General features: G+C 44.6%; 5 protein-coding genes across 9 annotated transcripts; 3 read left to right on the forward strand and 2 right to left on the reverse strand.

The window, feature by feature from the left end:
* The first annotated feature begins 1182 nt into the window (after positions 1–1182).
* Positions 1183–15362, forward strand: LOC144611933 (pleckstrin homology domain-containing family A member 3-like). 2 transcript variants are annotated; one of them, XM_078431273.1, is made up of 8 exons: positions 1183–1275; positions 4436–4552; positions 4784–4939; positions 5890–6026; positions 7014–7172; positions 7812–7855; positions 8998–9152; positions 13120–15362. In XM_078431273.1, the coding sequence occupies exons 1-8, from the start codon at positions 1236–1238 to the stop codon at positions 13179–13181; spliced, it is 870 nt and encodes a 289-aa protein (XP_078287399.1). In that variant the 5' UTR covers positions 1183–1235; the 3' UTR covers positions 13182–15362. The 2 variants fall into 2 exon arrangements, with proteins under 2 accessions (XP_078287399.1, XP_078287400.1); XM_078431274.1 differs by having other exon boundaries at positions 4793–4939.
* A 6074-nt stretch (positions 15363–21436) lies between these two features.
* On the forward strand, positions 21437–40578 carry tarbp2 (TAR (HIV) RNA binding protein 2). Of its 3 annotated transcripts, none has more exons than XM_078431631.1 (8): positions 21437–21582; positions 23768–23937; positions 26716–26818; positions 31670–31742; positions 33020–33141; positions 33881–34004; positions 36447–36639; positions 37865–40578. In XM_078431631.1, the coding sequence occupies exons 1-8, from the start codon at positions 21530–21532 to the stop codon at positions 38020–38022; spliced, it is 996 nt and encodes a 331-aa protein (XP_078287757.1). In that variant the 5' UTR covers positions 21437–21529; the 3' UTR covers positions 38023–40578. The 3 variants fall into 3 exon arrangements, with proteins under 3 accessions (XP_078287757.1, XP_078287758.1, XP_078287759.1); XM_078431632.1 differs by having other exon boundaries at positions 33023–33141; XM_078431633.1 differs by lacking the exon at positions 21437–21582 and adding an exon at positions 24904–24949 and having other exon boundaries at positions 23822–23937.
* A 21486-nt stretch (positions 40579–62064) lies between these two features.
* drc2 (dynein regulatory complex subunit 2) lies at positions 62065–88822 on the forward strand. The gene is made up of 9 exons (XM_078431454.1): positions 62065–62145; positions 65177–65319; positions 71243–71410; positions 74578–74747; positions 78253–78391; positions 79481–79678; positions 81210–81428; positions 82389–82541; positions 84355–88822. The coding sequence occupies exons 2-9, from the start codon at positions 65188–65190 to the stop codon at positions 84658–84660; spliced, it is 1485 nt and encodes a 494-aa protein (XP_078287580.1). The 5' UTR covers positions 62065–62145; positions 65177–65187; the 3' UTR covers positions 84661–88822.
* On the reverse strand, positions 87332–94491 carry fkbp11 (FKBP prolyl isomerase 11). Of its 2 annotated transcripts, XM_078431455.1 has the most exons (6): positions 94177–94491; positions 93990–94052; positions 90768–90855; positions 90446–90479; positions 88360–88430; positions 87332–87570 (listed from the first exon to the last, which is right to left on the reverse strand). In XM_078431455.1, exons 1-6 carry the CDS (start codon positions 94270–94272, stop codon positions 87353–87355), a joined length of 570 nt encoding a protein of 189 aa, XP_078287581.1. In that variant the 5' UTR covers positions 94273–94491; the 3' UTR covers positions 87332–87352. The 2 variants fall into 2 exon arrangements, with proteins under 2 accessions (XP_078287581.1, XP_078287582.1); XM_078431456.1 differs by lacking the exons at positions 90768–90855; positions 93990–94052; positions 94177–94491 and adding an exon at positions 90564–90754.
* Positions 94492–115478: 20987 nt separating this feature from the next.
* On the reverse strand, positions 115479–132901 carry LOC144612016 (ADP-ribosylation factor 3-like). Its single transcript, XM_078431457.1, has 5 exons — positions 132796–132901; positions 121687–121848; positions 120013–120123; positions 117778–117902; positions 115479–116532 (listed from the first exon to the last, which is right to left on the reverse strand). The coding sequence occupies exons 2-5, from the start codon at positions 121829–121831 to the stop codon at positions 116374–116376; spliced, it is 540 nt and encodes a 179-aa protein (XP_078287583.1). The 5' UTR covers positions 121832–121848; positions 132796–132901; the 3' UTR covers positions 115479–116373.
* Between the last annotated feature and the right edge of the window lie 11278 nt (positions 132902–144179).

Genomic DNA, 144179 nt, shown 5'->3' on the forward strand with positions numbered 1-144179 from the left:
GGGTTGACTCTTCTTCCCAATTCTTATGTTTCCCCCAATCCCTTTCGCTGCCACACAATGTCTCCTTTCCCCAGTCCAAACCATGTCTCCCCTACAGACCCACCCCACCCTTTCTCTCCACAAGACCTCCTCTCCTCTCCACACCACCAACCTGTCTGCTGCTGGTCCCGCTTATCCCTGCTTGTGCGGCCCGGATTGGAGTCGGGGTGTCTGGCACTGATGATGGAAATGATTGCAAGTTCTCCTTCCCTCTCAGGCACAAAGCGCTGGAGTAACTCAGCAGATCGGGCAGCATCTCCGGAGGACATCGTTTCCAGACATCCATGTTCTCCAGAGATGCTGCCTGACCTGCTGAGTTACTCCAGCACTTTGTGTCCTTTGGTGTATTAACAAGCAGCTGCAGTTCTTTGTTTCTACTCTTTCCCTCTGTTTGACTATACCATGCAGAATTGGTAGGGAAACAACTTTTATAATAAAAACGTCCACGAACTTCTGTGTGTTCATAACTGGAAAACTCCATCAGAGATAGACACAAACTGAAGAAGGGTCTCGACCCGAAATATCTCCCATTCCTTCTCTCCAGAGATGCTGCCTGTCCTGTTGAGTTACTCCAGCATTTTGTGTCTATCTTCGGTGTAAACCAGCATCTGCAGTTTCTCCCTGCACATGTGAACATTGAGGATGGATACAAAATGCTGGACTAACTCAGTGGGTCTGACTGAGTGTAAAGAAGGGTTCCAACTCGAAACGTCGCCTATCCATGCTCTCCAGAGATGCTGTCTGACCCGCTGAGTTACTCCAGCACTCTGTGAAACGTCGCCTATCCATGCTCTCCACAGATGCTGCCTGACCTGCTGAGTTACTCCAGCACTTTGTGTCTAAGTTCTGATAGACCAGCATCTGCAGTTCCTTCCTACAAACTCCATCAGTGTTGCGATTTGCCCAACTGTCCCCGCCCCATCCCGCTCCGCGTCGTCTCCATTGGCTCATCCCTTGTACTCCACCGCGTTCATTGGCCACCTGTGTGGCGACATTTGACCACTGGGGGAGCAGAAGCCCCAGTTCGGCCGCTGTGATTGGCCGGCTGCGGCGGCGGGGCCTCGGTGACGGCACAATGCACTTGTTGCAGTGACGCGCGCGCCGCTGGGTTGGTTGGCGGCCGCTGCCAATCACAGGCGTGCCTGTTGTTTCCTGCAGCGACTCGAGCAACTTGAGGAGATCCCGCAGCGGCTCCAATGGAGGGGGTGTTGCACAAATGGACCAACTATCTGAGTGGTAAGTTGCACGGTGCTCCTTCTGCTCATTCCCCTTGGCGATGATGCTGGAAGTCAGCTCACCTGCTACCGACACGGAGCTGTTGGCAGAGTTTTTGTGCCCACGTACTCGCTCAGTAAATGGGTTGGGGCTCGCTGCAATTGACAACTGTTTCTAGCTGGAAAGCTCTTTGTGGGCCACGGTTTAGGGGTCGCTGTGTAGCGATGGAGAGTGGGAACTTGAGAGTTCTCCTGTTCCAACCTCCTTCGGCACAAGGGTGCCGAATCTGATTGTGCCCTACCAGAAAATAATCAAAAAAGTGTTAAGTTCCATTCGTCATACATTCTGGGAATACAGCATCACCTCTGACGGTACTGTAGTTCGACCCTGAGACCTGCTGGTTTGTTTGCCGTGGAACGGCTAAGAGGTGACATATTCCCAAAGTGTGTGACGAATGGAGCTCGGCACTTTTCTGATTATCTTCTGGTATGTAATCACGGTTGTGTTGGAAACAAGCTAACAGTTGTGTTAGTGAGCAGAAGTAAGAATCCCTCACGTACGCCTTCAAAACCATCAGATCCTTGTAAAATATGTTGTAGGACATACACAGAAATGTCTTCTTGTAGAGAATCCTAAATTGTTGGCATATATAACGTTAATACACGTTACGAAAATACTGAGTGAGGAGTGGTTCGAACATTGGGCTTACCATCGCAAGGTAAATAACATTGATGTGAAGAGGAACCTCGATAAACACGAGCGAGTAAATACTCGTTTTTGTATTGGCCGCTGCGTTGAAGTGCGAGGAAGTTTGCTTGAAACATAAACACTAGTGGGGGCTTGCTGGGTTATGTTCTGTCTGTGCTCTTAGATCTTGTAACGTGAATGCAAGAGAAAAATCCAATCTGTGGAGATGATTTTACTATCATTGCAACAACTACACAGCACCGTTAACATGAAGTGGTATCAAACAAAATGACACAATGCGTCACGTTAGGAGATAACAGGCCAGATAACTAAAAGTTTTGAAAGATATGTTAAACAGTGACTTAGAGGAGCAAATGGGGTGAAAAAAATTTAGGGAGGATTCAAGAGCTCTAGGCCCAAGCAGTTGAAAACACAGACCTTGTAGGATTGAAGATTGTAAACTGCAAGAAAACAAGAATGATCATTTTAACACAAACTTTGCTTTCCAGGGAGCCAGTACAGTGCAGTGAGCACTTGGGTGATGGGATTTGGTGTGCTTTTGGATATGGAAAGTACAGTTCTGCATGATCTCTTGATTTAAATGGTGTAGAACAATGAGTGTCCTATAGTGGCAAAATGCCACTGTAGTGCTATAGTGGCGATTTTAAAAAAAAAGTTAAATGAATACACTGTCTTGAAGGGAGTGTTTTCACTTTGAAGCATATATGCCAAGAAATTATGAGGTGGTCGTGTTGCCTCAGAAATAAATAAAAACAGATGATGTTGGAACCGCTCAGCAGGTTGGGCAGCATCTGTGGAAATGGGAAACGGTTAATGTTTCAAGTCTGAGACCCTTTGTCAGATGACTATTTCAGATTTCCAGTATCTGCAGTTTAAAAAAAAAAAAAATACATTTGCTTTGGAATTTGATGGAGTAGTGTTGGTGATCTGATTTTTGGAGTAGATTGCCATCCTTGCTGGCACTGGATATGGTGCAACTCAAAATCCAATGAAGGAAAACTATGTTCCCAGTTCCCAGGCACACCAGTTTTAGAGCTGTAGAACTTGAGCCTGGGCTGCATATCCCAAATCAGTGGTTGAATGTATGTCATGCAATGAAAATGTCAGGGATCTGATACTCAACCTGATCTTTAGTTAATTGCTTGTTCTGCCTGTTCTCCTTCCATACCACAAAGTCCATTCTGGAGTCCATAAAGGAGGAACTACAATACTCCCACATAGTATGTACCAAGATCCATTGAATACTGTGATGCAATGCCTGGCTACACTGGTTTCTGGGTGGTACTTTTTTGTGTGTTGATATAACTCGAGCCAAAATATTTCTCTGCTCCACTGCAAGGGAAAAATGCTGGACTCAGCAGGTCAGGCAGCATTTGGTCAAGTCTGGTGATAGTGTTCAACTTCCCTACAGATTTCAGCTGAGCTGTGTCTTTCCAACGTTTTCTGTTCCTTTTCATGATTTTCAACATCTACAAGTTGTTTTGATCTTCATTTGCTTGCCTCCTTCTGTGGATGTCTTTTGTTTTAAAGCAAATCTCTACTTTAGAATTTTAAAATATTTTTTTAAATATATATTTTCAGGACGATTTGAAGGATGGGGAGTCCTTTATCACTTTTTGAGTATTAAGTTGTGGTCAACCACTCCTGTGTTTTAATGTGTACAGTAAATACAAAACTTAGTCAATACATCTGAGTGCAAGTAGCCATTTGACCCCTCACTTGGCTTATGGGAAGGTCAAAAGTATAACTTTTTTTTGTGATGGGGTTGTTGCTCTTTTAATTAAAAATCAAAATTTAGGAGAATCCAAACTTGTCTCTGGATTAGCGTTAAGTGTTAGCCTAGGGACTTAAACACCACCATCTGGAGTACTATGTACAGTATTGGTCTCCTGGTTGAGGGATGTAAACCATATTTGAACTGCTTCCAGACTAATACCCAGATTGGGTGGGTTATCTTGTGAGGAAATGTTGAACAGGCAAGGTTTGTATCTGCAAAAAAAATCAGAAGGGTTAGAGGGGACTTGATTGAAGTGTATAAGATCCTGAACAGTGTTGACAAGGTGGAGCAGATATTTTCTCGTGGGAGATTCTGGATAAAGATTCTGGTGGCACAGTGGGGCTGCTGGTAGAACAGCTGCCTCAGTGCCAGCAACCTAGGTTTGATTCTGACCTTGGATGCTGTCTGTGTGGAGTTTGCACATTCTCCCTGAAATTAACCCCAGTATGTAGGGAGTGGATGCGAAAGTGGAATAATGTGGGACTGGTGTGGACAGGTGATCGATGGTCAGCGTGGACTCGGGCTGAAGGGCTTGTTTCCATGCTGTATCTCGAAACTAAACAAAGGTTGATCTCATTGAATGGATAAAGAAACTGAAGGCGCTTCAATTTCTACCCCCCCCCCCCTCCAATCTTTTCCTCATTACTTATCCCATGCTATAATGTTCTAGTGACTCTTGTAATCTGTTATTGGTAGGTTGGCAACCAAGGTACTTTGTGTTGGATGGCAGCGTGTTCTCCTACTACGATTCGCAGGAAGATGTTGACAAAGGCAGTAAAGGAAGCATCAAAATGGCCGTGTGTGAAATAAAAGGTAGAAAAACAATAGATTTTGGCATCCATGATAGTAATTTCTGCTAAGGTGGGTCTATTAGTTCCCATGAGATGTTGCACAGTGTTAATTTATACTCGCTGCTATTTTGAGTACAAGATTCATCTTCTATTCTGGCCATTGGGTTTTGCTGCATGATTTGTGCGACTAAGGTCCTAAAACAGCACTCTGCTCCCCCATCCCCGCAGTGAAGTAATGCATTTCTCTTGTTAGTGCATTTAGCAGACAACACAAGGATGGACCTGATTATCCCAGGAGAGCAATACTTCTACCTCAAGGCTATGAATGCGGCAGAGAGACAGAAATGGTTGGTGGCACTTGGAAGTGCCAAAGCCTGCCTGGCAAACAACAAGACCAAGAAGGAACGAGGTACTAATTTAATAAATTTTTCATGAGTAGTTGCCATTTTTAAGGCTTTTTCGTTGAGTTGACCATCAAGAATTAATTTATGCCTCCGACACACTTGCCATATTCTCCCACTACGTGCTTATAGGCCACATGCAGCTGATTAACCGATTTGCACGACTTTGGGATGTGGGCTGAAATCCATGGTAACAGGCAGAATGCACCGATTTTTCAGACAGCCCTGGATGTCAAGGTAGAACCTGGGTCTGGGGAGCTGAGGTAGCGGCTCTACCAGCTGGGCTGCCCTGTGGAAGTTGTGAAGATCCCACATTAATGCAAGTCTCCACTGATGGGGAATGACTTGCACAGCACATTGGAGACCAATTGATTCATTCTGCCCATGCTGTTTCAATTCTGTTCCATGCTGCCTGAGTCTGAAGAAAGATCCTGACCCGAAACGTCACCCATCCTTTTTCTTCAGAGATGTGCCTGACCCGCTGAGTTACTCCAGCACTTTGTCTATTTTTGACTGTTTCAGAGCCATGAGTCTTGCAAATGAAATTAATTTAAAGATCTCAATTGTTTATAAACAATCGTGGTATATGGACATCATGGTGGCACAGCTGGTAGAGCTGCTGCTTCATAGCACCAGAGGTCCAGGTTCGATCCTCTCTGGAGCTGTCTGTGTGGTCTGTACATTTTCCCTGTGACTGCTTGGGTTTCTTCCCAGATCCCAAAGATGTGTGGGTTTCTAGGTTAATTGGCCTCTAAAATTGCCCCTAGTGTGTCAGGAGTGGATGAGATTGTGGGATAACATAGAACTAGTGTGAACGGGTGATCGATGATCGCATTCGATTGAGTGGGCCGAAGGGCCCGTTTCTTTAAACTATACTAAATTTGTTGTATTTGAGGGTAATTCATTTTTTTAAATTGGTGAAAAGAGTGTAACATTTAAGTTTTTTAAATCACTGTAGAAATCAGTGAAAATGAGGATTCTTTGAAATTCAAGATGTCTGAGCTTCGTCTGTACTGTGACCTACTGATGCAGCAGGTCCATAAGATCCAGGAATCTGCACAACCGGTCGACATTGGATCCACTCCAGATGTTGAGGTATTGTACTGGAATTCTTTCTGCAAGCCTTCCATGATCATGTAGCTGCAGAGATATTGATTTGGAAATATTGTGCAACAGGTGGAGTTAAACTATAATGAGATTCTTATAAGCTGTCACAAAATCCTGTCCTGCTGCTACCCACTGATGGCTCAGTAAACACAGAAGATTTGCAACAATGTACTGTGGTTTGGGATTATAGGTGGGGCTTGCTACAGTTGTCCTCGTTGCTGTGATGAAGGTGGGAATGGATTGCTGGGGGAAGAGGTGATGGTGCAGAGACATCCCTCCCTACATTCAGTGAATTTTGACTGATCTTGGGGATTAATTGAATTTTGCAAACCTGCATTCGTAAATTTTCAAGTCATTTTAGTTATTGAATTAACTAAAATAATCTAAGCAGAGACCTTGGCTTTATCCCCCGAGGACCGATTGTTCAGGATAGTTTATTTGTGCACGTGATGTATGACTATAGCTTTATAAAAACACAGGACCCTCGAAGTCGGCTTACTCCCTGAACACAGGGAACAGATATTGTTCACAATCCAAGGAGGGCTCAATTGAGGGAGGTAAATGAGGTTTCTACTTTGTAGTGAAGTAACATGCAGAGTAATATCCATGGAAAAGCAAAACTAAAGAATCTGGTTTATTTGAGGTGCTGCTTAAACTGGCATGTGGACACAACGATACATACACAATCAAATATGTCAGAGTGGCTTCTTACTTATTTACATTTATTGCAGCAATTGAACATCTCCAGCAACACACATTACCTTAAACTCTCTAGTCCTATCAATCTCTTCTGCAACATAGTGACAAGTAGTGTATATTGTGTTTAAACTGTGCCCTAATTCATGTTTCATACATTTCTACCATGCTCTTGTAGTCTACCTCGAATAATAAAGGTGTTCAAGACATCAGAAGAGATAAGTACTTTGCTGCGTGCAACACTGTCAGTTTTTGCACTCATTTATTGTTTTCTTTCAGAAAATGAACGAGGCTTCTTCTTTGCTTAAAGCCACGTGCAATACCTTTATAACTACCCTAGAGGACTGTATGAAAATAGCAAGTGTGAGGATATCCCCAGAGCTGCTTTCACCCCCTGAATCCCCTGCTGCTCATGTCACCTCTACACCTCTTCGCAGGGTAAGTGGACATAAAATATTTTCACTTTTATTATAAAGGTATTTCTATCGCTTGCTTGCAGCAGGTTTCTGGGTTGAGGGAAGGGTGCATTTTGCTGTGTTATTGTCATGTAATGGGCTTTATTTTTTTACGCTTTCCTCCCTGGACAAAACCCTTGCTCTGGGCATCTCACTTTAGATACAGCTTGGGTGTAAGTCCACTGCTGTTACTTTGTGGCATGTAGACCTGATGCAATAGTGCAATATGTCATGGGACTGATGTTTGATTGGTTCCTCACTGAGCTCTGGTAATTTACTTGGGAGAGGGATAAAGGAAGAAATCGGAACAATATCTAATTGTGGCATCTGAACCATAGGTTATACCTTAGTTAAATTAGACTATCGGGTTTGTTCCAGGTGAGGGCGTAACAGATGTTGAATTGGGGAAGAGTAGATTTCTCTCGTGCATAGTTATCCCCGTTTTACCGCTCGATTTTAACACACAAATCAGCTGCACTACCACAAGACCTATAAGTGGGTGGATTCAGCTCCAGAATTTTGTACTGGGGTCTTGTAAATTTTCAATTTAGTGGAAAGAGTCTTGCTTTCAGGATTAGAGACGTTAACTTCTGTTTATTTTTCCTTTGTTTTAAATAAACAGGTGAAGCGTTCTATAAGCCACGGTAGCGTTGTTGCACCCGACAGGTAGGTGTCCTGTCTGCTTGTGATCTATTTCAAATGTGTTGCTACTCCTGTGATAAATGGTTCGTGCATCAAAAATGCCATGAGAATCAAAAGAGCAGGCTTGTTTTCTTTTTTTTTTCCTCCGCGACTAAAATGTTCTGAACCAATATTCCTTCCTAAACCATCGCTATATTCACTGGTGATTTATCAACTTGTTGTTCAGTGTGTATTTGCTAAGCGCAAATTAGCTGCTGCATTTGCCTGCGCAACAATGATGATTATTTGAAGAAAATATTTGGAAGATGTTTCTGAGAAATGGCACAATATAAGTGAATACTAAATGTTGGCATTGTTGTGATGATGCTGACACTAATTTCCACTTGCCTGGATTAGAATTGCTACAGCAACAATATAAGCTTGATTTTTATCCAGGACCAAGCAGGCCACTTGATTGGTACCTCATCCACCACCCTAAACATTCATTCACTGGCACACCATGGTCATCTACAAAATGCACTGCATTTACTCACTGAGGCTTCTTCAACAACACCTCCAAACCTACAACTTCCATGACCTAGAAATATAGAGATGAAGGAACATTAGAAGCTGCAGGTACCGATCATTGTCTTTGATTTGGCAATATATTGCTGTCCCATCACTGCTGGATCTAACTAACTCCTGAAACTCCCTCCACAATAGCACTATGTATGGTTACTTCACCAGAAGGATTGCAAGAGTTCAAGGTATTTGAGGCTTTTAGAAAGGCACATGGATATGCAGGCAGATGAGATTAGTTTATCTTGGCATTATGTTTGGCAGAGAAATTATGGGCCAAAGAGCCTGTCCCAGTACTGTTCTTTGCTCAGGCTAGCAGCTGCGGCAATCTTAAGAGCAGTTAGGGATAGCAATAAAATCTAACCTTGCCAACGGTACCCATGTTCTACTTCACCAAAGTAACACTGAATTAAAGCACAATGGGTAATTTCCAAATCTTGTGGTATCCTGGTTGGCTGTGGAGTCTCAAACTATGGCGAAGTAGTCTTTATAAGCAAACAGAACAGCTAGAAATTATGAATGTGCAGTGCCACTATTTAACCTTGTATTGCAGACTTGGACGAGTAGTTTTGTGTCTGCCTTGTTGATTCTTAACTATTTGGCTACAGGAGTGCAGAAGTGAACAACCTGGCTCAGCCTCAGAAAGGTTCCATTACAGTAATGAGAAATCTGGAAGAAATGGCTGCATATCGAGCCAGCAAGTGGACGAGACCCCCTGTGGAAATCAAGACCCCAAAGAGTAGTAACACGGCACAGCCAGCAAGTAAGAACTTTTGCACTAAATGTATCTTCAGCCAACAGGGCACTGCTTGCCGCAAACAAAAGTCTCAGATTATTTTGTCTTTGGTTCAGTGATAGAAACGCAAGAAAGGTTGTCCACAAGGGGCATTTTACAAACTTTATACTCCATAACATTTGCTAAATTTTAAATGTGACTGGTTACAGCGCAATTCTACGCTGCTCCACAATTGGAGTCAACATTTTTTTTAAATCTGCCTGAGAGGAGTGTGCAATATGAAAGAACATTTGAAGCAACAGTAAGAATGGGTTATGTAGCTCCTTGTGCCTGCTCTGCCATTCAATATCATGCTTAATCTATACAAGAACTAGTTTCCTGCTTCATCCTCATCTCACTGCTTCTTGGGTGCCCAAAAATGTTTCCATCTCAGTCTTGAATAGTGTATACTGAATGATACGTGGCCCTTGAAGGGTGGTGAATTTTGGGATTTTCTTCTCTCAAAGTGGAGCTATTACTCCTCTTTCTCAGCCAAAATGGCTGACCCTTTATTGTGCCACACTGCCCCATTCTGGCATCTTCAGTCTGAGGAAACGGACACTTTTGATCTTGTACGTTGAGTGACATCACCTCTCAAGGTCTGGTGAGGCCTATTCACCTCCAATCTCTCCTTTTGTAAGACAACCCCTGGAATTGATCTAGACAATCTACACTACTTCAAGGTAAGTATATACTCCTCCAGCTATAGAGACCAAAACTCTGCATGGTGCTGCAAGTGAGATGAAGCCCCATAATGAAACTTCCTTCCAGCTGTACACTGACAAACCTGAGATAGACAATAGACAACAGGTGCAGGAGGGGGCCATTCGGCCCTTCGAGCCAGCACTGCCATTCAATGTGATCATGGCTGATCATTCTCAATCAGTACCCCGTTCCTGCCTTCTCCCCATACCCCCTGACTCCGCTATCCTTAAGAGCTCTATCTAGCTCTCTCTTGAATGCATTCAGAGAATTGGCCTCCACTACCTTCTGAGGCAGAGAATTCCACAGATTCACAACTCTCTGACTGAAAAAGTTTTTCCTCATCTCAGTTCTAAATGGCCTACCCCTTATTCTTAAACTGTGGCCCCTTGTTCTGGACTCCCCCAACATTGGGAACTTGTTTCCTGCCTCTAACGTGTCCAACCCCTTAATAATCTTATACATTTCGATAAGATCTCCTCTCATCCTTCTAAATTCCAGTGTATACAAGCCTAGTCGCTCCAGTCTTTCAACATATGACAGATGGTGCAAGTTGCAATGTTTTGTCCTTTTCCTATAAAGGATGCTTTTTTGTCCTGCAAATCCCCTGGTTTGCTCATGGCAGGTGCAAATTTTGAGCGGCATGCTTTCTGATGAGCAACATCACATGTAAATGAATTTGTGAGCAGCCTGTCCAAATACTCTCCGGAATGTTGAGTTGAAGAATGGGTAAGCATTTTCTATTTAGCAGTTTATTTCACAAAATGCTGGAGTAACTCAGCAGGTTAGGCAGCATCTCAGGAGAGAAGGAATGGGTGACGTTTCGGGTCGAGACTTTGCATTTCCCCAAGTCTACATTTTCTATAGGTTCTAAATATCTTAACGATGTTGCTGAAAGAAAAGTTTCTCTTTCTGACTCTCTCTCAGTACCTCAACCAGAACACTGGCCCAATTGCACAAACAAATGTGGTGGTGGCAGCACTGTGGCATTTGGTAATAATACTACAAAAGTGACTGGATTTGTTTTGTTGTAAAGTCCCATCTGGTTCAGTGATGACCTTTTCAGGGGAGGAATTTGTGAACCACACCCGGTCTGGCCAATGTCTCAAGTCCTTATCTATGTTGTCATCTCAATGCCCTATGAAGCAACCATGCACCCTAATCAGTTGTGACATTTCCAAGAGAATAAAACTAGATAGACCACCTAGCTACGACTTCGGAACTTAATTTGGACGTGGCAAACATTGTTCCCAGCCAAGCTGACCTTGCAAAATCTCTGCACTAATACCTTGGGACTGGTGCCCACTGGGAGACCCATTCCACAGACTAGTTGAGCAACAGCCTGACCTGGTCATGCTCACAGAACCGTGCCTTGCAGACAATGCGCTAGATTCCTCCATCACAATCCCAGGATATCTCGTGTCCCACAGCAGGACATCATCGGAGATAGTGACACAGTGATGTACTGGAGGGAAGGAGTAATCGTTGGACTCAACATTTGAGTCCAGACACCCTGAGGTTTCATGGTATCAGGTCAAAACTGAGCAAGGAAAAATTCCTTCTGGTTATCACCTACCATTGTCCCTCAGCTGGTGAATCAATGCTCATCTGTTGAACTATAATTGAAAGATCACTGAAAGTAGCAAGGGAATAAAATGTATTCTGGGTGAGGAGTTGAGAGTATTTGTTATACGCACTGGGAACAGAAGAATACTTGCTGCAGCTTTACAGACCCATTAACACAATAACACCACAAATAAATGTACAATAGTCAATAATACAATAAAAAATAATGGACTTCACTGTCCCAACAGCAAGAGTATTTTGGTTGTACCAGTACTGATCAAGCTGGCCAAATACTGAAGGATATAACTGTTGGTCTGGGTCAGTGGAGGGTAGTGGGTAAGTCAGTGTGAAGGCTGCATGTGCTTGTCTTCACACAGAGAACACACCCACCTTCTTGTGCAGCACTACAAACAAATCAAATTGGATTGACTCTGGACTGATCTGGTACTCAAAACTGCACATCCATGAGGTATTAAGGACTGGGCAGCAGCTGAAATGTGCACCATGTTCTGCAGCCTCGTGGCTTGGTATATCTCCATCTTCAATAATGGCAGGGCACGGCATGTAGATGCCACAACTTAGCAAACTCGCCAATAACCTGCTCACTGATGCCATGTTTTAGTTTTGCCAGCACCACTTGGGTCCAGAATTCTTCATGGCACTGGTCTAAGTGTGAACAGAGCTAAATTTCAGAGGCATCATCAGTGCCTCTCTTGATGTCAAGGAAATAATTGTGGCGCATCAAGGAGCAATGGTAAAACTCAATTGTTGGAGTCATGCCTCGCACAAAAGATGTTTGTGGTTAATTGAAATCAATTATACCAACCCAAAGACATTACGGGTGTTCCTAAGGGGAGTCTCTTGGGGCCCAACATCTTCAGTTGCTTCATCAATAGCCTTTGTTTCATTCTAAGGCCAGAAGCAGAATTGTTCCCTGCTGATTACACTATGTTCAATTCTAATTCAAGCCCGGCAAATGAAGCAGTCCATGCCTGTATGCAGTTAGATGTGGATAATATTCAGCCATGCATTAAGTGGCAAGTAACATTCATACTATGAGTGTCAATCAATGAGTCTCTAACCATCTACATTTGACATTCAATAGCATTACCATTGCCGTGTCCTCCACCATCAACACCTGGGGAAGTGGGGTTCACTATGGATCAGAAACTATTGGGTCAACCACAGTAATTAGCATGGCTCCAAGCAGGTTAGAGACTGGGTTTCTGGCGGTTAGTGACTCTCCTCTTGCCATCCCTTTCCTCAGCAACAAAACACAAGTCAGGAGTGTGATGAAGTACTCTTCACCTGTCTGGGTGACACAACTTCCAAAAATTCAAAGTTCAACAATTATTTTTAATTGGCACCCTATCAACTACTGAAACATTCATTCCTTACACTACAGATGTACAGTAGCTGCAATGCATACCATCTGCAAAATGTGTTGCAGTCACTCGGCTGGGCTCCTCTCTCAAACTCGTGACTTCTACCAACAGGAAAGACGAGGGCAGTAGGTACATGGGAACACCACCTGTATATCTCCTAGATATACATTAGTGATCTGACTTTTGTTTTGGAGTGCATTGGGGAGAGAAACTATAGCTTGAATAATTTAAAACGCATTTGGGTGCTATCCATACCTATATCAGCAGATTTTTTTCAAGTAATCTGGTTTCTAACTTCACAGATTCGCCGCATCCGTCCCAAAATGCCGAGGATGAATCTACAAGTAGAGCCAATGGTGAATAATGTTGCAGGAAACACTAACTCCTCCACCACTTTGTACCTGTTGAGCAACACAGAAGGAACCAGTTGTGATGTGGGTTTAACCTAAACAAGGAAATGGAGAAAAAGTAATAACTTGCTAATATTGAAGTTGAAGTTTCCAGAGACATTTGTTCGAAGTGATAAAGAGCAAAAGTTCTGACTTTCATATCTACTAGCTAGTTGCCAAAGTACCCTGCCAAATATGGGTTAATATTTGAACCCTTTTGATGCCCAGGCATTGTGCAGATGTATATGTATGAAACCTAAATACTGGTTTAGTAGACATTTATTGGGACAGAAGAAGTTGCCTATTCAAGGGTGGACACAAAATGAAGAAACAAGGAACTGCAGATGCTGGTTTTCAAAAAAGACAAAAGGTTTGGGAGAAACTCAGCTGGTCAGGCAGCATCTTTGGAGAACATGGATAGGTGATGTTTTAGGTCTGGATCCTTCAGGCTCATGTCTGGAGTCTGAAGAAGGGTCCTACGCATGTTCTTCAGAGATGCTGCCTGACCTGCTGAGTTACTCCAGCACTTTGTCTTTTTTTTAGGCAAAAAAAAAGTGTGTTTAGTGTGTTCATCACTGTCCATGCATTTACTGTGATTTGGCATATTTTACTTTAATTCCATGCTTTTTTAAATTCTGGTGCTTTTTGCCTAATGAGGTAGTGGGGAAGCTACTGCATTTTATCCCCCACACCCCATTGTCTTCTAGTAAATGTTTAATAGTGGTACCCATGATTTAAAAATCAAACAATGGTAACTAAAATGGCCAAATGAAAGTGGGGAGTGTAGGAAAAATTAAAAAACTCCAGGTTTAGATGGTTTTAGGATTGAGTATACAGGCAACACCCATATAATGTTTGTTTGGATTATGGAAATTCACCCTTACAGAATTTGCAAAACATTGCCCAAAAATGAGAAAGGGTTGATTCTCATGAAATTTAAGGGGGGGGGGGGGGGTGAGAAGAGAGAGAATATAGTAACTAAATTAATACCTTTTTCCAACTCATTTCTTGACACATAGAGAAAGGCTTCACATTTTGGAAAATTGCAATTATGGCCTACTTTCCAAAAATGCATATCCCCCCCCCCCCTCATGCCTGTGCAACAATGTGGAGGGGGGGTCACATATACAACCCCCTCCCCAGCAATTATATTTCAAGTTGTCTCGTTTGCCACTGAAGGTACAATTGCTCAGACAAAAAACACTTCTGATTGTTTACAATTGGCACTGCCATTAAATCTGAATTGCTGAGTTCAGAACAAGTATCACACCATGTCACCAAATAATAGCACAGTCTGTGATTACATGGTTCTATAGAGACTATCTCCATCAAACAGCCCTAACTAGCTTGAGCTGGTTGTTGACGTATGTACCTTGGCTCCAAAATCAGAGCCTCTGACTGTATCAGATGTACTGCCTTTCTGAAAGGGCTAATTTAATCTGGTGGTTTTTAAGAAATATGAATTTTGATAACGATAACAGCAAAGGGTAATAAAAGGTAGTTTCAAATTGACACTAATTTATTTGAGTTTACTTTTTGTCCAGTTAAGGAGACAAGTGCACATTGTCAGATTTATTCCTCCAGAAGTGATTCCAGTCATTGTTTTAGAATACTTCTTTATTCCACTTGAAACTGGATACTGAATGCTACCCTGCAAATATTAATATAAAAACTGTTCCTTCACACTAACATTGCTTTTTGGCTGGAAATAGAGTACTGGTAAGTTTGTGTTGATAAATTGTACACTATTTATTTTTATGAAAACATTTTTTTAAATTCTAAAATGGAATCCATATTGCCCAATGCAGATGTTAAAAAACAGATTAAGGGCCAGCACACTTGGTTTTTTTAAAGCTTTTTTCAGGTTTCTATTTAATGTTACATTGGTATTTGGGTTGCCCACGTCTAATGGGGCTACTTTTGCTAGGGTAACTAATGTCTCATTCATCATTCTCCCTGAATTATTGGTACTTTAACCTTTACTTGCAAGTCAATTTAACTGCCTACATTCTCCATGAGGTAAAAAGGGATGGATATCAATTTATTTATCTTTTGTTGCTATAGTTGATCTGACTTTGTTATCATAGGAATATTAATTGAATATGGACATGTACACAGTTATGGTGACAATGATAATTAAAACGTATGAAAATGGTTCAGTCTGAAGTATTTTGCGTGTTCTTGTGTTGCATTTAGAAAATGCTATGTACTTTTCCCACATTTTTAATATGTATGCATTTGTCCCTTGTCAAGTCTGAATGCTTTGTATTACTCCTGTTCACACTGAGCATGTGAAGATTGAGAAAGTAGAGTGAAGCAAAATATGGAGGTGAGACTCTGGAAAATTAACAATTGGAATTGCAAAGCCTGAATTAAAAACAGTGCCCTCCATAATGTTTGGGACAAAGACCCATCATTTATTTATTTGCCTCTGTACTCCACAATTTGAGATTTGTAATAGAAAAAAATCACGTGGTTAAAGTGCACATTGTCAGATTTTATTAAAGGGTATTTTTATACATTTTGGTTTCACCATGTAAAAATTACAGTTATGTCAGGGCACCATAATGTTTAGGACACATGGCTTCACAGGTGTTTGTAATTCCTCAGGTTCTTTAATTGCCTCCTTCATGCAGGTCCTTCTACAGTTGTACCGGGCCCTGGTGAGACCGCACCTGGAGTACTGTGTGCAGTTTTGGTCTCCAAATTTGAGGAAGGATATTCTTGCTATGGAGGGCGTGCAGCGTAGGTTCACTAGGTTAATTCCCGGAATGGCGGGACTGTCGTATGTTGAAAGGCTGGAGCGATTGGGCTTGTATACACTGGAATTTAGAAGGATGAGGGGGGATCTTATTGAAACATATAAGATAATTAGGGGATTGGACACATTAGAGGCAGATAACATGTTCCCAATGTTGGGGGAGTCCAGAACAAGGGGCCACAGTTTAAGAATAAGGGGTAGGCCATTTAGAACGGAGATGAGGAAGAACTTTTTCAGTCAGAGGGTGGTGAAGGTGTGGAATTCTCTGCCTCAGAAGGCAGTGGAGGCCAGTTCGTTGGATGCTTTCAAGAGAGAGCTGGATAGAGCTCTTAAGGATAGCGGAGTGAGGGGGTATGGGGAGAAGGCAGGAACGGGGTACTGATTGAGAGTGATCAGCCATGATCGCATTGAATGGCGGTGCTGGCTCGAAGGGCTGAATGGCCTACTCCTGCACCTATTGTCTATTGTCTATTGTCTATAAGAGTGCTCTCAGCACCTAGTCTTTCCTCCAGTCTTTCCATCACCTTTGGAAACTTTTATTGCTGTTTATCAACATGAGGACCAAAGTTGTGCCAATGAAAGTCAAAGAAGCCATTATGAGATTGAGAAACATGAATAAAATTGTTAGAGACATCAGCCAAACCTTAGGCTTATCAAAATCAACTGTTTGGAACATCATTAAGAAGAAAGAGAGCACTGGTGAGCTTACTAATTGCAAAGGGACTGGCAGGCCAAGGAAGACCTCCACAGCTGATGACAGAAGAATTCTCTCTATAATAAAGACAAATCCCCAAACATCTGGACGGCAGATCAGAAACACTCTTTGTCTGTCAATGACCACTGTTCACAGAAGACTTCATGAACAAAAATAGAGGCTACACTGCAAGGTACAAACCACTGGTTAGCTGCAAAAATAAGATGGCCATGTTACAGTTTGCCAAGAAGTACTTAAAAGTGCTTACACAGTTCTGGTAAAAGGTCTTGTGGACAGATGAGACGATATTAACTTGTATCAGAGTGATGGCAAGAGCAAAGTATGGAAGGGAGAAGGAACTGCCCAAGATCCAAAGCGTACCACCTCATCTGTGAAACACGGTGGTGGGGTTGTTATGGCCTGGGCATGTATGGCTGCTGAAGGTACTGGCTCACTTATCTTCATTGATGATACAACTGCTGATGGTAGTAGCATAATGAATTCTGAAGTGTATAGACACATCCTATCTGCTCAAGTTCAAACAAATGCCTCAAAACTCATTGGCCAGCAGCTCATTCTACAGCAAGACAATGATTCCAAACATACTGCTAAAGCAACAAAAGATTTTTTCAAAGCTAAAAAATGGTCAATTCTTGAGTGGCCAAGTCAATCACCCAATCTGAACCCAATTGAGCATGCCTTTTATACGCTGGAGAAAACTGAAGTGGACTAGCCCCCAAAATACGCATAAGCTAAAGATGGCTGCAATACAGGCCTGGCAGAGCATCACCAGAGAAGACACCCAGCAACTGGTGATGTCCATGAATCGCAGACTTCAAGTAGTCATTGCATGCAAAAGATATGCAACTAAATACTAAACATGACTACTTTCATTTACATTACATTGCTGTGTCCCAAACATTATGGTGCCCTGCAATGGGGGGACTATATATAAAACACTGCTGTAATTTCTGCATGGTAAAATCAAAATGTATAAAAATGGCCTTAATTAAAATCTGACAATGTGCACTTTAACCGCGTGTGATTTTTTTTTTTCTATTACAAATCTCAAATTGTGGGGTACAGAGGCAAATAAATAAACAATGTGTCTTTGTCCCAAACATTATGGAGGGCACTGTATCTCAGCCATTTTGAAGATGTTTCTGTGGCATAATATTGAAATAAGATTCTGAAAGGAAAAAAGTGCACAATTTTTTAGAAAGCCTTGGCCTTCTGTTCCAGTGGAATAGCTCCAGTGTCATGACTGCCAAATATCTGTTTATCTTGATTGCTCTGTTGGGGCTGGTCAAGCACAAATAAAGCTGGTTGTCATCAGGATGTTTTTATCTTTTGAATGCAAAATATCAATTTATACCAATCTTCAGAGTTGCAGTGTCCCCGTTGATCCTGTAGCAAATGGAATTGGCATTGAAATAAACAGATGGGATGGGGAAGAGCATAAAAGTTCATCTAAGACTGCCACTACTATTTAAACTGTTATTCTTTTCCAAATCAGTTAAAATGGTATGGATTGAATGGATTCCCCATTGATAGAATGGTTACTACCCATGTGTAATGTATCCTTGAAGTATTAAGCTTTATCCTATGCTTGATCTTTAGAACAATTAAAATAGGATCAGTAGACCTTGTAGTTGCTCTAAAATGGACAAGTTTCATAAGATCATGGCTGATTACTAACGGAACTTGATTTTTGCACACCATCTTCTCTGAACTTTACCAGTTCAGGTGATGCTAATAGAGCATCACCACATCCTTCTTTCTAAATTGTCTTCAAGTAATAGAAGGATACAAACCACTCCATATTTCCTTTCAAACGTTTCAAAAAATAAATCAAATGCTGGCTAAGGATTGGAACATCTATTTTCTTGATTCCAATTGTGTCAAACAAATGTACTTTCAGTTCCAGATCTATTTGGAGGTGCTGAAAGTCTTCTGTGTCTGAAGCACACACTGAAAGCTTTGCATTCTTGGGAGTCTGTTAAATTAAAATTGCACAAAAATAAGAGGGAGGTAATGCTCCCAAATATGTCTTTATCATGTCGCAGGCTCGCAATGCAAATTTCAAATTAGTTGAGTGAGATTTGACTTTGAAACTTTGTTATTCAACTTCCCTTGGGGGGGGGGAAAAAAATCTTTCTTTTTTGTGAAGTATGATTGTGTATAAAATTGAGAACAAGAGGTTAATAACCTGGGGACATTAATAGCTCTCTTCTGGCTAGGTGTATGGTTTCACTGTATTGACATTGCTCCTGAGGCCTTCTGTGAGAAAGGATATGGTGACATAGTATAAACTACTGTTTGTTTTGTAAAGAAAAATACAACAGAAAGCAGGCCAAAATAGATTTGGGGGAGGGGAACGAGAAGAGGAGGAGGAGAAGGGCAAAAAAGCTGAAAGTCATCAGTTTTTATTATAATTTTAAATTGCTGGGCAGTACAGATTTGAAGCATGTGTCGTCACAAGCACCTGTGCTCTGCGATTCCCACAAAAAAGGTCTTTTAAGATGTCTGTCAAGCTGCCTGGTTTAAGAGACTTTAGCTGGAATGTACCTTTTTATGACCAGACCAGATTCTTTCTGTTCACTTTTGTTAGAAACTGCATAGTAGTTAAATGAAGGTAACTATTGTTAAATAAAAATGTAGTTGCACTTTTTGTTAGATTGAACACCATACTCATGAAGTAATTGGGAACACAATAGAAGAAAATGGTTTTTCCATTCTCTGATGGTGTTATATTACATGTAGAATGTAAAACAGTACAGGCCCTTCACCCTGTGCTGAACATGATGCCAAATTAAACTAATCCACTGCATGTGATCCATCTCCCTCCATTCCGTGCATATCCACATCTATCTAAAAAAAACACTTAAATTCCACTCTTGTATCTGTTTCCATTACCACCACTGCCCGTCTGTTCCAAACATCCACCACTGTGTAGAAAACAGCAGGCCTTGGTGGAATGGGTGCAAGTGTTCAGCGAAATGGTCGACCGAGTCTAGGTTTGGTCTGAAGAAGGGTCTCGACCCGAAACGTCACCCATTCCCTCTCTCCAGAGATGCTGCCTGTTCCGCTGAGTTACTCCAGCTTTTTGTGTCTACGTTTGGTTTTGTGATGTACGGGCCACATCGTGAACTCGAGATGCATTAGATAAGGCTCAGTCCACCAAGGCCGACTGGATCCCCAGTTGCCAACCATTTCAACCCCCCTTCCCATTCTGCCCTGGTCAAAGTGAGTCCACACGCAAACTGCAGTTACAGAACTTTGTATTCCACTTGGGTAGCTTGCATCCCAACGGTACGAACATTGATAGACACAAAATGCTGGAGTAACTCAGCGGGTCAGGCAGCAGCTCTGGAGAGAAGGAATGGGTAGCGTTTGGGGTCAAGACCCTTCTTCAGACTGAAAGTCACGGGAAAGGGAAGCGAGAGATATAGACGACGATGTAGAGATATAAAACAAATGAGTGAAAGCTATGCAAAAAAAGTAACAATGATAAAGGAAACAGGCCATTGTTAGCCTCTGGATAGAAGGAATGGGTATGAACAATGTATGAACATTGAAAATAGGTGCAGGAGTAGGCCATTCGGCCCTTCGAGCCTGCACCGCCATTCAATATGATCATGGCTGATCATCCAACTCAGTATCCTGTTCCTGCCTTCTCTCCATACCCCCTGATCCCTTTAGCCACAAGGGCCACATCTAACTCCCTCTTAAATATAGCCAATGAACTGGCCTCAACTACCTTCTGTGGCAGAGAATTCCACAGATTCACCACTCTCTGTGTGAAAAAAAACTTTCTCATCTCGGTCCTAAAAGACTTTCCCCTTATCCATAAACTGTGACCCCTTGTTCTGGACTTCCCCAACATCGGGAACAATCTTCCTGCATCTAGCCTGTCCAACCCCTTACTGAATTTTGTAAGTTTCTATAAGATCCCCCCTCAATCTTCTAAATTCCAGCGAGTACAAGCCGAGTCTATCCAGTCTTTCTTCATATGAAAGTCCTGCCATCCCAGGAATCAATCTGGTGAACCTTCTCTGTACTCCCTCTATGGCAAGAATGTCTTTCCTCGGATTAGGAGACCAAAACTGTACGCAATACTCCAGGTGTGGTCTCACCAATGCCCTGTACAACATTGAATTGCCCTCCAGTCTTTAATATTTCCACCTGGGAAAAGGGTTGTCTACCCTATCTATGCCCCTCGTAATTTCATAAACCTAGCAGGGCTACTGGCGTGTTTACTGTCATTTTACTGTATGTGTCCAAACGCCTTTTTGACAAGGTGCTTATGTGGTGTTTCTCACCGAGAACAAAAGAAAATTCATCAGGCACGAGGAGCATGGTTTTGATTTTGATTTTGCTTTCAAGTCCAAGCGGAAAGTTAAGTAAATCCCATGGGGAATCCAAGTAAAACTCAGGGAAAATGAAGAAAAAAGCCTGGAGACATAATAAAGGGAAGGTGTGAAGGGTCGACTGAGGTGAGAGAAAGGTAAGGGGGGGGAGATGGGAACTCGTGGGAGGAGCAAGGAGTCAAGGTGGGCGGGACAGCTACAGGTTTTAAAATGCGTTTTTTTTGGAAGAAGTAGGCTTGGTTGAGCGTACTTTGATCAGGAGACGTGTTTTTTTTTCTCACTCGTCACACGGCGGTCGTCGAGGGCTCTCCGTCCTCGCGCCCTTTTCGGCGCCGGCGCCGTCGTCGCCGCCTGACCCCTCCCCCCAACCGGAAGCGCTGGTGGCGGGCCGGCGGCGCGCCTGCGCAGTGGCATCCGCGCCAGCGCTGATGCGGGACCGTGGAGGAGCCGGAGCCGCTGCCGTTGCCTGAGCCACGATCACCGCCAGCGTTGTCTGGGATGACGGAGGATCGGGCCGCTGCTGCAGCGAAGAAGAATTCCAGCTGTCCCAGGTACGGAGGGGCAGCTCGCCCAGTCGGGCCCTTTGCGGGAAGCTCTTTGTTCGTTGCCGCCGCGTACAACCTGGTCACGTTAAAGGAGACCTACTCTCTTCATCGCCCCGGGACGTCCCTGTCGTGTCATAGAAACAGAAAATAGGTGCAGGAGTAGGCCATTCGGCCCTTCGAGCCTGTACGCACCGCCATTCAATATGATCATGGCTGATCATCCAACTCAGTATCCCGTACCTGCCTTCTCTCCATACCCCCTGATCCCTTTAGCCACAAGGGCCCCATCTAACTCCCTCTTAAATACAGCCAATGAACTGGCCTCAACTACCTTCTGTGGCAGAGAATTCCACAGATTCACCACTCTCTGTGTGAAAAAAAACGTTCTCATCTCGGTCCTAAAAGACTTCCCCCTTATCCTTAAACTGTGACCCCTTGTTCTGGACTTCCCCAACATCGGGAACAATCTTCCTGCATCTAGCCTGTCCAACCCCTTAAGAATTTTATATGTTTCTATAAGATATAGAAGGAAGCATGGTCGCAAATTCTGCGTACAGCAAGCTTCTCCAAACATCAGCGTGACAATAAGCTCGTAATATGCTCTTACGATTTTAGTTGAAGTATAACTGTTGGCCTCCAAGGCAACAACGAGAACTATTTTCTTCTAAATTGCCTCATGAGGTCTTTTATATTCACCCGAAGGAGCAGACGAAACCCTTGGTCTAACAGCTCCTCGACATTGTCTCTTCCACCGACCACCCTAAGGACACTTGCAAAAACTTTTTGTGGACATTTTAATCTGGTCAATTCTTCAGAAGTAAATTGAAACACTCCAGATGCTTAAAATTCATACGACGTACCCCCTTTCTCCTCTGCCAGGTTAAATTTACAAGAGATCTTTACCCCACCCCTATCTAAAGTTTGTTCTAATTCCCTTTCACCCTATTATTAAACTATTTTACCCACTTCCCCTCAATCCCATCATGGTCTCTCCAAGATCATTTTATCCACAAAATGCACATCTCTATTTTCATTTTCCTGGAGGTGGTCATTATTAGCAAGGCTAGTATTTTATTGTCCATCCTCAATTGCCCATCAGTAGGTAATGGCTATATTTTGAAGGTCTTCTGGTGAAAGTGCTCCTATGTTGTTGGGGAGGGAGTTGCAGGTGTGCGACTTGAAGAAAATCCTGCTGTTGGTGGAGTTCCCCTGGACCTATTGCCCATTGGCAGCAGTCATGAGTGAGGAGGTGCCTGTCGCAGTAGCCAAGGCAAGTAACTGCAGCACATTTTGTAAGTGGTGCATATTGCAGCTACTGGGTCATCATGCATCAGGCAGCACTGGTGTCAATTTTCCCAAGTTGGTGTAGGTTCGTGTAGTGACAGAGTGCAGGTAAACCTTTTGGGTGATAATCAACCAAGTGTCTTGGTACTGGATGCTGTTGAGCTGCATGGGTGTTGTGGAAGATACACATCTAGTCAAGTGTGGAGTATCTCATCATACCCCTATCTTGTGCTGCATAGATGGTGAAAAGATTTTGGGTGGCAGAAAGCGATTCATTCGCAAGTAGTGGAAAGCACCACTAATCTAGTGATCAGCCACCTTCCCTCCCTGCCTCAATGCGAGCTGATGTTAACATTTTTACCTTAACATGTCCTGCTTCCCCCCCGCAAAATCAGTTGCCATCGCCCCTGCCATTTTTTAAAATTTTTAAACCACAGCAGTCTTTGAAGAAAAAAAAAGACACAAAGTGCTGGAGTAACTCAGCAGGTCAGACAGCATCTCAGGAGAAAATGGATAGGTGACATTTCGGGTCAGAAGAAGGGCCCTGACCCGAAATATCACCTCTCCATGTTCTCCAGAGATGCTATAAGAAAATAACTGCAGATGCTGGTACAAATCGAAGGTATTTATTCACAAAATGCTGGAGTAACTCAGCACGTCAGGCAGCATCTCAGGAGAGAAGGAATGGGTGACGTTTTGGGTCGAGACCCTTCTTCATCCAGAGATGCTGCCTGACCTGCTGAGTTACGCCAGCACCTTGTGTCTTTTTATTTGTAAACCAACATCTGCAGTTCCTTATGTCTACAGTAGTCTTTGATCTCTTTGATCCTTGAAAACCACTGCCCCATCTCTAACTTCTCTGTCCAAGTCCTACAAGTCTTACCTGTTTTATCTTTTTATTATGCAGTATTGAACAAATGCTGGCCTCAAATCCTGGGAAGACACCTATTAGTTTACTACAGGAGTATGGAACAAGGATTGGAAAGACACCGGTGTATGACCTGCTGAAAGCTGAGGGGCAGGCCCACCAACCCAATTTCACTTTCCGAGTGACAGTCGGAGATATTAACTGCACAGGTTTGTGTCTCAAGTTATTCAAGGAGGGTGAGGGAGTTTGTGATGGTTCAAAATAGCGAATCGACTTGTACGCTTTGAAAGTAGCAATGCATTTTTTTCAAGGTTCAACATTTGTTTTTGTTCGAATTGGTTGCGAAGAGGCACCAGTGTTAAAGGAAAAAGTGGTTTCAGTTTGTATAATGATCTGGTATTTGGCACTGGCTGTGCTGGTATGATTTCATTGATTATAAGAAAATAACTGCAGATGCTGCTGGTACAAATTGATTTATTCACAAAATGCTGGAGTAACTCAGCAGGTCAGGCATCACCTGAAGAAGGGTCTCGACCCGAAACGTCACCCATTCCTTCTCTCCCGAGATGCTGCCTGACCTGCTGAGTTACTCCAGCATTTTGTGAATAAATGATTTCATTGATTATTACAGTGCCAGACATCTCCATGTTTTGGGGGTATTTTAAGTTTTTTAAAATCAGGGAAATGGACATTAGATGTGATAGAAAGTATTTCAGCAGAACAATGCGTTCTGAAATTTTACCGTATTATTCACTGTCTTTCCGCTAGTCTCAAGCCCTGCCACCATGCAAATTTTTATTTTAATGATTTTATTCATTGCTCATATTCCATGTAACCAGAGTGGGGAACAGGGTCAAATTCTGTTAAGGCGTTGCATCCCTACGTATGCTTGGGTATTCCTCGTTTATTTGTTGGTGGCAATTTTGGAAACTGATTTCCTTTCCCATGTTCCTTTATATTTCCATGCTGTCTCTGCAGTATGACACCTTATATATGTGAAGAAATGATGTTACTTGCTTTAATAAAAAACACGAAGGACAACAACTCTCACCAATATCCCCACATTGTTTTCTTCACCATTCCTCTTTCTCAGCAACTTAAAGCACTTCTATCTCTTCCTGTTTCTGGTAACAGTTTGTAGGCCTGAAAAGTTAACTTTGTTTCTCTTTCCACAGATGTTTGCTGCCTGTTTCCACCATTTTGTTTTTATTTATCTTCAAGGTTAGCATTGTTTTTCAGCTCGATGTATAGTGCTAGTGCTGTTCCTAGTGTGGAGCCATTAAGATTATTATGTTGCATTTAATCTGGCTGAGTAAGCAACATGATTTAAGTCTCATGGACATGCAAGAAGAGCAGTGATGTTTGTATGTTTATCTGTTTTGCGATGGCAAGGACAAAATGTTCTGATGGGATTATTGCTGACATCAATATTGATGACTGGAAAAAATGCCCGTGTTGGTCAGTGTAATGGCTGCCAATCCAAAGCAGACTCTTGTGAAGCGCTGTTCAAGTCGTTCACTTTCCAGAAAGGAATTCTGTACTAAGAGGTCTCCAGCAGGATGCGTTCTGACAATCTGGAACCAATATCTTTATATCAAAGTTGGAGAACAGAAAGAGGCCATCCGATCCATCTGCTCCATTCCAGAGTTTGTTCTCCACATGGTTCTGATTTACCATAACCATTTATTCTTCCTGTAGAAACGAGGAACTGCAGATGCTGGTTTACCAAGGGAAGACACAAAATTCTGATCAGGCATCATCCCTGGAGAATGTGCATAAGTGATGTTTCAGATCACATATCCATGTCCATATACACCTACCCGAAATGTCACCTATCCATGTTCTCCAGGGATGCTGCCTGAGCCACTGATTTACTCCAGCATTTAGTGTCTTCAATTTATTCTTCCTCCTACATTTACTTATGTAACCGACCCTGAAAGAATGCATATATAAGAAAATGTGCACATGTAACTGCCGAAAACTATTTAATGCGGGTCCACTTTCTCATCGATCTTTGGGTAAAACTGCTTCTTAATTAGTTGGATCAACTTTAATAAAAACTTTTAACTCAAGGGGAATTCTACCTTTTCTTAACTGCAGACTGATGTCCCTTTTGTAAATGAGATGACAGCACATGGAATCAGTAGTTTATTGTAGGTGGAGCTGGTGTGCCAGATGTGACCTGTTTTCCCATGCACAAACCATTTAAGAGCTACAACCAAAAGTGAATCATTTTGTGTGTGTGTGTGTGTGTGTTAATATTCCACGGACGGCATTGAGCATTTGATTTAGGTATAAGTTTATTATTGTCACGTGTACCAAAGAGCTTTGTTTGCATGCTATCCCATCAGATCTGATAATGCGATACCTAAATACAACCCAGTCAAACTCAAGTACAACAGGTAGAACGAAGGGAACGATACAGAGTGCAGAATATAGTTCTCAGCATTGTAGCGCATCAGTTCCAGAGACAACGTCCAATATGGTAGAGGTGAATTGGACAGTACCCTAGCTTAAGGAAGGTCTGTTCAAAAGCCTGATAACAGAGAGGATGAGGGGGGGGCGGTCTGTGTGGGTTGTTGGTTGAAGAACATTTTGATCAGGTCGTCAGGTTTTCTTCCAGTTGCATGAGATTTTTACTAAATAAAAGTGGAGTTTTGTTCTTTAATGCAGTGATCCCTATCTGCTGAACTGGGATATTGGCCTATATTATATACTTGTGTACTGGTGGAGCTTAATGGTACAATTCTCACCCAATTGAGTGTGCTGGCAACAAAGGCACACTTGACTCATCTGGCAAACATTCCTCTTTTAAAAGGGGATTCAAACCATTCTGCTTTGAGACAAGTTATTCAAATTTACCTAACAATCTAATTAGTTCACCCCCCTGGGGTTTCAAGGCTGACGTGGCTGATGAAACTGGTTGTACTGTGACTTTTTAAAAAATCGTACTTTGTGTTTTAATTGATGTTTTTCCCCCCCTTCAGGTCAGGGGCCAAGCAAAAAGGCAGCAAAGCACAAGGCAGCAGAAGCTGCCCTGAAATTACTAAAGGGAGGAAACATGTTGGAGCCTATGTTGGATGGAGTCAAGTACGTGAATAGCTAACTGCACCTGGAAAGAGCTTTCTATTCCATCGTGTGACGGTGACGTTCAAACCTTTAACTGCCCTTCTCCCACGTCCATACTTCCTAAAGGCAGTGACATATGCAGGGAAACCATTCCAAAGTTTCCTGGTGATTGCCCAGTCATTTCTTGAGGCGATCCTTGGCAACAAACATTGATCTGCTGTAACCATGTTGGATATCGCAGCTGTACACAGTGATGTTAATTATCGTGCACCCCTATTGTTCACATCTGCACTTTCTCCAGAAGACACTGGCTGGTGATCATGAGCAGAAATCTTGTAACAGTTATAATCCCTCCTCACAACCCCCCCCCCCCCTCCCCATCCTATTGTAATTCCCCTCTTTGCCACTCCAGTTAAAATCTGTGCCAATTTGAAGAATATCTGCATTCAGAGGTGCTGCTCTGATGAAACGGTGAACCGAGATCCTCTGTGTTCCAATGGTTGAGGTGGATGTGAAAAATTGGTTGGCACGTGTACTTTTTTACCCCCAAAAAAGCGCATCCATGTTCTACGGCCTAAATGTCTCCCTGGATTAGTGCTCCCAAAGTTTGATTGACTGGTCACTCCTCTCATTGCCAGTTGCGGGACACTGCTATGCGCAAAATGGCTGCTGCATTTGCCTACATAAGTCACTGCATTTCAAAGCAAATTGTTGTACGTGAACATTATGGAACATTTTTGAAAGTTATGATAATGGCGCTATGTGAATGCAAACTCCTTTTCTTCCGAGTGCAGGCGCGAGATTGGATCCGGGACTTTGTGACGCCTTCTCTCCATATGAAAAATATCAAATGTCATTTCACGTATTGTGTCAAATCAATTTTATTCACAGTTGGGCTTTTACTGGAATACACCTGGGAAAGCCACATGTTTTAATGGAAATGAGTTGGACATTCTGACTGTCTAAAACTTGGTGACAGTCTCTCCACTGTTTTTCTATTTCATCTTGTATCACGGGTGCAAACATTTCAGTGGGGGAGTCTCAGGAATGACAAGATAAATTTGACATAAAACTCTTTACTACTTGGAGTTAAACATAGTAACTTCTTCAGTTCTCCAAGGCCACTTACTCACAGTCTTCCCTTGGTGCAGTTCTGATTGCCCTAACTCTTTTTAGCCAAGAATCTATTGATTTAAAGTGAACATTTTACTACGTAGTAACCAGTACAATATTTTGTTGGCTTAATGCACTCATGGTAGTGTTAGCTATAGGTAGGAATAAAATGCAGTAATCCACAGTACTCTTAAAGATACCAATCTACATAATCTAACTGTTGAGTCACGCAGAAGGTGGTGGGTGTCAGGAACAGGCTGCCAGAGGGGTAGTTGAGACAGGTACTATAACAACATTTAAAAGTCATTTGGACAGGTACGCGTTAGGAAGGGTTTCGATGGATATGGGCCAAACTTGGGCAGGTAGAACTAGTGTAGATCGAGCATCTTGGTCAGCATGGGTAGGTTGGGCCGAAGGGCCTGTTTCTGTGCTGTATACTCTTAGTGGGCAACTCGGGATTGTGATCGCTATCCATGAGATGCTTGGCATTGCCCTTTTTAAATGTAAAGTATATAGGGATTATAAACGTCCCTCGATGCTATTCAAATGCAAGTAGAAAGTTTCTGTGGTGTCCAGGCCAGATCATCCTAAGATGTTTAATATAAGAACTGCAGATGCTGGTACAAATCGAAGGTATTTAGTCACAAAATGCTGGAGTAACTCAGCAGGTCAGGCAGCATCTTGGGAGAGAAGGAATGGGTGGCGTTTCGGGTCGAGACCCTTCTTCAGACTGATGTCAGGGGGGCGGGACAAAGGAAGGATATAGGTGGAGACAGGAAGATAGAGGGAGATCTGGGAAGGAGGAGGGGAAGGGAGGGACAGGAACTATCTAAAGTTGGAGAAGTCGATGTTCATACCACTGGGCTGCAAACTGCCCAGGCGAAATATGAGGTGCTGTTCCTCCAATTTCCGGTGGGCCTCACTATGGCACTGGAGGAGGCCCATGACAGAAAGGTCAGACTGGGAATGGGAGGGGGAGTTGGAGTGCTCGGCCACCGGGAGATCAGTTTGGTTAATGCGGACCGAGCGCAGGTGTTCAGCGAAGCGATCGCCGAGCCTGCGCTTGGTGTCGCCGATGTAAATAAGTTGACATCTAGAGCAGCGGATGCAATAGATGAGGTTGGAGGAGGTGCATCCTAAGATGTTTGTTTCATTGCCATTCACAAATCAGTTCACACAGAAACCAGCTCCCCGCCCACCCCCCCCCCTCCCACCATCCATCGACTCCATCTATATTTCACACTGCGTCGTGGAAGCAGCTAACATAATCAGGGACCACTCACACCCCGGTCATTTCCTCTTCTCCCCTCTCCTCTACGGCAGAAGGTACAAAAGCTTGAAAGCACACCCCACCAGATTCGAGAACAGTTTCTTCCCTGCTGTTTTCAGACTCTTGTACGGATCTATCATATGCTAGAGATGAATTTCCGATCTTCCAATCCATCTTGTTATGGCCATTGCGCTTTAACAAAATCTGCACTTTCTCTGTAGCTGTAACACTATTCTGCGAGGTGTTTATTTTCTCCTTTTCCTTACCTGATGAACTCATGTATGGTATGATTTTTCCGGATAGCACGCAAAACAGTTTTTCATTATATCTCAGTATATGTGACAATAATAAGCCAATAACATGTTGGATATTGCAGTGCGCAAAGTAGCAGCTGCGCTTGCCTGCACAACAGTCGCTAAACTCCATTATGTGACGCGCTTCAGAAATGTTTCCAACGGACGTGATAAGGTGGCGTGCAAAGGAAGTTTTAAATTTTGAAAATGACCCCTTTCCGTTAAATGCGAAAACATTCAATGATGCAGACTTACTCCATACCTTACCCGTAGAATGTGTCCAGGTGCTCAATCTACTCGTTCAGGGGCTGAAGAATGGATCTACTCTTGCCTGGAAAGGAGGAGGGTGGTGGGTATATGGAACGAGTTGTCAGAGGTTGTAATTGAGGCAGGTACAATAACTTTTAAAAGACATTTTGACAGGTACATGGATAGAAAAAGTTTAGACGGAATGGGCCAAATGTGGGCCAATGGAACGAGTTAAGATGGGACATCTTGGTCGGCATAGACAAGATGGGTCTTGGTTGGCATGGACAAGACAGGCCGGAGAGCCTGTTTCCGTACTGTATGACTCTGACTCTAAAATACCGTACCAGTTGCCCATGCTGGATTTGGATATGCAACGTAAATGTGGAATGGTTCTAACCTTGTCTACGTTAAAGCACTTGTGCCCACAAAACCAAGGGAGAGAAAAGTCTTCCTTGTGCAAAACAAAATGTTCATGGTATGCAGTAAACATTGGCAAAATTGTACTTGTTGATTTGAGGACACTAAGAATCAATGATATAGCACAGGTGCAGATTCAGGCTGAGGCTGGGTCTGATCGAACTAATCTGAATCATTTTGTGGTATTTTGTCTTCTGATTCAAGTGCACAAATTGCTGGGTTTATTGAATTCAATTTCACAACTTGCTACGGGTGGGATATGAACTTGTAACATCCTGCATTCTGAGTCCACTACCATAATCTCAAAGTTATTAGGCTCTAACTCGTTGAAGCCTGAGTTGTCAATTTAAGACAAGTCACTACAGAGGCTAAGTATGAAAGAAAATCCTCAATGTGTTATGTCCTTAAGTATTTTCTAGTATCCTGCTATGCAGTAGTCCATGAACCCCACACTAGCACTGAGTTCAATGTGACGACTGGAGCCTTAAGAGCTTTGGCAAACTTTTTTAAAAATAGTTTCTGGATCTTGTAAGTCACCATTCAATGAATTGTCTTGTATCATCTATCTCCCCCAAATCTCGAGCAGTGCCACTGTGGGGCATGACTGAAAAGTACATTGATCTTCTGTACCCATTAGTCCAAAGAGCTTCACAAGGTAATTTGCAGAGATCACTGTGGCATCACTCCTCGAAACCTGGTACCAATGAATCAGTGAGCAATGGGCTAGCACAGAGGCCCAAGAGTGAGTTGCTTTGCTGTAATAATAATAATAATGCATTACATTTATATAGCGCTTTTCTAAACACTCAAAGACGCTTTACAAGGTTTACTAAAACATAAAAGAAAATAAATAGATAAATAAGTAAACGAAGAGAAAAGGAAAAAGAAGGTGAGGTGACGGTCAGTGATTGAAGGCAGTGCTGAACAGGTGAGACTTCAGTGATGTTTTGAATGTGGTGAGTGAGGAGGAGTCTGACGGTTTGGGGTAGTGAGTTCCAGAGTGTGGGAGCAGCGATGGAGAAAGCCCTGTCCCCCCAGGATCTGAGTTTGGTCCGGATGGGGGGACGACGACAGGAGGTTAGCAGCAGCAGAGCGGAGGTTACGGGTTGGAGTGTGTCTGTGGAGGAGGTCAGTCAGGTAGGATGGGGCCAGGTTATGGAGGGCTTTGTAGGTCATGAGGAGGATTTTGTACTGTATAACCTTCCACTCGCTTGGGGGAGGAGTGACTGAAGAGTCATGTTCAGAACAAATGAAGAGTATTTACACAGAGTGCTGGAGTAACTCAGTGGGTCAGGCTGCATCTTTGGAGAATGTGGATAGGTGACGTTTCGGGTCGGGACCTTTCTTCAGACCAATTGTAGGGTCCCGACCCGAAACGTCACCTATCCACATTCTCCAAACTATGCTGCCTGACCCACTGAGTTACTCCAGCACTTTTGTGTAAACCAGCATCTGCAGTTCCTTGTTTCTAAGAATATGTACAAATTGATACTTCTCATTGTTCTATTATTTTGTCTTTTTCTCTTCCAGAATCTCTGGAAATGAATCTAAAAGCTCCAGCTCTGCGCAGTTGGCGGAATGTAACCCCGTTGGAGCTCTACAGGTACTTATTTCTTTCCCCGAATCCCAGAATAGATTATATTTTTAAGTTCAACACAAAGTACTGGAGTAACCCAGCAGGCCAGGCAGCCTCTCTGGAGAACATGGATAAGCGATGCTTCGAGTTGGGACCCATCCTCAGACTGATTGTACTCGGGTGGGGAAGCTGGTAAAGAGGTGGGAGCGAGACAAAGCCTGGCAAATGAGGTGGATCGGCGTGATGGGCGGATGGGTGAACAAATGGGAGAGATGAAAAGGAGACAAAGGGGTGTTGTATAATGAGAGAAGAGGAGTGAAATTTAAAGCCAATGGGATGGATATAGGTGGACAGGATAATGGGAGAAATGGGTGCCCACCAGGGGATGGGGGGGTTCACAAGAAAGTGCTGATAAAATAGATGTTCACACTGTTGGGGTGGAAGCTGAATCAGTATTTAAGCCTCACACATGCCTCTTCTCACTTTGCTTTATCCATCACCTAATCCCATTTTTTTCCCTTTGTGTTTATCCAATTATCCAGCTGCGCCATTTCTTTTTAACCATGATTTCCGATGACAGTTTCCACATTGTAACCACTCCAAGGAATGAAGCTTCTGCCAAATTGCCTGATGGGTTTATTGGAGACCATCTTACATTTCTGGGCCATAGCTTTGACTATGTTTTTCTCCCTCCTGCCCTATCAGAGCTCTTCGTAATTTTAGATCTCAATTGGACATTTCCTCGCCCTTGTTTCGGAGAAAAAGCCCCAGCCTGTTACGTTTTTTCTGAAAGTTATACATTTCACTCTGGTGTCGTTCCAATAAATCTTGCTTGCTTCCTCACCAGCTCCTCAATATCCTTTTTTTGTAATTTGAGACCAGACTCTGAAGTGTCTTGGATGTGTTAGTCACTGTTTGCTGAAGTGGTTTGGCTTTTTGGTTTGGGATACAGGAAAATGTAAGATTCCAGTCATTTGACATATAAGGGATTTTAATCCGTTTTTTGGGTCTGTATATAATGTTCATGTTCACTGGCTTCTAGCATGGGTAAGGTGAAGCAGTTTTAAAAACTGCATATGAATTTTCTCCTTCAACGAGGCAATACTTTAGAGCAATGTTCTGCAGTGGGTTTTGTGAAAATGCTCATGGAAGCGTTGAGTTTCATTGGCAAGGAGGTGGCGTGGAGTTTTGGGAGGTTAATGATTGGGAGAGGGCCGAATTGCATCCTAAGATAATTGTGGGTTAATGTCTTTGGACAAATGTTTTCAGGAATCTTCTGTTTAGTGTGTGCTCTTTCTTTCCAGGAGCTGGTGGTTCAGAAAGGATGGAGACTCCCAGAATATACAGTGACTCAGGAATCGGGTCCTGCCCACAGGAAAGAGTTCACCATGACCTGCAGAGTAGAGAGATTCTTGGAGATAGGCAAGTATTTCAGTGTTGTGCTTGTCTCTGCAGAGTGAGGGCTCTCTGCTGCCTCAGGTCACTGTTCTGTCCAAGATGCCACACAGATGCGTGTGCTGTAGGACAGGTGTGTGCGTCACTTGCACTGTCACACTGACATAGGAACCGGATTCGGACCACTTGTTCTGTAGCAATTGTAAATATCAATTGAAGGCCGGAAATGTACTCCAGTGTGATGAAGTTCTGACGTTGGTCACCTCTATTACTTGCCAAAACACGTGCAGGGCAGGGAGGGATGGGATGGGGTTCTACTTTGGATCACGTTGGTGAGTTTTACTCAATTTCCAGGGGGCCAATTAACCCACAAACCCATACATCTTTGGAATGTGGGAGAACACCAGGAGGAAACCCACGCAGTCACAGGGAGAACGCGCATGCTTCTTTCCAGCAAAATACAAGGCAGCGTTCGAAATATTGTGCGTCCAGTGTTATGGTTACCATTGAGAAGAAATGGAGGGGGAGGGTTGGGGGGTGGTATGTGTTGGCATGCACATGTCTCCTATCATTCCACTTGAAGAAACATTTTCAGCAATTATTCCGAGTAATTAATGCATAACACTTGCAGTGAGGCTGTGATCATTTTGTCCACTGGGGGTGTTCAAGCACAAGTATGGTATCACTTTTCCATTGTTGAGAAGGCAATGTACAAAATGGGTTGTGTGCAATAAATCCTGTATTTGCTCTGTCATCTCCTTTGTAGGAAGCGGGACCTCAAAAAAGCTGGCAAAACGCAACGCTGCTGCCAAGATGTTAGCAAGGATCCATGACGTTCCTGTAGATCTGAGGGATGGGAATGACGTTGAGTTGGAAGATGACCAGTTTTCCATAGTAAGTGTATTAATGTTGCTGATAGAGCACCAGTTTAAATGACAATCGCAGATCGGAAGGTTGTGATGTGACTCCACTACCACCTTCTTTGTAAAAAGACAAACCATGGGGACAGAGCCAAGATTGGAGATTGATTTTTATTGAGGAAGTGACGTTGAAGGCTGGATTGGCAATGAGGTGGTTGGGGGGAAATCTTCATACTGTGCCCATTTAAAGAGCTCGATGGGATTTGGAAGTGGGTCTTCTGTGGTGGGCAGTTCATGGGGTTGTTGCCAATTTTGGGAACAATTTACCATTTTCTTTACTTGGCTATTCACAGAGAGTGGGTGTCATTGACAATGCCCGTCTTCAACTGCTCTAATTTGATGCAACCAAATAGCTTAAACGTCCACTTCAAATCCAGTTCGGTATAACTCACATGGTGTGTCACAGGGTTAAAATAACAGCCTGGCATTCCAATCAGACAGGATTCCCTCCTTGAACAACATTAATTCAACCTGTGGACTCGGGGAACTGCAGATGCTGGTTTACAAAAAAAAAGTCACAAGGTGCTGGAATAACAGCAGGTCAGGCAGCATCTCTGGAGAACATCGATAGACGACATTTTGGCTCGGGACCCTTATTCAGACTCAATAGATGATGTTTCAAGTCGGCAGTGAAGAAAGCCAATGGAATGTTGGCTTTCATAACAAGAGGAGTTGAGTATAGGAGCAAAGAGGTCCTTCTACAGTTGTACAGGGCCCTAGTGAGACCGCACCTGGAGTACTGTGTGCAGTTTTGGTCTCCAAATTTGAGGAAGGATATTCTTGCTATTGAGGGCGTGCAGCGTAGGTTTACTAGGTTAATACCCGGAATGGCGGGACTGTCATATGTTGAAGGACTGGAGCGCCTAGGCTTGTATACACTGGAATTTAGACGGATGAGAGGGGATCTTATCGAAACATATAAGATTATTAAGGGGTTGGACACGTTAGAGGCAGGAAACATGTTCCCAATGTTGGGGGAGTCCAGAACAAGGGGCCACAGCTTAAGAATAAGGGGTAGGCCATTTAGAACGGAGATGAGAAAAAACTTTTTCAGTCAGAGTTGTGAATCTGTGGAATTCTCTGCCTCAGAAGGCAGTGGAGGCCAATTCTCTGAATGCATTCAAGAGAGAGCTAGATAGAGCTCTTAAGGATAGCGGAGTGAGGGGGTATGGGGAGAAGGCAGGAACGGGGTACTGATTGAGAATGATCAGCCATGATCACATTGAATGGTGGTGCTGGCTCGAAGGGCCGAATGGCCTACTCCTGCACCTATTGTCTATTGGGACTCTTCTTCAGACCTGTTGGGTTCTCGCAACCCCCTACATGCTTTGTAATGACTTTTACCTATTTCAAAAATCTCAGCTGTCTTAATGACGTTGGAATTTGCTTTCAGTACATTAATCATCCTGGGTTACAAATTGAGTAATCTTCAGCTAAATGCCAAATGAGTTCCTATTCTGTAGGCTGGTAGGTTAATCGGACACTATAAATTACTCCTGGAGATGTGGGTGAGGGGTAGAATCTGGTGTAATCGATGGGATTGTGGGGACAATAAACATGGGATCAGTGTCAATAGATGGTTGATGGTCAGCACGGACTCAATGGGCCGAAGGGCCTGTTTCTGTGCTGTATGGTTCTATAGCAAGGCGAAGGGAAAATTGAAGAGGCCAGAGTTAGCTTTCCTAACTTGCGTCGAACAGACGCTGTGTGTGGAGTTTGCACGTTAACCCTATGACCTTCGGGTGCTCTGGTTTCCTCCCACGTCCCCAAGACGTGGGTTTGTAGATTAATTGACCTCTGTAAATTGCCCCTGGTGTGTAGGGAGTGGATGAGAAAGTGGGATAACATAGAACTAGTGTGAACGGGTGATCGATAATCTGTGTGGACTCGGTGGGCCGAAGGGCCTGTCTCCACGCTGTATCTCCAAACTAAACAGCCCATTCAGCCTGACCACTTTTTTTTAATAGAGATTTAGAGATACGGCGCGGAAACAGGCTCTTCGGCCCACCGAATCCGCGCCGCCCAGCGGTCCCCGCACATTAACACTATCCTACACACACTAGGGACAATTTTTACATTTTACCCAGTCAATTAACCTACACACCTGTACGTCTTTGGAGTGTGGGAGGAAACCGAAGATCTCGGAGAAAACCCACGCAGGTCACGGGGAGAACGTACAAGCTCCGTACAGACGGCGCCCGTAGTCAGGATGGAACCTGAGTCTCCGGCGCTGCATTCGCTGTAAGGCAGCAACTCTACCGCTGCGCCACCGTGTTGCAGTTTGTGCACATCAGTGTGGTTGTAGATGTGTGTAAACAAATGTGAGAATAACTATCACCAGTTGTGCTCGCCTTCACTCATTTGGCTTATCACTCTCCACCTTGCCATCCCTCTTGCTCTACCTCCCTACATCTAGATGCTTAACAGCAAACTGGATTGTCCAAGAGGCAAGAACACAGGTTGCACGTGGGATTCGCTCCGGAATTCTGTTGGAGAAAGGATTATGCACCTCAAGAGCCATCCACTCGGTGTGGTCAACTCCAACTTTTGCCAGATGCTGAGGGAGTTGGCAGAAGAGCAGCGATTCGATGTTAGCTACTTGGACATCGGTAAGTCTCCTTTGGCTGAATACCAGAGTGCATGGCGTCTGTTCCACGCGGAATGGATTCATCGAAGTTTCGTAATACGTAAGATGATAGCGACAAGGAACTGCAGGCGTTGGAATCTTGAGCAAAACACACAAAGTGCTGGAGGAACTCTGCAGGTCAGGCAGCATCAGTGGAGGGAATGGACAGGCGACATTTCGGGTCAGGAACCTGACCTCAAATGTTGCCTGGCCATTTTCCTCCACTGATGTTGCCTGACCTGCAGAGTTCCTCCAGTACATTATTTTTGCTGGTAAGATGATGTATGGCGTTGTCATTAAGGCCTATCCATCTTTGAATTTGTAGATAGATTAATCTCCTGGAAATACTACTTGCATCACCAAGAATAAATGAGTAATCCTCTATTCATTAAGGGATTGGTTTATTTGATGAGCTTTGAAGTGAAAGAGGATATTTGCTCTTTGCTTTCTTGGTACGTCTCAAAGTGCTTTGATTGAAATGGACAATAGACAATAGGTGCAGGAGGAGGCCATTCGGCCCTTCGAGCCAGCACCGCCATTCAATGTGATCATGGCTGATCATTCTCAATCAGTACCCCGTTCCTGCCTTCTCCCCATACCCCCTCCTTCCCAGATCTCCCTCTATCTTCCTGTCTCCACCTATATCCTTCCTTTGTCCCTGACATCAGTCTGAAGAAGGGTTTCGACCCGAAACGTCACCCATTCCTTCTCTCCCGAGATGCTGCCTGACTTGCTGAGTTACTCCAGCATTTTGTGAATATAAACCTTCGATTTGCACCAGCATCTGCAGTTAATTTCTTGTATTATGAGACAATGCTGTGCAATCGCCTCGACTTTATCAGTCAGAGAGTTGTGAATTTGTGGAATTCTCTGCCTCAGAAGGCAGTGGAGGCCAATTCTCTGAATGCATTCAAGAGAGAGCTGGATAGAGCTCTTAAGGATAGCGGAGTCAGGAGGTATGGGGAGAAGGCAGGAATGGGGTACTGATTGAGAATGATCAGCCATGATCACATTGAATGGCAGTGCTGTCTCGAAGGGCCGAATGGCCTCCTCCTGCACCTATTGTCCAGACCAGTTAATCTAGTTTAAGGGAAAGACAGTTGGTAGAACGTTGGTTCACTGATAAGTAGCTTGACGCATGTATGTGATCCTGTTTATTAAGATGTCTGATAACCTCAAGTGTCTTTTGTGGTCCTTTTGTTTTCCAGAAGAGTTGAGTTTGAGTGGTTTGTACCAATGTCTTGTGGAGTTATCCACCCAGCCCACCACCGTCTGCCATGGCTCTGCCTCAATGAGGGATTGTGCTCGTGCCAATGCAGCTCACAATGCACTGCAGTATCTGAAAATAATGGCTGGAGGAAAATGAGTCTGACGCTGAATCATGTCGCTCTTCGTCTGACCAGCACTATTTTCTTTTGCTCCCAAACTGAAGTATTTTTTTTAAATCAACAACTTGAATCTCACAAGACATGCACTTGACTGAATGTTCCTTGCTGCTCAGTCTGCCTACCAGGTGCCTTTTTAAAATTTAGGATATAGAAGTGCGGTCCGAGAGAAGAAATGGATCTGAAGGCTTCTCGTAAGGAAATGCATAATTATAACGTGTTCTCCCACATGGGCCACCCGCAGGTCTTTAGTTCATTGGTGGGCCAACCTGCCGTTATCATTGGGGGACACATTATATCCCATGAGTTTCCCAAAACTGGTACTAAGAAACCCAGTGTGGTTGTAAATAGCACCCTGGGCCTATTTACAGTAGTTCTAGTAGAATTGCTTCAGTAATGTTGGCATCTGCTGTGATTCTTTTTATCCAATTTTCCCTCATAATGTAAAGTGTTTTCAGGGACCAAACTTAGGGCATTCACCTGTAATGATTGTCAAGATCAGTAATCAGCCTCGTGGCACGCGGGACATTGTTGTGTCAACATGTCGTCTTTTGAGTCCTACGCCACGGATTCAGGCCACTCGGCCCGCCGTGTCCGTGGCAACCATCAAGTACCCCGTCTACTAATCCCATTTACCAGCAGCACTTGGTCCGTATGCCTGTGTGTGCGTGTGTGTCCCATCACTTTGTGGCATTGTGTGCCTGTGGATTTCTCGAGTGTACCAAGGCATGATCTCGACTCGGGTTGCCTGAGCATTGGGAAGCTGCTGATTGCTCCTTTCAAAGAAAGGCTCTGGCCGATCTCTATGAGAGGTTCCCTTTCTGCTGCTGTTCCTCGGACACAGTGCAGCATTTTCAGCATCCCTGCAAATAATTGTGCAGCTGTGTGGCGGTGGGAGGTTAGGATAAGCTACAGAGATAAATATGATTTTTTTATTCTGTTAAGTATTATGATGCTTATTTGAAATGTTATTTATCATTTTTGGAACTTTTGAGTCCAAAGATCGGCTGAATTAAAGGATGTGCACTACTTAGTGACCATATGTCACACCATACTTCAGTAAAAGTCATTGTTCCATACTGCACAAATGGCAGCTTGTGGATTAACCAATGTATACTTGTGTTCTACACCAGGACCTTATCAGTAGCTTGCTTGATGATCCCGCGATATTTCTGTTGATAGGGAATCGTGTATTAGAAATGCACCCTTAACAAGTGCCCGCCATCATTGGACTTTGCAGCTGTCTACGGTGAATATAGACCTTTTTACTTCAAATATAGAAGAGGCTCCTCCAGTTAAAGCAAAGGAAAAAAGAATTGGAAATTCTATAGCACTTTCGTGACTTCAGGACTTTCATACCCAACATGGTACTTTTAAAGTGCGGGATCTGCGGTCACTGTTATAAAGTAGAAAATGGCCTGTGAATAATGATGCAGTATGATACTTGACCAGGTACATTGAGTGTCTCCCATTCCTTCTATCCAGAGATGCTGCCTCTTCCGCGGAGTTACTCCGGCATTTTATGTCTCTAGGCTGATCCTTAGCTTGTATCGCCAAACAGTGAGTTTAATAACTATCGAGTGCCCTTTTGTACAGCGTGTGAATATTGGGCAAAGGAAAGGATCTGTGGCCGCCTGTCTATGCAAAGCTTACTGGTACCGGCTGTCAAAGCACGCATGGTGTGATTTGTCACTTCGGTAAGGCACTGTGTCTCAATACATTTGGAAAGGCAGTTTTCTGTTGGGGAGGCGGCGGTGAACAGGTAGAGAGACGTGATGGAGAGATTTGGAAGGGAGATATACTCACACAGTAAGTTAATCTCTGCCGTTTCACACCCAAGGCCCAGAGCTGATAAGGTTAGAGTTCCTGTTACTTGCTGTGAGGGTACTAAATGGCTCAACCAATGTGAGTCCATAGCACAAAGCAGTTAGACTCACTGAAGGCTGTTACGCTAACCGGCTTAAATCTTGGAGGGGAAAATCAAAAGTGGTGCACTCAATTGTTCCTCAAAGTTTCGTTTGAAGGCACATTGAGTAGATAATTGTTTGATCAGTTGCCTGTTGTAAATGCATTCAGAAACAAAATCATGTTGATGCAGTTGCTGTGTGGACCAACTCTTCCCGGTGCTGGGATAGGGCAGAGGAAGAGCCTCTCTGGTGCGCACTTTGGGATAAATTGTCCCTCACCACACAATGAGTGTACAATTCACCCAGCAAATGTGATTCTAGGCAAAGCATTATACAGATGCTGTGCACGGATTTAGCTTTTTTTTTTATGGTAAGGGAAATTGTGTTTTCATTGAAATTGCTGTGTTGAATTTAATGTTTTAAGTTTATATAATCTCTTCACTGGTAATTCTATGAACTGAAGTAATGTGATTTTTTTTCCCCCCCCATAAATTACATACTTTGTACTCTGCAATACCTTTGGAAGGTTTTGTTTATTTATCCAAGGAGAACTGGTGTGTTTGGAAAATTCACAAGGAGCTGCGTTTGGGAAGATTAGAGGAATCTGTCCCTGTTTAAAGGCAAACAAAATACTGGGGGCTCTGAGCAGCTTCATTGACATCTATGGAGGAGGGGGAAAAACATTGACTTGGCTTGAGCATTACTCGTTTGACTTCTTGTATTTTCAGTGTTTTTTCCCCTTCATCCAACATGCACAGAGATTTACCTGGCTTTGGTAGATATGCACTTAGTATGACATCTCTCTGCCCACCATTCCAGTGCAGACAACATTGAATGGGTTCATTCGTGCACATTTAAGACATTGCCCACAATTATCACACATCACATCTTCAACCCACAGTTGACACGTTGGATTGCAGAGTTTCCTCACTGAGCAGATCATTTCTCGAGACGAGGAATGTGGCCGATCTCAACCAAGCTATTTGCCAGTTGATCAGATGTCAACTTATTTACATCGGCGAAACCAAGCACAGGCTCGGCGATCGCTTCGCTCAACACCTGCGCTCGGTCCGCGTTGGCCAAACTGATCTCCCGGTGGCCGAGCACTTCAAATCCCCCTCCCATTCCCAGTCTGACCTTTCTGTCATGGGCCTCCTCCAGTGCCATAGTGAGGCCCACTGGAAATTGGAGGAACAGCACCTCATATTTCGCCTGGGCAGCTTGCAGCCCAGTGGTATGAACATCAACTTCTCCCACTTTAGATAGTTCCTCTGTCCCTCTCATCCCCTTCCCAGATCTCCCTCTATCTTCCTGTCTCCACCTATATCCTTCCTTTGCCCCGCCCCCCTGACATCAGTCTGAAGAAGGGTCTCGACCCGAAACGTCACCCATTCCTTCTCTCCTGAGATGCTGCCTGACCTGCTGAGTTACTCCAGCATTTTGTGAATAAATACCTTCGATTTGTACCAGCATCTGCAGTTATTGTCGTATACTCCCCATTTCAGCTGCTGATTGATATCTAGTCTTATGAAATTGAAAGTCTGATGAAGCTGAAGCCAAGCATGCTGGTGTTTCTGTCCGAAGAATATCCTGCAGACAGATTTGAGGCTTGCATGCAAAGGAGAATGTGGGTAAGATACCAGAGTCTTTGCAAGTGCATTTACCAAGTGCATCTTCCTTTCACAATGGGAGAAAGTTGGCAGGTGATAAATAAAATGCACTTCGATTCCCTCTGAATGTAATCCAGGTCGCTTCAGATCAGACCTCACAGAAAACCATGATGTGGAATCAACACCAAAACTTGCTAAATGTGTACCAAAAATCCACCGTGGGAGTCATGCAATTCTCTTGATCTGGGAAAGGGAAGGAATGCTCTTCAATTAACTTCCTGCAACATATGTGACACATTTGGGGACCAGACTGATGGAGTGACGATCAAGCCATCCACCTTTTGAATCCACTGTTTAAATTGTCACACATTTACACAAATTAAATATGTGTGCACACGTTTTGTTATAAAGTGAGAATGTGAATGCTACAATGAAGATCCAGGGATTGAAATTCAGACCAGACCACTGAAGTGAGCACCCTCCACCCACCACTCTTAGAGTGAGTGTAACATCCCTGCCCTGGTCAGAATTCTACCCTGTGGATTGATGATGGATTCTTTGAAGTTCCATGCCTGTAGGTGGAATCTGTAGCACCCCCTCTGCCCTAGTTGTAGGCCAAAGGACAGCCTTTCTGATTCTGAACACACAGTGGGAGCCAAGTCTTATGGCAAAAATAGCTGATTCTACACCCCACCCACTCGCCCACAATTATTTACAATATTGAGATAGAAACATAGAAAATAGGTGCACGAGTAGGCCATTCGGCCCTTCGAGCCTGCACCACCATTCAATATGATCATGGCTGATCATCCAACTCAGTATCCTGTACCTGCCTTCTCTCCATACCCCCTGATCCCTTTAGCCACAAGGGCCACATCTAACTCCCTCTTAAATATAGCCAATGAACTGGCCTCAACTTCCTCCTGTGGCAGAGAATTCCACAGATTCGCCACTCTGTGTGAAAAAAGACTAATCTCGGTCCTAAAAGACTTCCCCCTTATCCTTAAACTGTGACCCCTTGTTCTGGACTTCCCCAACATCGGGAACAATCTTCCTGCATCTAGCCTGTCCAACCCCTTAAGAATTTTGTAAGTTTCTATAAGATCCCCCCCTCAATCTTCTAAATTCCAGCGAGTACAAGCCGGGTCTATCCAGTCTTTCTTCATAGGAAAGTCCTGCCATCCCAGGAATCAATCTGGTGAACCTTCTCTGTACTCCCTCTATGGCAAGAATGTCTTTCCTCAGATTAGGAGACCAAAACTGTACGCAATACTCCAGGTGTGGTCTCACCAATGCCCTGTACAACTGCAGCAGAACCTCCCTGCTCCTATACTCAAATCCCCTTGCTATGAATGCCAACATACATTCGCTTTCTTCACTGCCTGCTGCACCTGCATGCCTACTTTCAATGACTGGTGTACCACAACACCCAGGTCTCGTTGCATCTCCCCTTTTCCTAATCGGCCACCATTCAGATAATAGTCTGCTTTCCTGTTCTTGCCACCAAAGTGGATAACCTCACGTTTATCCACATTATACTGCATCTGCCATGCATTTGCCCACACACCTAACCTATCCAAGTCACCTTGCAGCCTCCTAGCATCCTCCTCACAGCTAACACTGCCCACCAGCTTCGTGTCATCCGCAAACTTGGAAATGTTGCATTCAATTCCCTCGTCCAAATTATTAATATATATTGTAAATAGCTGGGGTCCCAGCACTGAGCCTTGCGGTACCCCACTAGTCACTGCCTGCCATTCTGAAAAGGACCCGTTTATTCCTACTCTTTGCTTCCTGTCTGCCAGCCAGTTCTCTATCCACATCAATACTGAATCCACAATACCGTGTGCTTTAAGTTTGCATACCAATCTCTTATGTGGGACCTTGTCGAAAGCCTTCTGGAAGTCCAGATATAACACATCCACTGGTTCTCCCTTATCCACTCTACTAGTTACATCCTCAAAAAATTCTATAAGATTCTATGTAATTTCGTTCAGTACCTTGGTACCGAATGACAAATAAAGTTCTGTATTCTGTATAAGGCAAGAGATGCAGAGGTGAGGGAGAGCACTGCCCCCATAGAGGATGGGGTGTCCATTAGGTTCAAGAGTGGCCCCTGGTTAAAATGAGTAATACGGTCCAGGAGAGAGAAAGGCTTACAGGGGGGAAAGAGTTTCATAGAAACATAGAAAATAGGTGGAGGAGTAGGCCATTCGGCCCTTCGAGCCTGCACCGCCATTCAATATGATCATGGCTGATCATCCAACTCAGTATCCCGTACCTGCCTTCTCTCCATACCCCCTGATCCCTTTAGCCACAAGGGCCACATCTAACTCGCTCTTAAATATAGCCAATGAACTGGCCTCAACGACCTTCTGTGGCAGAGAATTCCACAGATTCACCACTCTCTGATTAAGCAGTCATCCATTTCAGATTAAGCAGTCACCCATTTCAGATGGAGATGAGGGGTATGCACTCGTTGGAAGGTGAATCTTTGGAATTCTCCCCCCCCAAGAGAGCTGTGAAGGCAGTCACTGAATATATATATCCCAGCCCACGGCAAGCAGATTTTTGGGAGTCGGGGGTTAAAGGGATGTGGTTAGAAAATGGATGCAAGGCGAAGGTCAGGTCAGCCACTTTCCTTATTGAACGGCGGAGCAGGCTCGAGAGGACTATGTGGACTCTTCTGTATGGACCACACTACATGAGAAGATGTTGGGAGTAGACTCAATGGCGACTCAATTGGAGATACCCAGAGATACAGCGTGGAAACAGGCCCTTAGCCACCGAGTCACTCACTATCGTACACGCTAGGGACAATTTACAGAAGCCAAATTAACCTACAACCCTGTACTTTGGAGTTTGGGAGGAAACCCATTCAGGTCATTGGGGTGGTCGTACAGACGGCACCCATGGTCAGGATCGAACCCGGGTCTCTGGGCAACTCTACCGTGCACACTCCAAGGCACTCAGAAGGAGCAAAAGGGAATGGGAATGAATTGAGTCTCTTTCCCCAAATAAGCGGTATTTGTGTGATAGGCCGATCGCCCTCAGGATTCTGAGGGAATATTGCCCTATTTGCTCAACGCGGATTAAATGTTGCGTTAAAAATGGACACAGAGTACTGTGGTGGCTCAGTGGGTCGGGCAGCATCTCTGGGGGAAATGGATGGGTGACGTTTCCAGTCGGGATCTTCAGGCTGTAAACTTGTCGCATTTAATCTACTTTGAGCATTATCAGGATTCTCATCACTAGAGGTCGCCAAAGCACCACGAATAGCTTGGTGTGAGCTAAAGTGGCAGCTCGTTCTATTAAATCTTTCCCCCTCTCACCTTAAACCTATGTCCCCTGGTTCCCTGTTATGTGCAATAGGCAAAATACTCCGTGCATTCGCCCTATCTATCTCCCTCGTGATTTTATAAATCATCCCCCAGCCTCCTGCGCTCCAAGAAATACAGTCCTAGCCTGTCCAACCTCTCCCGATAGCTCAGACCCTAAATGCCTTGTAAATCTTCTCTGCAGTCTTTCCAGTTTAACAACATCTTTCCTTTTATCACATTTTAAAACCCTTATCTGTTATTGATGAATTATACTTATGCCAATGGAATGTTGGCCTTCATAACAAGAGGAGTTGAGTATAGGAGCAAAGAGGTCCTTCTGCAGTTGTACAGGGCCCTAGTGAGACCGCACCTGGAGTACTGTGTGCAGTTTTGGTCTCCAAATTTGAGGAAGGATATTCTTGCTATTGAGGGCGTGCAGCGTAGGTTTACAAGGTTAATTCCCGGAATGGCGGGACTGTCATATGTTTGGAATACATATGTTTGTGAATCTTTGGAATTCTTTCCCCCTCCCAGAGAGCTGTGAAGGCAGTCACTGAATATATCCCAGGCCACGACAAGCAGATTTTTGGGAGTCGAGGGTTACAGGGATGTGGTTAGAAAATGGATGCAAGGCGAAGGTCAGGTCAGCCACTTTCCTTATTGAACGGCGGAGCAGGCTCGAGAGGACTATGTGGACTCTTCTGTATGGACCACACTACCTGAGAAGATGTTGGGAGTAGATTCAATGGCGACTCAATTGGAGATACCCAGAGATACAGCGTGGAAACAGGCCCTTAGCCACCGAGTCACTCACTATCGTACACGCTAGGGACAATTTACAGAAGCCAAATTAACCTACAACCCTGTACTTTGGAGTTTGGGAGGAAACCCATTCAGGTCATTGGGGTGGTCGAACAGACAGCACCCATGGTCAGGATCGAACCCGGGTCTCTGGGCAACTCTACCGTGCACACTCCATGGCACTCAGAAGGAGCAAAAGGGAATGGGAATGAATTGAGTCTCTTTCCCCAAATAAGCGGTATTTGTGTGATAGGCCGATCGCCCTCAGGATTCTGAGGGAATATTGCCCTATTTGCTCAACGCGGATTAAATGTTGCGTTAAAAATGGACACAGAGTACTGTGGTGGCTCAGTGGGTCGGGCAGCATCTCTGGGGGAAATGGATGGGTGACGTTTCCAGTCGGGATCTTCAGGCTGTAAAATTGTCGCATTTAATCTACTTTGAGCATTATCAGGATTCTCATCACTAGAAGAAGGGTCTCGACCCGAAACGTCACCCATTCCTTCTCTCCCGAGATGCTGCCTGACCTGCTGAGTTACTCCAGCATTTTGTGAATAAATCGATTTGCACCAGCATCTGCAGTTATTTTCTTATACTTCTCATCACTAGAGGTCGCCAAAGCACCACGAATAGCTTGGTGTGAGCTAAAGTGGCAGCTCGTTCTATTAAATCTTTCCCCTCTCACCTCAAGCCGATGTCCTCTGGTTCCCTGTTATGTGCTAAAGGTAAAATACTCCGTGCATTCGCCCTATCTATCTCGTGATTTTATATATCATCCCCCAGCCTCCTGCGCTCCAAGAAATACAGTCCTAGCCTGTCCAACCTCTCCAGATAGCTCAGACCCTAAAGTCCTTGTAAATCTTCTCTGCAGTCTTTCCAGTTTAACAACATCTTTCCTTTTATCACATCTTAAAACCCTTGTCTGATATTGATGATATTATACTACATGTTCTACATTATCTGCCCATACTTTTTTTTTCTGTATTTGGTTTTATATCAATTAGTTTTAATTTCCCCTGTTTGGGTGTGACAAAACACACGGTCATATTTAATCCTTCCTGTGGGTGGCGCCATTGTACCACCCTGAGCAGGAGCACACGGTTTTAGCTCAACGATACACCGATTTTTTTGCAGGGAGAACCAAATTGCCGATCCATAATACTGAGGGTTATTCATGCAAGTACAAGCTCCCTCTGAGGTCCATACCACTGTCCCACAACAGATCCACTAGGTGCCTTCTTGGAGTCCGTTGACAGAGCACCAACTGAAGTAAGTTAATCTGAGGAAAGACATTCTTGCCATAGAGGGAGTACAGAGAAGGTTCACCAGATTGATCCCTGGGATGGCAGGACTTTCATATGAAGAAAGACTGGATAGACTCGGCTTGTACTCGCTGGAATTTAGAAGATTGAGGGGGAATCTTATAGAAACTTACAACATTCTTAAGGGGTTGGACAGGCTAGATGCAGGAAGATTGTTCCCGATGTTGGGGAAGTCCAGAACAAGGGGTCACAGTTTAAGGATAAGGGGGGTCTTTTAGGACCGAGATGAGAACGTTTTTTTTCATACAGAGAGTGGCGAATCTGTGGAATTCTCTGCCACAGGAGGAAGTTGAGGCCAGTTTATTGGCTATATTTAAGAGGGAGTTAGATGTGGCCCTTGTGGCTAAAGGGATCAGGGGGTATGGAGAGAAGGCAGGTACGGGATACCGAGTTGGATGATCATATTGAATGGCGGTGCAGGCTCGAAGGGCCGAATGGCCTACTCCTGCACCTATTTTCTATGTTTCTATGTCCCAGGTTAGACCTGACTCGGATTTAAGGACACCATTCGTTCTGACGGTGAGGATGAGATAGAAAGAGAGAGAGAGGCGAGAGTGTTTATTGCCACATGTTCCAAATTGGAACAATGAGATTCTTACTCGCAACAGCACAACAGGTATGTGAATATAGACACAAAATGCTGGAGTAACTCAGCGGGACAGGCAGCATCTCTGGAGAGATGGAACGGGTTCATCCTGAGTTCAGTTTAGTTTAGAGATTCAGCATGGAAACAGACCCTTCGGCACACCGAGTCCACGCCGACCAGCGACCTTCCCCACACACTTACACTATCCTACACACTAGGGACAATTTTAACCAAAGGCAATTAACCTGCACGTCTTTGGAATGTGGGAGGAAACCGGAGCACCCGCAGAAAACCCACGCAGGACACGGGGAGAACGTACCCGTAAGTTAGGATTGAACCCGGGTCTCCCTAGCGCTGTAAGGCAGCAGCGAATTCTGTGCCGAGTTTTCTAGTCCCCAGTGGAATGCAGTGTCTGAGACGGTAGCTGGTCTCTCTCTCTCTCTCTCTCTCTCTCTCTCTCTCTCTCTCTCCCTCTCTCTCTCTCTCTCTCTCTCTCTCTCCCTCTCCCTCTCCCTCCCTCTCCCCCTCCCTCTCCCCCTCCCTCTCTCCCTCCCTCTCTCCCTCCCTCTCTCCCTCTCTCTCTCTCTCTCTCTCTCTCTTGTACCAGTCGCGTATCAATTAAAAATTAAGCTATATTTATCCACAGTTTTTTTTCCATCAATAAATCCCCCCCCCCCCATTCTGTTTTGATTTTGTGACCAACCAATTTATAATTGAAGAGCATAAAAAATAAAGTTCTAAACATTTTAAAATCTGTTTTTTAACCTTCGACCAGCAGGTATCAATAGACAATAGGTGCAGGAGGAGGCCATTCGGCCCTTCAAGCCAGCACCGCCATTCAATGTGATCATGGCTGATCATTCTCAATCAGTACCCCGTTCCTGCCTTCTCCCCATACCCCCTGACTCCGCTATCCTTAAGAGCTCGATCTAGCTCTCTCTTGAATGCATTCAGAGAATTGGCCTCCACTGCCCTCTGAGGCAGAGAATTCCACAGATTCACAACTCTCTGACTGAAAAAGTGTTTCCTCATCTCAGTTCTAAGTGGCCCACCCCTTATTCTTAAACTGTGGCCCCTTGTTCTGGACTCCCCCAACATTGGGAACATGTTTCCTGCCTCTAACGTGTCCAACCCCTTAATAATCTTATACGTTTCGATAAGATCTCCTCTCATCCTTCTAAATTCCAGTGTATACAAGCCTAGTCGCTCCAGTCTTTCAACATATGACAGTCCCGCCGGTACAAGACAGTCACAACAACAACAAGACAGTCACAACAACAACAAGACCGTCACAACAAAAGCACTGCCCATCGTGATTAACTCTTAGCTGAGTTATATTGTATTGATATTACGTTGATCAGGATCAGATTATATTGATCGTGCTTTCAATAGGATTTAGCACATACCCCAATTAGCTTTCAATTCTCTTCTCAAAACAGACGTGTGAATCTTTCGACAGCTAAGTACAGAAAACCATTAATGGATGCTGATTCGTCTACCTCAGTTATTATTAGTTTTATTATTAGGTGCTCTGTGGGGAGAGCTGAATGTTAATCTATGTCCTGATGTTTAAACGCATTCACAAAACTGAGATGCACGACTCAGCCTGTTTCCAGTGGGACCATTAAACCCTTCCAAATGTTCCCAACGTGAACTGGTGAGGTATATTTTCCACCTGGGTATTGCCTGACCTAAGGAATAATCTTTCTTTCACAAGCTGCAGCAAGGCCAAACTGCAGCAGGTAGGAGAATTCTTTCAGCGAACATCCTAAATATATAGGTATTTATTCAGAAAATGCTGGAGTAACTCAGCAGGTCAGGCAGCATCTCAGGAGAGAAGGAATGGGTGACGTTTCGGGTCGAGACCCTTCTTCAGACTGATGTCAGGGGGGCGGGACAAAGGAAGGATATAGGTGGAGACAGGAAGACAGAGGGAGATCTGGGAAGGAGGAGTGGAAGAGAGGGACAGAGGAACTATCTAAAGTTGGAGAAGTCAACGTTCATACCACTGGGCTGCAAGCTGCCCAGGCGAAATATGAGGTGCTGTTCCTCCAATTTCCGGTGGGCCTCACAATGGCACTGGAGGAGGCCCATGACAGAAAGGTCAGACTGGGAATGGGAGGGGGAGTTGAAGTGCTCGGCCACCGGGAGACCAGTTTGGCCAACGCGGACCATAAATAGGAGTCTTTTGCTGTGTTAAGGGGGCCTGTGCAACCCTTGAACTAAAATCACCTTCACTGTCATAGAGTCATGCAGCGTAGAAACAGGTCCTTCGGCCCAACTTACCCACACTGACCAATATGTCCCATCTGCACTAGTCCCACCTGACCCGCTGAGTTCCTCTAGGATAGGTTTCCAATCTCCAGGTCTCAGAGTCTTGGTTTCATTGAGACCTTTTGAGTGCTTTTCCAAAAGCCGCTGCCAATGTCCCCTTTGATTGTTTGATTTAGGTGCAAGAGTCAAGAGTATTTCATTGTCAAATATACCGAAACGGAACAATGAAGTTATTGTTTGCAGCAGCAAACAATATTGTTTGCAGCAGGAGTTATTGCACAGGTCTGTTTGCACAGTATTCAATAGGTAACATAATAAAGCAAACAAAAACGTTCAATAAATTAAAAAATAAGTCCCTAGTGCAACCAAGAAAGTTCGCAGTTCAAAGTTTAGTTGGTGTTTGTCATGTTCAATAGCCTGATGGTTGTTGGGAAGAAGCTCAATGTCAGACATTGTTGGGTAAGAGGTCGCATACATGATTCTGAATTAGAAGTGTGTGTGTGTGTATGTGTGTGTCTATGTTCAAAACCCATTCAGGTGGCCTGATTGTATAACTGAGATGGACTGTGTCCAGCATCGTTCTGTGGGGGTGCTGAACTGGAGCTTGCACAATTTGGATGACCCCCACATCCCAAGACTGAACCATAAAACCTTGCCTCTTCCTCTACATGCACAATGTTGTCAAAACCATTGAAGGAACGCAGGAGAAATGTCTCTGCTCTGCTTATCCCTCATTGTGACACCCGTGCATGTTTCAGTGCTGTTCACAAGTCCACAGGTTATGGGAGTAGAGTTAAGCCATTCGGCCCATCGAGTCTGCCACTCAATCATGGCTGATCTGTGCCTTCGAATCCCATTTTCCTGCCTTCTCCCCATAACCCTTAATGCCCGTTCCAATCAAGAATTCGTCTATCCCTGCCTTAAAAATATCCATTGACTTGGCCTCCACAGCCCTCTGTGGCGATGAATTCCACAGATTAACTACCCTCTGACTAAAGAATGGGGCCCAAAAAACAGCATGTTGCTGTCTGGCCCTCCAGAATGCCTGTGCATCGTAGCTGTGTATTTTTAATTCGGCACACTAATGCGGAATTATGAAGTAACAAGGCTAGCTGATAATATCAGAACACAAGACCTTGCGGGCTCTCTATTTGTACCGATCACCATGGAAATATATGATCAAAATGTTCCAAGTAAGTTTATGAATGTTCAGAATGACATGGATGAATGATTTTTAAAATGCAAATATGTCGAAGGTGTGAAAAGCACTATAGAAATACAAGTCTCTCACCTGGAGATTGCCTGGAATATTTGGCACTTATCATAATATATCATAGATATTATAGATTGTAATATTATTTTAAAAGGGCAAGAAGCGCACTGTCTGAATTCTGTCCACTGTTGATGAATTTCTTGTATGTCCTTGTGACGTAGAAAGAGGCTATTTGGCCCATCGTGTCTATTCTGGCTCTCAGAAATACTTATTCCCCTGCACCTATTCTCTCCCAGATACACCATTAACTCCCCACTGATTCACCTTCCACTCCCCTGCAACAGGAGCAATCTACGATGGCACCGGCACATGTTTAGGACGTGGGAGGAAGCCGGAGCACATGGGGGAGAAACCTGCACGGTAACAGGGAGAACGTGCGAACTCCACCCAGGCAGCACCCGAGATTCCAGCCAATCTCCGGGTGAGAGATTGTACCTGGGTCACTGGAACAGCTGTACCTGAAATGGAAGCACTTTGCCTTGGTGTTTAGCGTGCTTTAGGAAGTTAATGAAACAGGAGGTTTTGTGGTTTGAACTTAGCCTAGTGGTTTATTGTCTATATGTTCTTACACTGGGAAATCTGGCCAAATCCAGAGGTAATTGCACACTTTACCAGGGATGTCAAAGACAATCGTCCTCCTACACCAATACTGAATGGACAATAGACAATAAGTGCAGGAGTAGGCCATTTGGCCCTTCGAGCCAGCACTCCTGACAGATCGTCTGAGCCAATTTTCAGGCGGCACGGTGGCGCAGCGGTGGAGTTACTGCCTTACAGCGCCAGAGACACGGGTTCGATCCTGACTACGGGCGCTGTCTGTGCGGAGTTTGTATGTTCATCCTGTGACCTGGGTTTTCAATGAGTGCTCCAGTTTCCTCCCACATCCCAAAGACGTGTCGGCTTCTGTAAATTGTTCCCAGGGTGTGGGATAGAACTAGTGTACGGGTAATTGATGATTGGCGTGGACGGTGGGCCGAAGGGCCTGTTTCCATGCTGTATCTCTAAACTAAACTAAACTAAGCTGGGAACCTGTTTATATTACTGCAGTAAATACCTTGCAATGTGACACTGCCTGGGGTATAATGGATAATTCAACCACACTGCACAGGGTAGAGTTTTGAATAATCATATTCGAATCTTTAAAGTTTCATTAATCCACAATATGTTTATAAAATTCAATAATTTTCCTGCCATCACTTTGAACATTTTGATTATTTTATCCCCGTGATGGCTGTTCAATGTAGACTTAACCTTGAAACAATACAACTGGGGAGAGAGCCTGTCAGGATTTGTATTCTGACGTTAGCAGGCAGCCATTTTAACTTGTAGTTCGGCATGAACGTGACTCGTCAAAAATACATAGCTACGATGTTGAGGCACTCTGAGGGCAACTGGGGTGAGGTTTGAATACTGCAAACTAGACAGATTGACATTAATCCCATTGAGGAACCACTGGGATTTGCCCGATATCAGGAAGATTGCTGGAGTCTGGATCATGTCAGGATATTTCCTGGAAGAATTAAGGGCGCAATGGTGGCGCAGATGGTAGAGCCGCTACCTCACAGCGCCAGAGACCCCGGCTCGATCCCGACCTCGCCTGTGTGCTGAGTTTGCACATTCTCCCTGTGACCGGGTGGGTGCTCCGGTTTCTTCCCACATACCAAAGACATGTGGGTTTATAGGGCCCTCAGTAAATTGCCCCCGATTCTGTAGGCAGTCGGTAAGAAAGTGGGATAACATAGTGTGTGACAAACATCGGTTTGTCTCAGACTTGGCTAGGAGATCCACGAATTCTTCACACATTAGTGGAGGAGAGGGGGAAAAAAACACATTTTGAACAATTTTTAAAAAAAAACCATTTCTTTGAAGTGTTGGCAAGGGCTGATTTGTGAATAAAATCTCCAATAAGTAAAGCAATTCACTAAATATCACCTTTATTTGACAGTTCATTTAGACAGGTATATGTATCACAAGTGAACAAATTTCTAGAAGCACAATATTTAGAGATGTTTAATTGACACATAGTTTCCAAGTCGAGTTGAGCCGATGCGGAAGAACGCTCGATCGCTTGTGTTTACGGAGGACGTCCGGTTCCATTATTTCTTCTTTCCAAACCGTTGGGGCTTGGTCATGCTCCAGACCTGGGACGGAATGATTTCCCGGTAGTGCATCTGAGGCTCAATGTCAGAGTCTGAGCTTCTTTGACCTGCACGCCCAAACCTAAACCAATATATCAAGACAGACAAAAATCAATATAAGGACAACAAGATAAACGTGAATAATGTAAAAGCGCGACACAAGGAACTGCAGATGCTGCAACCTTGAGCAAAGCACAAAGTGCTGGAGTAACAGCGGGTCAGGCAGCACACCTGCGGAGGACATGGATAGGTGACGTTTCACAGAGTGCTGGAGTAACTCAGCGGGTCAGGCAGCATCTGTGGAGAACATGGATAGGTGACGTTTCACAGAGTGCTGGAGTAACTCAGCGGGTCAGGCAGCATCTCTGGAGAACATGGATAGGTGACGTTTCACAGAGTGCTGGAGTAACTCAGCGGGTCAGGCAGCATCTGTGGAGAACATGGATAGGTGACGTTTCACAGAGTGCTGGAGTAACTCAGCGGGTCAGGCAGCATCTGTGGAGAACATGGATAGGTGACGTTCACAGAGTGCTGGAGTAACTCAGCGGGTCAGGCAGCATCTGTGGAGAACATGGATAGGTGACGTTTCACAGAGTGCTGGAGTAACTCAGCGGGTCAGGCAGCATCTGTGGAGAACATGGATAGGTGACGTTTCACAGAGTGCTGGAGTAACTCAGCGGGTCGGGCAGCACCTGCGGAGGACATGGATAGGTGACGTTTCGGGTCACGATCCTCCTTCTATGGGATGTGGGAGGAAACCAGAACACTCTGGGGTGGGGGGGGGGGGGGGGGCACGTGGTCACAGAGAGGACATGCAAACTCCACACACACACAGCGCCAGAGGTCAGGGATGAACCAGGTTCTCTGGAACTTTGAGGCAGCAGCTTTACCAGCTGCGCCACCATTCTTGACGCCCCTCCATTTTGTCTCTAATCCAGGCGGCATTCTGGTAAACCTCCTCTGCACCGTCTCCAAAGCTGTCACATCCTTCCTGTAATGGGGTGACCAGAACTGCACGCAATACTCCGAGTGGGGCCTAACCAGCATTCTGTACAACCTCTCACAGTCGGGAGTGAATCTCTGGGATTCTTTATCCCTCTGGGTTGTGGAGACTGAAGTGGATACATTTCTGGAAGATTGGGGATTTGACGGCTCTGGGGAAGTGGCACAGAGGAGGAGATGAGACCTGGGACACATCAGGCATGATCATATTGTATGATGGGACAGGCCTGAGACCTACCCCTGCTTCTATTTCCTTGCTGAAAAAGGGTCCCGACCCGAAACGTCACGTGTACATTTTCTCCAGAGATGCTGCCTGGCCTGCTGAGTTACTCCAGCATTTGGTGTCTATCCTATTTCCTTACGTTCCTTGTGCATTTTTACATCATGGTTACCAGCTTTTTATTCCAATTTCATTCAATTATTTCAATTTTCTAATTTTCCATGGCCCAGCCCTCCAGGACTGTATCTTAATTATTTATCTCCCCTTCTCCAAGGCAATAGACAATAGACAATAGGTGCAGGAGGAGGCCATTCGGCCCTTCGAGCCAGAGCACCGCCATTCAATGTGATCATGGCTGATCATTCTCAATCAGTACCCCGTACCTGCCTTCTCCCCATACCCCCTGACTCCGCTATCTTTAAGAGCTCTATCTAGCTCTCTCTTGAATGCATTCAGAGAATTGGCCTCCACTGCCTTCTGAGGCAGAGAATTCCACAGATTCACAACTCTCTGACTGAAAAAGTTTTTCCCCATCTCCGTTCTAAATGGCCTACCCCTTATTCTTAAACTGTGGCCCCTAAATGGCCTACCCCTTATTCTTAAACTGTGGCCCCTAAATGGCCTACCCCTTATTCTTAAACTGTGGCAACTTTAATGATCCATTTGTCAAAGGGCTGTTTTAAGGAGAGGGTTGTTTAGTTTAGTTTGGAGTCTGAAGAAGGGTCTCGACCCGAAATGTCACCCATTCCTTCTCACCAGAGATGCTGCCTGTCCTGCTGAGATACTCCAGCTTTTTGTGTCTATCTTTAGTTTAGTTTAGAGATACAGCGCGGAAACAGGCCCCTTGGCCTACCAAGTCCGCGCCGACCAGCGATCCCTGCACTATCCAACGCACACTAGGGACAATTTACAATTTTACCGAAGCCAATTGACTTACAAACCTGTACGTCTTTGCAGTGGTGAAAGCCTCGCGTTACTGAGGTAATTTGGAAACCAAGCCAACACAGACAGCAGTGCAAACCTACCTTTGTGGCTGGAATGCAAGGGAAGGGTTTCTTCCCGCCTTCTCTGGGACACGGTTTATGGAGTTCAGCAGCGCGCTCAGTGTGCGATCACTGCCCAGCCTCTCTATACTGTAGCCATCGCCATCCTGCAGATCATCAGATTCAAGCAATTAGTCAGCCTCTCAGACCAGGACAATATACTGTACTCTTTACCTTCATTTGCAAAGGGCTTTGGAGCACAAGAGAAGGATTGAGATGCAGAGACAAAACAAAAATAATTAGAATTATGCATTTTCTTTGCTTTCTTCCAGGGCATCAGCCACATCATTTCCCAAGTTGACTTTGAACTTAGTTCCAACTTAACAGGACTGATTAAATTGTAATATATCCAGATGAACAGTGCATTTTGATTGATTGATTGATAGAAGGATACAGCATGGAAACAGGCCTTTCGGCCCACTGAGTCCACGTCGACCATTGATCACCCGTTCACACTGATTCTCTGCTCTTCCCACACTCTCATCCGCTCCCTACACGTGAGGAGAGCTTTACAGAGGGCCAATTAACCTACAGACCCGCACGTCTTTGAGACGTGGGGGGAAACCCATAGTCAAAGGGAGTACGTGCAAATTCCACACAGACAGCACCCGAGGTCAGGATCACGAGGTGTGAGGCAGCTGTGCCACTGTGGAGCTAGTTCTGGACGTACATAAGTTCTCACCAACTTGCAGCAGTTACAAAAGTCTTTGAACGTTGAATGCAGCTAGTTAACGTGCAAACAATTCAAGAAATGCTTCTCCAATGCTTAATGTCTCTGGTTTTCGAACTCAATGACAGATGTTTGCAATATGTGCCTGTACTTAAGAATGTCATAGGGAATGGAATGTGCGTCTAATGCAGTGTGGCTGTCTGGAATATACCGCAAACACAATAGTCTTGCACATTGTTGTACTTGTTATCGTGTGGACACCTTGCCAACTCTATAAAGATACACAGACATGCTTCTGCTTTCAACATCTGTATTGATAACATTTTATGTCGATGTCCTTCCTGACCATTGTGCACTGTAGAAGTGTCTTTTAAAGCTACAATGTGCATCTTCTGTGACCTGGAAACTATTGCAGAATGTAAGCCAGAAAGTCTCAGTGTCTGTTACTGCTTTACTAATTGCCTCAAGAAAAGCAACATATAAAATTATAGAATTGTTACAGCGCAGAAAAAAAGGCCATTCAGCCCAGAGAACCCATGCTGGCTCCCTGTGGACGATCGCAATCCGTTTGATTTGCCTCCCCACCACAACCATAACCTCCAATCCCTGCAAACCCCTTCCCCTCCAGGCAGTGATTTCCAGATTACCACCACTGAATGCGTAATATTTCTCTCCCCACTATTTCTATGCCCTACTCTCCATTCTGCATCCGCAAGTCCTCGAATCGTACGCAAATAGGAACTCCATTCGTTTCCCCTGTCTATTAGGGCGGCTCGGTGTTGCAGCTGGTAGAGCTGCTGCCTCACGTCGCCAGAGAACCGGGTTCGATCGCAAGTGCCGGAGTAACTTAGCAGGTCAGGCAGCATCTCTGGAGAACATCTCTGGATACCCATGGCTTTGGATCGTAACCTTCTTCAGTCTGAAGAAGGGTTCCTGAGCTGAAACATCATCCAGAGGTGCTGCCTGACCCGCTGAGTTACTCCAGCACTTTGTATCTTTTTTCCCCAACTGTTCCCAATTGTTCGTTCCCAAGCAGCAAAGCCTTGGAAGACTATTTATGGGTGCTCAGCAGAATACATCGCCGTTAAAAGCTTTGAAAGTTACCTTAACCCACAGGCATTTGTTAACAACCAAAGCAAAATCCCGCAGATGCTGGAAATCTGAAATAAAAACCGTACGCTTGGTATTCACAATTCAAACGGAGAGAGAAACAGAGTTCACATTTCAAGGCAGAACTGATGAAATCAAAATGCTGGAAGCAGTTAGCGGGTTAGATTGTGACAGATTTCCCTCCCCACAAATACTGACTATTCCCAGCATTTTCTGGTTTTAATTTCAGATTTCCAGCATCTGCATTTTATTTGATTTTTCCAACGTTAACTGTTTCTGAGTGTTCACGGCATTTTCAGTTTAAATGGAGGATTAAAAATAAAAATAAACTTCTGAAGGAGTTCTTACCACTGCAGTTTGAGATCTTGCAAGGGGGTTGACCCCATGATCTGCCTGGTAGATAGACCTGAACTCTCCTTCTTTAGAGCACGCAGCCATTCTTAGGTAACTGGCTGCCGAGCAAAAGACGAGGAGAAATAACTTGCTGTCCATCGCTGAGGGCACTCTGATGGCAGGAGTCAGAAATCAGCAGCGATCCTGGGTTCCAAATGAATAAACAACTGCCTTTTTAAACCATTTTCTTGAATTCTACAGGGGGAAATACAGCATTTATGCGGAAGAGGGGGGTAATAAAAAGAAGTGTGTTTAATACAGCAAAGCTTTTTTTAAGTATTAAGAGGAAGAATTTAAAAGCCATAATGGATTATGCTATTGTAAAATTGCTATCATTAAGTGATTAAAAAGAATAATTGGTGTATGGGGAGTACTGTTAGGATTGGTGGGCACTTCTGACTCACATTTCCGTATGGTACAGAATGCATTTGGTGTGTTATTAGTAGAATACATCTCAAAGTGGTCCCCAAGGCTGAAGGACCCACTGGTGCATCCGATTAAAAGTAAATAATAAAACTCTGACCATTTTTTATCGTCAGCAACTTGGAATTATTTGTCGTGTTGAGCCACAGAATAAAATGAATGTTGTAGGAAAACAAAAAACTGCAGATGCTGGTTTAAATTGAATGTAGACACAAAATGCTGGAGTAACTCAGCGGGTCAGGCAGCATCTCGGGAGAGAAGGAATGGGTGACGTTTCGGGTCGAGACCATTCTTCAGGCTGGGTCTCGACTCGAAACGTCACCCATTCCTTCTCTCCCGAGATGCTGCCTGACCCGCTGAGTTACTCCAGCATTTTGTGTCCACATTCAAAATGAATGTTGTTGTAGCTTCCAGGTATTAACCCGTAAATTAAAAGTCAAGATCAAGTGAAGAGTGTTTAATTGTCCTATGCAAAAGGAACGGAACAATGAAATTCTTGCTTGCTGTCGCTTTACAGTTACATTAATGCAACAAATCAAGTGGCAAGAGTGTTAAATTGTCATATGTACCAACCGTGGAACAATTAAATTCTTAGATAGACACAAAATGCTGGAGTAACTCAGAGGGACAGGGAGGATCTCTGGAGAGAAGGAATGGATAACGTTTTGGGTCGACACCCTAATGAAATTCTTACTTGCAGGAGCATAACTGGCCTATAAACACAATACTCATGGAAAGCATATAATAACCAAAAAAATCAATAAAATAATACCTCAATGCTAGTGCAAAAAAGCCCGAAGTTCTTAGTGCAACCAAAGACAATCCATAATTCATAGTTGGGGTTATTGTTGAGTCGTGTTTTATAGCCTGATGGCTGGACATTACAGTTTTTAGTTATCATGATAGGTTAGGGTTAGGCCATCCTATACCTTCTTCCCGATGGCAGGTGTGAAATGAGAGCGTGGCCAGGGTGCTGAGGGTCTCTGATGATGCTGGCTGCCTTTTTAAGTCAGCAACTCTTGCATATCCCTTCGATGGTGGGGAGGACAGTACCCGTGATGGACCGGGCAGTGTTCTCCTTTGTTGTTGGTCATTCAGGTTGTCGAACCAGACCGTGATGCAACTGATCAGTGTTCTCTCTATTGTACACCTCCAAAGGTTCAAGAGAGTATTTGTCGACATACCTAATCTCACTTTTCTAAGGAAGTTAATAATATAATAAATTATCAGTAAGATGAGATAACCAGACCACAAGAGTGCAAACTGAGGAATGCTGTACAACCTAAACAACATCTATAGTAGGTCAGAACTGAAGTAGGGTTGTGGTTAGGGTGGAGCTGGGTGGTTCAAGTACCTGATGGTTGATGAGAATATGATTCACAGGCTCCTGAACCTTCTTCCCGATGGTAGCAACGAGATGAGAGTGCAGCTGGGATTGTGTGGGGTCTGATGATACGAGCTACCTTCTTTAATTCCACTGTGAGGAATTTAAATTTTGTTTAATTAAATAAGCCAGGAATAAAAATACACTAGCATTAGTAATGGTGACTGTGAGACCTGTGGATTGTCAAAAACCTCACAACCAGCCAAACAATCTTGGTGCTTGTTTGAAAGTTCTGGTCATGAGGTGTTCTGCCAAGTGACATTCCGCTCAGAGACACACCCGGCTGGATCCACACTTACGTTTCATAAGATCATATGTGATAGAAGCAGAATTAGGCCATTTGGCCCATCAAGTCCTCTCCGCCATTCAATCATGGCTGTTCTATCTCTCCCTCCTCACCCCACTCTCCTCCCCTTAACCTCTGACACCTACAGAGCCTCACGATTCAGACAGACTACTCTCTGAATGGCGGATAGTCCAAGATATGGGCGTCAGGGGTCGAATTCGTGCCACAAAGTTCAGCACACAATGAATTAAGGGGTTGGTGGGGTAGGGGAAACTGGTACCCAGGGTCCTGGAGTGTTTTGGAACAGAGAGACCCAGGGATACAAGTGCATGATTCCCTGAAAGTGGCGATGCAGGGTGGTGACCAAGATGTTTAGCACGTTTGCCTTCATTGTTCAGGTCACTGAGTACAAGATTTGAGACATCATGTTACAGTTGACAGAACATGCAGTGAGTGGAGTATATTTGGGCATCAATCCAATCTTAGTTACTAACAGCGTACTAGCTACTAGATTTGATTAATAGGTTTAACTGACCCAATCATCATCATTCCAGGTAGCTTTCATGTTCAACCAAATTGAAAATAGATTCTGCAGAAAACCCAGGATCCCGATCGAAATTTGATGGTGGGTGCTGCATTTCCAGTTGCAAATGTCCATGTTTCCTGCTGGTCATCTGAGGAAGCAATTTAACAGCTAATTAATGGAATTGGGCACCAAACTCACGGGCAATTGGGATCACATGCATGTGGATTAATGTCGAGAATATTTCCTGCTGCACTTCAGTTAATTTCCATTGCAAAACAAAATCATGACTTGTGCAATCCCCAGACATTGGAACTGTACTTAGCAAAAGCAGAATTCAGTTTCTTTATTGATGGTTTTTGAGTTTGTAAATTGTAATTGAAACTTTGCAATGACTTGCCAGATTTCTCCTCCAGTGATAGCATTAACTCCATTTTGGCATCTCTGTAATTTCTGGTGCCCTTATGTTGCCTTGTATACAATAAAAACATATTTGCTGCTTTATTCCAAACTCTAAATGTAAATCAAAAATAAATATTTTGATGCCTGTTCATACTTTGTAATCCGCGATTTGAGATTATGGTGATTCTTTGCCTTCAATAAACAATAGACAATAGGTGCAGGAGGAGGCCATTCGGCCCTTCGAACCAGCACCGCCATTCAATGTGATCATGGCTGATCATTCTCAATCAGTACCCCAATCAACTACTGTTAAAACGCAAAGTAGTGCCATAACACAAAAAAAAGTTGCTTTTGAACAAAAGATTGAAATGGAGACACATGTTGTATGAAGAAGAGTCTCGACCCGAAACGTCATCCATGAGTCTGAAGAAGGGTCTCGACCCAAAACGACACCCATTCCTTCCCTCCAGAGGTGCTGCCTGACCCGCCGAGTTACTCCAGCATTTTGTATCTATCTCCCGTGTCGTATCATTTTTAAAATATACATATATATACACTTTTTGATGAAGGGTCTCGACCAGAAACGTCACCCATTCCTTCTCTCCAGAGATGCTGCCTGACCCGCTGAGTTACTCCAGCATTTTGTGTCTGTCTTGGATGTAAACCAGCGTCTGCAGTTCCTTCTTATACATATATTTGTTGGGGGAGTCCAGAACAAGGGGCCACAGTTTAAGAATAAGGGGTAGGCCATTTAGAACTGAGATGAGGAAAAACTTTTTCAGTCAGAGAGTTGAGAATCTGCGAAATTCTCTGCCTCAGAAGGCAGTGGAGGCCAATTCTCCGGATACATTCAGGAGAGAGCTGGATAGAGCTCTTAAGGATAGCGGAGTCATAGAAACATAGAAAATAGGTGTAGGAGTAGGCCATTCGGCCCATCGAGCCTGCACCGCCATTCAATATGATCATGGCTCAGGGGGTATGGGGGAGAAGGCAGGAACGGGGTACTGATTGAGAATGATCAGCCATGATCACATTGAATGGCGGTGCGTACAGGCTCGAAGGGCCGAATGGCCTCCTCCTGCACCTATTGTCTATTGTCTATATTGTACATATATATATATATATATCTGAGGCGATTCAGGATGATATATTTTGAACCATATGAAACCTCCAGGCCTGAGTGTGTCGCTATCGGAGAGAATGGGAGGTGTTTGTCAGACTAAGAGGCCATCTGGGCATCCAGTCCCCCCCCCCCCCCCCTTGTTGGCAGTTGCTATGGCATTGTGACCGAGTGGTTGCTAGGTTACGCGCGACGCCGGGAGCGGAGAAAGGAAGAGAAAGGAAAAGGGGGGGGAAAAAACCCGCGAAAAAAGCCCGGTGCTTCAGAAGGGACGAAAGAAGAAGAGAGACGGGGACGGTGAGGAAGGGCGAGGGACAGGGACAGGCCGGCGGCTCCCCGGAGAGTACAGGCCCACCCCTGGCTGTAATGGAGGCCCCTGTTGGCCCCCGGTACCCGGGCCTCCAGCCTGGGCGGTGGCACACACTTCCATTCCCGCGGCGTCTTCCCTCTCAGCCCATCCCTAAGTGTTTCCCGGTGAATGAGGTGGTCCGGTGCCAGCACTCTTATGGCGAGAGGGGAGGGGGAGGGGGAGGAGGGGAGGAGGGGGAGGGGGAGGAGGGGGGAGGGAGGGGGGAGGGGGAAGAGGGGCAGGCTAATCGGCTGCACAGCAAGATCCCACAAACTGGAAGGAACTGCAGATGCAGGTTTTTACACTGAAGATAGACACAGAGTGCTGGAGTAACTCAGCGGGTCAGGCAGCATCTGTGGAGAACATGGATAGGTGACGTTTCACAGAGTGCTGGAGTAACTCAGCGGGTCAGGCAGCATCTGTGGAGAACATGGATAGGTGACGTTTCACAAAGTGCTGGAGTAACTCAGCGGGTCAGGCAGCATCTGTGGGGAACATGGATAGGTGACGTTTCACAGAGTGCTGGAGTAACTCAGCGGGTCAGGCAGCATCTGTGGAGAACATGGATAGGTGACGTTTCACAAAGTGCTGGAGTAACTCAGCGGGTCAGGCAGCATCTGTGGGGAACATGGATAGGTGACGTTTCACAGAGTGCTGGAGTAACTCAGCGGGTCAGGCAGCATCTGTGGAGAACATGGATAGGTGACGTTTCACAAAGTGCTGGAGTAACTCAGCGGGTCAGGCAGCATCTGTGGAGAACATGGATAGGTGACGTTTCACAGAGTGCTGGAGTAACTCAGCGGGTCAGGCAGCATCTCTGGAGAACACGGATAGGTGACGTTTCGGGTCGAAACCCTTCTTCAGAATTCAGGCTCCCAGTCACCTTAATGCTTTCTGAAACTGACTTATGCTTGAAGACAGCTTCTAATGTTTAATGTTAATGTTTCATAATTGTTCTAATGTTAATGTTTCATAAATGTTCGTCGCTGCTTCCTTGCTCTTGTAATCTATGCTTATATTATAAACCCCAGAGATTCCAGCTTTCTTCTCCCCCCCCCCCCCCCCCCCCCCCACACACAATCAGTCTGGGGAAGGGTCCCGACCCGAAACGTCACCTATCCATGGTCTCCAGGTTTAGAGGTAGTTTAGAGATGTTGCTGGACCCACTAGAGTTACTCTAGCACGGTTGTGTCCCAGGACACCATTGTTTTTTAAAACTGCTTTTACAACCTGCCCTGCAGATTGCAATAAATCTGCCCTCAGATCTCTTTTGTACCTCCAGTTCATATTGCCTTTTCTCATTTTTCCTACCAAAATCAAACACTCCACATTTTTAAGCGTTAAATTTAATCTGCCATCTATCACTATTGACGATGAGCCTGTCATGTGGTGCTTAATCTAATGTTTGTTGTAAGCCCCTACATACCAGATCAACTGTAAACAAATTATTTATTCATAAAATTAGCAAATGTGTAACAGTACATTCATATGACGACATAAGGAACTGCAGATTTTGGAATCTTGAGTAAAACACAACGTGCTGGAGTAACTCAGCGGGTCAGGCAGTGGAGGACAGTCTACCCATTCCCTCCGCAGATGCTGCCTGAACCACTGAGTTCCTCCAGCAGTTTGTCTGGAAGCTCACGATTCCAGTATCTGCAGTCTCTTGTGTCTCTAAATCAATGCTTGATGCATTTAATCTCAAAAACAGCAGTAACTGCTCTTCTATCTTTGGTAGAATGTTGTCAACCTTCCCTCAAGTCTCAAAGTCACAGACAATTCTCTTTTGATCATAAACGAGAAATACTGCAAATGCTGTAAATCCGAAAGAAAACAAAAAATGCTGGAAATCTTTGGTGATTCGGGCAGCATCTGTGGCAAGAGAAACAGCTTTCTCTAGTGAAAGGCCAAGGGGCTTGTTAATTCTATTTTTGTCAATTTGCATTTGCTGCATGACCTGCTAGGTACTCCCAGCATTTTCTGTTTCTTTTTGCTCAGATATGTTGTAAAGGATTTTGGAGATAAAGCAGCAACTTCTTCCCTTCTGTTGTCAGTTTCTCAGGAATAGGTAATTCCCCTCTGTTATCAGGCTCTTAGGAATAGCTTCTTCCCCTCCATTATCGGCATTTTGAAGGAAATTCCTTCCATAATCCAGGATACTGTTCGATTCACCTCTACCCCATTCGTGAAATAGGACTTGGTTGTCAAATGGTTGACAAAAACAGAAGAGCTGGGAGATTCTCAGTTATTTCTCGGGTTTGGCTGAGTCAAGGTATTGACTGGAGGTGTGTTGCTGACAAAGGCAGAGGATTGAGGTTGATCAGGTCTTAAACTAGGAGCACATTTCCACCGCCACCAACTGTTTTGGAGACCAGAACTCAGAGGACTCAATTAATGCGACAAATGTCCGTTTTTCGCTTCGTTGTCACCAAATTAACCAATATTATAAATTTTCATTATCAGGATTACCCGTGTTATAAACCATGTTATAAAATGCTGCCTGGAAACCCCATTTTTTATTGTTGTTACCTTTTCTAAACATTAACATTGGGCGGTACGGTGGCGCAGCGGTAGAGTTGCTGCCTGACAGCGAATGCAGCGCCGGAGACCCGGGTTCGATCCCGACTATGGGTGCTGTCTGTACGGAGTTTGTAGATTCTCCCCGTGACCTGCGTGGGTTTTCTCCGAGATCTTTGGTTTCCTCACACACTCCAAAGGCGCACAGGTTGTCCCTAGTGGGCGTAGGATAGTGTTAAGGTGTGGTGATCGCTGGTCGGCACGGACTCGGTGGGCCGAAAGGGCCTGTTTCCGCGCTGTATCTCTAAACTAAACTAAACTAAACTAAACTAACAGCAACAAGGCTGAAATAAATATCCGGTGCACTTACTTGTAATAGATTGCATTCTCACAAACCGTTTTTTAAATGAATGGCGGTGTCCTTTTCTCATGCTGGTGACATTTATTTTTAAAAATCTGCAGACTAAATCACGATGCCTAAGCAAGGGGGTAAAAAAATGGCCAAGATGACAGAGGAGGAACGCCTGCTGTTCATGCAGCAGAAGCTGCTGGAGGAAGAAGAGATGCAAAAGAAGAAAGAGGACATGCTGAGCCAATTCTTAAAGGTACTTCCTCCTTTCTCATCTAAGTGTTTGTCCAAAGTGTGGTTGAGCAGTTTTCTCTAGCCCTAATTTCACTAAGGAACAGGGGATGAGACTGTTTACCGCGGGTGACGAAAGAGGAAGGTGATTGGACTTTATTACCTTCCATCACAGTGAGAAATGTGGAATCCACTGTGTTGGATATTTATGTTCATTTTTTTTTAATGTGGCTGTGTGTCTTGTTGCTTTTTACTTAGTGTGGCTGTATTTATTCAGAAAATGCTGGAGTAACTCAGCAGGTCAGGCCGCACCTCAGGAGGGAAGGAATGGGTGACGTTTCGGGTCGAGACCCTTCTTCAGACTGATGATCAGTCTGAAGAAGGGTCTCGACCCGAAACGTCACCCATACCTTCTCTCCTGAGATGCTGCATGACCTGCTGAGTTACTCCCTCATTTTCTGAATAAATACCTTCGATTTGTACCAGCATCTGCAGTTATTTTCTTATAGTATGGCTGTATGGTAACTCAAATTTCACTGTACCTTAATTGGTACATGCGGCAATAAATTGAATCTTGAATCTTACTGTGTGAATCTCAAAGGTTTCCCTGCCAGTATTTTTGTTGCCCATTTAGTAACTAATAAGACTGTTTTATACGTTTTTATTATCTGTTTTCTGGGATCTGAGCACCCCAGGCAAGGCTAACATTTGTCATCCATTCTGAATCATCCCTTGTACTGGTGAGTCAACTACAGTTTTCCTCAAAGCTTTATGGCAGCACAGCCATCTCACAGTGCCAGAGAACTCGGGGTCCGATCTAGACCTCGAGTGCTGTCTGTGTAGAGTTTGCACATTCTCCCTGTGACCGCGTGGGTTTCCTCTGGGTGCTCCGGTTTCCTCCCACATCCCAAAGACGTGCGGGTTTCTCGGTTAATTGGCCCCCTGTAAATTGTCCCCAGTGTGTATTGGAGTGAATGAGAAAGTGGGACAACAGAGAACTAGTGCAAATGGGTGATCAATAGTGGGCGTGGACTCGGTGGACCGAAAGGCCTGTTTCCATGCTAGGGACAGGTGTTACATCTCCTGAAATTGCAGGGGAAAGTACCTGGGGAGGGGATGGTTTGGGTGGGAAGGAGGGTCGCCAACTTTCTCACTCCCAAATAAGGGACAAAAGGTGACGTCACCGCCCCGCACCCCATGTGACCTCACCCAGCCAGCGGCCACGTGCTCCTGCTCCACCAACGGCGGCCGCCCGGGCCAGGAGGCGAGTTGCTACGCAACCTCTGCTAGGCGACGCCCAGGCCTCCGGGCCTACACTGTCCAGGCCTACAGCGGCCCCCAGGCCTACAGTGTCCGGGCCTACAGCGCCCCCCGGGCCTAATACGGGACAAGGGCAGTCCCATAAGGGACAAACCAATTTAGCCCAATATTCGGGATGGCCCGGCTAATAAGGGACAGTTGGCAACCCTAGTGGGAAGGGATGAGTGAACCAAGGAATTGCGGAGGGAGGGGAATATAAAAGCCTGGTCCTTTGGCTTTAAAAAAAAAATGGTCAGTTGTTATTCATATTTTGGTATTATTATTTTCCTAAAATGTTTACAGATGTTGTTTATTAGCCATCCTGTGTGTTCTCACAATATTGTTGAAAACCATACCTCCCTGTATGCATTTAATTTATTCTGAGCTTTTTGTTGAAGTTTGTAAGTCTAACTACAGATTAACTGGTGCCAAAAAAACCATTGAGGTCACTTACACCTTCGTAATCTGTCAACTGTTATCGTGGTCTGTTTCTTGGAAAAAACGTATCTTGTTTTGTTCGCTTGACCACACAATGCACTTTATCTCCAAATCCTACGCAATTTTGTAAATGTCAGGCCACAGAAAGCAATATGGTCTTGAGCAGAAACAGCAACTTAGACTGCAACCCTTGTTTTGTAGCTAAACACTTGGCAAGTAGTCAGAGGTTTTGCATAAAACAGTGGCTGCCACGAGAATTAACTGTGACTTGACCGATGTGTGCCACAGTCTCTATCATTGTGATTGCTACGATGCAGATGGTGACCCATTCAATGTGTTTCCAGTGGGTTTAGATTGTAGATTATAGGTTTATTATTGTCATGTGTATTGAGGTACAGTGAAAAGCATGCCTTACAAACAGATCAGATATGCCGTCCGTAAATACAAACACGAGTACAATTGGTACAGCGAAGGGGAAGATGCCGAGTGTAGAATATAGTTCTCCGCACTGCAGCACAAGGTGGCCACATAGAAACATAGAGACATAGAAAATAGGTGCAGGAGGAGGCCATTTGTCCCTTCGAGCCAGCACCGCCATTCATTGTGATCATGGCTGATCATCCACAATCAGTAACCCGTGCCTGCCTTCTCCCCATGTCCCTTGATTCCGCTAGCCCCCAGAGCTCTATCTAACTCTCTCTTAAATTCATCCAGTGAATTGGCCTCCACTGCCCTCCGTGGCAGAGAATTCCACAAATTCACAACTCTCTGGGTGAAAACGTTTTTTCCTCATCTCCGTTCTAAATGGCCTACCCCTTATTCTTAAACTGTGGCTCCTGGACTCCCCCAACATCGGGAACATGTTTACTGCCTCTAGCATGTCCAATCCCTTAATAATCTTATACGAGATTATAGAAATGGAGACACAAGGAACTGCAGATGCTGGAATCTTGATGGGACAGTTTTAAATGGCCTCGTGATGATCAGAAGATTCCTTCATTCCTCAAACCCGTTGCTTGCTATTTGTTATGTTTTGAATGGCCTCCCCTTTATTCTTAGACTGTGTGGCCCCTGGTTCTGGACTCCCCCAACATTGGGAACAATTTTTCCGCATCTAGCTTATCCAGTCCTTTTATAATTTTATACGTCTCTATAAGAGATGAGTGGCACGGACGGTTAAAGATGGATGTGAACACGACCGAGTGTGACAATATTGTGAATGTGTGAGGAGCTTTTGCACATTTTACGTACAAGGGGTGGAAAGTAGTACAATTCTTTCTTTAGAGAAAAGCTCACAGTCAGAATCAGAATCAGAATTACCTTTATTGTCATCCAAAAAAAACCAAGTCTTTTGGACGAGATTTCGTCACCCACAGTCCAACAATAAGAGCAATAAAATAAGCAATAACACACACAACCACAAACCAACACAAAACAAAAAAAGAAACATCCATCACAGTGAGTCTCCTCCAGTCCCCTCCTCACTGCGATGGAAGGCCAGAATGTCTTTTCTCTTCCCCTGCCGTCTTCTCCCACGGTCAGGCTGCTGAAGTTGCCACGTTCCAGGCCGCGCCGGACGGTGAAAGGTCCGCGGCGGGCCGACCCAAGCCCCGCGATTCAGGGGCGGGCGAAGACGCCAACGCTGCACATTGGGGCGGTCGTGGCTCCCGACATTGAAGAGTGGGAGTGTGATATTGCAGCTCTTTTGGAAGAGTGGGGAGTGTGATATTGCATCTCTTTTCCCACTACGTATTTCCTTGGCGTGTGACTTAGCAAGAGCAACAATCACTTCACATAACAAATAGCAAGCAACGGGTTTGAGGAATGAAGGAATCTTCTGATCATCACGAGGCCATCTACTGCCTGGTCAACAGCAAGATGATGGCACTTGTCACCTGACCTCAAAGGAAGCTCCCATGTAGATACTGTGATCTCTGCGGTGGACATGTCTCTCCTTCAGCCCTCAGTTTCAAAGGGTTCTTGATGCCGTGCAGCTCTGCTGAGGGACGCACTGAAGCTCTCGGTGCAGCCAACGCCAAGGTTCTATGGGGGGACACCACAGTCTAGGTTCCTTCTGCCACCAGGCACTGGTGGGGACACCCCTCAAATAAGGGAGGGGATATCACCCCCGAGAGCCACATGAATGGCCAGGATGTTTTATTGAAAGACACAAAGCGTCTCAAGTGACACAAAGAAGAACTCCGCAGGTCAGGCAGCATCTGTGAAGAACATGGATAGATGATGTTTCGGGTCGAGACCCTTCTTCAGACTGAAATAGAGTCCTGACCCGAAACGTTGCCTATACCAATATTCTCCAGGGATGCTGCCTGACCTGCTGAGTTACTCCTGCGCTTTGTGTCTTTTTTTGTAAACCGGCATCTGCAGTTCCTTGTATCTCGTTTAAAGATAGGTGCGAACAGTACTGAGTACGACACTAATGAATGTATAGACACTGAGAATGCATGAAGAGTTTTTGCACAGTTTTTGTATGGTACATATATTTTATTCTGGATAAAGTTTATGTTTGAAATTTTAAAAAGCTGTATTGATGTCAAGTCGGCTGAGCAGCCAACCACATTAAAAGTTTCTCACAGTCAGGAAATTAAAAAAACAATGAGTAGCAAGGAACTGTAGATGCTGGAATCTTGAGCAAATTACAAAAGTGCTGGAGGAACTCAGTGACTCAGGAAGCATCAAACATAGAAACATAGAAAATAGGTGCAGGAGTAGGCCATTCGGCCCTTCGAGCCTGCACCGCAATTCAATATGATCATGGCTGATCATCCAACTCAGTATCCCGTACCTGCCATCTCTCCATACCCCCTGATGCCTTTAGCCACAAGGGCCACATCTAACTCCCTCTTAAATATAGCCAATGAACTGGCCTCAACTACCTTCTGTGGCAGAGAATTCCACAGATTCACCACTCTGTGTGAAAAAAAACAGTCTCATCTCGGTCCTAAAAGACTTCCCCCTTGTCCTTAAACTAGTTCTGGACTTCCCCAACATCGGGAACAATCTTCCTGCATCTAGCCTGTCCAACCCCTTAAGAATTTTGTAAGTTTCTATAAGATCCCCCCTCATTCTTCTAAATTCCAGCGAGTACAAGCCGAGTCTATCCAGTCTTTCTTCATATGAAAGTCCTGCCATCCCAGGAATCAATCTGGTGAACCTTCTCCGTACTCCCTCTATGGCAAGAATGTCTTTCCTCAGATTAGGAGGCCAAAACTGTACGCAATACTCCAGGTGTGGTCTCACCAATGCCCTGTACAACTGCAGCAGAACCTCCCTGCTCCTATACTCAAATCCCCTCGCTATGAATGCCAACATACCATTGGCTTTCTTCACTGCCTGCTGCACCTGCATGCCTACTTTCAATGACTGGTGTACCACGACACCCAGGTCTCGTTGCATCTCCCCTTTTCCTAATCGGCCACCATTCAGATAATAGTCTGCTTTCCTGTTCTTGCCACCAAAGTGGATAATGGAGGGAAATGGACAGACAACGTTTCCTGGTGTGGTCCTTCTTCAGACAAAAATCAAGTTTTTTAGTAACTTTTAAAATGTTACATGGTGTACTAAATGAAGATTGGGACTTATGCATATGGTATATCAATTTCTACTTTAATCATAAATATTTATACAAACAAGTTTTAACATTCTGAAGATTGTGAAAATAAAATTCTGTGAGGGAATTAGAATACACATCAGTAATATTATCTTTAAGGTTAGATAGCTTGCTAAGCATTGAAACGTCTCAGATCTCAGGCACCGAGGAGTAAGATTTTCATGGTGAAGATAGACACAAAACGCTGGAGTAACTCAATGGGTGAAACAGCAACTCTGGAGAAAAGGAATAGGTGACGTTTCAGGACCCGAAACGTCACCTATTCCTTTTCTCCAGAGATGCTGTCTGACCCGCTTTGTCACTCCAGCGTTTTGTGTCTATCTACGATTTAACCCAGCAACAGCAGTTCCTGCCTGCACAAGATTTTCATGGTGTTCAGCTGTGAGACGAGTCTGTAAATACTTGTAATTCATATCATTTTCATTGATTGTATACATAATGACAATTTTGCCATCATTACTGATCGACACAAGCCAATGCTTGCCTGATTTGCGGCAGTCTGCCATTTGCATATTGTTATTTATTCTATGGTTTGCGTATCACACTTCTGATTTACCTTGCTCTTTCTCCTCTTATTGAATAGGACAAGCTGTCCAAAGAAGAACACAACAGCCGTCTCAACACTCTGAAGCTAAATGAGAAATGGCGCTCTGTGATGCGAGAAGCAAAAGCTACAGACCTGCGGAAAGACATTGAGATCTTGAGTCAAACCTTTGAAAGAATTGTAGATCGGAAAGACAGTGTCATCAGGGTGAGAGCAGAAATGATCCTTTGTCCTCTCGCTAGATTTATTGTGAAATGCAACTGGAGCAGCTGAATTAGGAGAGAAAGTAGAACTAGCACAAACATAGAATCACAGATCATAGAGAACATAGGACATACAATACAATACAATACAATACAATACAATACAATATATCTTTATTGTCATTGTACAGGGGTACAACGAGATTGGGAATGCGCCTCCCATACGATGCAATAAATTAATTAGCTAGTCAGTATTAATTTAAACAACCCAATGAAACAAATTGTAACAGTTTTAAGACAGAATAAAGTGCAAGTAGATCTGTGCCGGATCACTGTGCGATGTGACCATCCGGCTCAGCAGGACTGGTTCATAGCAGCTATGGCCCTGGGGATGAAGCTGTTCCTGAGTCTGGAGGTGCGGGCGCAGAAGGCCTTGTATCGTCTGCCCGATGGTAGAAGTTCGAACAGACTGTTGCAGGGGTGTGAAGAGTCTTTGTGGATGCTGGCGGCTTTTCTGAGGCACCGTGTGTTGTAGATGCCCTCCAAGGCTGGTAGCTGTGTTCCAATGGTCCTCTGAGCTCTATGGACTACCCGCTGAAGAGCTGTCCTCTCTGCCTCCGTGCAGCTGAGGTACCACACAGGGATGCCATGTGTTAGGATGCTCTCTATGGTGCAGCGGTAGAATGTCGTCAGCAGCTGTTGGGGTAGACCAGACTTCTTCAGTGTTCTTAGGTAGAACAGTCGTTGCTGTGCCTTCTTGACCAGCGCAGCAGTGTTAGTGGACCATGTGAAGTCCTCCGAAATGTGAGTGCCCAGAAACTTGAAGCTGGACACTCTCTCCACACTGTCCACACATAGAGCAGTACAGGACAGGAACAGGCCCATCGGCCCACAATATCTGTGGCCCAACATGATGCCAAGATAAACTAATCTCCTCTGTCTGCATATGATTCATATCGCTCCAATCCCTGCATATCCATGTGCCTATCTTAAAGCATGTTAAATGTCACAATCTTATTTGCCTTCACCACCACCCCATTTTTTTTTTTTTTTTTTTAAATCAAAAATATTTATTCAAATATTAAAATAATATATAATAAAATAAAATAAAATAATAAGGGCAGTCACGGTGGCGCAGCGGTAGAGTTGCTGCCTTACAGCGAATGCAGCGCCGGAGACTCGGGTTCGATCCTGACTACGGGCGCCGTCTGTACGGAGTTTGTACGTTCTCCCCGTGACCTGCGTGGGTTTTCTCCGAGATCTTTGGTTTCCTCCCACACTCCAAAGACGTGCAGGTATGTAGGTTAATTGACCGGGTAAATGTGAAAATTGTCCCTAGCGGGTGTGTAGGGTAGTGTTAATCATATCATATCATATATATATACAGCCGGAAACAGGCCTTTTCGGCCCTCCAAGTCCGTGCCGCCCAGCGATCCCCGTACATTAACACTATCCTACACCCACTAGGGACAATTTTTACATTTACCCCGCCAATTAACCTACATACCTGTACGTCTTTGGAGTGTGGGAGGAAACCGAAGATCTCGGAGAAAACCCACGCAGGTCATGTGCGGGGATCGCTGGGCGGCGCGGACTCGGTGGGCCGAAGGGCCTGTTTCCGCGCTGTATCTCTAAAAATCGAAATCTAAATATATACAATACAATAAAACCAAAACAGAACCCACCACCAGAATACGATACAAACAAATATACCAATTGAAACTATTATACAATTATATTACAATCCCCATCCAGGATACATCCAATCCCCCGCGATGCCCAGCGGTCCCGGAAATCCTCCAGGGTGCCCGCGGACAGCGCATAGTCCCTCTCCAACGCCACCCGGGCGCGGATGTAACCCCGGAAAAGGGGTAGGCAGCTGGCTCGGGCAGAGCCCTCTTCCGCCTGGCGCCTTGAGTCGCGGATGGCCAGTTTGGCCAGGCCCAGGAGCAACCCAACCAGGATCACCATCATCCCTGGTACCATGTTCCAGGCACCCACCACCCTCTGCCCCACACATCCCCTATAAACTTTGCAGCTTTCACCTTGAAGCTCTGCCCTCTAGACTTTGACATTTCCACCCTGGAAGAAAAGGTTCTGACCGTCTACCCTATCTATGCCTCTCACCAAACTGTACAGCACAGACACAGGCACTTTCGGCCAACCTCGTCCATGTTGACCATGATAATAGACAATAGGTGCAGGAGGAGGCCATTCGGCCCTTCGAGCCAGCAACGCCATTCAATGTGATCATGGCTGATCATTCTCAATCAGTACCCCGTTCCTGCCTTCTCCCCGTACCCCCTGACTCAGCTATCCTTAAGAGCTCTATCTAGCTCTCTCTTGAATGCATTCAGAGAATTGGCCTCCACTGCCTTCTGAGGCAGAGAATTCCACAGATTCACAACTCTCTGACTGAAAAAGGTTTTCCTCATCTCAGTTCTAAATGGCCTACCCCTTATTCTTAAACTGTGGCCCCTTGTTCTGGACTCCCCCAACATTGGGAACATGTTTCCTGCCTCTAACGTGTCCAACCCCTTAATAATCTTATACGTTTCGATAAGATCCCCTCTCATCCTTTTAAATTCCAGTGTATACAAGCCTAGTCGCTCCAGTCTTTCAACATATGACAGTCCCGCCATTCCGGGAATTAACCTAGCAAACCTACGCTGCACGCCCTCAATAGCAAGAATATCCTTCCTCAAATTTGGAGTCCAAAATTGCACACAGTACTCCATGTGCGGTCTCACTAGGGCCCTGTACAACTGCAGAAGGACCTCTTTGCTCCTATACTCAACTCCTCTTGTTATGAAGGCCAACATTCCATTGGCTTTCTTCACTGCCTGTTGTACCTGCATGCTTCCTTTCAGTGACTGATGCACTAGGTCACCCAGATCCCGTTGTACGTCCCCAGACGCTCGAATCTGGAACAAAAAACAAAAAACTCGGCAGGTCAAGCAGCATCTGTGGAGGGAAATGAACAGATGACGTTGCGGGATGGCCCAGATGAAGGGGCTCGACCCAAACATTCGACTGTCCATTTGCCTCGCCTGACCCACTGAGTTCCCCCAGCAGATTCTTTTTGCCACAGAGAACGGTGTTGAGTGAGTTGGTTAAACTTACTGATGTTAAGCGGACACACTGACGTATGTCTAATGTCTCTTCTTCCAGGCTTTAACGAAGGACTTGGAAGAGGCAGAGGAACAGTACGCGACAGCCATGCGTAATCACATTCAAAATGTGGATAAGTTGGTGGATCTGCAGCGGAGTAGACTGGTCTTAATAGAGAATGAGTTTGAAGCAGAGTTGGAGTCACTGAAAGGAGAATTTGATTTTGAGAGGTCAGTATCCAATTTTGAGTACCTATTGACAATAAGGTTAGGATGCAAAAAAAGTTTTTTTCTATTCGTTCACAAGACATGCACTTCACTAGCAAACCCAAGATTTATTGAGCTGGATAAGAAAATAACTGCAGATGCTGGTACAAATCGATTTATTTACAAAATGCTGGAGTAACTCAGCGGGTCAGGCAGCATCTCGGGAGAGAAGGAATGGGTGACGTTTCGGGTCGAGACCCTTCTTCAGACTGATGTCAGGGGGGCGGGACAAGGGAAGTCCCAACTTTAGATAGTTCCTCTGTCCCCAACTTTAGATAGTTCCTCTGTCCCCAACTTTAGATAGTTCCTCTGTCCCCAACTTTAGATAGTTCCTCTGTCCCTCCCTTCCCCTCCTCCTTCCCAGATCTCCCTCTATCTTCCTGTCTCCACCTATATCCTTCCTTTGTCCCGCCCCCCTGACATCAGTCTGAAGAAGGGTCTCGACCCGAAACGTCACCCATTCCTTCTCTCCCGAGATGCTGCCTGACCTGCTGAGTTACTCCAGCATTTTGTGAATAAATCGATTTATTGAGCTGGGTGCCTTACTCGACCATTTTATAGTGCAGTTAAAAGCAAAGTCATAGAGCTAAACTGCACAGAAACAGGCCCTTCAGCTCATCGCGACCATGCTGATCATGTTGTCTTACCTATTCACAAAATGCTGGAGTAACTCAGCAGGTCAGGCAGCATCTCAGGAGGGAAGGAATGGGCGACATTTCGGGTCGAGACCCTTCTTCAGACGACGATGTTATCTTACCTAACTACTTCCACTTGGCTGCACCTGACGCATATCCTTCCAAACCTTTCCTGTCAACACACCTGCCCAAGTCTCTGTTAAATGTCATAATTGTACCTCCATCTACCTCTTCCTCTGGCAGGATGAGAGGGGATCTTATCGAAACGTATAAGATTATTAAGGGGTTGGACACGTTAGAGGCAGGAAACATGTTCCCAATGTTGGGGGAGTCCAGAACAAGGGGCCACAGTTTAAGAATAAGGGGTAGGCCATTTAGAACTGAGATGAGGAAAAACTTTTTCAGTCAGAGAGTTGTCAGAAGGCAGTGGAGGCCAATTCTCTGAATGCATTCAAGAGAGAGCTAGATAGAGCTCTTAAGGATAGCGGAGTCAGGGGGTATGGGGAGAAGGCAGGAACGGGGTACAGATTGAGAATGATCAGCCATGATCACATTGAATGGCGGTGCTGGCTCAAAGGGCCGAATGGCCTCCTGCACCTCTTGTCTATTGTCTATTGTCGTTCCATATATGAACCACTCTCTGTGTAAAATATTTGTCCCTCACGTCTCTTTTCAATCAATCCCCTCTCACCTTAAACCTTTTTTTCTAGTATTAAGACTTAGACAATAGACAATAGACAATAGACAATAGGTGCAGGAGTAGGCCATTCAGCCCTTCGAGCCAGCACCGCCATTCAATGCGATCATGGCTGATCACTATCAATCAGTACCCCGTTCCTGCCTTCTCCCCATACCCCCTCACTCCGCTATCCTTAAGAGCTCTATCCAGCTCTCTCTTGAAAGCATCCAACGAACTGGCCTCCACTGCCTTCTGAGGCAGAGAATTCCACACCTTCACCACCCTCTGACTGAAAAAGTTCTTCCTCATCTCCGTTCTAAATGGCCTACCCCTTATTCTCAAACTGTGGCCCCTTGTTCTGGACTCCCCCAACATTGGGAACATGTTATCTGCCTCTAATGTGTCCAATCCCCTAATTATCTTATATGTTTCAATAAGATCCCCCCTCATCCTTCTAAATTCCAGTGTATACAAGCCCAATCGCTCCAGCCTTTCAACATACGACAGTCCCGCCATTCCGGGAATTAATCTAGTGATTCCCCACTTCTCTGGGGAAAAGACAGTGGCTATTCACCTTTATCCATGCCCACATTAGTAGACTTGAAGTCACATGGAGGTGAGACCTTGAAAGATTTTAATTGAACATTTTTTATGACAGTCCAGTACTTTTATGTTATCAATGTTAGAACATGGACTGCAGCATAAGGGGCAGGCCCACAATGTCCGTGCTGAACACGTCAGCTGCAGGGCTGCATGTGATCCATATCCCACCATTCCTTGGGCGGCACGGTGGCGCAGCGGTAGAGTTGCTGCCTTACAGCGAATGCAGCGCCGGAGACTCAGGTTCGATCCTGACTACGGGCGCCGTCTGTACGGAGTTTGTACGTTCTCCCCATGACCTGCGAGGGGTTTTCTCCGAGATCTTCGGTTTCCTCCCACACTCCAAAGACGTGCAGGTATGTAGGTTAATCGACTGGGTAAATGTAAAAATTGTCCCTAGTGTGTGTGTAGGATAGTGTTAATGTGCGGGGATCGCTGGGCGGCGCGGACCCGGTGGGCCGAAGGGCCTGTTTCCGCGCTGTATCTCTAAATCTAAAAAAAATCTAAAATCCACGTGCCTATCCAAAAGAAATGTAAGTATTACAAAGAAAGACCGAAGAACATTTCTTAGATGTTCTTAAGGGTGTGCTTTATTAACCTTTAGCTTTTTAATTTGGATGAATTTAATTAATAAGCTTTAAATTATTTAATTGCCATGGTGGGTCGCAAGCCCGTGTTTCTCCCGGATCAATAACTTTGGATACAGGTCCAGTAAATTAACCACTGTGCCACCGTTTCCCTAATTCTATTAGACTTAACAGATAGAACATAGAACAGTGCAGCCCAGGAACAGGTCCTTCTGCCCACAATGTCTGTGCCAAACATGTTGCCATTTTAAGCTGCACATCAGCACAGTCTAATCCCGACTTGTTCACGTGTCTGTCTCAATACCTCTTAAACACTGTTATCCTATCTGCTTCCATGACCTTCCCCAGCGGCAGGTTCTGGGCCCTGTCATTGCAGGCAACTTATAGAAACGTATAAAATTATAAAAGGACTGGACAAGCTAGATGCAGGATAAATGTTCCCAATTTTGGGGGGAGTCCAGAACTAGGGGCCACACACAGTCTGAGAATAAAGGGGAGGCCATTTAAAACTGAGGTGAGAAAAAAACCTTTGCACCCAGAAAGTTGTGAATTTGTGGAATTCTGTGCCACAGAGGGCACTGGAGGCCAATTCACTGGATGAATTTAAAAGAGAGTTAGATTGAGCTCTAGGGGCTAGCGGAATCAAGGGATATGGGGAGAAGGCAGGCACGGGTTACTGATTGTGGATGATAAGCCATGATCACAATGAATGGCGGTGCTGGTTCGAAGGGCCAAATGGCCTCCCCTTGCACCTATTTTCTATGTAACTCTTAAACTCCGAAATAGTAAATAATGAAGTCAGCAGACTGTTTCAATTTAGAAAAGATAAAATGTTTTTCATTGACGCAATGGTCTTTCAATGATACAAGAGAGCAAAGTGTAATGAAGTGATTTATTTCTTTGTTACGGTTAATAAAGTGTTATTACAGTAACATAATAATTGTTGACGACATTCTCCATCTGCACAGAGAACAGGTGATCGCACAACATGAACAGGAGATGACCAATCTGGAGGACATCATGTACGCAATGGACCAAATCTTTGGTGAGGTCTCAAACGATGCCCGGCAAGAATTTAACAGCACAAGGGAAGACCTCAAAAACAAGGTAAAAAAAAGCCTGGGCTGTGTAGAACAAATGTATGGATACCATGCAATCAAATGCAGGAAATACATGAACAACAGTCTGAGGAGCAGTAAGATTCATAGAATTCATGGAACAGTACAGCTCGAGAACAGGCCCTTCGGCCCACAATATCCATGCCAAACATAATGCCAAATTAAACTCATCTCCTCTACCTGCACGTGGTCCATATCCCACCATCCCCTGCCTACCTGAGAGCTTCTTTGGTAAGAGGGAGTACAGAGAAGGTTCACCAGATTGATTCCTGGGATGGCAGGACTTTCATATGAAGAAAGACTGGATAGACTCGGCTTGTACTCGCTGGAATTTAGAAGATTGAGGGGGGATCTTATAGAAACGTACAAAATTCTTAAGGGGTTGGACAGGCTAGATGCAGGAAGATTGTTCCCGATGTTGGGGAAGTCCAGAACAAGGGGTCACAGTTTAAGGATAAGGGGGAAGTCTTTTAGGACCGAGATGAGAACGTTTTTTTTCACACAGAGAGTGGTGAATCTGTGGAATTCTCTGCCACAGAAGGTAGTTGAGGCCAGTTCATTGGCTATATTTAAGAGGGAGTTAGATGTGGCCCTTGTGTCTCCATTTCTATAATCTCATATAAGATTATTAAGGGATTGGACATGCTAGAGGCAGTAAACATGTTCCCGATGTTTGGGGAGTCCAGAAGCCACAGTTTAAGAATAAGGGGTCGGCCATTTAGAACGGAGGTGAGGAAAAACTTTTTCACCCAGATAGTTGTGAATCTGTGGAATTCTCTGCCTCAGAAGGCAGTGGAGGCCAATTCTGTGAATGCTTTCAAGAGAGAGCTAGATAGAGCTCTTAAAGGTAGCAGAGTCAGGGGATATGGGGAGAAGGCAGGAACGAGGTACTGATTGTGGATGATCAGCCATGATCACGGTGAATGGCGGTGCTGGCTCGAAGGGCCGAATGGCCTCCTCCTGCACCTATTGTCTATTGTCTCTTGTTTAATATTTGTCATGTTTATTATTTCTAAATTACTTCACCAAACAGCTCATTGGCACTAAGTGAGCGGAGCAATGTTTTTGCTGTATTTAGAGTCTGGAGGAGAAGCATTCACTCCGGGTTTATCTGGAAGGATTGGTGGAAGACTTGTGGATGCAGTTCCAGCTCGCACTGAAGAACTACATTGATGCAACCGAGGACCGGAAAATTGCATTCGATACACTCAAGTCACGAGATGAGAAGAGCGCAAAAGAGATTGAGATGCAAATGAAAAAGCTGCAGAAAATGCAAGTAGGTGTAAAGAAATAGCGATTGTACCTGTCATGTTTCACCATAGCTGTTGCCGAGTGTAACGTGCCCATATGTGTGTGTGCACGAGTGTATCCATAGACAGAAACTGGGTTGGTAGCAAAATAATAAAGTGCTGGTGGAACTCAGCGGGTCAGGCAGCATCAGTGGAGGGAAATGGACAGACAACATCCCTCTGGACTCGCGTGCCTCTTTGATAGCCTAGAATGTTAATAATGGCCTTTTTATGGCCGTCTTTCTTGTCCCTCCCTGAACCTTCTCTGCTGTGTCACGTGAACTCCAAACCTGCCATGTTCTCCCCCAAGAAGTGTCAGGGTTGGATTTGATGAACGAGCATTGACAGTGTGAGCAGTGGTTCTTAATGCATTGGGAAATTTCAGACAAACTCCATTATAGTGGATGGAAAACTGTGAGGCAAGTACTTGAAACCTCGTCCTGAGTTCTTTTGGTAACAACAGTTGGGAGAATGGATGTATGGAATTTCTCCACAGCTTTCTACTTCAAATACCGTTTACAAGCCCCACACTACTGTATTCTTCCATATTCTGTCTGTTTCCCTACAACCGACAACATTTTAAACTTGCTGTTACTGTTTCTTCATAAGTTCATAATTTAAGAAGTTATAGGAGCAGAATTAGGCCACTCGGCCCATCAGGTCTACACCGCCATTCAATCATAGCTGATCTATCTCTCCCTCCTAACCCCATTCTCCTGCCTTCTCCCCATAACCCCTGACACCCGCACTAATCAGGAATCTATCGATCTCTGTCTTAAAAATATAAGATTTGGTCTCCACAACCTTTGTGGCAATGAGTTCCATAATTCGCTGATTTATTTTGTCTTCTGTCTTACCTGTAGCATTACTTGTACTGTCAACCTTGTCGTTTCCAATCAGATCTCAGTTGAAATCAATATTTACATTGAGCACCGTATTTTCCCAATGTTGGGGGAGCCCAGAACAAGTTGGCACAGTTTAAGAATAAGGGGTAGGGCATTTAGAACTGAGACGAGGAAAAACTTTTTCAGTCAGAGAGTTGTGAATCTGTGGAATTCTCTGCCTCAGAAGGCAGTGGAGGCCTATTCTCTGAATGCATTCAATAGAGAGCGAGATAGAGCTCTTAAGGATAGCGGAGTCAGGGGGTATGGGGAGAAGGCAGGAACGGGGTACTGATTGAGAATGATCAGCCATGATCACATTGAATGGTGGTGCTGGCTCGAAGGGCCGAATGGCCTCCTCCTGCACCTATTGTCTATTGTCCATAAGAGACAGTGAAATGTTATAAGGACTCAGTAAACATCTTTAGCAGCACTGCTTATATAATTTAAACTTAAATCTGTTTGTGTTTCCCACTTTCAGTATATATTCCACTGTATGGGATCAGCGCCATACATGTAAATACAGTAAGCTAATCCTCCTCACGCTGTACAAAGGTTGCTTAGAAACGCCCCTTCGAAACCAGATCATGTAAATGTATGACCTATTGTCTATTGTCTATTGTCTATTTTTTAATAGGAAACAATAGCAGCACTGAAGATTAAGATAGCAGCCAATTCAAGAAAGTGCGAGGCAGAAAATAAAAAACTGCGGGATGAGAAAGACGCGATAAAACAGCACTTTCTGATGCAGAAAAGCCAGATGAACTACCTCAGAGCTCGAGAGCATGAGCGTCTTGTCAAACTGACCCTCGAGAGTAACGCTGCAATCAAAGTACTGAAGAGCGTCTGTGCTAAGGTAAAGTCCAGGTCTCCCGAACTAGGTCTCTGTGCTTTATGGAGGAGATAGTTGGCTTGGAGTCAGTGCGATGTAGATCCACTGGATTGTTTCCAGGGATGAGGGATTATAATTGGCCTCTGCTCATCGGAAATCATGAGCAGCGCAAGGTGATCTCACGGCCTATGGTCCTGATTGTTATGGTGTGCTTTTACAATTCCAGCATGAAATTTGGCGGACTGTTCACTAGTGTTCAAACCTTGTGAGGTAAAACCCTGGGAGTAATTTAATCTGTACATGGGTTCCATTTTGGAGGTGCACCAGACCTCCTCGAACAAACTTGTGTATTGTCCACCCTCTGCTCTAGATGAGCTTTGGACAATAGACAATAGACAATAGGTGCAGGAGGAGGCCATTCGGCCCTTCGAGCCAGCACCGCCATTCAATGTGATCATGGCTGATGATGGCCGCCATTCAATGTGATCATGGCTGATCATTCTCAATCAGTACCCCGTTCCTGCCCTCTCCCCATATCCCCTGACTCCGCTAACCTTAAGAGCTCTATCCAGCTCTCTCTTCAATGCATTCAGAGAATTGGCCTCCACTGCCTTCTGAGGCAGAGAATTCCACAGATTCACAACTCTCTGACTGAAAAAGTTTTTCCTCATCTCAGTTCTAAATGGCCTACCCCTTATTCTTAAACTGTGGCGCCTTGTTCTGGACTCCCCCACCATTGGGAACATGTTTCCTGCCTCTAACGTGTCCAACCCCTTAATAATCTTATAGGTTTCGATAAGATCTCCTCTTATCCTTCTAAATTCCAGTGTATACAAGCCTACTCGCTCCAGTCTTTCAACATATGACAGTCCCGCCATTCCGGGAATTAACCTAGAGTCCTTCCAAAGGCAATTGTTTTGGAGTCGATTTTGATGGCTTTGTTATTCTTGGCAGAGTGAATGGTCATACCTTTGATCTCCCCAGGGTGAACACATACTGAAAATGGCAGAGATGTGCAGGAAACTGGAAACGGAAGAAGAGAAGGTTCTTCCATTCTACGCGTGCTCTCTGACCCCAGATGAAGAGAAAAGGGTTCAGGCTGTAATGATCAAGAAGCCATGTGAGGCGCTCGCTGAGGTAGGTGGTGAGCACGTTGTGCCTCATGAGAACACTGGGATTTGTGGAAATGTCGATGGCCCGTGGCAGGAGGTAGATGAGGTTTAAATGTGTAGGAAAGAACTGCAGACGCTGGTTTAAAGTGAAGATAGACACAAAATGCTGGAGTAACACAACGGGACAGGCAGCATCTCTGGAGGGAAGGAATGGGCGACATTTCGGGTCGAGACCCTTCTTCAGACTGAAGCAGGACAGGCAGCCTCTCTGGAGAGAAGGAATGGGTGACATTTTGGGTCAAGACCCTTCTTCAGACTGAATTCCACAGTCACCCATTCCTTCTCCAGAGATGCTGCCTGTCCCGCTGAGTTACTCCAGCATTTTGCGTCTTATCTTCTATGAAGATTAAATCTTAGCTAATGTTTATGCTTACAGCTGGGAATGGAAGGAATAACGGCAAGATTTTGGTGAAGATAGGTATTCTAGGGTTTGGATCTTGTGCGTGTAAAAGAGGTTTCTCTCCAGAGAACATGGGTCATCTGAGTATTGGGTCATCTGAGTATCTGGTTCATTTAATTTAGACAATTTAGACAATAGACAATAGGTGCAGGAGGAGGCCATTCGGCCCTTCGAGCCAGCACCGCCATTCAATGTGATCATGGCTGATCATTCTCAATCAGTACCCCGTTCCTGCCTTCTCCCCATACCCCCTGACTCCGCTATCCTTAAGAGCTCTATCCAGCTCGCTCTTGAATGCATTCAGAGAATTGGCCTCCACTGCCTTCTGAGGTAGAGAATTCCACAGATTCACAACTCTCTGACTGAAAAAGTTTTTCCTCATCTCAGTTCTAAATGGCCTACCCCTTATTCTTAAACTGTGGCCCCTTGTTCTGGACTCCCCCAACATTGGGAACATGTTTCCTGCCTCTAACGTGTCCAACCCCTTAATAATTTGTAGAACATCCCCTTGTTTCTGGGATGTGACAATATTTGGATAGTAAATCATGCAAGAATATTAACCGTACATTGGAAAAAGACTGACCTTTTCTGCCGGGGTTTTCCCTTCACCTTCAGGACACTCTTCCATGAAGAACTTCTGGTGTAGACACTTGTAATGTAAAAAATGCAATAACCACACTGTGCATAGCAAACGTGGGAACACCCAGGTATTCTGGTCGAGGAATAAACCAGGGTGCCAATGTGAACTCTCCTGGCCTTCTTCCACATAGGGTTGAATGATCCGTTAGATTACCTGAGAGAGCAGATGGGGCCTTGACTAAATGTCTCAAACAAATGTTAGCACCATCACAGTAGAGTTGCTGCCGTACTGCGCTTAGAACACAAGAGACCCGGGTTCGATCCCGACCACGGGAGCTGTCTGCACGGAGTTTGTACGTTCTCCCTGTGACCTGCGGGGTTTTCTCAGAGAACTTTGGTTTCCTCCCACACTCCAGACGTACAGGTACAGGTTTGACGGTTAATTGGCTTGGTAAAGATTGTCCCTAGTGTGTGTAGGATAGTGTTAATGTGCTGGTTGATGCAGGAAGGAACTGTTTCCTCGCTGTATCTCTAAACAAACTAAACTCCATCTGCACCACACGGAACCTAAAGTTTGCTGATTATTGCTGGAGTATCTATTGCAAAATATCTTTACCATGATGTGAAATGTTTAGATTGAGCTCCGGTTTACGTTAATTTGTTGAGATTTTGGCTGAAACAAAGGACCTTAATTGTGATTTGGAGGTGGGAAATGTTTTCCCAGATCGGCCACAGTAATTGTTCTTCCCAGATTCCACGGCATGGTAAATGGGGATTTTTTTTCCTCTTATCTTTCAAGGTGATGATGAACTACATGGCCCTGGAGCATTTCTGGAAGCGCTACAATAAGGTTCTCTTAGACCAGATGGTATTAGATCAAGAGAAACATGGCTTGCTGCAGGAGAACAGGAATCTTCGGCAACTCCTCAAGCAGTACTTGGATGGAATCTCCGTCAATGAAGAAATCCTATCAAATCTGAACCCCCTCATTGTCATCAACAACAAAACAAATGTGAAAATGAATATACCTGTGATAGAATCTGTAGCCTCAAAGCCAGTTTACAATGTGATCGAAGCGGCACATATCATTGACCACACAGTCTAACAATCTCTTCAGTTCATATCTAAATGTGTCTGTCTTTTTATTTTAATTTTTTGACTGGTGCCTAACTCATCTGGCCATTTAACCATTCCCCCCCCCCCCCCCCTAATTATCAAGTTAAATAACTACTTATTTGATCTTTGCAAATCGCTGAAGGTGAATGTACAGATAAGGGGCAGAAATTTGGCCTTGAGTTTTAAACACACAATGGAGAGATTTCAACAGTGAAATTTTGCAGTGCACAATGCCCATGTATTGCATGTTTAATGCAAGTGACCCAGACCAAATCCTGTCCCATGGTGATTTTTTAATAACTAATGGGGTATTTCTACTGTATGGAGCATAACACATGGGTCACCAACTTATAACCGTGGGAGTGGGCCTTTTAGCTCAAAAACTCGGCAGCAGTGTTTATGCTCAACACCAGCCTCTTTCACCCTCCTATGTCTAATCTTATCAGCATTTCTTTCTTCCTCATTCATATTCTTATCCAACCCCCTCTTGATTACTTCTTCACCTTGGCTGCCACATTCCCAGCACACTGGGCAAGGAAATGTTCCTGGGTTTCCTTTTGGTTTTAATTCATAATCATCTTTTACTATCTGGGCCCTTCATTCTGGTTCAGACTGAATGGAAACAATCTCCTCCAGGTTTCCCCCCCTAACCTTTCAAATAGTGCCTGTCGAGCTGCCGAATGGGGAGGCCAAGACAGATCTGACTAAGAATAACGGCGAACAATCCAAGCATTTGCCACTGAGTTGATGTGAGGTGGGACTGGGCGTAGTGGTGTACTGAGGTAATAGCTGAGGTGATGCAGGGAAGGCAGGTTTAGCTCTCCTTGGAGCAGAGGACGCTGACACCTGATGGAGGTGTACAAAATTACAAGGGGGGACAGATGGGATAAATAGGAAACTTTTCCTCATCATAACGGTGTCTTAAATTACAGCGCTTTGGTTTACAGTGAGGTTCAGGGGGAATCGAAGGAAGATTTCTTTTCACCCCCCGAAAGCACAGTTGGACTTTGGAACACGCTGCCTGAGGGTGTGGTGGGAAGCAACGAGTCTCACAATGTTTAAGGTGTATCTGGTGAGCACTTGGATCGCCAAGACACAGAAAGCTACAGATCAATGCCGGTAAATAGGATTAGTGTAGATGAGTAGCTGATGGGAGGTGGAAGGGCCTGATTCTGACCTCGATGACTGGATATTAGTAGCCCAATTGCTGGAAAGGGGGTGGCCACCTGAAGCTTGTTGATAACTGACCAGAGATCAAAGTGGCAGTGGTTTTGGGGAATATGAGGGTGAGTTGTTGGGGGCTGGCCCAAAGGAGAGGAGATACATAAGCATGATTCTCCTTCGTTAAAACCCTGGGGGTTGTGGGAGTGGGCAGCAAAATAGCAAGACTAGTTATTTTACTGACACTCTGTGGTGTTATAGGTTACTATCTGGAGGATAATTGCTTGAAGCAAACTTATTATTCAGGTGGTTAACCTTTAGTCTGACGTTTTCACACGGCAGATGTCACCGTTGAAATAATAAAAAAATACTTGAGGCAAGACTATGGGATCCTATTATCAACACCTAACCTTGTCCATAGCTCCCTCCACAGTCGTGCTGCCCACACAGCTTGAGGGGCTAAAATGAGCCTCGCGACTGATTGACGAAGGTTTGCCACTTTTTTAAATTTAGTGGCTTGTGCTGTCACAGTTGAGGAAACGCGATACTTCCCCGGTTTACATCTCAGCATCAAGGCCTCTCGTCCACGAGTGATACCGCGGTTGGATGTTAAACAATCCAGCAAGCTTGCACAACTGCAATGCTGAAGAACACAATTCCACCGGTGCGAGTTTTTACTCCCCACTGCAGCGGTCACCAAGTCTAGTGAGCGGGGCGACCTGTTCCATGCTGATGGGTGTTGATTTATGAGCTTTCTTCCTTCCCGCATTCTCACCTATTTGGAACCCGGTTGAGATTGCCCAAGGCTTCCTTCTCTACGAGGAGTTCAAACACCATGGCTGGGTTTAAGCTGATACAGTTAGCAGGCTTTTTCCAACTTCCTCTTTTGTTTTTATAATCTGTGTAAAATAATGCTCATTTCCTGCATTGGAGGTTTGATATGACAAATTATCTATAACATTGCACATCCACTTCCCACTCTATATCATTTTGAGTGAACTGCATTGCAGGTACAAGTTGGGGAATTGCCTTTAATGGGTCGTGCATAATTCAGAATTCTACAGATTGGCACCATGGCAGGATTGAAAATACTATTTTCTTTCCATCTGAATGTGCATCTGTAGGTGACTTGATAACCAACACCACCACCAGAATTTAAAACAAAAGTGATACTGACATTCGTTTTCCTGCGTGAAAGAAAATCAAGTAGGTGTTTAAAGTTATCAATATTGTGTGATTAGGGTTAAGGGCATGACCAACATGTGGGAAGAAACCCCTCCATTGTAGAACTGTGTGGAGTTCATGTTTGACACTTATCGGTGTAGAGTTAAGGAACACTGCATGTCTGCCTGAAGCTGAACTTGTGAGTATTACTCAAGGTAGTGATGATAAATAGCCTGCAAAAGTGATTTTGCGCAGATATCACTACCAGAATCAGAGGGCAACCTGCTGTGAATAAAGATTAGAGCGACCCTATTGAAAAAAAATACAAACAAAAGTTACATTTCAGCAGAATTTTTTTAATTTTTTTTTGCTTTTCCTCTTTTCTCCTCCTTGGCCTTTCGTTTGGAGATTTTCGGGGGGTGTGCTTTTGAATAGAGGTAATAGCTGATTAGACACAGAAGTCCGGGGATGAGCAGCAGGGAGACTATTGGGATCACATTGTCCACCATCTTCTTCCAATATGTTGATTTCACTAATGTCACCAACTCCGTCTCAAATAACAGTGCAGCATCTCCTGAAATGCAGAAAACAGTTCTAAACTCAATATACAGCCGTGTTTAATATATTTCAGCACCCGAATCGCAGGTACATGAACACTAGTGGGATTGAAAGGGGGGAGATTCTGACACTAAAGCCGAGCATTCAATTCGTTATTTTGACCATCATCTGGGCCTCACTATCTCGTTCAATCTCATGTTGAACCCCTCAGGTCTCAATAAAGCTTGGCTCTCACTTTCTGGAAGAGATCACTAATTTTTCTCCCAATATTTAACAATGCTCTCTCTATCTGGGCAGCACTTCCAGCACCTGACCGCACTTCTGCAGTAGATCACGAAAAAAGACTTGCTAGTTCATAGATGATCTTCCAGTAACCTCCAGTCTCCCAAGCTCTCTTAATTGCAACCTTCTGTACAACTCTGTTGATTACTGCTTGGAATATTCCTCTCACTTCTCCGAATTATTCATCCTATGCACTATTGTCCTCTGGACATCTCCGTGTATTGAAATCAAAATTAATCTCACTGTCTCCTTGCCTCCCTGAGAAACATGCAAAAGTGATTTTGAGTGCAGAAAGACTAGACCAATTTGCTTTGCCACCTAATCACGTTTCCTCATCTAATCTTTTATCTTCTCAATTTACTTCTCAAATTTTAGGTTAAAAAGTCTTAAATCATGCTAATTTGGGTTCTCATAACAGTTTCTATCATTGTGAAATAAATACTACCGGTCATTGAGATTAAAGGTGGTACTTAAATTTGAGGTGGCTTTGAAAAGCGCTGCAGAAAACCAAATGGGTACAAACCTGGAATTGCCGGTGGAAAGCCTCGTTTCCCATACGCCAGGTTAGATGGGATGGTTAACTTTCTTTTCTCCCTAAATAAATACACTTATTAGTTTTTCTGCAGGAACATCATTATTTTCTTACTATATTATCTGCTAATCATTCCAGTATCTGATAGATTACTATTGCTCAGTCGGTAACTTTGGCTTATTACTAACAAAAACAAATGCCCTGGTGAATGGCATTAAAAAGGCGAGTCGAGTTAGCCTCAGTTGGGCTTGAAAAGGGAAATTCAAAGCACATTTCTGCAATGTGTCACTTTTCCTGGAGAGAGTGTGGGCCAGAATGTCATAAACTGCCTGAAACTCCAAATATTTAGAAATTGTTTACACTGTATGATAATTATATATTATAGAACATATCATCAATGATCATTACTGCACTGTGTGTGTAAACTAAATTCTAATTAATCTTTGCATAATAAACAACATATATTATAAGTTAATATCCTGGATTATTTGAGCAATATCACATTTGTGACTGAGTGATGGTTGGCCATCCATACAATATCAACGCCACATCCCCAAAATACTCCAATTTCTGCTTCTTACAAAGAGAAGCTTGCCGATTTTCTATGATATGGTTTCGGGGCTCCAGAAAGTGTGTCTTTCCAAACAGGGAAAGTCTGACAGGAAGTGAGGCCTTTGCAGAAATTATGGATGGCATGTAAACTTTCAACACTTCGAGAAACAGTTGATGATATTCAGGTTTCCGTTTTAGGAAGTCACTTCCTCCCACCAACAGCAGTCAGCAAACTTCCACAGCCAATTCAGGTGATTAATTTAGACAATAGACAATAGGTGCAGGAGGAGGCCATTCGGCCCTTCGAGCCAGCACCGCCATTCAATGTGATCATGGCTGATCATTCTCAATCAGTACCCCGTTCCCGCCTTCTCCCCATACCCCCTGACTCCGCTATCCCTAAGAGCTTTATCTAGCTCTCTCTTGAATGCATTCAGAGAATTGGCCTCCACTGCCTTCTGAGGCAGAGAATTCCACAGATTCACAACTCTCTGACTGAAAAAGTTTTTCCTCATCTCAGTTCTAAATGGCCTACCCCTTATTCTTAAACTGTGGTCCCTTGTTCTGGACTCCCCCAACATTGGGAACATGTTTCCTGCCTCTAACATGTCCAACCCCTTAATAATCTTATACGTTCCGATAAGATCTCCTCTCATCCTTCTAAATTCCAGTGTATACAAGCCTAGTCGCTCCAGTCTTTCAACATATGACAGTCACGCCATTCTGGGAATTAACCTAGTAAACCTACGCTGCACGCCCTCAATAGCAAGAATATCCTTCCTCAAATTTGGAGACCAAAACTGCACACAGTACTCCAGGTGCGGTCTCACCAGGGCCCTGTACAACTGCAGAAGGACCTCTTTGCTCCTATACTCAACTCCTCTTGTTATGAAGGCCAACATTCCATTGGCTTTCTTCACTGCCTGCTGTACCTGCATGCTTCCTTTCAGTGACTGATGCACTAGGACACCCAGATCTCGTCGTACGTCCCCTTTTCCTAACTTGACACCATTCAGATAATACTCTGCCTTCCTGTTCTTACCACCAAAGCTTCATAACTTCTGCTGCCTCAAACGCAAGAAGAAGAAGAAGTGGTGCTGGGACCATTGCTTTTAAGTTTGAGAGGGATGGAAACCAGGCCAGAAATGGGATTGACTCTGGGGCAAAGCTGAAGCAAAACATACTGACAGATATGAATTGTTCATGATCTCGTGAAGAACATGCACAGGCGAAAATTGCTGGAGGGTTGGTGATGCTTATTAAAGTCACCGACTTTAAAACTAACATCAACAACATAAAAGCAGAGAGTGCTGATGAAAGAGAGGGAAACAGTTACTGTTTCAGGTTAGAAACCCATCATCAGTGGCCTGAAACATTGGCTTTCTACGGATATAACCTTGACTTTCCCCGCATTTTCGATTTCAGTTTTCCAGCATCTGTCGTTTTATTTGCGTTTCACATCAACCACAGTTCAAGTCCAAGTGAAGCTTTAAGTAGCACCGGTGATGCAATCAAATCAACTTACCCAACACACATGTCAAGAAGACCTTGTTCCAAACCTACGAGCAAAAATAAAATCAGGTTCAAATTATTTTGAAGCACACTTCCACTAATGGTTATGAATTGGAACTGAATTAAAATACCTGAATCACAATGAACCTCTTGGTCGCAATCACACCTCAATGAAGATTTGTGTTTATGGATTGAAGTCAAAAATTACTTTCATGGGTGTCATATTTATAGTATTGAAAGGGGCAAATGATCATCTTGAATCGATCTTTGTAATTGTGTTTAGGAGGCAATTCTTCAGTATGGTTTCATTCCAGCATCAGAATGTCACATTTTACCTGGAATAACCTGTTTTTTGCCCAGTTCTACCGCCAAAGGATCCCGGATCAAAGAATTGTCAAACAACGTCCCGTCTTCCAACTTGCCCTAAGAAACAGAGCAGAAAGAAAGCACGTGTATGGGGTTTTGGCATAATTATTCAGCAATGCTACAAGCAGTCACCTCGAACATCTAACATTACATTCAATTATTCCTCCATCAACAAACTAGGGAGCATCACAATTGCCAGCAAAATGGGGATTTCCAGAAGATCCCCCAGTCCAATCCAGATTTAATATTCTATATCATTTAACATACCAATTGCAGCATTTTACAGTGATTTTATTTCAAACACATGAAATTGACATTTGACAGTTTAGAGTGATATTGAATATCCAAAGGCACAAAATAACTGTCAAGAAATTGCAAATACACACTTAACTATCACTTATACCTGCGGTGGCTAGCAACATTTCACAATGTGAACTACAACAAAGGGTAATAGTGTACTGGGAGACACAAGGAAGTGCAGATGCTGGAATCTTGAGCAAAACCCAAAGTGCGCCAGTAACTGAAGAATGGTCCCGACCTAAAACGTCATCTATCCATTCCCTCCACAGATGCTACCTGACCCGCTGAGTTCCTCCAGCACTTTCTGTTCAAAGGACATAGCTGACCAATATATATATAAATAAATTTAACTTCCCCTTATTTAAAGTGGCTGAAGGATTGAATAGCTCACTGGAATTTAGAAGATCTTATAGAAACTTACAAAATTCTTAAGGGGTTGGACAGGCTAGATGCAGGAAGATTGTTCCCGATGTTGGGGAAGTCCAGAACAAGGGGTCACAGTTTAATGATATGGGGGAAGTCTTTTAGGACCGAGATGAGAACGTTTTTTTTCACACAGAGAGTGGTGAATCTGTGGAATTCTCTGCCACAGAAGGTAGTTGAGGCCAGTTCATTGGCTATATTTAAGAGGGAGTTAGATTTGGCCCTTGTGGCTAAAGGGATCAGGGGGTATGGAGAGAAGGCAGGTACGGGTTACTGAGTTGGATGATCAGCCATGATCATATTGAATGGCGGTGCAGGCTTGAAGGGCCGAATGGCCTACTCCTGCACCTATTTTCTATGTTTCTATGAAGTGGGACGGACACGACAGATCTGGTGCGATGGTTTGCTTTGATTTACAATTGATGTAAAAGCATTTCTTAAGCATTTTTTATTTGCAACCCAGAATGCCCAAAGCAATTTACAGCAAATGAAATTTTCGTCTGACGTGTGGTCACCGTTGTAATTCTAGAGGCCAAGTTTCTCAAGTGTTATCCTTCCCTATCTCTGCAACATTCATCGAGTGATTCATCATGCCTTCAAGTTATTTTTCCATCCGCCGGTGTCGACATTAAAGGAAGCTCCCCAACTACTTAATATGTAAGAAAATAACTGCAGATGCTGGTACAAATCGAAGGTATTTATTCACAAAATGCTGGAGTAACTCAGCAGGTCAGGCAGCATCTCAGGAGAGAAGGAATGGGTGGCGTTTCAGATCCATGGGTGCAGTTTAATGTGAGGTTATCCACTTTGGTGGTAAGAATAGGAAGGCAGAGTATTATCTGAATGGTGTCAAGTTAGGAACAGGGGACGTACAACGAGATCTGGGTGTCCTAGTGCATCAGTTACTGAAAGGAAGCATGCAGGTACAGCAGGCAGTGAAGAAAGCCAATGGAATGTTGGCCTTCATAACAAGAGGAGTTGAGTATAGGAGCAAAGAGGTCCTTCTGCAGTTGTACAGGGCCCTAGTGAGACCGCACCTGGAATACTGTGTGCAGTTTTGGTTTCCAAATTTGAGGAAGGATGTTCTTGCTATTGAGGGCGTGCAGCGTAGGTTTACTAGGTTAATTCCCGGAATGGCGGGACTTTCATATGTTGAAAGATTGGAGCGACTAGGCTTGTATACACTGGAATTTAGAAGGATGAGAGGAGATCTTATCGAAACGTATAAGATTATTAAGGGGTTGGACACGTTAGAGGCAGGAAACATGTTCCCAATGTTGAGGGAGTCCAGAACAAGGGGCCACAGTTTACGAATAAGGGGTAGGCCATTTAGAACTAAGATGAGGAAAAACTTTTTCAGTCAGAGTTGTGAATCTGTGGAATTCTCTGCCTCAGAAGGCAGTGGAGGCCAATTCTCTGAATGCATTCGAGCTCTTAAGGATAGCGGAGTCAGGGGGTATGGGGAGAAGGCAGGAACGGGGTACTGATTGAGAATGATCAGCCATGATCACATTGAATGGCGGTGCTGGCTCGAAGGGCCGAATGGCCTCCTCCTGCACCTATTATCTATTGTCCACTGACGTGTCCGCAGTCTGAAGAAGGGTCTCGACCCGAAACATCACCCATCCCATCACTCCTGAGATGCTGCCTGACCTGCTGAGTTACTCCAGCATTTTGTGAATAAACAACTACTTAATATGTTCAGTTCGTTGCCATTTCTGAGCTGCCTTTCTTTGCTCCACAGTTTGCTTTCTTCTGTAAATAAATGTATTCACTTTGCGTCGAATTTCTGCGTGTTATTTATATCCGCGTTCTTATTTACATTACGTAAACACATATAACTTGAGTAACGTAAATGCAGAATTTTTAAAAGGCATGAGCTAATTAACCCCAGAATTCCTCATGACGAGTTTGTTAGTTTGCTTCTAGTTAAAGTAGATGGAATGTTTTAGTTAAAGTAGATGGAATATTGCATCACACGCTACTTTAAAATGAATTCACCTGTTTGGAGATGAAGGACTGAACTCCAGCAGAAACTGATTAGTGAAGGGGGAGTATAAGGAAATAACTGCAGATGCTGGTACAGATCGAAGGTATTTATTCACAAAATGCTGGAGTAACTCAGCAGGTCAGGCAGCATCTCAGGAGAGAAGGGAATGGGAAGTCCACGTGTTTGAGTTTCATCCACTGACGTGTCCGCTTGCCACATCCTCTCGTTCATAAATCATTGCCATTTCTCCACTCCAACAACTCCCTCCCCCAAGCGTGGTCGCTTTCCAAGTGGAAATAGACTCTCTCTCAATCCCCTATCTGCTGACGTGTTAGTACAACCAGACCCCCCCCCCCCCCCCCCCCCACCGGGTCCACGCGTGGAGTAACATTTCCCGTGTTAAGTTTCAAACAATTCGAATTTTCAAGTTGCAGACTTTGTAAAGCAAAAAAAAGTCAAGCAAGTTTAAGTCTCTTACAGTGTAGTGGATGTGAAGAGTGTCCCCGAATTTCGACAGCTCAGGGCATCCCTCTGGTTTCAGCTGTTTATTAAAACACACACATTTGCAAATGAAGAGACAGAGATATTTGTAGCGGTCAACACACATTGTTGTAGCGAAAGCTAAATGTCCCCGGAGAACGGCTTGTAAAAGGGGATCTGCTCACCAACACTTCCACTTTAAGTTCCTGCACTTTCTCATCCTGCCTGGAAAACCCGCACAGGGAGCCAAGGATCAAGAGAAAGAGTCCGGTTCTGCTCATCCTGATCGAGCGAGTGCAGAAAGACAACTTGAAACACAACCAGACTAAACAACCCCCACTAAATTAGCATGAAATTGTGCTCGTCCACTAACTATCCCGGCAGTCTCTGTTTTCTGGAAGCACCGCCCAATTTCATGTGTGATTTCTTGTTGCAAAGGCAATTTCTCATTCGTCCCTCGGTGCTATTTCTACACTCGCTGTAACACCGTCCGCTGCAAAGAACCAGCAGACTTGGGTTTATGCCCCATTTTAAGCATACTGGTTAACCTTCACCTTGAACGTTTTCAATGATTCCGTCCCAAAGGCAGTCTGGGGAGAGAATGTGCCATCGATGCATCCCCTCTAACCCTCCAGAATCTCGCGTGTTTCAATAAAAAAATCACCCCTAAATCTTCTAAACCAACGAGTTTCGACTGTGTGCGAAACCGTTCATCCCAAGAATCAACCCAGTGAAGCTCTCCCTGCAACGCCCCCAATGCAAGCAGGTCCAACATTGCACACAGTACTTACTCCTGTGTGATCTGACCAAGCCCTGCATTAAAGTTGCATCTAAACACCCCCGTTGTTGTACTCCCCATCCGTTCCAAGAGGCCAACAGACCCGCTGAGTTACTCCAGCTTTTTGTGTCTATCTTCGGTTGAATCCAGCATCTGCAGTTCCTTTCTACACAACAGACCATTCATTACCACTCTACCTGCACGCACCTTCACTTACCCTTCCTGCGTGCTAACATTTTATTCTTCATGTTCCAGATTCTTTTGCACGAGGTTTTGAAGTCACACACACTCCATGTAAATAATAATTTGTTCTTCTTTTCAAAGTGGAGGAGGGCTCCTTTCTCCAGATGTGGAAGATGGGGTGGCAGGATGGTAACTGGATTCCTCTCTGTCCAATTTTAGAACTACATCTGCTCCTGGGGGCTTCTCGTTTTTCAGTTGGCACTTGGCCTGTTTGGCAAAGAAAGAATTGGTTGAAGATCCCGCAGCTGGAACAACATGATACAGAGATAAGCTGGAGTACTATCGATTGAAACAAAGGTCTGTTGGTTTCTAAAGTAAGGACTTGGACAACTTTGGTCAGCATCCTCACACAGCCACCCCCTTCTGTTCTCTCCACTCCACCCGTCTCTACAACCTCAAACATGCTTGTTTTCTCACTTTTCTAGTCCTTAACTCTTTCTCTCCCCAATAAAAATTGGCAAGTCAGTCATTTATCACAGTTTATGAGGGCCTGCTATGCAGAAATCAGCTGTTATGCCTTTCAACACTTCAAAAAGCTTTTTACAAATAACCTTAATTCTGTGGTTGCTGATTTGTCTGGATGTGGTTATAATTTTAATTTATCTACTTTATCAAAATAACATTAGTCTCCAAACATTTTTTGTTCTCTGATCATGGCTACCCCATAAACTGCCATAACACGCTGCTTCTTGCTATTGAGGGCGTGCAGCGTAGGTTTACTAGGTTAATTCCCGGAATGGCGGGACTATCATATGTTGAAAGACTGGAGCGACTAGGCTTGTATACACTGGAATTTAGAAGGATGAGAGGAGATCTTATCGAAACATATAAGATTATTAAGGGGTTGGACACGTTAGAGGCAGGAAACATGTTCTCAATGTTGGGGGAGTCCAGAACAAGGGGCCACAGTTTAAGAATAAGGGGTAGGCCATTTAGAACGGAGATGAGGAAAAACTTTTTCAGTCAGAGAGTTGTCAAGTCAAGTCAAGTCAATTTTATTTGTATAGCACATTTAAAAACAACCCACGTTGACCAAAGTGCTGCACATCTGATTAGGAAAAAAAAAAAGAAACATACAGTGGCAGGTGAATCTGTGGAATTCTCTGCCTCAGAAGGCAGTGGAGGCCAATTCTCTGAATGCATTCAAGAGAGAGCTGGATAGAGCTCTTAAGGATAGCGGAGTCAGGGGGTATGGGGAGAAGGCAGGAACGGGGTACTGATTGAGAATGATCAGCCATGATCACATTGAATGGTGGTGCGTACAGGCTCGAAGGGCCGAATGGCCTCCTCCTGCACCTATTGTCAATTGTCTATCGTCATGAAATCAATTACTCTTGCTTTGAATGCTAGTCCTTGATTCGCTTTGCTGACAAGCTTTATGCTGACCACTTGATTGTCCAAACTGGTTAGAATTTTTAAAAAAAACTTAAATGTACTCCATGCATCCTGGATAAATGTAGCCTGAAAATCATTGTACGTCTTACGAGAAGACAAATGCTTAACTCGTTCATTTTACATTCAGCAGCTATTTTAACATATTTAAATCAAGCAGCTTGGCACCTTCATTGTAATAGCAGTTTTATTTATTCAGTCTGAGAGAGACAAGTTGTGAATTTTGCATCGGACCATGCAAAATTGCGTGAGCTTTGGTGAGGGAACGACTTCACCATAGCAGTGCCTGAACATCACCACAACTGGTGAAAGGGGAGCGCGACGATCCTGACGGTGAAGATCGGCTGGACGTTTACCTTGACCTGATTCACACCTGTCCAGCAGGGCCCACAGCCCATTCAGGAGATGTGTGGGGTTAGTCAGCACTTCCAGTGATTCACGTCCCTCGTTCCAAAGGGTATTCCACAGAGACAAGTTCAGATCAGGTAGTTTGGCCCATGGAGGGCGCTGCCACAAGAGGGCCATTTCAATGGAATAGGTTGTACAGATGCAACACCTGTCCCTTTACCTCCCCCCTCAACTCCATCCAAGGACCCAAACAGTCTTTCCAGGTGAGACAAAGGTTCACCTGCACCTCCTCCAACCTCATCTATTGCATCCGCTGCTCTAGATGTCAACTTATTTGCATCGGCGAAACCAAGCGCAGGCTCGGCGATCGCTTCGCTCAATACCTGCGCTCGGTCCGCATTGACCAAACCGGTCTCCCGGTGGCCAAGCACTTCAACTCCCCCTCCCACTCCCAGTCTGACCTTTCTGTCATGGGCCTCCTCCAGTGCCATAGTGAGGCCCACCGGAAATTGGAGGAACAGCACCTCATATTTCGCCTGGGCAGTTTGCAGCCCAGTGGTATGAACATCGACTTCTCCAACTTTAGATAGTTCCTCTGTCCCTCCCTTCCCCTCCTCCTTCCCACATCTCCCTCTATCTTCCTGTCTCCACCTATATCCTTCCTTTGTCCCGCCCCCCTGACATCAGTCTGAAGAAGGGTCTCGACCCGAAACGTCACCCATTCCTTCTCTCCCGAGATGCTGCCTGACCTGCTGAGTTACTCCAGCATTTTGTGAATAAATACCTTCGATTTGTACCAGCATCTGCAGTTATTTTCTTATATACTTATAGTGTGTACAGTGGCAGGTCAGAAGAATGAAAAGGATAACTCCATGAATTATACACATGGTTGCAATCTGTTGGCATCCGTGGGTTTTACTTGTGACAACTATTGCCAAATACGCACTGCCTAGTGTAGCAAGGCTAGGGCTGACAATAAGCCCTATTGAGATCTTATCGAAACGTATAAGATTATTAAGGGGTTGGACACGTTAGAGGCAGGAAACATGTTCCCAATGTTGGGGGAGTCCAGAACAAGGGGCCACAGTTTAAGAATAAGGGGTAGGCCATTTAGAACGGAGATGAGGAAAAACCTTTTCAGTCAGAGAGTTGTGAATCTGTGGAATTCTCTGCCTCAGAAGGCAGTGGAGGCCAATTCTCTGAATGCATTCAAGAGAGAGCTAGATAGAGCTCTTAAGGATAGCGGAGTCAGGGGGTATGGGGAGAAGGCAGGAATGGGGTACTGATTGAGAATGATCAGCCATGATCACATTGAATGGCTGTGCTGGCTCGAAGGGCCGAATGGCCTCCTCCTGCACCTATTGTCTATTGTCTATTGTCTATAAGAGACAGTGATATGTTTTTGTGGACTCAGTAAACATCTTTAGCAGCACTGCTTATATAATTTAAACATATATTCCACTGTATGGGATCAGCGCCATACATGTAAATACAGTAAGCTAATCCTCCTCACGCTGTACAAAGGTTGCTTAGAAACGCCCCTTCGAAACCAGATCATGTAAATATAAGTTTCTGCAAGAGAAAGGTTTAAAGGCGGTGAACGGATCATGCGCATTGTTTATGAATTTTAGATATTTTTAAAAGAAACAAAATTGATGTGACTTGATTTTGTCCTTTGCTTTCAACCTCATAGTTAAACCAGCCTCTTTGGTGTTCTGAATTAGAATTCTACCTCCAGTTTTAAATAAAGCAGATGAAAAAATGGGAGGATATTGGAAGCAGCTTGGAGAAAGTGCAGCAGTGGGGGGCAGAGTGGGGGTTTTAACATTTGGAGGGTGAAAAGCAGAAACTAATCCAGGATTACTGACAGAGAGAGGTACAGAGGAGATGTCCCAGGAGGATTTGGGATATTAACTAATTAAAGATGGTCAAAGGAATTGGTCAAAAGTGCAATTAAAATTGTGCATTCCTAAGTGGACAAACAAAAGGAAAAACGGGCCCCATTTAACCAGAAATCTTGTCACTGACTTTTTATTTTCCCACAATTTCAAATAATTTGTAATAAAACGATACAATATGTGGTTGGATTGAGAATTTGAGGTCAATCTTGAGTGCTTCTCTTTTGCTACTCTGCCTGTAAGTTATTCCAGATATAATTGGATAGGAGAGTTACAAGCACCAGAGGGGCAGGTTTCCATCGGCTCTCTTCAATCTTCATTGAATTCCTAAGGAGTTAGTATAGGGTGAGTGGACTTACATAGAAACATAGACATAGAAAATAGGTGCAGGAGTGGGCCATTCGGCCCTTCGAGCCTGTACGCACCGCCATTCAATATGATCATTGCTGATCATCCAACTCAGTATCCCGTACCTGCCTTCTCTCCACACCCCCTGACCCCTGTAGCCACAAGGGCCACATCTAACTCCCTCTTAAATATAGCCAATGAACTGGCCTCAACTACCTTCTGTGGCAGAGAATTCCACAGATTCACCACTCTCTGTGTGAAAAAAAACGTTCTCATCTCGGTCCTAAAAGACTTCCTACTTATCCTTAAACTGTGACCCCTTGTTCTGGACTTCCCCAACATCGGGAACAATCTTCCTGCATCTAGCCTGTCCAACCCCTTAAGAATTTTGTAAGTTTCTATAAGATCCCCCCTCAATCTTCTAAATTCCAGCGAGCCACTCTGTTCAGGGGCAATTAGGAGTGGGCTTAAATGTCAAGATGACTGAATTGTTCTGGTCTGCATCTGGAATCACATCAAACCCTGTAGTGGAATTTCTTAGAAGGTGATACGTATTTAGATGTTTTGTATACATGGGACACAATGCCACTGGCCAAGCCCTACATTTAAGCCCACCCCTAATTGCCCCTGAACAGAGTGGCTTGCTGGGCATTCTGAGAGCCAAGGGAAGCATCTATCACATGTCTCTGGGTCTGGAGTCAAATACAAGTCACCCCAGGCAGCTTTCCTCGTCTAAAGGACCTTTGTGAATCACAGGGGTTATTACTGTAACTTGGCGGGCTTATAGACACAAATACGGATTCCACTCCAGATTTAATTAACTAAAGCAATATTCTCCAGCTACCTTAGTGGGATTTGAACTCACGTCTCCCGATGTTGGGGAAGTCCAGAACGAGGGGGTCACAGTTTAAGGATAAGGGGGGAGTCTTTTAGGACCGAGATGAGAACGTTTTTTTTCACACAGAGAGTGGTGAATCTGTGGAATTCTCTGCCACAGTAGGTAGTTGAGGCCAGTTCATTGGTTATATTTAAGAGGGAGTTAGATGTGGCCCTTGTGGCTAAAGGGATCAGGGGATATGGAGAGAAGGCAGGTACAGGATACTGAGTTGGATGATCAGCCATGATCACATTGAATGGCGGTGCAGGCTCGAAGGGCCGAATGGCCTACTCCTGCACCTATTTTCTATGTCTCCTTATAATTAGTCTTATGGATTTTAGTCCAGTAGCTATGCCACCATTATCCTCAATTACTAATGATCACATTATATCCATATAGTTTAGCTCTAGTCTAATCTAATCTTCAACCCACCGAGTCCATGTTGACCATCGTTCACTCGTTCACATTAGTTCTATGTTATTGCACCTTTGTATCTACTCCCTACATATCCGGGGTAATGTTTACAAGAGATCAATTAACCTACAAACCCGCAAGTCTTTAAGATGTGGGAGGAAACCAGAGCACCTGGAGGAAACCCACACGGTCACAGGGAGAACGTGCAAATTCCACACAGATCGCACCGGAGGTCAGAATGGAAGGCGGGCCTCTGGCGCTGTGATGCAGCCGCTCTACCAGCTGCACCACTGTGCCACTCTTATACCCAGCTACCTTTTAGGGGCAGCTATACACCAAATCCCCATCACATATGACACCAACAGCAACCTCCCATCTGGTTTATACCCTTGTTTATAATCCGCACGATTCTCTTCCCACCCGCAACATTTTCCCACTTCCATCTCCTCCTTTATCTCATTCCTTTGTCTATTTTTCCCTTAAATTTCCAAAATTAAAAGTAATTAGGTAAGGTTTGGAAAGATAGGGGCCGAACATGCAAAATTGTAAGAAACGTACAAAATTCTTAAGGGGTTGGACTATGCTAGATGCAGGAAGATTGTTCCCGATGTTGGGGAAGTCCAGAACAAGGGGTCACAGTTTAAGGATAAGGGGGAAGTCTTTTAGGACTGAGATGAGAACGTTTTTTTTCACACAGAGTGGTGAATCTGTGGAATTCTCTGCCACAGAAGGTAGTTGAGGCCAGTTCATTGGCTATATTTAAGAGGGAGTTAGATGTGGCCCTTGTGGCTAAAGGGATCAGGGGGTATGGAGAGAAGGCAGGTACGGGATACTGAGTTGGATGATCAGCCATGATCATATTGAATGGCGGTGCAGGCTCGAAGGGCCGAATGGCCTACTCCTGCACCTAGTTTCTATGGGAAGGCGCAAATAGTGTGGATGGGGCATCTTGGTCAGCATGGGCCTGTTTCTGTGCTGTATGACTAACTAAATCTCCAGGCAACCACCCTTGGCCTCACTCTGTGGCCACGCTGGGACCCTCCATGGACAAAGCGGGATCGTGCAGTGACAGGTCCATCGCTGAGCATCCCATGCAATGACATTTTTTAATGGCGCCCATCAATTTCATGACCAGCATCGTCCAGCTCCCCAATTCTTTCCGAGTTTCCAAACAAAATCCTGCCAGGCATTGCTGTGCCATCAGGTGGCGACATTTCCCACTGGCTGGGCAACACTGCCACCTTCACAGCCGAGTGATATTCACTCCCAAACATAAACTGGGCTCATTTGTGTAGAAGAGGAGTATACTGGAATTGAACACTGGATGGAGCTGCATCCCTTCTGACAGTGCAGTTCAAGAGTGGTTTTAATGTAGACTTTGAACACGACTTCTTTTGTATTACCTGAACTGGGTCTTCCATTCCCTTGCAGTGCTCTCTGTCTGTTCCTCGAAACTGGAAATGGGGGTCATTAATTATGCTGTAGATTCCAGGATGCATTAGGGATAAACCTTTCTTCTACTTTCAAATCCAAGTCTTCTAATTTTAGGTCCTCTTAAAATGTGATGCAGAAAGGATCTCCTCGCCAAGTCTGAGTCTGAAGAAGGGTCTTGACCCGAAATGTCACCCATTCCTTCCATCCAGAGATGCTGCCTGTCCCTCTGAGTTACTCCAGCAGTTTGTGTCTATCTCCTCACCGAGTGTTGGTTTAACTGAATGAATTTGTTTCAATGCACAACTCGCCACGACAATGTGTACTGAATGTCAGCAGGTGGGGCAGACAATGTTGTTGCTAAATGGCCATTCTCTCTCTCCTCAGCCGTGAGTTGGTAATACCGATGAACGAAAAAGGCAGGGATAGACCTTGCGAGGGAAAACCTTCCACTAAACACACAGCAACTGCACATTTGTTCCATGTGGTTCTGAACGCTTCTTGACGGTTTTAAAGTCAAACTTTTATTCTGAACCTTTTTGTATAAACTGGAATAATGGAATCAGATCTTCGTAAACTCACACAGGACATGCTTGATAGACAATAGGTGCAGGAGGAGGCCATTCGGCCCTTCGAGCCAGCACCGCCATTCAATGTGATCATGGCTGATCATTCTCAATCAGTAGCCCGTTCCTGCCTTCTCCCCATACCCCCTGACTCCGCTATCCTTAAGAGCTCTATCCAGCTCTCTCTTGAATGCATTCAGAGAATTGGCCTCCACTGCCCTCTGAGGCAGAGAATTCCACAGATTCACAACTCTCTGACTGAAAAAGTTTTTCCTCATCTCAGTTCTAAATGGCCTACCCCTTATTCTTAAACTGTGGCCCCTTGTTCTGGACTCCCCCAACATTGGGAACATGTTTCCTGCCTCTAACGTGTCCAACCCCTTAATAATCTTATACGTTTCGATAAGATTTCCTCTCATCCTTCTAAATTCCAATGTATACAAGCCTAGTCGCTCCAGTCTTTCAACATATGACAGTCCCGCCATTCCGGGAATTAACCTAGTAAACCTACGCTGCACGCCCTCAGGGGAAGCAGACTGAGTTCCATCCAGTAAACCAGCATCTGCCATTCCTTGTGTCTCCATCCAGTTCACCTTCCACTGTCCCAGAAGTTCCATCATACAAGATGGTGCATCAGAGACTGAAGGCAGACCTGATAGAAGTATATAAAATGATGAGAGGCGTAGGTCGGGCAGACAGTCAGATCCTTTTACCCAGTGTGGAAATGTGAAAGACTGGAGGACATAGCTTTAAGGTGAGAGGGACAAAATTTAATGGAGATGTGTGGGGCAAGTGTTTTTTTTACACAGAGGGTGGTGGTACCTGGAATTTGCTGCCAACAGTGGTGGTGGCGGCAGATGCAATAGTGGTATTTGAGAGGCTTTTGGATAGGCACTTGGAAATGGAGGGATATGGATGACGTGCAGGCAGAGATTAGTTTAACGTTGCATCATGTGCAGCATGAACATTGTGTGCAAAGCGCTTGTTCCTGTGCTGTTTTGTCCCATGTAACAATGGCCTATCGCTTACTTTTCCTGATTGTTCTGAGTTCCCTTTCAAATCCACATTGATAAAAACAATGCAGTTCCTGTAATCACTGAGAAAACCTCATCCAAATTAAATACAAAATTTCAAAATGAAACAATTCAAACTTTGCTCACAAGTGATGAGGTAGAAACATAGAAACATAGAAAATAGGTGCAGGAGTAGGCCATTCGGCCCTTCGAGCCTGCACCGCCATTCAATATGATCATGGCTGATCATCCAACTCAGTATCCCGTACCTGCCTTCTCTCCATACCCCCTGATCCCTTTAGCCACAAGGGCCACATCTAACTCCCTCTTAAATATAGCCAATGAACTGGCCTCAACTACCTTCTGTGGCAGAGAATTCCACAGATTCACCACTCTCTGTGTGAAAAAAAACGTTCTCATCTCGGTCCTAAAAGACTTCTCCCTTATCCTTAAACTGTGACCCCTTGTTCTGGACTTCCCCAACATCAGGAACAATCTTCCTGCATCTAGCCTGTCCAACCCCTTAAGAATTTTGTAAGTTTCTATAAGATCCCCCCTCAATCTTCTAAATTCCAGCGAGTACAAGCCGAGTCTATCCAGTCTTTCTTCATATGAAAGTCCTGCCATCCCAGGAATCAATCTGGTGAACCTTCTCTGTACTCCCTCTTTGGCAAGAGTGTCCTTCCTCAGATTAGGAGACCAAAACTGTATGCAATACTCCAGGTGTGGTCTCACCAATGCCCTGTACAACTGCAGCAGAACCTCCCTGCTCCTATACTCAAATCCCCTCGCTATGAATGCCAACATACCATCCGCTTTCTTCAATGCCTGCTGCACCTGCATGCCTACTTTCATGCCACCACAGGTAGGCAGAAGGGTGGGGTGGGGGGAGTTGGCAGCTCAAACGAATGCTTCAATTTTTGTTGGGTGACTTCTCCTGGGTGCTCATTTTTGACCCGTCATTTTACGATCTGCTGGTGGCTCTCATTCCTGTTTGCATCATACAGATGCAAACACGAGGAGCAGTAGATTAATCAGCCTCAAGTCTACTGCTCCATTTAATAAGAACAGTATTTATACTGCAAAACTGTGAGTGTGACCCAACCACAGACGAGATGACTATTCCATTTCTTTGTAAAATAAACTCCACTGATTAATGCTGCAGTCATCTCTGGACTTCATTAGAACCCCTACTTCCCAAGAACCAAATGCCATTTTCATGCCCACATTATGGGTGTCTTTTTGTGTTTTGCTGCAATCTTTTACAAAATGAACTATACCTCCAAATTCAACCCAGAGATTTTTTTAAATAGTGTTCCCAGTCCGGTTTAAGTAAATAATAGATGATAGTGCTCCCAGCACAGATCCCTAAAACCGGGATTCACTAGTCACAAGAAAGTTGGGGAGTAATCTTTTGGCTAATTCTTTCTCCCACGGCCACAATTGATTCACCTCAATGATTTTGTTAAAGGCAAAGTGGTTTGCTGGCTGTACTCCATGTTAACGCAGAGGCAATGAAGGACGTTTGGGAAATGTGATAAGGAATTATACAAATGCTTCCCCATCATTCCCCAATAAGTAACGCTGTAGGTAGGTAGGTACATTATCAAAGAAATTTAGAGTTCCTTCCTCTACCTATCAGAAACATTTTGTGAGGAACTCCGGGAAATAAATGTGCTCGAATGCGATTTCCACCACAGGATGACAAAATGGAAAGAAACACGAAGATTCAAACTACATCTGGAGCTCACGGCGGGTTCATTCATAGTATATCCAAGATGTTGCAGTGGAATGAGCAAACGCTCCATGAGAACATTTAACATTTCCAAATGTCTTGGTGAAGTCAGAGGACTGGTGTGGTGGTGAGCCACACTTCTATAGCAACCGGAGAGGAATCCCAACAATTTCTCTCAAGGACGGCTGCTGTCTATTATGCCAGTCTTCTGGCCTTTTGTGCATTTCTTCCGCGATTAGAAAATGCAGTGTTTCCCCCACTCTCCCCGTGTACATACCAATGTCAGTTGCTGTGCATTGGAAAAGACAGAATGGCTGAACCCGCTCGTGTTTTAATGTGATTACTGCCCTGGGTCAATACCGTTTCGACATGTGACGTGGAGAGGTTGCACTGGGAACAATGTGGACAGGCTGAAAGTGAGACAGACACTGTGCTGAATGGGGCCAAGCTGAGAGTGGCTCAGTCTCTCCGCTTGTATCGGGGAGGGGCAGACACAAGCACCATTAGGACCCAACAGCTGATCAAGGACATCCTCGGTGGGGACAAAAAGCTTTCCTAGCACTCCTGTCACTCATCTGCAACAATGAGCAGGATTAGTGGACAATAGGATTAGTGGTGGCGAGAGCCCAATAGAAAGGTTTCCGGTCTAACCGGCCCCTCTCCTCAAGGGCAGCAGAAACCATCCGAGCAAACTGAAGCAATAATCCCCCCCTCTTCAGCAGACTGGAATTAAAACAGATTTAGATTAATTACAAAACCGCCATGAAGCTGAGACCATTCCCCCCCACCATTAGGAATCCCTCCGTTTGAATCAGCTCAGGACACGAGGAATGTGAAGAAAGATGCAGGAATTTGGAAGAACTACAAGTTCAGAGAATTCTGGATTGTAGAAAATGTCCAAGCATTGGTGGACAGTGGTCCTGAGTAACACGAGCACAATAATGCCACGTGAAGACATTACATAACGGTTAAAAGTCACAAGAGCCACGACCACCAGGGGAATGGTAACAGATAAACGTCCACAATCAGAGAATAGAGTATGGAAACAGGCCCTTCGGCCCAGCTCATCAATGTCGACCAAGATGCCCATCTACGCTCGTCCCCTTTGCACCTGTTTGGCCCATAATCCCTCTAATCCCTTTCCTCCCTTGTATACACTGGAATTTGGAAGGATGAGAGGGGATCTTATCGAAAAACGTATAAGATTATTAAGGGGTTGGACACGTTACAGGCAGGAAACATGTTCCCAATGTTGGGGGGAGTCCAGAACCAGGGGCCACAGTTTAAGAATAAGGGGTAGGCCATTTAGAACGGAGATGAAGAAAAACGTTTTCAGACAGAGTTGTAAATCTGTGGAATTCTCTGCCTCAGAGGGCAGTGGAGGCAAATTCTCTGAATGCATTCAAGAGAGAGCTAGATAGAGCTCTTAAGGATAGCGGAGTCAGGGGGTATGGGGAGAAGGCAGGAACGGGGTACTGATTGAGAATGATCAGCCATGATCACATTGAATGGTGGTGCTGGCTCAAAGGGCCAAATGGCCTCCTCCTGCACCTATTGTCTCCATGTTGTTATGTTGTTATTAAACCTCTCACATCTACTTTATCTGGCACCTCATTCCTTATACCTATCACTCTTAGTGTGAAAAAACATGCCCCTCAGGTTCCTTTTAAATCTTTCCCCTCTTTAAAGTGGTCACTGTGGAAATTGCAAACTCAGGTCCCAGAATGGCCTACAATGTATGGCATGTGGTTGGTGACCAGAGTGAAAGATTTGCCTGCCAAGAACAGCTCATTTTGCCTGTGCCTCCAGATGGTGGTTCCACTAGCTTTTTGTCATCACTTGTGACCCAAGAACAAAGGGAATCCAAGGGCATTGCCTATCTTCTGATTTAAAACTGTGCCAACTCCATATCGTGGGTACCACAAGTGAGCTTCAGAAAGTACCTACTGTAGAAGGATTTGCTGCACATGCTGCTCTTACAGAGGTCTTACAATTTCTGCTGTTCCTTTCCCCACCACATGCTTTGCCCTTCTTCAGCAGTTGATGTAGAGGCCTGATCGCGAGCCCCTTCAAGAACGTGGCATGATGTTGGCCCCATTTCTCGGGAAGAGTGAGGCCTGGTGACATTCGTAGGTGTTCTAGTCTTGACGGTGGTCTCAAACCTTCCATGATCAATCCCAGGCCATCAGTCCGCAATGGCCAACTCGAGCTCCTCTCTGTACGTATGTTTACCTCCCATTCTGTCTTTGGCCTTCTCTATTGCTACAGAGGCCAACCGCAAAGTGGAAGAACATCATCTCCCATTCCATGTCACGGAGTTCTGTTATATATGAGGCACTGGATAAATAAAAGTAGTCATTGTTGCACGCAATAAGTAGTGCATCTTACATAGTGTGGTCTTTTCCTGTCTCTTACTGCAGATGTCTTCTCTATGAATGGTCTCCCTCAGGCGTGCTGCAAAGTCAATTATGAATGAATTCATTCTTAACTATTCAGAGGTTTATTCTGTCTTTGAATAAGAAACTGCTCTCAATTTTTAATTGCATATTACAATCACCGTGCCTGTTGGTAACATGCACTTCAGAAAACCATCTCAACACATAGCAGCATTTGTCAGTTGACAATTCTCCGGCTTCCATAGATTGTCAAAATGTTGTGGTTCCAATTAAAGTGCAAATACTAAAGGGAATGGTCACCAAATATTCATCACGAGTTTTTATTAAACTAGAGGTAAAGATTCCTGAAAATTGATTTATATTTTAGTCAAAATCTCAGAAGCTCCACATAGCAGCATCATTGTGGCTGATTTAGTTACATTTATGCGAAAGTTGATGGCACTGATATTGGTCAAATTGTGCCAAAAAGCGTGGCAAATCCATGCCATGATCTTTCGTGGTCATTTCTATTAATATTAAACACTAACCGTTTCCCTTTACACCGATGTCGCCTGATCTGTTGAGTGTTTCCAGTATTTCCTGGTTTCATCTCCCTAGAGGGCCACAATTCTCCAAGTATTGTCTTTGCAGGGCAATGCACAGCTATAGGAAAACTACTATTGCCCGTCTGTTTCTTATACTCTGTGATAATACTGGCCTCAACTATCTCCTCTGGCAGCTCGTTCCATAAACCCACTACCCTTTGTGTAAATAAAGTTAACCCTCAAGTGCCCATTAAATATTTCCCACCTCACCTTAAATCCATGTCTTCGGTTCTCAATTGCCCAACTTTGGGCAAGAGACTCTGTGCGTTTACCCAATCTATTCCTCTCACGATTTTGTCGACTTCTATAAGACCACCCCTCATCCTCCTGCACCCCAAGAACTAGATTCCAAGGAACTTTGCAACAGATTTCCTGCCTTGCTGGTGATGGAATTTCCTTTGCTGGCCGGTATTTGACATTGTATTTGTGCCATTGGTGCGCCACACCAGGTAAATGAAGATCTTGCAAACACCCATCAATTCCTGAAGAAACATGCCCATCTAATTTTTCATTAATAATTGCGATAACACATAGATCTCAGATAAGTGTTCCCTCATGACTCAGACACAAATGGTTGCACTCCAATTACTCCCCAGGATTACACTCAGTATAAGGAGCACACGAGAGAGGAGGCAACAAGGTCTTCGGCCGAGGAGGGCGTTGGAAGTGGCAGAACAAGTCTGTATTAATAACGCAGCCACCCTGAGCACAGGACATCACAAATGACACCCAGATCCAGGAAGACATTTGCCAGCTTGCTTTTACTGCACATTCAAAAAGCCTTCATTTGCCCACAGGTACATTTGCTGAAAGTTAATTTAAGAGTTAAGCAGGAACGTATAAGATTATTAAGGGGTTGGACACGTTAGAGGCAGGAAACATGTTCCCAATGTTGGGAGAGTCCAGAACCAGGGGCCACAGTTTAAGAATAAGGGGTAGGCCATTTGGAACTGAGATGAGGAAAAACTTTTTCAATCAGAGTTGTAAATCTGTGGAAATCTCTGCCTCAGAAGGCAGTGGAGGCCAATTCTCTGAATGCATTCAAGAGAGAGCTAGATAGAGCTCTTAAGGATAGCAGAGTCAGGGGGTATGAGGAGAAGGCAGGAACGGGGTACTGATTGAGAATGATCAGCCATGATCACATTGAATGGCGGTGCTGGCTCGAAGGGCCGAATGGCCACCTATTGTCTATTGAATACAGTGTGCCAAGTATGTACCATGCCATAAAGTAGGAACATACGTTGCTGCTGCAAAGGAGACGGCCTGTTGATAAAACCAGTTTGGCGTCAACATAGAATGACAACACCACATTGAGGTTTGCAAGTCTTTATTTTGATTCCCTTTCTTCCCGTTTGCATAGCAAATCAGAAGCAGCAAATGCCATAAATATCACATCTTCCTCAAATGTTGGAGTTGCAAACAGGAGAGCATATGCCATTGCACAAAAGTATAACTTAATAAAACTAACGAAAGTGTGGGAGATGTACAGTGGCTGGAAAGGGAAAAGACATGGTGAAGGGAAGGCAAAGTGATGATTTAAAAAACCCAACAGGTATGGGACAGAAAAGGTGCCAAACTAGGTCATCCAGGACAGGCTGGTGGACAATTAAGATAAAAGGCAGTATTTTTAAATGAGTTTGTTGATAAGGGAAGACAGCAATCTTGAAACATCTCTGTAATAATGCAATGGATGGATAAATATATCAGAAGATGTAATTTAGAGTTTGAAATTACAGTTGCAGATACTAAGGTGGTGTAGTAGAAGATCCAACCTGTGAAGGATCAAGAAAAAATGGTAGAAACAAATCAGAATAGAGTTAGGAAAATGAGTTAGGAATCTCGCCCCCAATCCTGGATGAAGAGGTACGACAAATAAAGATCGACGCACTAAATAAAGATCGACGGATGATTAAATAGAATAAACATGCAGAGATTTTTGAGTTCAAAAAGACTCCTGTGGTAGCTGGATCACATTCTCACTGACCTGTTAACATAGAAAATAGGTGCAGGAGTAGGCCATTCAGTCCTTTATGGTCAATGATCATGGCTGATCATCTAAAATCAGTACCCCGTTCGCACACTCCAAAGGCTTGGTGTATGTGTAAATTGTCCCTAGTGTGTGTAGGAGAGTGTTGATGTGCGGGGCTGGCTGGTCAGCGCAGACTTATTTGAAGAAAAAAACGATGAACAGGCCTTTACTGCTCAATCCATTTCTTAAATTAAGTAGTCACCCAATTAAATAGTGTTCCTAAAAAGGCACAATTAACTTGGAACATCTCATGTGAAAAGATTTGCAGTATTCAGTGTTTCAGCTAATTTATTTTGATTGAAACCCACCTTTTTATTTAATTCAAAAAAAATTGTAGATAAGAAAACGTGATGCAAAGAGTCTCCAAGTGTAGAACCTGCAAAAAGAAATGAAATCAAACATTTCTAAACATTAAATGATACCAGGGCAGTCCTCATACAGGCAGCCATCTCAGGAGTAGAAAAGGGTTGTTATTTTTGTGGTGATGCATTTTGAAAGAAAATAAACGAACAGAAAACAATGATGAACATGTAATTATTACAGTAGGAGACCCCACCAGCTCGAGGAAATAGAATCAATTGTGGAGTAAACTAGAATTTTTGCCATAAATGTCCATAGTGGTTCTTGAACCAGGAACCTTATGACTAAGTGTGAAATTACCCAATAATCCAGACAGTTTATCTGTGAACACCCAAAACAATTAGGAGCTATATATTGCAGATATTTAATGTATTTAGTTTAACCATGGTATTCCTCTGTTTATTTTTAAATCACTCATTGGTGATAAACTTATTAACATGCAGCACAGTGAGCAATTTCCCATTAGTTTGCGTAAGAAAATAACTGCAGATGCTGGTACAAATCGAAGGTATTTATTCACAAAATGCTGGAGTAACTCAGCAGGTCAGGCAGCATCTTAGGAGAGAAGGAATGGGTGACATTTCGGGTCGAGACCCTTCTTCAGTCTGAGAAAATAACTGCAGATGCTGGTACAAATCGAAGGTATTTATTCACAAAATGCTGGAGTAAATCAGCAGGTCAGGCAGCATCTCAGGAGAGAAGGAATGGATGACGTTTCGGGTCGAGATCCTTCTTCAGACTTCTTCAGTCTGAAGAAGGGTCTCGACCCAAAACATCACCCATTCCTTCTCTCCTGAGATGCTGCCTGACCTGCTGAGTTACTCCAGCATTTTGCGAATAAATTCCATTCGTTTGCTATTAGTCCTGATAATGCCTTGTCAATTCTGTTAACAAAGTCAGCACATTTTAACGTGTAAACAGTGAGAAACTGAATTAGCTGTTCAAACCTAGATGTTGTGTTTGATAGGGGTGGTTTGTAAGAGCGGCACGGTGGCGCAGTGTTAGGGTTGCTGCCTTACAGCGAATGCAGCACTGGAGATCAGGTTCGATCCTGGCTATGGGTGCTGTACTGTACGGAGTTTGTACGTTCTCCCCGTGACCTGCGTAGGTTTTCTCCGAGATCTTCGGTTTCCTCCCACATGCCAAAGACGTACAGGTTTGTAGGTTAATTGGCTGGGCAAATGTAAAAATTGTCCCTAGTGGGTGTAGAATAGTGTTAATATGCGGGGATCGCTGGGCGGCACGGACCCGGTGGGCCGAAGGGCCTGTTTCTGCTCTGGAGCTCTAAAATCTAAACAAAACACAACTGAAAAATTGCATTTACAAATGTGGTTTTCATTACTTCGGGAATCCTTTTTGTGTATATGGATCATTTGCAAGAAAAGCAGCAAGTAATTTGCGCAAAGTTCCACAACAGGAAGACGAAGTGACACAAATTGCCAGCCAAGGCCAAGGGAAATGCTGGAGTAGACCCAGGGCGAGTGAGATGAGTCTCTGTAAATTACAAGCACACAAAGTGGAAGGGATCACAAGCAATTTATAAATCTGCAGTCAACATTGAAAGCAAGGAATGAACTCGAGTGATCACAGGTGGGCTAATGGATGGCCCTAGTTTGCACGCGTGATGACTATTTCTATCGACTTCAACCAATTGTGACGAGAAAAATTACTTAAGAAAGCAACTGTTCTGCTTAAAAATGTAGAAACAAGGAACGGCAGATGCTGATTAATACACAAAAGGACACAAAGTGCTGGAGTACCTCAGCAGGTCAGGCAGCATCTCTGGAGAACATGGATGGGGGATGTTTCGGGTTGACACCTTTTTTCACACTGAAGGGTCTCGACCTGAAATGTCACCTACCCATGTTTTCCAAAGATGCTGCCTGATCTGCTGAATTACTCCGGCACATTGTGTCCTTAATTCTCTTACTTACTTCAGTGTAGACTGAAACCAAAACACTGAAGTTCAAAATCATTCGACTGTACAGAATTAAAGTCATCAATGAATTGCCTAAAATGGATATTAAAATACCACTGCTGGAATCCTCTTTTGCAACTTCAAAAACAATTAGCAATTCCTCCAAATAAACACGTGATACGATTTCCACCACGGGAAAATTCAAAATGGAAAGAAACACGAAGATTCAAACTACATCTGGAGCTCACGGCGGGTTCATTCATAGTAAATCCAAGATGTTGCAGTGGAATGAGCAAACGCTCCATGAGAACATTTAACATTTCCAAATGTCTTGGTGAAGTCAGAGGACTGGTGTGGTGGTGAGCCACACTTCTATAGCAACCGGAGAGGAATCCCAACAATTTCTCTCAAGGACGGCTGCTGTCTATTATGCCAGTCTTCTGGCCTTTTGTGCATTTCTTCCGCGATTAGAAAAAGGCAGTGTTTCCCCCACTCTCCCCGTGTACATACCAATGTCAGTTGCTGTGCATTGGAAAAGACAGAATGGCTGAACCCGCTCGTGTTTTAATGTGATTACTGCCCTGGGTCAATACCGTTTCGACATGTGACGTGGAGAGGTTGCACTGGGAACAATGTGGACAGGCTGAAAGTGAGACAGACACTGTGCTGAATGGGGCCAAGCTGAGAGTGGCTCCCGACCCCCTGCTCAGTCTCTCCGCTTGTATCGGGGAGGGGCAGACACGAGCACCATTAGGACCCAACAGCTGATCAAGGAGATCCTCGGTGGGGACAAAAAGCTTTCCTAGCACTCCTGTCACTCATCTGCAACAATGAGCAGGATTAGTGGACAATAGGATTAGTGGTGGCGAGAGCCCAAGAAAAAGGTTTCCGGTCTAACCGGCCCCTCTCCTCAAGGCTAGCTTTACCCTATCCCCACCTCGTCCGACTGTGTGAAAGTGCAGCTAAAACCATCCGAGCAAACTAAAGCAATAATGCCCCTCTTCAGCAGACTGGAATTAAAACAGATTTAGATTAATTACCCACCGCCGTGAAGCAGAGACCATTAGATGCTGAGCGGCTGTTCGGGGTAACCCTATACCACAAACACCTCCAAAGCACTGGTCTCAAAGTCAACAGAAAAGCATTTGAGATCAAGTGCACTTCACCTTCAATCGCATAAATACGCAAAAATCATAGTTCACCGCAGTGGAGTGTTTCAATATGCAAGGAAGATTCATTCACAGTCAATTTGAGAAAAAGGTTAAAAAGTGATGGTTATCTGCCAAGAGTCGATGGTGGGTTTTTAAAAACACAGGCAGCCAACACAATTAGATCTAGAATCAATGGAATCTTTGAGAATCTCAGTTTCACTTTTTCCAAAAATGTCACTCATTGTACAATAGAAATCGATAGCAACAGATTGGGAATTGTGCATTGATGGCATGGCACAACCATAAATGCATGGCCCACAAAAAAAAGGTAACCGGAGCTAAAATGCCTTGATATCTGGTTTAACCAGGGAACACAGCATTTCAAACAGGCTTTCTGCTTCCAGTGTGGTTCAGAGCCACACCGTAAGCAGAACCTACCAGACCTCAACGGTCCTCAAAGTTATCTTGAACTCATCGGCTGTGAAGGCTGCAACAGACCCATCAGCTCCAATCGTCTTGGTTCCCTTGCCATTGGAATTAGTTGATTGATTTGTGAAGGGCCGTGCGCTTCTTGGAGTGCAACATCAAGTACACGCTATACAAACACACGCACGGGCGTCTTCGTTCTGTGAGCTGCACAAAACTTCACTCAAGACGTTCGGCCATGGGGGAAGGGCGGCGGGAGCAGGCCACGTGATGGACGGAAGCTCCTAGCCAAGAACTGGCATGGTAGCGGTGAATGCTTGATTCAATCGCTCAACTTTGGACTCTCAAGCCACCCGAGAGTTCATAAAATCAACGAAACGTAGACCATCATCCTCGACCCCGAGGGATAACCACGACGGTTTAGAGCATATGCCAAGATCTTTTTTTTTTTGTAAAACAGCAGTGCTACGACCACCTGGTGTGCCTGCTCCCTGGAAGTACAGCACTGTCTATTTAATTGAAATTGAGATCAGAATTTAAAAAAATTGCTGTGATGTTTCAAGGGTAGTCAATGACTCAACAATTCTGTGGTATCAAAAGGATGGGAGTTTCAATTTCTGAAACAGATACATTCCATCTGCGATTTATTAACCAGCTGCTGACCTTCAAGTGGGCCTTAGCAGCACAGAAACAGGCCCTTTGGCCCATGCCAACAATGGTGCCCCATTGAAGCTAGTCCCATTTGCCTGTGTCCTCTCACCCTCTATGCATGTAATCTGTCCAAGAGTCTCTTAAATGAAAACAAGGAAGAAAGGATGCATCACAGCACGGTTTGGGAACAGCTCCATCCAAGACCCGCAAGAAATCGCAGAGTGTTGTGGACGCAGCCCAGACCATCACACAAACCAACCTCCCTTCCACTACCTCCTCTGGGGTCTCGCCCCATTTACCCATCACCCTCCGAGTGCAAAGGTATTCCCATTTAATCACAAGGATCCAGCTTGATCTACATTCCATAGCTACCTGACACATGCTTGTTCATATGGTCTCTGGCCAATCAAACATTTCCAGTCATCCATTTTCCAACTCCAAACTAGACAACAACAAAAAAAAATCTCCATCGCCGAAAGGTGAAATCTATTATCTAATCCCTTAAACATTAATTTCTTGACAAAAGAAAATGGCTTTATTGCGTTACACAACACTGCTTTTTGAAAAGTGTATAAATACCGCACAACAAAGAAAATGCTTCCTTGTTGTAGCTATAGGTAACCACGAGCGAAGTAGAAAAAAACCCAATTGGATACTTCCTGATAATTGAAGGCAGCTTCTTCCTGTTAAGTGGCCACTTCCTCCGACAGCCATTTTCTGCCGTGATCCTCATGACAGGATCCTCAACGAGAGCTCAAACCCAGTGAGGAACTAATCGTGTTCACCTAAAATGGATACAAACCTGGGATTCCTAAGTAGCACTGTGCCATTTGGATCTACATTTGAAGTAGACTGTACAGAATTTTTACCATTTTTCTCAAAAGGGATTCAAGTAGAGCATTAACTGTGCATCTCAAATGGAATTCTGCCAGACAAGTTGCATACTACCTCAACAACATGCACCACACTCCAAGCACACAGCAACAGTGATTCCTTCCCTATCCCACCTGCTCTGCAGACTTTCCAGTTTGTGTTGCAATTCAGAATTGCCACACTTAGAAATAGATGACATTCACTACGTTGTAAGGAATCACTCCAAAATATGACCCGAATGCAGGCGGAGGACTTTGTGGATTCACATAAACACATATTCCAGTATCTTCGGTCATTCTGCAAATCAGTGCCTCCTTCAAGTGGTTTAAAATCATGTAGAAAATCCTTAACATGAATAAATATCCAATCAATATGTCAGAGCATTCACCATAAAGATGTCTTTATACAATTTCAGCCATGCAAAGATACTGACCCACACTATTTTGCAGAGGTGGACAGGTAGAGTGTTTAATTAGGCCAATTTTACAGTGCCCATTCCATCACCAGCTATGCATTAAACAACATTCTAAAACATACCCAGAGCAATGCGCGGCAGAGAAATGATGGCAATGCGAGACATGAAGAAATAAACAGAACTGCTGAAGCTTCAGTACTCATGAAGTGCAATTAAAAACACAAGCAAAGTGTTCCATTTATTGGAATGTGGTAAAATGCAATCAAAATGCATTACTTTTTAAAAAATCTTTCTGCACAGATCCAGCTCCGATTTGAGTTTTTCTACATTAAAGCCAACCGCGCTGTTTGACGAGAGTCTTGAGAAAAGGACTACAACACAGTCGAAGGGCACCGCTGCTTGGACCCCCAAGAACCAGAAGGCACCGCCGCCCGTGGAAATGAAGATTTTGTGAACAAATAAAAGTCAGTGTGGCCAAATTCACCTCATCGGGACAGTCAAATCTTTCCAAACACACAATCCTTGGCAAGGCGGCATCACTTCCTTTTCAACTGACTGGCTAACCAATCCAGACCATTCCACAGACCATCACCAGAGGTGGCGCACGTAGCCTGAATTTTCCACTGTCGACTGCGCAAGTTGTGCAGGCCCAGTTTGTCTGTGATTTGAGCCGCATTCATTGCATTCGGAAGATCCTAGGAGGAAGAGGCAACATTTATACCTCAGGATTATATTGCTGCATGTGAAGCTGCAAGATTGTCCCGGGTCGCAAAAAGCACCAAGATCAAAACACCCTTTTCTAGTTATGCCATAATCAAGCAGAGAAGTAGTGGCTAATTGGGGATGAATGAGAAACATCAACGTAAAAACGTTAAGTGAAAGCGGGTGCAGAAAATGTCATCAAGACAAGATTTAAATACAGGGTTTTTAAATTTAGAGGTATAAAATATGAATGCAAGCTGTGCCCAAACACCAATAATCACATGATCGGACATCAGATGTCCTTGAGAAGAAGCAAGAAATGTACTGGTATTATGCAGGGAAGGGGACTTCAGTTGATAGATTAGAACAATTGCTCACTTCTCAGGGCTCCAAATTTAATTGAGATGCATACATTTGAATGTTTAAAAAAAATGGGGGGGGGGGGGGGGGGGGGGGGAATACAAAGTTACTAGCCAGAAGAGAGATTTAAGATAATTGGCAAAAAAGTTAAGTTGCAAGACACATTAACATTAAGAAAGTGGAATTATGATGCAGAATGCACTGCCTGAAAACTTGGTGGGAAATGATTGGAGAATTGTACAAATAACTGGAAGAAAAAGAGCCATTTGACTAATTGGAGAAATATACCAAAGTGTCAACCTCGGCATGATAGGCTGACTAATGGTGCTGTAAAAATCTGAGGCAAGCATTTATTGTTAAAATGAATTCAAGATTAGGAAAATGCATGGTGCATGTACCGTTCTCTACTCCCCAGATAAAACATTCACAGTTGACAATGCAACAATGTATTGTTTCAAGAGCGGCATCATAATTGCAAGAGGAAAATGATATTTGCTGGCTTTAGCAGTTTGCTATGCGCAAAGCAGTTTGCTATGCTTTTTTTTTGCAGATTGAAGGTCTAAGAAATTGAAATATTAAAATACAATAAAATATTTCAGCAGCGACAATTTGCGCCAAGTTACAAATGACATATTTTGCAATGCAGTACTTTGCAAGGCAGCAGATACAGGTAAACCACAAATGAGCCATTAGAAAAGAACCTATAGTGTACCCAGCAAGAGGAAACGTCAGTTGTTGCACCTGGGATGAAGCTTCGGGTAAAGTTGGGAAATTCCCGTGTTTGTTTGCTCTACTAAAGTGCTGTCTTAGAACTCATCTCAGCCATGATACACGATCAGGCAAGATCTGCAATCAACCACTTCAAAGTGTTCGTTTACCTGTTTGTTGGCAAAAACAAGCAAGACAGCTTCACACAAATCACATTCTGCAAGCATTCGCATTAGCTCCTCGCGTGCCTCGTTCATGCGTTCTCCATCATTGCTGTCAACAACAAATATCAAGCCTGGAAGAATAAAAGTGATCACAAAATCTCAGACTGCAGTTAGTTTTTCCATATGACACTACAGCACAAAAAGCCCTTCGGCCCACAATGTCTATGCCAAACATGATGCCATAACCTCCCAAAGTGCAACACCTCACACTTGCTCAGATTAAACTATCGGCCATTGCTCCAGACATTTCTGTCGCCGATCTATACCCGGCTGTATATTTTGATAGCCTTCCTCACAGTCCGTGACCCCAGCAATTTTGGCGTCATCTGCAAACTTACTAACCAAAACGTCTATGTTTATGTCAAAGTCATTTATATATGTCACAAACTTCAGAGGTCCCTGCACAGATCCCTGCCGAACTCCACTGGTCACAGGCCTCCAGCCTGAATATTGTTCTACCACCACAAGCCGATCTTCTATCAGTAAGCCAGTTCTGAATCTATACGACCAAGTCACTGTTAATCCCATGCATCTCATTCTTCTGGATCCGTTTACCATGGGAGACTATCAAATGCCATACCAAGATCCACAGACAAACCCCACCACCCTACTCTCATTGATCACCTCTGGCACAGCCTCAAAAATCTCAATCAAGTTAGTAAGACAAGACCTGCAGCGTACAAAGCCATGCAGACCATCTCTGATTAACCAATTCCAAATGGGAATAAGTCCCATCCTGAAGAATCCTCTCCAATAGCTTTGCTACTGCTAATGTGATGCACATCAGCCTATAATTCCCTGGATTCTCACTACTTCCCTTCTTAAATAAGGGAACAATATTAGCTACTCGACAGTCCTCCAGGACTTTTCCTGAGGTTAAAGACGGAGAGATCTTTGTCAAGGCTCCTGCAATCTCTCTCTTGCCTCTCTCAATACCCTGGGATAGATCCCATCAGGTTCTGGGGCTTTGTCCACCTTTTTGTTCTTCAAGAGCCCCAACACTTCCTCCTCCTTAATCTCAACCTGCCGTTACATATTGGTATTCTCCACACTGATCTCACTGTCCTCCATGTCCTTCTCCTCGGTGAAAACAGACGCACTGTTGACTGACTTACGTCGCACACACGTGTTCAAAGATTTGCAAAGTAATAAACTAGGAATCAAAATGGATAACCTCTCACTTTTCAAAGCAGTCTTACATAGAACAGTACAGCACAGGAATGGGCTCTTCGGCCCACGATGCCTGTGCCAAAAAAAATGGCAGGTTAAACTAATCTCTTTTGGCGACATGATCCAAAATCATCCATTCCCTGTATATCTCAGTCTATCCAAAAGCCTCTTAAGTGTCACTATCATATCTGCCTCCATCATCACTCCAGGCAGTATTCCAGACATCCACCACCCTTGTAAAAAAACCTTGCCCGGCACATCTCTTCAATTTTGCCTGTCTCACTTAAAAGCTATGCCCTCTAGTTTTTGACATTTTCACCTGGGAGAAAGGTTCTGGCATTGAAATCAGAAACCTAAAAAGCTGTTTATTCACAAAATGCTGGAGTAACTCAGCAGGTCAAGCAGCATCTCGGGAGAGAAGGAATGGGTGACGTTTCGGGTCGAGACCCTTCTTCAGAAGGGTCTCGACCCGAAATGTCACCCATTCCTTCTCTCCCGAGATGGTTCTGGCATCATGAAGATGGTTCTTCAGAAGGGTCTCGACCCGAAACGTCACCCATTCCTTCTCTCCCGAGATGGTTCTGGCATCATGAAGATGGTTCTTCAGAAGGGTCTCGACCCGAAACGTCACCCATTCCTTCTCTCCCGAGATGGTTCTGGCATCATGAAGATGGTTCTTCAGAAGGGTCTCGACCCGAAACGTCACCCATTCCTTCTCTCCCGAGATGCTGCCTGACCTGCTGAGTTACTCCAGCATTTTGTGAATAAATCGATTTGTACCAGCATCTGCAGTTATTTTCTTATACCTAAAAATCTGTGTTCACTCAATAACCAAGTGGATAAATGAAAACCAGATTCAACTACACATCAAATGAGGAACCAAAAAATACACATTGCTCTCTCGTTTCTCCCCACCCTCCAAATTCTTGTTCATAAATAGCACAATTGAACATCCATTCCTGGAAGCAGTGCTGAAGTGTAGATAGCAAGAGAAAAAAAGTTGCCCTTTACCTTGTGTGTTCTGAAAGTAATGACGCCAAAGTGGTCGGATTTTATCCTGGCCACCAACATCCCACACTGTGAAGCATATATTTTTATATTCCACAGTTTCAACATTAAAACCTGAAAAAAGAGAATGATTTTTTTAATTGCCCATTTATACAATTCACCTCCCTTCTTGAACCCACAAGTCTATCCAACCAAATGCTAGTTATCACTCTCGAAGACTTCCTTAAAAGCAGAAACATTTAATCAAAATCAGGGTTTGAGATAGGAGCAGGCAAATTACCAGCTTAAACTTTCAACTGCAACATTAAAGCAGAAACCTTCAGAATGTTCGCCATGTACCGAGCAGTTATCTTACTCATTCTGGGGAGAAGGCAGGAGAATTACAGTTACAAGGAAAAGGCAAGAGAATGGCGTTGAGGGGGAAAAAAATAGATCAAAATGATCAAATAGAAGAAGGGTCTCGACCCGAAACGTCACCCATTCCTTCTCTCCCGAGATGCTGCCTGACCTGCTGAGTTACTCCAGCATTTTGTGAATAAACACCTTTGATTTGTACCAGCATCTGCAGTTATTTTCTTATACTAAATAGTGGAACAAACTCGATGGGCTGAATGGTATAATTCTGTTCCAGCGTCTTATGGTCTAATCGGGCTTGTCTTGCTTATTGGGAGGCATTCACAACCTTATTCAGCTGAGCATTAAGCAGCCCTATTCCAATGTCAGGACTTACAAAAGAAGCATTGTGCAAGGAGTAGAAAGTATTCAAAAAGCAAAGTTTGGTGGCAACTTGCTATATCGAACATAACCCATTGAAGGCCTTAGGACAACCAATGCGGTTGTTATTCATGAGGGAGCTGGAGTTTAATCTTTTCACCTGGAAAGATAGGAATAAAAGCACATATTTTACAGATTATAGGAATTTGTGATGTCAGATTCCACCAAAGTAGATAGGGCAACTTAGATCAGTGATACCAGTTACCAGTCTCCAAGATACTGTTGATAACCTCACAGCTTTGAAGACTTTCATTCGTTTCCTCATTCTTTCCAATTAATTGACTTAATTCCACGGTGGCGCAGCGGTAGAGTTGCTGCCTTACAGCGAATGCAGCGCCGGAGACTCAGGTTCGATCCTGACTACGGGCGCCGTCTGTACGGAGTTTGTACGTTCTCCCCGTGACCTGCGTGGGTTTTCTCCGAAATCTTCGGTTTCCTCCCACACTCCAAAGACGTACAGGTGTGTAGGTTAATGGACTGGGTAAATGTAAAAATTGTCCCGAGTGTGTGTAGGATAGTGTTAATGTGCGGGGATCGCTGGGCGGCGCGGACTCGGTGGGCCGAAGGGCCTGTTTCCGCACTGCATCTCTAACTCTAAAAAAATCTCAATCCAAAAAGATATAGTTGAACTACAGCATGTTCCCTTAATATTATTCAACAATCCAAATGTCCCACACAATGATAAAGACCCAATATACCCATCTTACTAATACAAAGAATTTTAAGGTTCTTTAGGTGCAAATATTCTAAGCATCATTTTCTAAGTAGAGGACCAGAATCACCAAATCAAGAACATGTTACTGTAGTAAAATATCATTGATTACCGAGGTGAAACAACTCAATAATTAAGCATCATAGTATTGCTAACTCTTCAATTATAAACAAAAGTCTAATTGAACATACCTATAGTGGGGATTGTGGTAACAATATCTCCAAGCTTGATTTTGTACAGGATGGTGGTTTTTCCCGCAGCATCCAGACCAACCATGAGAATTCGCATCTCTTTCTTCCCCACCAAATTTTTCAAACTTGATAGCAACTGCCCCATGGTCAAACACTTGACATCTGCAAAAAGAAAATGGGTTTAAAAACTTACTACAGATTAATTGATGATTGCAGATCGCAAATTAGAAAGAAACTATCAAACCTGTCATGAGCTTCTTCGTTGTTCTAAAACTGGGTGGCACAAACAGGTGAACACTAAACTATCGGGAAAAAAACTGCAGACCCTGGTTTAAATCGAAGGTAGACACAAAATGCCGAGTAACTCAGCAGGTCAGGCCGCGTCTCTGGAGAGAAGGAATGGGTGGCGTTTCGGGTCGAGATCCTTCTTCAGACAGTAAGTAGTGTGTACACTAAACTATTTTGAATAGGAAGGCATCTAGTTAGTGTCATCCCCATGCCAACTAACAACCAAAATTTCCTATTGCTCCTACTGATGGAATTATGACCAAAAAAATCAAATCAGAGCATAATATGCCCCACTAATATTATTCAAAGACCCCAAACCTCTAATATATTAACTACCACAAGTTTAAAAAGGTCTCCAGCTTTTGTGCAAGAAACCACCTGATTGATAGTGATGGGGTTACTGAAGCTTCTGATAACAAAAACTAAAATCTTTGATATGAACAAATATCAGCAATTCTTCTTTAAGGCAGTGGTAGAGTTGCTGCCTTACAGCGAATGCAGCGCCGGAGACTCAGGTTCGATCCTGACTATGGGCGCCGTCTGTACAGAGTTTGTACGTTCTCCCCGTGACCTGCGTGGGTTTTCTCCGAGATCTTCGGTTTCCTCCCACACTCCAAAGACGTACAGGTGTGTAGGTTAATTGGCTGGGTTAATTAAAAATGTAAAAATTGCCCCTAGCGTGTGTAGGATAGTGTGGGGATCGCTGGGCGGTGCGGACCCGGTGGGCCGAAGGGCCTGTTTCCGCGCTGTATCTCTAAATCTAAAATCTAAAAGTCAAGCATTCAATGAAATCAGGTGAATTTGTAAACTGACACAAACTCAGATTAATATTTTATCAGTTTAAATCTTAAATGTACAGAACAGTTTGCAAAGATAAGAGTATGCTTTTACTATGTGTTAACATTAAATATGCTGTGCTGTTGTATTTGTGTTCAATACTACAAAATTATTAAAAGTCCCTTTAAGCTGGAAAGAATTCAGGACTCAGATAATCAGATGAAGAATTATTTGGTAAATCTCTAAAGCCTTCCTGCACCAAGTAAATGGTTACAATATTATTTGCAGGCACTCCAAAGGCAATAGTCAACCTAAAGGCTGCTACGTGTCGGAAAAAAACTGCAAAAGCTGGTTTAAATCGAAGGTAGACACAAAATGCTGGAGTAACTCAGCGGGTCAGGCAGCATCTCGGGAGAGAAAGAATGGGTGACGTTTCGGGTCGAGACCCTTCTTCAGACTGATGTCAGGGGATGGGGCGGGAGAAAGATAGGATGTAGGAAGAGGTCAGGAAGACGAGTGGGAGAACTGGGAAGGGGGAGGGATAGAGCGGGGAAGCAGGGACTACCTGAAGTTAGAGAAGTCAATGTTCATACCGCTGGGGTGTAAACTACCCTAGCGAAGTATGAGGTGCTGTTCCTCCAATTTGCGCTGGGCCTCACTCTGACACTGGAGGAGGCCCAGGACAGAAAGGTCAGATTGGGAATGGGAGGGGGAGTTGAAGTGCTGAGCCACCGGGAGATCAGGTTGGTTGAGAAGGACTGAGCGGAGGTGTTGAGCGAAACGATCGCCGAGCCTGCGCTTGGTCTCGCCGATGTAGAGAAGTTGACACCTGGGAACAGCGGATCCAGTAGATGAGGCTGGAGACATCTAAAGGGTGTTATATGGAAAAGATAGTCCTCAAAAGAGTTCGAGGAAGACAAGTAATCTTGAATTCTGAGGTCAATTTTTTTGCTGTCTCTCGATCAATGAACACCCATTATTAGTTCCTAAGGAAGCATTTGCAGGACATTTACTTATCCAGTTACCGGCTCAGATCTTTCACCTGGCTCCGTACAGCAGAGATAATTACAGGTTACATATTATCTGGGATATGTAATGGTGCACATTTCACAATAACACATACCAGGAACAATCAAAATATGTTTGCCAAACACCCACATCAAGCAATGCAGCAAATGACCTCATTTTATATTGCATCAAACAAATAAGGTCTGTATCTGGGTAGTAACGGCCAGCAAACCAAGCATTGATTGAAGTACAAAGGAGACCAATTGTTTTCCTTTCGAGAGTAGAGAGCATCATTTCATAGCAAATCTAAAGACTCCAAACATGGGGACTGTTTCAAGATATAAACAACATTTAAAGATCAGCACTAGTTTCGGAATTCAGCAAAGACTAAAGAGAACTGAAGTCCAAATTTAATTGTACTGCATAATACAATTTTGCGTGAACACGTTCTGTACCACTGCGAGCAAACTGGAGGCTGCCTCACCTGAAGAGTAGCCATTCTGAAACTAAACTCTGTGAAACTACTACCTGTAGGAAAGAACTACAGATGCTGGTTTAAATCGAAGGTAGACATAAAAAGCTAGAGTAACTCAGCAGGACAGGCAGCATCTCTGGGGAGAAGGAATCGGTGATGCTTTGGGTCGAGACGCTTCTTCAGAGATCTATGAAAAGCTAGACATTATAATAGTCAAGGGGCGGTCAATTTATCAATATGGACACCTTGCAGTCTAAAAACTAAGTCTGAAGAAGTGTCTCGACCCGAAACGTCACCCATTCCTTCTCTCCTGAGATGCTGCCTGACCTGCTGAGTTACTCCAGCATTTTCTGAATAAATACCTTCGATTTGTACCAGCATCTACAGTTATTGTCTTATATTAGATCTACTGCATGCTTGTTCTTGAAATGAACAATACCAAGACATTAGGACAAGCTGTGTTCCACCCAGTTTGCAGTTTGGTCTTGCTCCTAGCCCGATGCCCAAGAACACACCAAACTTTTCCAGCCTGTTGACTTAATCCAGCTCCAGGACTTTTCACCACTTTCATCCACTTTCAGCAACTCGACCCCGAAGTCCCATCTGCAAATTACCCTGCCTTTTTGACAGCTTTTTCTTTCAAAGGAAATTTTGAAATGCATGTAAATGCCTCCAACAATCAGACATTTAAACAGTTGGAATGGATTCAATTTTTAACAACGTGAAACGGTTTATAAAAATAAAGACAAACCACTCTTTTGTTAAATCTTTTGTCTGAAGAAGGGTCTCGACCCGAAACGTCACCCATTCCTTCTCTCCTGAGATGCTGCCTGACCTGCTGAGTTACCTCAGCATTTTGTGAAATAAATACCTTCCTTTTGTTAAATCAAGTGGGTTGCTTTGCATAGATTGAAGAGTCAGATAGGAACTGTATGTAGTCCTTCAGCTCACCACTACCGACCGACCTGGACCCCTGGATCCCAAGAGGCCCTCACTGTGTTTTTAGCTTGTATGCTGCATGAAACAGGCCAGAACTTGGCAGCAAGCACCAAGGCTTGGTTGGCAGAGAGAGCGGCCCTTTCAGTCAGAACCCTCCCATATGGTCAGAATATCACTCCCCTCATGTTGCCCTCAGAACGACAGCAATGGGAAGGAGATGGTTCCCCACCTCTTTGCAGTCTGTGATTTTGCTTACAGGATCTGGAGAAGGAGCCAAACACTTCCTCAGACTGAGACACCCCAGCAGACTGGTTGAGAAGCTGCTGGAACTGGGGCTTAGCACCCCTCTGTGTGCCTGGGTCCTGGACTTTCTCACTGCCAGGCCCCAAGTGGCCAGGATGGGGGAACACACATCTAGCTCCCTCACCCTGAACATAGGATCCCCCCAGGGCTGCGTCCTTAGCCCCCTACTGTACTCCCTGTACACACATGACTGTGTGGCCAGGTTCAGCTCAAACTCCATCATCAAGTTTGCTGATGACACTGTGGTGGTGGGCCGGATCTCCAACAACGATGAGAAGGCCTACCGGGAGGAGGTGGCTGATCTGGCACTCTGGTGTCAGGACAATAGCCTCCTCTTGAATGTCACTAAAACGAAGGAGCTGATTGTGGACTTCAGAAGGGCTAAACATCCAAGGATGTACACGCCACTGGAGATAAATGGGTCTACTGTGGATAGGGTGAGCAGTTTTAAATACTTGGGATTCCGCATCGCAGAGGATCTGACGTGGGCAATGCACATTGCCACACTGGTGGGTAAGGCAAAGCAGCGCCTTTACCACCTTAGACAGCTGTAGAGAGCATCCTGTCCGGCCACATTACAGTCTGGTTTGGGAACAGCTCTGCCCAGGACCGGATGGCCCTGCAGAGAGTAGTGCGTTCGGCAGAACGCACCATGGGATCTACACTCGTCCCCCTGCAGGACCTATACATCAGGAGGTGCAGATCCAGAGCAAACAAGATCATGAGGGACCCCTGCCACCCCAGTAACGGACTGTTCCAGATGCTACGATCAGGCAAACGCCTCCGCTGTCACACTGTGAAAACGGAGAGGATGAGACGGAGTTTCTTCCCACAGGCCATCAGGACTGTCAACTTTTATAACCCCAGAGACTAAATTTTTGTCTACACTATAGTAACTTATTAACTTTATTTATATGCTGTAACTGTAATTCATTTTTGTGCACAATCCGCAGGCATTGCCACTTTCATTTCACTGCACATCGTGTATGTGTATGTGACAAATAAATTTGACTAGACTTGACATGCTCAGAAGAGTGCAATTTACTACTGTATCCTCCTTTCACAATCTAATGACAATGCCAATCAAATTAAACAACTGACTCACCAGCCCTGCTCCCTTGGTTAACCATTATTTGATCAAGCTAGATCCAGTTGTCTAGTTCTTCCCACTTTGGCAACTTCTGAACGCTGAAGTATCGGTTCCTACGACAAAGTTAATTTTTGTACAGCAAAACTAACATAACCAAAGCTACCAGTGGCTCTTTGTCATGTTAAGCAGCATACAACTGAAGCTATGGAATTCATTGCCACGGATGTCGGTGGAGGCCAAGTCAGTGGATATTTTTTAAGGTGGAGATATACGGATTGTTGATTAGTAAGGGTGTTAGGGATTATGAGGCCAAGGCAGGCGAATGGGATTGAGAGGAAAAGATAGACCAGCCATGATTGAATGGCAGTGTAGATTTGATGGGCCGAATGGCCTTATTCTGCTCCTGGAACCTATGAAGGTATACAGCCACTTCAGCAAACTATTGATGCCTTTCAAAGCCAACTTACCCATATCAAGTCTTGCAAACTGGACTAATCAAAATAGCACCAAGTAGACAGAAACCAAGGGCACTTTCTTTCTAACTATCAGAGTCCCAGAGGTTCTATTCCAATACTGAAGAGTCCTCAGGGAGGGCCACATTATTAAATTAGATTTTTGCCATTCCTTGAACGCTTGATACAGCATTGGCCTGCTGCCCTTCAAGAGGATGGATGGAGATATATAAACGCAGAATGAGTACGGCATATTAAAAATAGAAAACATGATGACAATCTACGAAAAGCTAGACATTATAATAGTCAAGGGACAGTCACTTTATCAATACGGACACCTTGCAGTCTAAAAACCAAGTCCGAAGAAGGGTCTGGACCGGAAACCCCACTCATTCCTTCTCTCCAGAGATGCTGCCTGTCCAGCTGAATTACTCCAGCATTTTGTGACTATCTTCAGTGTAAACCAGCATCTGCAGTTCCTTCCCACACAAATGTGTTTTACTTGTAGTTTCACAATTATGGGTAAGGAACAACTGCAGTTCAGATGTGAATAAGCCATTTTTGTAACCCCCCACCCACCCCCCCCCCCCCCTCCCACTGTAGAAATTACTAGCAAAGATTTACTGCAGGACAACCAGCAAAGCAAAAAAGCGAAGAATTTAAATATCATAACCCAAGGCCACCGGAAATGTCAACCCTGCTCACGCACAGAGCAATTAACCTGCTGTGCATTTCTGAAGTGTTACAGTTTCAATTTTGTTTCTGCCTGCATCGTGCACTGACAGTTCTCAAACCTGTTCTCTAACCAACCCACGTTTTCACAAGAACTGCAGCGCAACAATGTAGGCAGTTTACTGATTTAATGGCGAGCAGCATTAACTTGCAGGAATCTTTAAAGGGAGGAGAAACGTGGGTTGTGACGCTGTCAAAATGGTCTCCAAAAAGAGAAGTTAGGAATCTAGAAGTGTGTGCATCTGGCAGCGAGGAAAATAATTATCATTCCGAATTTGCACTACTCTCAGAAAAACAAAACACTTGAAATTTTTACAAATGTATCCCAGATACACTCAATATCGATAAATAATGCATTTTCTCAACATGCATTTCCTCTACCGCCAGAGATTGGAAGCCACGTTGGTCTGTTTATCCCAATTGCAGCTCCACTTAGTCAAAATGTATCACACTTCAGAAAAAGAGACCAAGAATGCAATAGAGAAAGATTTCACCCCATTATAAAATCAAAATTAGTGCCACACTAATTTTGAAAAAATGACATGCCCATTTCCTGTCTATTAATTGCTGTAACTGCTCCTTTTTGGGCATTTATAGTAAATTCTAACAAGCAGGTCCATTTAATATCAGGGGCTCGTCAGAACGTATTTTTTTCTTATGCTTACTTCTTGAATACCTAAAATCCATGTTGTTATCATTCCAACCCCCACCACCCCCCCCCCACCTAACCCACCCCCACCCACCAGCCCCCCCTCCACCCTCCACCCACAACACATGCTCACACTGCAGGTGCCAGTGCCCTAAATGCTCACCACAATGACAATGCTGAATGATTTAAAAGTGCATTCTTTCTTTGCATAAAAAGTTCTGTTTAATAGTACAAAGCAGAGTCTGTTGGACATGTAGTCCCCACTTCACTAGGATAAAGACACTGCAGGCTTTATAAGAGATAACTGTCTCCTGTTTCTGCACATCCAGTCAAAATGCCAAAACTTCAAATGAATGAAATAATTAACTTAAATAAAGGAATAGCTATCAAAAATAAATGGTCAGAGAGAACAGTGGTCTGCAAAAGAAGAAGAGCAAAGATAGTCATGAGGTAGATGGGCAAGAGCACGGTGGAATGTGTCCATCAAGATGTGACTTAACCAGAAGCAAATTTATGTGAGCAAACATAGGGATAATGGTGTATAAGGCTTCAGAACGTCACTCTGCAGAGGGTCAAATGAAGAATATCAAATAAGGGGGTGCACTGGAATAAAGGCACTAAAACATGGATGATGTACAAAATGAAAAGCAATGACATAGCTTCAGTAAGATAACTTATTTACAGCTTTGAAATGTGGTTAGTTTGTGTTGATTTAATTGGTTAACCTCAACTCAAGCTACAGTATAAGGTTTGACCTGCCAGGCACCAATAATTCTTTATTAAAATGAGGGAGATCTCAAGTGATTGTTCCCTCCATCCTCCTGGTCACTATTAATCTCCAAAACATAGAAAATAGGTGCAGGAGTAGGCCATTCGGCCCTTCGAGCCTGCACCGACCGCCATTCAATATGATCATGGCTGATCATCCAGCTCAGTAACCTGTACCTGCCTTCTCTCCATACCCCCTGATCCCTTTAGCCACAAGGGCCACATCTAACTCCCTCTTAAATATAGCCAATGAACTGGCCTCAACTACCTTCTGTGGCAGAGAATTCCACAGACTCACCACTCTCTGTGTGAAGAAATGTTTTCTCATCTCAGTCCTAAAAGACTTCCCCTTATCCTTAAGCTGTGACCCCGGTTCTGGACTTCCCCAACATCGTGAACTAGCCTCCCCAACCCCTTAAGAATTTTATATGTTTCAATAAGATCCCCCCTCGGTCTTCTAAATTCCAGCGAGTAAACAAAATACATTACAAGTTAGAGGCATGGTGCACATCTTTTTATTCTTTTTTTATTGCCAACCTCACCCACAATATTCAGACCCAATCTGAAAATGGATTGTTGAACTTCTTAGATTTTGAAATTATCACATAACAGGAAAAAAAGTTGTTTCTTTGGTGAGGTATGACACTGATAAAACAGGCACAAGTAGCTAGAGTGTATCTTCAACTATCAGTCGGTGTGAGCAATTAAAAAAACTGTCATATAAACAAGCTAGTAAGTCTAAGCACCACAAAGAGCCCCCCTTTAATGTAATTTTAGGAACAATTCTCTTGCTTTATTCATTTATTGTGAAGAGAGCCTGCAAACAAAGCTGCAAAAAGTTCAATTCCATTCAAAATTCCTCAACAAATGAAGTATTTCTCATCTGCGCACAGCAAGTCCCAGATAACATTCAGGCACAGCCTGATAAGGGACATGCAACATTCATGCCATATAATGATCATCTTCAACAAGAGAATCTAACCACTCAATAGCAATTCCATTCAATAGCAACTGCAAGTACTCCACCCAGTACATCCCAAGGGATAGTACTGACCAAAAAAACCCCAATTAAAGTAGCCCACACATACACTGTGGCGACAATGGCAGATCAGAGATAACAAGAGCTCATCCACCTAACCTTGGCATTGCCCAGAAAAAAGACTGGACTTCCCACAGATACTGTAGCTACAAGAATAGATCAGAGTCCTTTTACTTATCTCTCGACATACTGGTTCTGGTTGATTACTGCGCAAATACCTCATAAGTGGTTATTTCGCGCAGGTCGGAGTGAGTAGAGTAGTGATTACATTTTGAAGTGGGCCTTTTCGACTAGGTTGAGGAGATCTCGTTGCTCAATCCCCTTTTTAAATGACTGAACATCGGGAGCAGCTTGTGTGTTGGGTGGTAACATATTCCATTCCCTTAAAGTCCTTGGGTAAAGGGAATATTGGTAGCAAAGTTTATTGAATTTTAGCGAGTTGGTGAAGGTAGGGACCGGTATTTTGTCTTGTTTCATGGCGGTTGGTGCTCTGGGATGACGGAAGATTTGACGGCGTGATTTTGTGACTCTCCTTGTAAATTGCAATAAGTCTTAGCCTGATTCTGCAGAGCTCTGGGATATCCCATCCGAGAGAAGTCAGCATATTATTCACGCTTGATTTGCGCTCGTAGTCATTACATGCAAAGCGAGCTGCTTGGCATTGTACTTTCTCCAGGGTGATCTTGTTATTGTTGGTGTTGAAAGGATCCCATACGGCTCCACTATACTCCAATTTGGGCCTGACCAAGGACTTGTATGCGTTCTCTTTGACGGATGTACTACATGCGTGAAAATTTATTTTAAGAAGACAGAGAGTTCTATTTGCTTTGTTAGACACTTGATTAATATGCGTTGCCCAACTTAAATCTTAGCTTAATTCAACTCCTCGACCCGAAACGTCACCCCATTCCTTCTCTCTTGAGATGCTGCCTGACCTGCTGTTACTCCAGCATTTTGTGAATAAATACCTTCGATTTGTACCAGCATCTGCAGCTATTTTCTTACCCTAGGTGGGTGATGGTCGACAGCAAGCAATGTATGGCTACCCATGTTGTATTCCAATAAAAGTGGTTTAGTCTTGTGTGAGACATGCGTGGTATTACATTTGGTTACCAAAGTCTTTCCACCATGCACAAGACAAAAGTACACTTGCCTGAAGAGTGCAGCTCCAATGACACTCATGTAGTTAACACCACCCCGGACAAGAATCCAAACCGGCACCCATTCGCAAAGGGAAACATAAATCTACCACGATGACTGGAATATCTACAAGGCCATCAATTACACAGGTAACTCCAACTGCATCTCCCAAATCTACAACCATTGAGGATGACAGGGGTTTCAGTTGCATGGGCACACACCTTTTATGTGTTCCCTCTCCAAAGCGCACATCAGCCCGAGAGAGAAATACATCAGTACTCCTTCAAAATCATCGGGCACAGTCCCTGACACTCCCAATAGCACAGTTAGAAACATAGAAACTAGGTGCAGGAGTAGGCCATTCGGCCCTTCGAGCCTGCACCGCCATTCAATATGATCATGGCTGATCATCCAACTCAGTATCCCGTACCTGCCTTCTCTCCATACCCCCTGATCCCTTTAGCCACAAGGGCCACATCCAACTCCCTCTTAAATATAGCCAATGAACTGGCCTCAACTACCTTCTGTGGCAGAGAATTCCACAGATTCACCACACTCTGTGTGAAAAAAACCGTTCTCATCTCGGTCCTAAAAGACTTCCCCCTTATCCTCAAACTGTGACCCCTTGTTCTGGACTTCCCCAACATCGGGAACAATCTTCCTGCATCTAGCCTGTCCAACCCCTTAAGAATTTGGTAAGTTTCTATAAGATCCCCCCTCAATCTTCTAAATTCCAGCGAGTACAAGCCGACTTGGAGTACTTCGACCAGGACTGCAACTATTCACTCAGTCAAGCAAGGGTCTAGCCGCGGCGTGGACGACCCCACACACCCCATAAATCTCACTTTGCTAAAGAAAGGCAACAAGAAAAAAGAAGAATCCTTTTCTTCAACAACACTAATTGTTGAGCATTACTGGGAGTTCAATTCAAACCTCAAAATTGAGATAGGGAAAAAATACATCACACAGCACACGGAAAAGTAGTAAAATGATGACTAAACAAACCCCAACAATACAAGGTTTGCTCCGTGGATCCCAAGCTGTAGGCTGCCAGCTTGCACTTGTCACGAATCACTTGTACACCCCACCCTGTGCCATCCACCCAGTGCAGCCGGATGCCCCGGGACTAGTTGCCCCGGGACTAGTTGCCCCGGGACTAGTTGCCCCGGGACTAGTTGCCCCGGGACTAGTTGCCCCGGGACTAGTTGCCCCGGGACTAGTTGCCCCGGGACTAGTTGCCCCGGGACTAGTTGCCCCGGGACTAGTTGCCCCGGGACTAGTTGCCACAAGAGTGCGGCAGCTCGTGGCTGAGTGAAGCCGCCTCACGCCCGCTGCTTCGTCCGGCCGAGCGCGGGGGGCTCCGGTCGGCGGCTCATGGGGGGCGGCGGAGGTGCCGCCCTTCGCCCCCCAAAAGAAAGGGCGACGACGGCGCGGAAACCGTGAGTTTACCTGCTTCGCCTCGACGCCACGATCATTTGCCAGCAACTCCGCCAAGGAAGCGCTGCCGGACGCACGTCACACGCCCCCACGTTCGCACTGCCGTGCGTCGGTCACGCCCGACGTCTGACGCAACCACTCGCGGCAGATACTCTCAAGTGTTGCTCATGTCTCAGCAGCAACTTCCTTCTGCTGTAAAGTTCATAAGTGATAGGAGCAGAATTAGACCATTCGGCCCATCAAGTCTACTCTGCCATTCAATCATGGCTGATCTATATCTCCCTCCTAACCCCCTTCTCCCCATAACCCTTGACACCCGCACTAATCAAGAATCTGTCAATCTCCGCCTTAAATATATCCACTGACTTGGCCTCCACAGCCGTCTGTGGCAATGAATTCCACAGATTCACCGCCCTCTGGCTAAAGAAATTCCTCCTCATCTCCTTCCTACAGGAACGTCCTTTAATTCTGAGGCTACGACCTCTAGTCCTGGACTCTCCCACTGATGAAAACATCCTCTCCACATCCACTCTATCCAAGCCTTTCACTACTCAACAGATCAGACAGCATCTCTGGAGACCATGGACAGATTCTATCCATGTTTTCCACTGATGCGTCCTGACTGCCTGAGTTACTCCAGCACTTTGTGTCCTTTTATGTATTAACCCACATCTTCGCTTAGTTTTGTACGTGTAGGAAGGAACTGCAGATGCTGGTTTAAACTGAAGATAGATACAAAAAGCTGGAGTAACTCAGTGGGTCAGACAGCATCTCTGGAGAAAAGGAATAGGTAACATTTCAGGTCGAGACCCCTTTTTTTTAGTTTAGTTTAGTTTATTGTCACGTGTACCGAGGTACAGTGAAAAGCAGTGAAAAGACAGAGTTAGATAGAGCTCTTAATGATAGCGGAGTCAGGGGGTATTGGGGGAGGGCAGGAACGGGGTACTGATTGTGAATGGTCAGCCACGATCACATTGAATGGCAGTGCTGGCTCGAAGGGCTGAATGGCCTACTCCTGCACCTATTGTCTATTGTCATTGTGTGCTAACCAGTCAGTGGAAGGACAATACATGATTACAATCAAGACATTCACAGTGTACAAATACATGATAAGGGAATAACATTTAGTGCAAGATAAAGTCTGAACAAAAATAGTCTGAGGGTCTCCAATGAGGTATATAATAGATCAGGACTGCTCTCTAGTTGTGGTAGGATGGTTCAATTGCCTGATAACAGCTGGGAAGAAACTGCAATCCTTGGTTTCTATATTCCTATTGCTTTGCCACTCTATGAGTGAACACAACGAGGTGCTGTCTAATTAGTCTTCGGCCCGATGTCATTGAAAGTTAGCATGCAGGTGAACAGGCAATTACAAAGGCAAAGATCACGTTTTGGGTCGAGACCCTTCTACAGAAAGTCTGAAGAAGGATTACAACCTGAAACGTCACCTTTTCCTTTTCTCCGGAGATGCTGCCTGACCCGCTGAGTTACTTCAGCCTTTTGTGCCTATCTTTTGTGTCCAGCATCTGCAATTCCCTCCTACACAAGGCAAAGATCACGTTGGCCTTCACTGGAAGAGAATTTGAATGCAAGAGTAAAGGTTATCACTACAATTATACAGGATCTGTTTTTATTTTTTACAAAAGTAAGTGTATTTACAGGTACAAAATGACAGTGAAAACACTACTCTAAGGAGACATCTATCTAAAAAAGGAATATTTTTTAGATTTTTTTTTAGATTTTAGATTTAGAGATACAGCGCGGAAACAGGCCCTTCGGCCCAGCGAGTCCGCGCCGCCCAGCGATCCCCGCACACTAACACTATCCTACACACACTAGGGACAATTTTTACATTTACCCGGTCAATTAACATACATACCTGTACGTCTTTGGAGTGTGGGAGGAAACCGAAGATCTCGGAGAAAACCCACGCAGGTCACGGGGAGAACGTACAAACTCCGTACAAACGGCGCCCGTAGTCGGGATCGAACCCGAGTCTTCGGCGCTGCATTCGCTGTAAGGCGGCAACTCTACCGCTGCACCACCGTACATCTAATTATCAAACCAAAACGTTGTTTACTCTCATCCAAGAAGCACTCGAGCCCTTGCAGCGCCCAGCGGTCCCGGAAAGGGGCTGAGGTGCCTGTGGGCACAGTCTGCTCTCTCTCCAGGGACACGCGGGCACGAATGCAAGCCCGAAAGAAGGGCAGGCAGTCAGCCTGGGTGGAGCCCCCTGCTGCCATGACCCAAGAATGACCAGCATGGCCAGTTCCAGCTGGAAATGGACCGAGATTCCCCAACCTACCCACCCACCCACCCAGCAACCTTTAGGCTGCCTAAAGATCAGGAGAGTGGTGCTAAAGTGTAACCAGAATTTGAGGAGCAGCCCCTTCAAATGTTCAAAGAGGGGCTGCAACCTCACACATCCCACGTAATTGATTCCATGCCTGCAGAAGTGTGCACAATTCGGGTCTCTTTATCTAATGAAAGATATACTTACAACAGAAGGAGTGAAACAACAAAATATCAGCAGGCTGGTTGCTGTGATGGCATAACTTGGACAAGGAGAGATTGAGCAAACTACAGCTCTGGAGGTTAGAAGAATGAGAAGTAAACTCATTTAAACTACATTATTCTCTGCACATGTTAAAATAAACTCCCAAATTGTTTATGAGCTGCTTGGCATTTTCTTCAGTGTGTAAGGTTCACATAGCTCCACCAGATGTCAGTCCTACAGTTTCGTTTAGTTTAGAAATACAGAATGGAAACAGGCCCTTCGACCCATCGATTCCTTCTGTGGGGAAGGGCTGCAGATTAAGGTCCTTCTGCCACTAGGCATGAAGGGCAAAGTTTGTATCATCCCAGAAGGTCACATCCCACGTGGCAAAGATGGTACACAGAATATGCTAACATTGCAAATGTACAGAACCGATGACATTGTGAATGTAGAGACTGAACAACTCTATGTAGAGAGCCGTGCACTTTTAGAAATATATTTTGAATATATTTTCTTCTTATGAACAAAGCTTATTTTTTAATTTTTAAAGTTTGAATTAGCCTATATATCTTAACAGACATGACATTGCAATGACGTAATGCAGATCGTCATATTGATATAGATATATCAGTCCAATTCTTAGCCATGTAAGAAAATAACTGCAGATGCTGGTGCAAATCGATTTATTCACAAAATGCTGGAGTAACTCAGCAGGTCAGGCAGCATCTCGGGAGAGAAGGAATGGGTGACGTTTTGGGTCGAGACCCTTCTTCAGACTAATGTCAGGGGGGCGGGACAAAGGAAGGATATAGGTGGAGACAGGAAGATAGAGGGAGATCTGGGAAGGAGGAGGGGAAGAGAAGGACGGAGGAACTATCTAAAGTTGGAGAAGTCGATGTTCATTTAGAACGGAGATGAGGAAGAACTTTTTCAGTCAGAGAGTGGTGAAGGTGTGGAATTCTCTGCCTCAGAAGGCAGTGGAGGCCAGTTCGTTGGATGCTTTCAAGAGAGAGCTGGATAGAGCTCTTAAGGATAGCGGAGTGAGGGGGTATGGGGAGAAGGCAGGAACGGGGTACTGATTGAGAGTGATCAGCCATGATCGCATTGAATGGTGGTGCTGGCTCGAAGGGCTGAATGGCCTACTCCTGCACCTATTGTCTATTGTCTATTGTCTATTGTCATACCACTGGGCTGCAAGCTGCCCAGGTGAAATATGAGGTGCTGTTCCTCCAATTTCCGGTGGGCCTCACTATGGCACTGGAGGAGGCCCATGACAGAAAGGTCAGACTGGGAATGGGAGGGGGAGTTGAAGTGCTCGGCCACCAGGAGATCAGTTTGGTTAATGCGGACTGAGCGCAGGTGTTCAGCGAAGCGATCGCCGAGCCTGCGCTTGGTTTCTCATCTTCCATTTCCTGAAGGGGCACCTGCTTAATATTTGGCTTCACTTCAGTCCCATGCTCCTGGGTTTTGGACATGCCATGCAGAAAGGGACAGGTGGGCAGATCAGTTCACTTCAGTTTTGTTTATTGTCATGTGTATCGAGGTACAGTGAAAAGCTTTTGTTGCGTGCTAACCAGTCAGCAGAAAGACAATACATGATTACAATCAATGGTCATAGATCAAGGCACTTCCTCATGGAGCTCCCTTGGGCGGCCAAGATGAACAGGGAAGAAGGGTCTCGACCTGAAACGTCACCCATTCCTTCTCTCCAGAGATGCTGCCTGTCCTGCTGAGTTACTCCAGCTTTTTGTGTCTATCTTCAGTGAGACTTGACTGGTGGATATTGGGAGTTTGGGGAAAACGGGCAGTAGTATGCAAAATGCCCATTCAGACTGATGACCCGCACATCTCTGTAGAAATGTATGTATCCTAATATCCTGTTAGAGTGAGAATAGAGTAGCCATTGGCAGGCTCAGCCTTACACAACTGGTGGGTACCATAGAGATCAGAGGAATTCAGCATGTCGCCAATAACTCTTACAAACCTCTACAGATGCACTATGGAAAACATACTGTCAGGTTGCATCACAGCTTGGTTTGGGACAGCTCTGCCCAAGACCGAAAGAAATTGCAGAGAGTTGTGGCCAGACTAACCACCATTGACTGCATCTACACTTCACGGTGCCTCAGACAAGCAGCCAACATAATCAAAGACATGTCCAACCCCTGTAATTCCTTCTTCTCTCTGCTCTCGTCCAGCAGAAGATCCAGAAGCTCGAATGCGTGCACCATTAGACAGGGGCAGCTTCTTCCACTTCATTGTCAGACTCCTGAATGCTCCTTTTGTTATCATTATCAGACTCCTGAATGCTCCTGTTCGCAGTACCCCAGCGTACAAAAGGAGCGTTCTGGAGCCTGATAATGTTGTGGAAGAAGCTGCCCTTTGTCTAAGGAACCAATGTGCTTCAATGCGCTACAATGCTGAGAACTATATTCCTCACTCTGTAGTGTGTATCCTATATTCTGCACCCTTCACTCTAGCTATTGTATATGAGTTTGAACTGATTGTATCCAGATGTCAACTTATTTACATCGGCGAAACCAAACGCAGGCTCGGCGATCGCTTCGCTCAACACCTGCGCTCGGTCCGTGTTGGCCAATCTGATCTCCCGGTGGCCGAGCACTTCAACTCCCCCTCCCATTCCCAGTCTGACCTTTCTGTCATGGGCCTCCTCCAGTGCCATAGTGAGGCCCACCGGAAATTGGAGGAACAGCACCCCATATTTCGCCTGGGCAGCTTGCAGCCCAGTGGTATGAACATCGACTTCTCCAACTTTAGATAGTTCCTCTGTCCCTCTCTTCCCCTCCTCCTTCCCAGATCTCCCTCTATCTTCCTGTCTCCACCTATATCCTTCCTTTGTCCCGTCCCCCCTGACATCAGTCTGAAGAAGGGTCTCGACCCGAAACGTCACCCATTCCTTCTCTCCTGAGATGCTGCCTGACCTGCTGAGTTACTCCAGCATTTTGTGAATAAATACCTTCGATTTGTACCAGCATCTGCAGTTATTTTCTTATAGTATCTATGAAGGGAATAACTGATCTGTTCGGATTACATGCAAAACAAACCTTTTCACTGTACCTCGGTACATATGGCAACAATAAACCTTAAACGGGACAAAATTTAGGTTATTAATGTACAGTAATTCAACTACTTCACCACAGATTTACTATTTTTATCCAGTTATAAATACCCATATAGGCATAATACATATACATATATATATTATAGACAATAGACAATAGGTGCAGGAGGAGGCCATTCGGCCCTTCGAGCCAGCACCGCCATTCAATGTGATCATGGCTGATCATTCTCAATCAGTACCCCGTTCCTGCCTTCTCCCCATACCCCCTGACTCCGCTATCCTTAAGAGCTCTATCCAGCTCTCTCTTGAATGCATTCAGAGAATTGGCCTCCACTGCCTTCTGAGGCAGAGAATTCCACAGATTCACAACTCTCTGACTGAAAAAGTTTTTCCTCATCTCAGTTCTAAATGGCCTACCCCTTATTCTTAAACTGTGTCCCCTTGTTCTGGACTCCCCCAACATTGGGAACATGTTTCCTGCCTCTAACGTGTCCAACCCCTTAATAATCTTATACGTTTCGTTAAGATCTCCTCTCATTATACAAGCCTAGTCGCTCCAGTCTTTCAACATATGACAGTCCCGCCATTCCAGGAATTAACCTAGTAAACCTACGCTGCACGCCCTCAATAGCAAGAATATCCTTCCTCAAATTTGGAGACCAAAACTGCACACAGCACTCCAGGTGCGGTCTCACTAGGGCCATGTACAACTGCAGAAGGACCTCTGCCTGTCACTTATACTTCCACAAGCACATCTTTAGCACACTAAGGTTAATTGAGACATTAACAACACAGAGATTGACACACATACAGTGCTATCTTGCGTGCAAGTTCTTCTGTAGTTTAATACTTGAACACATTATTTCATCAACACGCATCAATGATGCACAGAGAGCTTATCTGCACGTGCCAACAGATAACGATTGGGAACAAAGCTGTGTTGTGTGACCACATTGACGTGAACTATAATAATTTTAGCGTCAACAGGATTTCTGAAGTATCAACTGGGTCTAGTTTTTAAAATGGACATTCATTGCAATCGTTAACTTTAGAGCCTTTGAATATATTTTCCACCTCAAGCCCAGCCACAAATCTGCCCTGGGGCCTGCATCAAATCGCTCCCATCCTGTTTGGGCTTGCAGAAATATTGGCAATCGTCAATCAAACTGGTCACAAAATAACCTTTTTGTAAAATCACTGACTTCAATGAAATGTTACAATTGTAACTTGGAGCAGAAAACTAAAGGCCGACTGCAAATTGAAACCAGAGAGCACATCTTATCCCAGTTTGGCAGAACACAAGTTATTTTTGCTCGGAACAGTTTATACTGAAAGATGATTTAGGCAAAAAAAGAGAGGATTACCCTGGAATGGCAGGTGTATGAATATCTCATCAGTATCACAGTACAATAGAGCTGTTCACGGTAGTAAAGCCGAAAATATCTACAACACCCTGCTTTTGCACACTGCCTTTAGTGTAGTGAAACAACTCAGATACTTCACATGCATATTCTCAACTTAAATTTGATATCAGCACGAGTAATCAAAAGTTTGATTGAAGTGGCAAGTTGTAAGGATCCTCAAAGTGGAAAGAGCAGGAGAGAAAGAAACAAAATAAAATGGTTCAGGGAGGAAAATCCAGAGCTCAGATACCACGTATTCTTGGTCAACTGAGCCAAGGAATGGCAGATGGAGTTTAATTCACATACATGGTTGATGGTGCATTTTAGTACAAAAAAACAGGGCAGGACTTGCACAGTAATTAAGAGAGTCCTGGAGAGTGTTGTGGAACAGACGCACTTAGGGGTGCAGATACATAGTTCCTTGAAAGTGGTGACACAGGTAGGCAGGGTGGTGGAGAATTCTTTTTTTTAGATTTAGAGATACAGCGCAGAAACAAGCCCTTCGGCCCACTGGGTCTGCTCCGCCCAGCGATCCCCGCACACTAACACTATCCTACACCCACCAGGGACAATTTTTACATTTGCCCAGCCAATTAACCCACATACCTGTACATCTTTGGAGTGTGGGAGGAAACCGAAGATCTCGGCGAAAGCCCACGCAGGTCACGGGGAGAACGTACAAACTCCGTACAGACGGCGCCCGTAGTCAGGATCGAACCCGAGTCGCCGACGCTGCGTTCGCTGTAAGGCAGCAACTCTACCTCTGCGCCACCGTGCCGCCCACTTCAATTCTTTTGGCATTGAATGCATGCTTGCCTTCATCAGTCAGAGGTTGGGATGTCATGTTACAAGATGTTGGTAAGGCCAACATTTTGGAGTTCTGTGCACAGTTCTGGTCATCCTGCTCATTAAATTGGAAAGGGTGCAAAAAAGACCCTTGAGCTAAGGAGAGGCTGGATAGGCCTGCACATTTTTCCCTTGATCGTTGGAGGCCGAGGGTGATCTTACCGAGGTATATAAAAAAATGAGGGTCATAGATACGGTGAATAGCCACAGTCTTTTCCCCAGGGTAGCGGAGTCTAAGACTATCCACCCACCTGCATGATCACACCCTATCTGCGCAAGTCTGCGGTTCCCACAATGGCCTCCTCAATCGCCAAACCTCAAAAAAGACCCCACTGAGTGGAAACAAGTCATCCTCAATCCTCAATCCTCAGGAACAGCCGAAAGAAATGTTTAAGATGCATATGTAACTTGACAGCCCAGAGGGGAACCTTTAGTCCAACCTGTGTGTCAGGAAATGATCGCGCATTGTATAGCTTGGTTGTACAACAATACATTAGTGCATGAAGTCCTTTGAAAGTCCAAGCGTGGCCGACTGCTAGTTATATGTTACAGCTGTAATTTGTTCCCTGTGGGCTTTCAGGGTCAGCTGTAAGGTTGAGCAAAGGCCTGTCACGGGTATAACAGACTGCCCAACAATAATCTACTTTCATGGGAGCATCTACATACAAATGTAACTCTAATGACCAGAAATAACATCAATAGATTTGTGTAGGAAGGAACTGCAGATGCTGGTTTAAACCGAAGATGGACACAAAAAGCTGGAGTAATACAGCGGGATAGGCAGTATCTACTGGAGAGAAGGAATGGGTGACGTTTCGGGTCGAGACCCTTCTTCAGACTAGTTAGGGAGCAGGGAAACGAGAGATATAGACGATGATGTAGAGAGATAAAGAACAATGAATGAAAGATATGCAAAAATACGGTGGCACGGTGGCGCAGCGGTAGAGTTGCTGCCTTACAGCGAATGCAGCGCCGGAGACTCAGGTTCGATCCTGACTACGGGCGCCGTCTGTACGGAGTTTGTACGTTCTCCCCGTGACCTGCGTGGGTTTTTTCCGAGATCTTCGGTTTCCTCCCACACTCCAAAGACGTACAGGTATGTGAGTTAATTGGCTGGGCAAATGTAAAAATTGTCCCTAGAGGGTGTAGGATAGTGTTAGTGTGCGGGGATCGCTGGGCGGCGCGGACCCGGTGGGCCGAAGGGCCTGTTTCCGCGCTGTATCTCTAAATCTAAAAAAAAAAGTAACGATGAAAAAGGAAACGGGCCATTGTTAGCTGTTTGCTGGGTGAAAATTAGAAGCTGGTGTGACTTGGGTGGGGGAGGGATAGAGAGAGAGAGGGAATTAAAAATAAGCACTGATAAAAAGGAAAAAAAGAATTAAAAAAAACCCGTGGAAGTTCATGAAATCACAGCCAGGTTAGAGGCGCAATAGAAAACAATCAAGCGAACAGTCTTTCCAGGTGAGACAAAGGTTCACCTGCACCTCCTCCAACCTCATCTATTGCATCCGCTGCTCTAGATGTCAACTTATTTACATCGGCGAAACCAAGCGCAGGCTCGGCGATCGCTTCGCTGAACACCTGCGCTCGGTCCGCATTAACCAAACTGATCTCCCGGTGACCGAGCACTTCAATTCCCCCTCCCATTCCCTGTCTGACCTTTCTGTCATGGGCCTCCTCCAGTGCCATAGTGAGGCCCACCGGAAATTGGAGGAACAGCACCTCATATTTCGCCTGGGCAGTTTGCAGCCCAGCGGTATGAACATCGACTTCTCCAACTTTAGATAGTTCCTCTGTCCCTCCCGTCCCCTCCTATTTCCCAGATCTCCCTGTCTCCACCTATATCCTTCCTTTGTCCCGCCCCCCTGACATCAGTCTGAAGAAGGGTCTCGACCCGAAAGGTCACCCATTCCTTCTCTCCCGAGATGCTGCCTGACCTGCTGAGTTACTCCAGCATTTTGTGAATAAATACCTTCGATTTGTACCAGCATCTGCAGTTATCTTCTTATATAATTCTAGGATTGGTATGTTTAATGTGGAAAGTACCAATGAACTGATTGTAGACTTTGGAAGAGGAAGGATGAGGACCCACAATCCTGTTTATATCAAGTGGAGAGCGTCAAAAACCTCAAATTCCTGGGCGTACATATTTCCGAAGATCTTTCCTGGACCCAGCATACTGATGCAATTATAAAATAAAGCACATCAACGCCTCTACTTCATGAAAAGATTAAGGAGATTCGGTAGATCAAAGAGGATTCTCTTGAACTTCTGCAGGTGTACGGTAGAGAGCATATTGACTGGTTGCATCATGGCCTGGTTCGGCAACTTCAACAGTTCAACAGAGCTTTATTTGTCATTCGGTACCAAGGTACCGAACGAAACTACATAGCAGTCACACACAAAAAAGAACACAAGGCACATGACCCCAACACAAACGTCCATCACAGTGACTCCAAACACCCCCTCACTGTGATGGAGGCAACAAAACTTCCACTCTCTTCCCCACGCCCACGGACAGACAGCTCGTCCCCGACCGACCCGCACAGTCCCCGCAAGGGGATGGAAGTCCCCGCGGCCGAGTCACACCGGGCGCTGAGACGTCTCGCGGCCGAACCGGGCGGTGGAAGGCCCCGCGACCGAGCCGTGCGCAGCTAAGTCCCGCGGCCGAGCCGCACCGGGCGATGTTAGGCCCCGCGGCCGAGCCGCATCGGTCGATGGAAGGCCCTGCGGCCAAGCCGCACCGGGCACTGTTAAGTCCAGCGGCCGAGCCGCACCGGGCGATGTTAGGCCCCGCGGCCGAGCCGCACCGGGCGATGGAAGGCCCCGCGGCCAAGCCGCACCGGGCACTGTTAAGTCCAGCGGCCGAGCCGCACCGGGCGATGGAAGGCCCCGCGGCCAAGCCGCACCGGGCGATGTTAAGTCCAGCGGCCGAGCCGCACCAGCGATGAAAAGTCCCGCGGCCGAGCCGCACCGGGCGATGGAAGGCCCCGCGGCCGAGCCGCACCCCGCGCCGTGAGGAAGAGACCTAAAAGAGAAAGGTTTCCCCCACCCACCCACCCACACCACCAGCCCCCCACCCCCCACACATACACAACCAAAAAAAAACAAAAAACATCCCAACACCGACACACAACAAAAAAAAAGGAAAAAAGACGAACAGACTGCTAGCGAGCCGCAGCCGTTAGGCACCGCCACAACTCAGGAAGTTCCAGGAGCGGAAAAGACTGCAAAAAGTTGTGAACACTGCCCAGTCCATCACCTGCTCTGACCTCCCCACCATCGAAGGGATTTATTGGAGTCGCTGCCTCAAAAAGGCAGCCAGCATCATCAGAGACCCACACCACCCTGGCCACACACTCATTTCACCACTGCCATCGGGAAGAAGGTACAGGAGCCTGATAAATGTAACATCCAGGTTCAGGAACAGCTTCTTCCCTACAGCCATCAGGCTATTAAACACTAGAACCTCTTATAAGCTCTGAACTGCAATAGACTATTATTATTATTATTATTATTGCATTATTATTGTTTGTTTTTTGAGTGTGTGTGTGTGTGTATATATATA

The sequence above is a fragment of the Rhinoraja longicauda genome, chromosome 42 (genome assembly GCF_053455715.1).
Source record: "Rhinoraja longicauda isolate Sanriku21f chromosome 42, sRhiLon1.1, whole genome shotgun sequence".
Classification (NCBI taxonomy): domain Eukaryota; kingdom Metazoa; phylum Chordata; class Chondrichthyes; order Rajiformes; family Arhynchobatidae; genus Rhinoraja; species Rhinoraja longicauda.

Bases quoted from the DNA above. Each gene is read 5' to 3' on its own strand.
- LOC144611933 (XM_078431273.1), top strand. From the start codon at position 1,236: ATGGAGGGGGTGTTGCACAAATGGACCAACTATCTGAGTG. The intron at 7,173-7,811 runs GTAAGTGGACAT...TTAAATAAACAG, and splicing joins CCTCTACACCTCTTCGCAGG to GTGAAGCGTTCTATAAGCCA. The intron at 7,856-8,997 runs GTAGGTGTCCTG...ATTTGGCTACAG, and splicing joins AGCGTTGTTGCACCCGACAG to GAGTGCAGAAGTGAACAACC.
- tarbp2 (XM_078431631.1), top strand. From the start codon at position 21,530: ATGACGGAGGATCGGGCCGCTGCTGCAGCGAAGAAGAATTCCAGCTGT. The intron at 21,583-23,767 runs GTACGGAGGGGC...TTTATTATGCAG, and splicing joins AAGAATTCCAGCTGTCCCAG to TATTGAACAAATGCTGGCCT. The intron at 26,819-31,669 runs GTACGTGAATAG...TTTCTCTTCCAG, and splicing joins CCTATGTTGGATGGAGTCAA to AATCTCTGGAAATGAATCTA.
- drc2 (XM_078431454.1), top strand. From the start codon at position 65,188: ATGCCTAAGCAAGGGGGTAAAAAAATGGCCAAGATGACAGAGGAGGAA. The intron at 74,748-78,252 runs GTCAGTATCCAA...CCATCTGCACAG, and splicing joins GGAGAATTTGATTTTGAGAG to AGAACAGGTGATCGCACAAC. The intron at 79,679-81,209 runs GTAGGTGTAAAG...ATTTTTTAATAG, and splicing joins AAAAGCTGCAGAAAATGCAA to GAAACAATAGCAGCACTGAA.
- fkbp11 (XM_078431455.1), bottom strand. From the start codon at position 94,272: ATGAGCAGAACCGGACTCTTTCTCTTGATCCTTGGCTCCCTGTGCGGG. The intron at 94,053-94,176 runs GTGAGCAGATCC...TTTAATAAACAG, and splicing joins AACTTAAAGTGGAAGTGTTG to CTGAAACCAGAGGGATGCCC. The intron at 90,480-90,767 runs GTAAAATGTGAC...TTTTGCTCGTAG, and splicing joins CAAAAAACAGGTTATTCCAG to GTTTGGAACAAGGTCTTCTT.
- LOC144612016 (XM_078431457.1), bottom strand. From the start codon at position 121,831: ATGGGGCAGTTGCTATCAAGTTTGAAAAATTTGGTGGGGAAGAAAGAG. The intron at 120,124-121,686 runs GTATGTTCAATT...CTCTTTTTTCAG, and splicing joins TACCACAATCCCCACTATAG to GTTTTAATGTTGAAACTGTG. The intron at 116,533-117,777 runs GTAAACGAACAC...TCTTCCTCCTAG, and splicing joins TTGTTTTTGCCAACAAACAG to GATCTTCCGAATGCAATGAA.